This window comes from Spodoptera frugiperda, chromosome 12 (assembly GCF_023101765.2).
Source record: "Spodoptera frugiperda isolate SF20-4 chromosome 12, AGI-APGP_CSIRO_Sfru_2.0, whole genome shotgun sequence".
NCBI lineage: Eukaryota > Metazoa > Arthropoda > Insecta > Lepidoptera > Noctuidae > Spodoptera > Spodoptera frugiperda.
In genome coordinates, this window is record NC_064223.1 from 5007962 (window position 1) to 5111328 (window position 103367).

The 103367-nt window shown below is 36.3% G+C and overlaps 1 protein-coding gene across 1 annotated transcript; it reads left to right on the plus strand.

Moving 5' to 3' along the window:
• Positions 1-16000: 16000 nt before the first annotated feature.
• LOC118262950 (beta-1,4-glucuronyltransferase 1) lies at positions 16001-97303 on the plus strand. Its single transcript, XM_035574656.2, has 7 exons — positions 16001-16305; positions 55045-55807; positions 88748-88907; positions 91288-91596; positions 92219-92351; positions 93254-93387; positions 93892-97303. Exons 2-7 carry the CDS (start codon positions 55206-55208, stop codon positions 94087-94089), a joined length of 1536 nt encoding a protein of 511 aa, XP_035430549.1. The 5' UTR covers positions 16001-16305; positions 55045-55205; the 3' UTR covers positions 94090-97303.
• Positions 97304-103367: the final 6064 nt, after the last annotated feature.

Sequence of the window (103367 nt, forward strand, 5' to 3'; positions counted from 1 at the left end):
TTTATCCATCGATTATTGAATGGGTTAAAGTAAGATCTTTTCTGTAAGTATTAAAACGAAATTACCTACACTAATAAAGCAATTAAAAATTATAATTTGTAAATTAAGATCAGTTTAAATAGCAACACGCTGTAGAGTCATAGAGTTCTCATGATTGTGATACAGAAACCATCGTTCGTGACATTGAGCTATTTTACCTTACACAATGTCTTTTATGAAATATTCTACGGTGTTTCGTATTATTACTACTTTACTGGCATATAGTGCTAATTATTTGATAATGTGTGTGCTTTTTTTGATTACGGGGGGAAACCTTCAAAAGGTGCCTTGCTTTTTGGAGAGAAAAACTAGTTGGATGTCACATTGTTCAGTTCAATTTCAATGTTAATAAATATGTAGTTAAAAACGTTTAATTCCGCATTTCGTTATCTCTTCGTTTCCGGCAAAAATAGGACATAAATATACGTGGGCGTCGCATAGAATTTGATTACTGGGGCGATGTCAAATCTGAAGGTCATATTTTTATGAATTAGGCTGTTCATATAATTTCATAGTATTTAAGCAAAGCTCCACATTTCGAAAGCACATCAGTTAAGCCCGTTTAAATTACTTCGTTAATACTGAATTGAGCTTCCAGAAAGAGTAGAAATGAGTTCGCTCGAGAAATTAAATAACCAACCCTTTGTTGGTGGAAAAATAACCACTCCCTATTTACTACTATCTTTATAATAAAAGACCCAGACGACTTAAAAACTTACTCCTTAGGATGCTTTCCACCAAAGATGTGCTATGTTACGTTGCTATGGATGCGTTGGAGTTCCACGAATCATGTTATTTATATGGAAAGATGCATGATATGGATGGCTTCCCTACTATCGATGTATACTTCGCATATTCGAACTGCGCATCTTCTTCGCAGATCTACTTTGCGGCGGCGCACCTTCATAGCACATCTCTGATGCAAAATCACCCATATTCTTCTTCATAACTGAACATTACGTCTAACAATTTAAAAGACAAAACGTTCCTCGGATTTGTAACAAACAACCCATAAATCACATTGATTCAATTACATTTGACATCTGGCCACGAACACTGGAACAGTCGGGTTCCGTAACATAGCTCCAATTTGGTTTCTCACAAATTGGTCGTAACGAGCTATGCACTGTGTATTGTCTTTAGTAATGCGATGAATGGAGTAATAAGCTTCTTATTTCTTCCTAGTTAATATTATTCAGATCAACTGCTTAACCAGTATATCGTTGCAAATTAAACACTTATGGGGAAATGATTGCATTGCACGGGTGAATTTGTGTACTTATAATTATTTAGTCTGTACCTGATTGATTGATTTGTGTTGTTCTCAAATAAGTGACATTGTATGTTTAAATTGAGAATAAAATTTATTTAAGCCTAAACCAAATACACTGAGTTGAGAAGGGCATTTTGGTTAATTATTTGGAATCAGAATTTTGTAAGCTTTTTAAATTTGTTGATATCTAAATCGCTACATATTCCTAGTCTCTACAGTAGAGACCATGTAGACTTAAGTTCATCTAAAAGGATACGTGTATCCTGATGAACTTTCGCAAGCAGACTTATAGAATTACATACTTCCTATTATAATAGCTATTTTTGAAATGGATACTCCATTCCTCTACGTCTCAATGGTACCATTACAGGCAGATAATCGTTGCGATTAATATCAAAATATGAAGGAAGCCACGACAATGCGCTGCGACCAGCCGCCACCGCCACTCACTATTTCAAAACTTATACAGCCGTTCTTTTATTCATATGTACGTACTTACTATACCTATTTCGAATGCTGTTGTAATGCATCTAGAGATGTGGTCATAGCTGCTCTTGTTTTACTTGGATAGACATTATGTAATGAGGTATTTAGTACATCACTATATGCTTTGTGAAACGAATCAATTTGTGCTAAGTAAATTAAGTGATTTTGTTTGTCGAGTTGTTGTAAGTGTGATTGTTGAGAACGAGGTCTCAATAAGGATCGTTTAGTCATATACAATGCAATAGGGTAGATGACATTTTTTTATGGAATAAGTCGTTAAACGACCAGACGGATCACTTGATGGTAAGTCTTCGCCGACGCCCATGGACACTTGAAACACCAGAGGCATAACAAGTGCGTTGCCGGCCTTTTGGGGGTTAGGTATTTAAGGTTTGTTGAAGAATCGGGATTTGGGAACATTGGGAAGAGGGGTAATTGGACCTCCTGTAACCTCACTTCCACAATGAAACGCAAGCGTTGTTTCACGTCAGTTTACTGTGAGACCGTGATATCATGCCGGTCGAGCCGGCCCATTCGTGCCGAAGCATGGCTCTCCCACACTTTTCATACCCTGTCATCATCCCTATTTGGCTATTCGATTTGGATTCACTGAATCAAATATGAAGTGTGAAATGGTACTTAGTAGTCCCGGCATTTAGTAAAGGAGTTTCAATAACACTCGTAACGTAATTGGCAATAAGCTATTTGGGGACAACGTAGGTAAATAGTTATTTTGGCGATACATCTAATACTTATATTTAGCTTTCAAAATGTTTTTATACTTCATAGGTTCGTTGCCTTCAAGCTTCGAATAACTGGACGATTTTTTGCACACGAGACTATCTCAATCGCGAGTCACTATGAAATAGCGGGCGCCATCATTTTTAGGGATCGCGATCGATTGTACCTACATTACACGGCTTATTACTTATAGAAACTTAAAATTCTTTATGAATTAAAATCAAGATTATAATTATTACGCCCAAGTTTTCATTTCAGTAGTGGTTTTAAAGATATTAGGTAAAAATTAGAAAAGTTAAATGGATTTTTTAATCAAAGCACTCATATCTTCTTTACCTTAAAATAATTATTAGTTAGGTATTTCGTATCGTCACGCCTTCTATCAAAGAAGGGGTAGGCAGATGTGGACATTACGGTACTTACACCCAATTTTCACCATTTATGATATAAATCCCATGTAATAATAGATAGGTATTTCACTATAGTTAATACACAATTCGACATACGGAACCTATGAATGTACTTATCCTTATTTTTTACGCTAGTACGTACTCAATTTACGAGTGGGTGTCGGTACGTTATGTACAGTAATGTTAATGACATTTTTGACTTGTTTACGATTTTGAAAGGTCATTAGAAAACACATAGTTACTTATAAATACTAGCACGAGCACCTAGCTTCACTGACGGACAATTCAAATTTGACGTTTCAAAAGTGCCTAATTAATTTTATTGAAATAAATGCTTTGAATTTGACTTTACATTTAGTTCTTGTTTTAGAAAATGAAAATTAGGATATCTACGAGTCGAGCACTAGTGCGAGTAGCATATTTTGAAAACCATCTCATTTTTTAAATCAATTGTCCCGAGTGGACCAATAAAATGTTTTTTTTTTGTCAATATATTTATAACCAACTTATAACTTCTTTAAGTTTGGATGTTGGAATGTTAAATGGTGTTTTAGCTAAACCTGCGTTTGAAGCTGCGAAAATAATATATTCCTTTATCGACGAGCAAATTGTTTATTATATTGTATTGAGAATATATCAGAATAGTAACTAATTATTTTGTAAGCCTAAGTCTAGTACCCGTAGTAATAATCTTACTATTTAAGTTGCAATTATGTTCATTACGTAAAAGCACGATGGGATTGACATCGTCACATAACGTATACAAAAAAAAAATAACTGCGTTTAAAAATCCGAATACAAAAAAACCAAAATGTTAAAACTAAAAAGCATAAAATGACTATTATAACCACTAACTGATAGTGCCATAAATTATTCATTAATACTTTGTTTACAATTTCGTGTGTATCAAGTTATATTATTCTGATATTCTCCTCCTGTTTTTTGAAGTCAGTAAAATATTTCCTTAAAATAAATTTGATTATAAAACACATTCATTTTATTTTATAGTCGTGTTGTTCAACATTTTTTTGTGCAATCGAAGATTTTTTTAGTACATTTTTTGGTGGCTCAGTAACTGTAATTAATCAGTTATAAAATTAGCAATTTGGGTACAACATTAGAGGTAATTTTCTACGCTCTAATAAATTGAAGCGTTATGCTATATTACGTACTAAAGTTGTTTTTCTCGTAGAACGTACGGACCAAAGAATAGTAGTCAATGTCCGATAAATAAAATTAAATAAGGAAAATAAATTACTGATGGCAGACAGTTAACGATAGTGTGATGTACTGCACATAGCTATGTACTTACCTGTGTTCATACCTACATCTCATACAGTACTTCAGTATGTGATTATGGCAAAGATGAGTTTATATTCTTAATTGTTAAGTACTACAGCGCTACTCTTGCTGTGGATGACATAAGAATCGCCTAACGACACGCCTGTTATCCCCGAAATTGTAGGCAGACGTGCACTTATAGTTGCTCCTCTCAGTGGTCTCCTTTGACATAAGTTTAATTTTTGCGTTTTTAACGTTGTATTTATTTCTTGTGTATTTTGTTTTTCAATTTCGCGGTCTATTTTTTGTCTTCTGCTGACCACTAGTGGTCCACGGACTTCCGCTTAGGAAGCATTGTTTTAGTGACAGAGTGCAATGCTCCATATAGGTAATCGGAGCTGCGGACTGCATAGCGGGTTACCGGGGCTCCGGCTCGCAAAAGCAGGAGTAGGAACGGGGTGGTTTTATGTCAGTAAGTCTGGCACTCCCTTTCTGAAGACAATATAATATGATTTTTCATCAGTCTAAGTGTAACTTTAGAAAAACTACGATTAATGGCTAAGATTACTACGGAACCTTAATATTGTATGAAGATGCCTGATAAACTAGGACTTACAATTCCAAGTTCACCCCAGGCAGCCTAGACTAGACATGCTTCCTTTCGCCTCGCACAATATGTCGATTACGTTTACTCTTCATACAAAAATTAACGCTAATATTACCAAAAATGTGGAATAGTAACTAGTGATTTCACAAAATAAACCAGTGAGGCAGTAGGTAAGAGTGTGATTACATTGTATTACCCAACCACATATTTGCCAGTTAAAACTGTGTACGGTCATTAGTCGTGCGTGAAACCATTAACAGTCGTGACGAGATGGACGGATTCTTACGTGTTACCGACACAGTAATCTACTTCACAATATTCAACTTTATTACAAAACTATAGAGTTTCAATTCCATCAAAGAATCTTGTCATATTAAAGTTTGATGTAGGTACTGGCGTCTGCCTACAAATATTTTTTTTTGGTTTTTAAATTCACTATCAAACGTTTGTTTAATTAGAAGTCTTTAGAAAAATTGAGGAAGCGTTTGTGAACGAGGAAGCATAAAGTAAAACTAATATTGTTTGTAACGCGCCTCATTCAAGTAACATGACCTTGTGTTTTTGGTAGTGGATGGTACTCACAACGTCGTACTAAACATAATATCTTGTAAGTTTTTCCTAAGAACGAGTAAAAGCAAAGAGCCCACCAAACTGATCATCATTATGAGCCGTAAGACTATCCATTGAATCAAAATTCCTATATCAACAGCCTATAAGTGGCCTTCTGACCAAAGACTTCTTCTCGCACAGATAAGGTTTGAGTATTAATCAAGTTTGTTTATTTGTTAGTAAATTAACGAAGTAATGTATCGTATGTCGTTTTAGTTCTAAGTTTAGTATGTATTAACTACAATTCTATGTATAATACTTATCTCTAGCTTTTCTTAAGCTAAAAGTGCAATTAATGGACAAATAAAAGAACACGACGTTGTAAACTTAGAAACCATTTACTTAAATAAACATAAAGATCGAATAACATAGCAAGTATACTCCTTTGCGTGCACGGATGTCCTTATGATAGGCTGTGCATGCACAAGCCTAGCTTATTGATAGCATTATGGCACTAGTGTTGCAGTGTCGGATTAAACACGTCGCAAGAGTTGCATTTACGCTTTTAAATGGGCCCCGTGTTGAAAGGAGCCCCCGCACTAATATTAGCCATTGTAACTATCTTACTTTAGCCATTTTTGTTAAATTTGTCTGGTCTTAGAGCTTAAAATTTTGGAAATAATTCTTTTAGGAGGACCTTCTCCCCGCTCCTATTCAGTTCAAATACTTGCAGCTACATCCTGTAGAAGATTAATGATGCTTTTCCACCAAAGATGTGCTGTGCTAAGGTTGCTGTGGATACGTCTGGCTTCCACCAATCATATCCATCGGTACACATAGATTAGCACTGGTGAAAAGGGACTCAGCTAAACCATGTTTTTTATATAGAAAGATACGTGCTTTGGATACATTGTATGGATGTGTGCTACAGATGTGTGCTATAGATGGCCTCCCTGCTATCGATGCTTCGCATACTGGAGCTGCGCATCTTCCTCGCACAGCTACATAGCTTAGTAACAGTGGAAACAGTCACACAGTTTCACAACTTAGCTATTATATCTTCGTAGCATAGCTACATAGCAAATCTTTTGAGGAAAAGCAGCAAGCCTACCTCAATACAATAATAATTTTGTATGGGCCCCGCGCTTGATTATTCCGCTACTGTATCGCTGTTGTATCATTCCCGGTTTACAACAAAGCTTACAATGATTATCTCACTGATTTCTACTTATCTATGAACTTACTCACTGGCGGATCTATTTAAAGATGACGTCATCTATTAATTTATTTTTTTTCCTAATTGTTGTTTCCTAATTGGATAATAATAATCCAATTATCGAATTACCGATAAGTAAAAAGGACCGAAAATTTTAATATCTAAAATACTTAGTTATCGGAAGATTACAAAGGAAAGAAAGTGATTTGTAAAATGGATTGCCAGATGATATCAACAGGAATGACATGTAGGAACCTTGTAGTTACATACAACAGATTGTATCTTAAAAAAACATGTGACTAAAGGACATGGTATGTGTAATAAGATAGCGAAACGATTTAAAAAAAGTAGGTACTCGCGCAGCAATAATAGATATGTATGAAGGAAGCAGAAAAATACGATAATTACAGAAAATTATTACAATTTACCTGCCGCACATAACTTTTATGGTATTGAGAATCTTTGAAATATGCAGAAATCGTGACGATTTATAATGAAAATGTTCAATGGCGTCGGTGGGTCGTGTTATCTTAGAACATCCTTGTGATACGCTGTGATGATCTCACACGCATACCCTATTCTTCTTCGTGTAACATCGGAAGCAATCGTGTAACTTCGGGCCATGAAATTGTAAGGTACCCAGTATGACCTAACCATGGTGCAAAAAAAATATTGTTCACACGTCAACACCAAATGGACTGGCGCGACCGGAGTGATGCCACGGCCTCACAGAAGCCTCGCTTGCGCTATGTTACATTGTTGAAGTAAGGTTATCAGATGCTCAATTCATTTACAAGCTTCAGTTCTTTAGTAACTATGAATAAGTAAGTATTATTTATAGAATAATTTTATTATAATTTTGTAAGACATAATTAATTATTATGTTATCGGCTTACTCACGTAACTGTTTGATGAGGAACTCACTGTTGTCAGCAGTGCGACAATCACCGCTTCGTGTGTTGCGAAATACTGTTCATGAACATGAGCCTCTAGCATGGCTTGAAACTAGTGAGTTCCTCGTCAAACAGTTAGGAGTCGTCAATAAATTACGTCACACGAATTTCATAATTTTTGACCCCCTCCCTCGTCCTTGTCACAATTGGTCACATTTATAATAATTGAAATGTGACGTCACGAAATTTAAGACCCCTCCCACCACCTTGTCACATAAAGTCACACTTCGTCGACCCCCTCCATCCCCCTAAACGTGTGACGTAATTAATGGATGGCCCTTTACGTGAGTAACTCGATAAAATAATAATTAAAGTTTTATAGAATTCATCGACGTTCGTCATTGTAAAATTATAAGAACCATCATCATTCATCAAATAGATTTTTTTTCTAAAAGGCCTCTAACTTCCCATAACATCAAATATGTACGCAAGTAAGGCCACGTTTTCATCTAAAAAGTGGCAAATACAGTAAGTAGTAAGGTCATTCCGGTCATGAACAACAGAAGGTCGAAACGATGGCTACCCAAAATGAAATCATTGCGGACAATTTCTAAATTTAAACACACAACAATACTTTACCATTCGGAGTATTGAGGTTTCTTGCAACTTAAGTAGGTACGTACTTACGTATTAGAATATTAATATCGGGTTATTCGTGGGAGAGCTATGCTAATCAGCACGAATGGGTCGTGCCCTAGTGACCGGGTTATAGTAAATGGACTCCACGAAGATCACTCATCACCTCAAGAAACATACATACAACGTCATACCTTTTTATTTTTCACCATTTGTGTAATAAGTCCCTTGTAATAGGGGGTGAGCCAATTGCTATATATTAGGCACAATTCCAGATTCCGTGCTACTACTGAGAAATTTTCGAAAAGCTGAAATTTGGAACGCGGGTAGATTATGGTTTGGGTTATTCCAAACCTTATATAGGCTACTTTGTCCCATGTGTGCGCGGGCCAAGCCGCCGACAGGAGATAATACAACATAAGTTACTGAGCAGCTTCTCGAATGACCCCTATTAAAATATTTTTCGCGAATACTTGCTAAATCTAGAAGACCTCGACCCATAGCTTACTCCAATCCAATGTTCTTCCTCAAACTATTTAGTTTGTACGTGACCTCTCAATTAATTCACGATTCACCAAAATAATTGCTGACTACCTGGTAGTATAGAATATCTACAAAAATACAGAAATAATCACTCTATTATTTAAGTTATCTAACTTGTTTCAAAGTCTGTTTTGTCACCTTAACGTGCTTCTCAAATATGAATGTTATGTAACATGTATTGCATTATGTATATATTGTATATACATAGTTGGGCTGAGAACAGTGCTGTAGTAACGGCAGAGAAGGCATCGTCATCACCTTTCTTCGTGCTGGTGTCGAAAAAGCCGACTAAGAGTACATAAGGTGTTCTAAAATTATCTGCCAAGGCTTTAATGGGAGGTACTTTTGTGTTTAAAGATTACAATACTGAAGAAATTTCGTACCCCGGACCATTTAATTCAATTTGACAACATAAAGAAGTTAAATAAACATTGACTCTACTCTGTATAAAAGCGGTTCACAAATACGCACGATGAGATGAAAACGTGATGTAAACAATCGCTATCAATTGCTTTCATTGATATAGCGACAGACAGTGAAAGAGATAGCTCTTTCATAACTAACTAACACGTAGATTTTATTTAGTATCTAAAAAATTGCTCTGTAATCAATAATTAATTCATGTTTACTATTGTTACTTTAACGATAAACGACGACGATGATGTTCATATCAATATTTATAATTTTCCCACGATTCTAGTTTCCATGTTAACTCTATTTTTAAGACAAGACTATAATTTTATGACTAAACATGTCTAGTCTAGGCTGGAGTGAACTTGGAGTTGTAAGTCCTAGTTTATCAGGCAACGTCATACAATATTAAGGTTCCGTGGTACTTTTTGCAATGGATCGCAGTTTTTCTATAGTTACACAAGGGTTTATGTAATTTTTGTAGGCGTGGAATATTATATATTGTCTTCCGAGAGTGTCAGATTCTTACTGACCATAAACCACCCCGTTTCTACTCCTGCTTTTCGACAAGGAGTCCCGGTAAACCCGCTTGGTATTTGACAGCTCTGGAGGGCTTATGCCTAATTGCAATAACCTAACTATAATTATATAATAATAACATTGAATTCAAATGCCTGATTGGATGACCGCTTAGCAATCGTTTCATTGGGTTCTATTCCTGAGTCGGGCCAAATATTATTGGAGATTTTTCGGTTTTGCGACACAGCGATAGCATGGAGCTTTTGGGCAAAATTTAAATGGTCTTAGAATTTAACTGGTGAAAAGAAGATTTTGACATTGATAACCTCTAGCACACTTCTAATTCGCCTCGGTCCACCAATCTGGAATCAAAAAGCATAAAGTTACGCTAAATAAACAACCAAGCGACTACGAAACCCAACACCGCGTACCATGCGTCCTTAGCAAGATTTTAATTAATATCAGTACAGGGGTAAATAGTACAATCAATAAATATCATGTAAGCCTATCCACGATCCACAGAAACCAGCCAACATAAATATAAAGAGAACATCAGCTAATACAAACTTGTCAATGAATATTTTAAAACCAGGTCCGTAGGATTTAAAAGCTCCTGGTTTCAATGTTGTATGGTAATATATTTTGTTTTTTTTCTATGTTATTTACTGTAGAGTAAAGCATAGATGTCCACAAAGGCGCCTACTGGTTGAATAACGTGTAATAACGTCGATAATAAATGGGTTAAAGTTAGTTGTGCAGTTAATGCTACGCTTATCTTGATGAGACAATGAGAAATAACTTTAGTTGAGGATCGATTTAGCGGTTAATTTTACATAGATAGGTACTCGACCGGAGTGATACCACGGCCTCACAGAAAACCGACGTGAAACAACGCTTGCGTTGTGCTTCGTTGTATGAGTGAGGTTACCGAAGGCCCAATTACCTTTCCTTATCTTCCCAATCCCCGATTCCCCCAACAACCCTTAAATTCCTAACCCTAAAAGGTCGGTTTTCTGTGAGGCCATGGTATCACTCCGGTCGAACCGACGCATTCGTGCTGAAGCATGGCTCTACCACACTTAAAACGCTTAGCTCTTAGTCTGCATCAGGCTTTTTATTTGAAATATTATGGCGTTTCAACACGTGGGTAGTGTAGGGACAAAAATAAGGCGGTCGCTATAACTCAGGGCCCATGTTCCATGAGATTATGCGCCGTAAATGGATTCTCCTACAATAACATAAATTGCAAATTCCTAGTTTATTTTTTTCATTGAAATTGTATGATTTACATATTTATTTAGGAATGCAGTGCATAACATAATCTCTGATGTATGAAAAAGGCTCTAAAAAATAAATATTATAAAATTAGTTGTCAGAATCAGACTACACGACAATATCAGTAAAAAAGTTAACTTATACCTCTATCATATCATCTTGTTATATAAGTTTTTAAACTGACATAGTCATTAACAATATCATTGGTACTTGAAACGGGATATTTACCATGCTTATTAATTTCTGTGAGTTTCCTATATTTCGGCACTGTTGCAAATACAAGTTAAGAGTTCTAATGACATCTTGTTATAACCAAAGAAAGCATGTTTAAAGCTAAGAAATATGCACATACTAATTTACTGAACTAAATTTTAACTTAGTCTTACATTCACAAAGTAACAAAATGCTTTGAAAATATTTTACATGAGCCAATAAAATTTTATTACCATTAATAGCCCATCAAAAGAAAGATAGTTTAATAGTAAGTCGAAAATAATAACAGTTCCGCATTCTCTTGACCTTGTACTTACATAATTGAGACGAAGAGCATGCGCCTGCGCAAGTAAGATGGCATACTTAGTTAATGCATAACTTTGTAACTGACAGAACTGGGACATGGTGTATAAAATAATTTGTTGGCGGTTATAAATTAGATATTAGGCGCTTGTTTAATGGGTAAATTATAATATGGCGCCCTTTTTTAATTTATACGCTTGTTAAAAAGAAAATACTTTTTTTTGCTTATGGTACTTATAGAACGGTAAACGAAGTGATGATAAAAGTTCATCTGATGATAAAGTTTTAGCGTTAGCCTTTTTTTGACGGGGGACAATCATCCAATGACTTCTCCCGCCTTAGACGAGGCGAGAGGGAATGTCAGACTCTTACTGACTAAAAACCACCCCGTTCTTACTCCTGCTTTTCAAGCCGGAGCCACGGTAACCCGTTAGGTAGTCCGCAGCTCCGGGACATTCTATAACTTAACTAACAACTTTGACCGAAATATTATCGGTTTATAGGTGTATACATATGTGACATTTGACAATGAATAAAATGTCAAAGCTGTGTTAAGTAACATATTGTCATTTAATAACAATAGATACTTCGGTGACATCGATAGTCGATTATGTAATACATTTTGGAAATACGGAAGAAACTCATTATTTCTTTTCTCCTGCCCTTTTCCCAACCAGGTTAGGGTTTCTATGGAGGAGGGTTACAGTGGAGTTTCTTGCTCGTTCTTCTCCATTCGAAGCTACACTTTGGAACGAGTACCTAGCTTCACGGACGACAGGCTGACGGAGAATTCAATTTGACGGAACAGTCAATTGATTTTGATTTTTGACTTTTGGTGGTTGATTTTTGACTTCTGTTGGCATACCTTTACTTAAGTTGCGTATAATGTCAGTAGGTGTTTGACATAGCTCTTTATTGCATTTTTTTATGGGATTATGGGGGACAGCCATTGCAATATACTCTTTGTAGCGTTACAGTTGGGGGACCTGGACTAGTTGCACTGCCAAATATGAGTGTTCCTGTTCCATTTAATTGCTTATCTCGGGAATTAGCTATCGTATACTTATTTTTTGTATTATGTATTATGTATAACTGAAAACTATCTATAATGGAGAAGATGGGGTATAAAAATGAAATATATATTTAGTCCGTCTGTTAGGAAATGAAAAAAAAATTACATGTATTATTTTATTTTGTCATATAGGATAACAATACGTGTAAAATGTATCTTCGAAAGTATTTGTTTCCAAATCAAATCAATTCCAAATGATTTAAAAATACAAAACGTGTCGAATGTTTTAAAATAATGTACAAGACGGACATTAAAATAAAAATTAGTCACCTACCCTATTACAATACTTTATATCATATCCTGGCTACTTTATCAGTCCATTCAGCATTACTATTATCATCCCACCATTCACATCGCTTAAGTACCTAATCTACTGGTTGTATTAAATTTTAATGCTATAAAAATAAAATTAATTGCCTCATTTGTGACCGACAAATTACGACTATACAATGACTAAGTCTATATATACAAAGTTTTCAATATTTCTAAACAACACCTTTTCGTCCCAGACGGGCAGGCAAGGATACTCATATTGCACATTTTGTATGTCACATGAAACTCTACATTTTCTTATAAGGGAGCCATGCTTCGGCACAAATAGGCCGTCTCAACTGGAGTGATCCTCCTCGGGCCTCACTGAGCCGAAAATTATAGTTTGCTTTCTACCTCATCTACACCATAAAAGATAACACATAAGCATGGTAAAGCCAAGCTGCGGCCAACCGACGCGACGTAAAACAAATGCTTGCGTTGTGTGAGAGAGGTTACCGATTCCCCAAAAACCCTTAAACTCCCAAAAACCAAGCAACGTAACCTTTGTAACGCCTATAGTGTTTCGGGTGTCCATGGGCGGCAGCGATTGCTTGCCATCAGGTGACCCGTCTGTTCGTTTACCGGCTTATACCATAAAAAGAAGAAATTAGGAAAATAAAACTTTTTATTGGTATTCAGCTTGCCAAAGTTTTTAAATGTCGATCAAAATGGTGAACACGAGCTATTGTGATTTAAATATACCTAAGTGCGGATAACATAACAGCCTACATGAACAAATCAGGAAGCCAGCCAGCTGCGGTCGCCGTAAATATAATACGAATATGAAATACGTAATAACTGTTGGCGTGGTATATCAATTCAAGTAACGTAGTGCTCAATAAAGATACCTGATTCTACATCTAGATTCGATATCGTTCAATATCAGTTATGAAGATAATTACTTCGATTTTAAATCTGTCTGGCAGATTGCAAAAAATCCCCGGTGTTGGTTAAATAGAGATGATGACTTAATTTTTAATTAGTATCCATCTTATATGTAGATTACATCTTGTATGTATGTAGCATTACATATGGGATAAAGGGATTCGTAACCGTAACGCCTTTCTTATCTTTCAGAATCAAAAATCTTCGAAATTATCTATGCATTCTTTGAACGAAAGCGTCTGAGCAGCGCCTGTACGTTTTGTAGATACGGCTATGCGACTTTTACCGACTTCTAATACGATAGTTAGTCGGCACGGAGAGTGCGTAAGTTCGGGGACGTTTGTTTTTACGTTATTTGGGGACGATGAGCCGTAAGCGCGGGAATTCAAGTTCGGAGCCTGTTTCGAGGCGAGGCGATTACGTTATTATTCCGATTAGTGTGCGTTGCAGTAGGGAGTTTAATACAAACCATTCTGAACGGCTCGAGGCGATACGGTGACGATCCCTGTTCCGATCCCATATGTGTGCTGAGACCCTTCGACTGGTTTTTTTCTTATCTTTCAGAATCAAAAATCTTCGAAATTATCTATCATTCTTTGAAATACCGTCTGACACGTGATTTAGTTGATACCTATGCACTTTTACCGACTTCAAAAAATGCAGGAGGTACTAAGTTCTGATGTTTGTTTTTATTTATTTGTTTACCGATTACTCCGTCAATTGTGGACCGTTATTCAAAATATTTTTTCTTAATCGAGAGGTTATATACTCCCTATAGGGTCCCATTTTCACCAGGTCGGAATCTGATGATGAGATCCTAAGGAAACACCCTCGGTTTCCCTTTCTTTTGAAAATTGTATGAGCGAGTTTTATAAGCACATTTTTATACTGAGAAGTCTAGACTCGATACGTGTCGGGGAAATACTCACGTTTCGCATGGGAGAGGCATGGTTCGGCACGAATGGGCCGGTCCAACCAGGTCGATACCTTATCCTAACAGAGAACCGGCGTGAAACAACGCTTACTCTTAATTAGTATCTAACTTCTATGGAAGACATATCAAATTATTTATCCGCTATTTTGCTTTCTGACACAGGTCTTTTTTTTAAGGGGGGAAAATCATTCAATGACTTCTTTCGCTTTGGGTGAAGCGAGAGGGAGTATCAGACTCTTACTAACTAAAAACCACCCCGTTCCTACTCCTGCTCGTTGAGCCGGAGCCCCGGTAAATCTGCTAGGTAGTCTGCAGTCGGAAACAGGTCTAAGGATTTAGTCTGAGTTCTATCTAAGAGCACGGTAGAGCGTCCATCTGGTCGACCCAAGAGATACTTTCTTCTAATCTCCATTCCAATATCTGGCTTACCGTCTGCTGATGGCCAGCTCTTTTTTATTTTTTTTTTAAACATTTAGGATTTTTGGGGTCGATTACACAATAGTCATTGATCAGACCTTGAAAAAGCTAATGTGTTTAAAATCGAACAAAGTCGCGTGCAAAACTTAGTATGCGAATAAATCCAACTCAGGATCTTTTCATTCAGCTATAGTAGCCAGTACAAATGCGAGATCAGTAACACCTATGTAGATTCACTTTTTTATAGTCGACAATAAAATGTTTCTCTCGAACAGCATATCAAGCTACCCCAAAATCTTTAATTTGTTCAAATCATTTTCAACTTTATTACAGGAATATAAAGTTCAAAATTCTCAGCGAACGAAATAGCGTCATTTGTTTCTAATAAAGCAGGATGCTCTAAAATGTAGCAACATTCGATGCAGTCTCGTAGATACGATACCGACGAATCAGGAAATTGTGCAATACGTTTTCTATTACATTACGTCGTGGCTTCCATGTCGTCCGTCCCGGAAGCCGGTACACTCGACCTCTCGGTTTCAATAGCATATTTGTTACTCAAATCCCTCTTAATATCCAGGATGTTTCAGAAAATAACCAAGTAGGGACAGTAAATCTCAGTGTAATATGAGCTTAAGATAAGCAAACTCGTCATAAATCAAGCAATCAATCAATCAACCAAGTAAGTGATGCGGCTTATTAATATATTATAAGGGAATTAAAAGTGTTGATCTAAACAAAGATGATAACACAAAAATGAGAACATCAAACAGTAGGTACATATCCAAAACGCATTTTGATCAGCAACATCCTGCAATTTAAGAGTTGCATCGGTCGCTTTGTACTAAAACGGCGTGTCAACACAACACTGTCAATGGCCAATCAGAACCCTTTGAATGGTTCCAGCCAGACGTTGTTTGTTGCTAATCTTAGACGGGACAAAAAACGGAGTCGGGTTGCGTCCCTTCTTTCACGGTCCCTCGTCGCAGGCGCGCGTCGTCGCCTCTCCGAGTCTCGGCCGCTTCCGAGCCGACCCGCGCGACCAAACGAGTATGGCTAGCCGTCAGCAGTACGCCGCGCGCCGCCACCCGGGTCGCATGTGCTGCGTCGCCAACCGAGCTTTACACAAACTTGCTTCATCGCAAGTTTAGACATTTAAGTGCATAAACCAATTGATATATTTCATGTGTTTTCGGTGTTCATACTAACCGTGTAAGACAAGTGCTTGCCCTTGCTACGCAAATGCGGGTTTTGTATATTAGTGGGTGGAAAAATAAACAGAACTCTCCGGTAAGTTTATTAATGTTTTAAATCATCTTATCTTTTTCTATCTCGTGAAAAAGAGTAATCTCATGGGAACATGGGATCTTCATTTGACGGGCAACTGTACCATTAGGATCGGGAAATCCGAATGAACCAATGTCATAGGTGCCGTTAAGATGTTTGTGACATTTTCGAATCTCGTCATCTGTTTAATTATGATCTCAGCGAAAGTGAAAACGTATCTTTTTATCTGTCCAGTCTCTCGATATACATAATATAGTGCTCGTTAAACGATAATAAACTGCTGGTGATACACATGCGGACAGTCCGCAGCTTATCGTCACAACATCATTCACACTTCCTTGCACTGTTTGATATGAACAACGAAATACATGTCCAAGCTCAGTATCCTTATTTGACAAGTCCTCAGGTTTTTATTGAAAGTTTAAAAACGTATTTAGCGACAACAGGTTAGAAGGTCATTAGGCGACAAAAAAAGTAGCTGCACCAACTGAGATCGCATGCTGATTATGTTACAAAACACAGCGATATCTTTGGAGCATCTAAGAAGGCATTTATAATGAAGATACAATGTTGCACCACTGATCTTGCGAAAGGTGCTTGAAGTGCATGTTTTAGGAAATGAGGTAACATTCACCCTTGTAATTAGACTTGCAGATTGGACAATTTTGGCCTCTGGAAATTTTTAAATTTTTTTTTCCTTTTGGATTGCCTTCCGAATTTTGGATATTAACCTAAGGATTTCTTTGAGAAGTCATTGAACTTTATGACAGAGTCAAAGCTTTCAAAATCTGATCACAATTTCAAGTGACGTTGAATCAAAGTTCTGGTCAAGTCTGATGCAAAGGATAGTCGCAACTTTAATTACAGTAATCGATACATTTTCTGGTCTACCTCTGCAGCCGTAACCACTTGAAATGTAACTAAATTTTAAATGTTATTGTTCTACTAAATATCAACATTTCACAATGCAAACAAGACTGAAGAAATGCAATAAATAAAATAAAATTTTGATATCGTGATTGGTCCAAATGGTAAACAAGTTATTGAATGAAAGATTTCAATATAATAAAAAAATATTATAGAGCATGAAAGAATCTCCAACGGAGAGCCAATAATTGCCCATTATAAATAGATCATGGAGATTTTATAGCAAGTGAATAAATTGTAGACGAAGCGTGGCTAATAGCAAAAACGGCGTAGAAATATTGCATAATGATTAGTGTCAGTGTAATTTAATACATCAATATTAATTTGTTAGGGAGGAGGGCGTACGTGACTGCACTCTTAGCGATGGCATGACTAACAGAACCCTTGGAACTATCCATACATAAAACATGCCCTTGAATATTGCAGTATTCCCTAATGAATACGCTTCAAACCTGGCGTCACGCTTGAATCACGCCCCTCTGTCGTTGGCCGCGCTTAATCAATAGACCGGCACATATGTTCTGCGACAGACCGACATACACATGCAGGACACAATGGGCCAGACGTACTAAATAGCTCAAAGGTGAATAGCTAAAAGTCGTCCATATAAAGCGTCGCGTGTAGAAAGCTATTGTTTTTGCAATGAAAAGTTTTTGGGACAATACTGGAAGCTTAGTAACTAGAATTACTTTTAAATTCATCAGGCTAATACAAAGCTCACACGTATATATGTGTACAGTGTAATCATACTGCTGATTATAATATGCACTGTATAATATGCATTGTATAATAAATCTCTTAATACCATTTTCGGAGAAATGTGATTTATTATTATACGTATTTTTAATTCAGTAAACGATGGTTATTATTCTTCGACTTGTCTTCCGATAAAGGCCTGCTCTAAAGATCTCCTTTGTCGTGTTCTGTTATGGTCTTCTTCTTTAATTCATTCGTCTCTCTTTGTAGCTTTGCTTTCTTTCTTTGCTGTTCTGGTCTATGTTGGACTCACTTTATTCCCAGGAATAAAGTAAATCATTCTCAAGTAGATCAAGTTGATCTCAGGATCATCATCCCATCTCCTCCCTCTAATAGTTTATCTACCTCTGTTTCTTTTACCGTCTAGCGGATACCATTCTGTTAAGAGTTTTGTCGATATTTCTCTCTTCTCTATCGAGCTAAACTTAATAATAACGAGCTAATCGGCATAAACTTGTGTACCTAACAATATTAAGTAGGCTGTCAGTTTTTGCTCGCTTGTCATTTAATATACATCCAACTGAGCGGAACAATTCGCACAATTGTCTTAAGGCAATATTCTGAATAGTATTCCTTGGACAAAAGAACTCGGTCTATTCATAAGCCTATCCGACTGACAAGACCAGGTAAGCTTGACCTGTCAAATATAGCTAGTTCACAAGTTTAAATGAATTTGTAATTGGTTCGAAGGATCCATTTACAATGGTGATACAGGACTCGTTGTTCCTTTCAACGAACACCACTTAATGACTGCTAAAGCATTGACTTGACAAAATTTATAGCCTTCAAAAAGGAGTAATGAAAATATATTTATTGATTTCCAATAAGAAAACATGTTTAGGTGTAAAACCTATTGTTAAAGAATATGGGATTGTAAAGCCATAGATGAAGTTGGAATTGCCCGAGACATGTTCGCTATTAGTCCCGAACAAGTATTAACTTTTCAAAAGACTTCTATAATATACATTCCATCATAACATTTATGTTCGACAATTCATCTTCGTATAGAATAGAGAATAATGGAGACTCAAGATATGCTCAAGATATATATCAGAATCAATTTAGCAAAAGAGGTAGTAAACGTTTTGTATTCAGTTTTTAAAGTCCTGCTAATCAGATTTGCAAGATGGAATGTTTAAAATATTTCTTCTTTTAGGATATTTGTTCATATTTCTTTTTATTCTACACAATCAGTTATACCTTCAACAGCAACTTCAACATTAAAAATAGTTTCAAAGATAACGTAGGTACCGTGCGTGCCAGTGGCAACTAAGGTCCAACTGTTTAGATAAGTCAGTAGGTACAATGCGGCGTGCATTCCTCGCCACCGGCCGAAGTTGGGAATTAGCTATAACTTATTTTAGAGCCTTTTGCACCGGCAACTCAACAACAGGCTTCGTTTCACACACGCGCACTCGACGCGAGACGTTAATGGCTTGTGTTCTATGGGTCTATTGTTTTTGCACACGCCAAAGTTTTATGCATCAACTCTTGCAGACATTTTTAAAGCGAATCTCTTTGGAATTTTGCTGTGATCGTTGCAATTAGAAGAACGGTATTTAGCAGGTAGTTACTTGAGAATGATTTACTTTTAAGAACCTTATTTTAATTTATAGTTATTTTTGTTGTAATTCTCATCTACTGCTTGTGAATGCTTTCTAGTCACTATACCTCTTTTTCCATACATAAGAATAAAACAATCCTATCTTAAATTATGAATTTAATGGAATATAACCGCTGTTCTCTAATATTCTCCAATTAGCGAAATTACTAGGATTACGTGGCTAGGTTTACTTGCATATTATCGACGAACGAAGTTCAATGGTCGGGGCGTCAATCAGAATTTATCAGCAGTACTGTTACATTACATTTGTATAACAAAAGCTTGGTTATGACGTTGTAAATAAATTCCTAGTTAGCTATAAAGGTCTTGGTATGCGGCATTCACACTATCAACGATTACAGTAACCAATTAGTTTCTATGCTTCGTAAAATATTAAACCTATCTTAATTTGCTAAATCTTGATTAATTTTAAAAAGTAATTAATTTACTCGTTTCGTTCTTATCGTGTAAAAACGGAATACAGAATAGTCACATGTTTGTGTCATGTGGTTGGTGAAAATAAATCCTACTTGTTTTTATTTTAACTAAAAAGACGAGTCATTCTTCATTAAACACTTATTCTGATTTCGGACTCCGCTTTTATAAATTTAAAGTATTTCTTATTACTTATATCAACGACTCCTGGATCAAAGAACCAAATCGTGTTGTTAACGACATTTACAAATATCGAACCACAATGTTATGAAGAAGAAGAGATGATTAATTTTAAGATGGAGTGAATGACCCATTTCATAAATATTTTCTAACAACATAGGTAGGTATTTAGTCAAAATTAACGGTAATTCTTGACCTATGTCTAGATATGTTCCGTTCTACTACGGGGCACTTTTGAAAACACAATGTACTATACTTAAATACACTTCGAAAAAAGTGTACAATTCCTTCCTCTCTCAAATCTGTTTGTTGCTACTTTTTTCTTAAATTAAAATTGCAAAACGGTCCTATCGAGTTTTTGCAAAGATCTCATTAACAACTAACTGGAAAAGGGGCAAGCGAATAAATCAAATTATTTGAGTCTTCGTCGTCTTTTTTCAGTTAATTTATTGACATACTTAAGTTGATGTAGCTCTTCTATATTAAATGCGGAACTCTTGAGTGTGGCAGAAAAAAACGTACAAAAAAAACTAACAAAAATAGAATCAGGGAAAAGGAGGTGCCTGATACGGAGCTACGGACTACCTAGCGGGCTTACCAGGGCTCCGGCTCGAGAAACAGGAGTAAAAACGGGGTGGTTTTTAATCAGTAAAAGTCTGACACTCGCTCTCGCCTTGCCCAAGGCGGGAGAAGGCATTCGATGATTTTCCCACCTTAAAAAAGAGTACTGGACCGAATCTAAAACCTCTTGTACAGCAGTCAAATTATCGATTACTCGACAACTGTACAAAATGTTGCATCAGATTAAAAAAAGTACGATTTTTATCAATTCCACAGATTATCTAAGTAGATACAACAATGTAAGTAGTTAGTCACTGATAGTCCATATTGATTTTGAAATACATGAGTTATGAGTTGCTTGCGATGCGTCAACTAAGTAATCACCTTCTGTCTATTCTGTAAAAGCTTCTGTGCTATAAGCATTATCTACAGTGTACAGTCAACAATTTTTCAATTACCTATGATGCATTGTGGTAACAGTAGAGTTGAATACTTTTTTTATGTTAAAAGCTGGTAAACGAGCTGACGGATCACCTGGTAAGCAATCGCCGCCGCCCGAAATACCAGAGGCGTTACAAGTGCGTTGTCGGCTTTTTGGGGGTTAGGAATTTAAGGGTTGTTGGGGAATCGGGGAGTGGGAAGGTTGGGAAAGGGGGTTAATTTGGCCTCCGGTAACCTCACTCATATAACGCAAGCGTTGTTTCATGTAAATTTTCGTGTGATCGCAGAACACAGTTTGAGAGGTCTCTGGGCTTTCCATTTCGGCCGAGCCGGGCCATTCGTGCTCAAACACCGCTCTCCCTCATTTAAAATACCTTGACAACATCCTAAACTCGTGTAGAGGGTGTCATAAAACCCAACCAAGGAACTACAAGTTTGAAAGAGACCTGGCTTGAAAAGTCCAGATGGGCTTTTCAATCTGTGTTCTGTGATCCCACGTTCCAAGTGCAAATATTTTGGTCACCTTTTACTTAGTGGTGAACTATCACAGGCTATTGATGATGATTAGTTATTTTGAATTTATAAATTAGCTAATTTGAGAAGAGCCATAAAAATGGCTAAGGAAATATGTACGAGAATAATATTGAGACCAACTTGGCTACAGGAAAACCTATTAGTTAAGTGAGATATTTTCGGAAGTTACAATTTCTTCCCGTTATTTTGTTGGACAAAATTTTGGTTCTCGTGTGATTTTTTGAGTAAATAATTACTCTTACTCTACTTAATTAATTACTTATGTAAGTATTTTATCAGTGCTTAAATTTATACGGTACTTAGATGATAAAGTAAAACGTGTTGTGATCCGCTTAAAATCAATTCTGTCAGCAAAATTGCTGATAATATGATGGAATGCTAACCATCATTATATTTGCTGATAAATTTATTTCGCTTACATTACATCACCTGCTGGTAAGCAATCGCCGTCGCCCATTGTAACCCGAAACACCAAAGGCGATACAAGTGCGTTGCTGGCCTTTTGGGGATTAGGAATTCAAGGATTGTTGGGGAATGGAGAATTGGGAAGATCCTCCAGTAAAGATAGACGACAGATATGTAAATTATTGATTTAATCAACCAATATGACTCTGAATGAATATCAAATAGTACTGAATGGATATTCAAATAAATAAATGAATGAATGACTATTAAAGTTTCTGATGACTGATGAGTCAATGTGAGATCATTTCAAGACACGATACAGGATATGTTTTTTTTTCAAACTTTTTATTCCTTACATCGACATTATAACAAGACATTACCTACACTTTTTAGTCAACAATTCAATTAGTAAAAGGTGAATGAATTTTGACACTTATCTACAGCTGTTTTTTGTAAAGCTCTTGGTTGAAATTGGCTTCAAGTTTTGCTTTTGTTTTATTTGTGTCGATGGTACTCGTAGTTAGTAATTTCGCACTTAATTTGAGGCTTTGATTAAAAAGATCTATTATTATGAAGTAGGTATCTATTTGTTGTTCTTTTTCTAACTTTTATTAGAAACTAGCTTCTGCCAGCGGGTTTGCCCGTGTTTCGTGGAATAAGAGTAGTATCCTTTACCTAAGTCAGCTCATATCCTGTCTGTATACCAAATTTCATCAAAATTCGTTCAGTAGTTTCAGCGTGATTGACAGACAAACATTTGAATTATCAGAAATATCAATTAGGAATCACACTACCACACTAATATTGTAAATTTGAAAGTTTGTTTGTAGAAATTATAAGGTAAATACGGACCACCGTATTCTTTTCACCAAATGTACTTAAGTAACAATTACCTATTTCTCTATCAATATTGCATTACCGACAGCGAAAAACACGAACAAACAAATTAAAAGCGTGTGACAAAATAAACCGTAACAAATGGAAACATAATCAATGATGTAATCATTTATTTTAATGTGTCGAAGTAGTCGAAGTATGTAGACAACGGTACAGGCAGGACTGTGGTAGCCAGGCGCTAGGCAAGTGGCATTCCTATGGAGCCCGTGCACCGGCCGCGGTGCGTGAGTGGCGCCAACCCACCGTGCCGTGATCGACTTACAGAGGACCTAGTACCAACTTATTTCACCTTAACGCAACCAACATGTTTATGACGTTCCGCTCTCTGATTGGCCAGCACCAATTCACCAACCAATCAAAAGGCTAATCGCGGTAACGTTTCGATCGCGTTAACAGAAAAAAGTCGCACTAAGCCATCTGATTCGTGCGAGCTTCGCCGCTGTCCGTTCCACGCTATTTTTACTTTAACCGCTTCAAATGTAATACATAATTTAAACAAGTTTATTTATAAATAGATGCGAACACATCACATACCAATGATGTAAGGTCTCCCACCGGGATTAAACAACAGCTTTTATTAAATAGTGAATCCTATCACCAAATAAGAAGATTCATTTTTCAATGTGCTTATTCTTGGCTTCCTCAACCTATTCCTTATTTTGAACGTCTTTGAATTCTTGCCAACAGAAGCTTTCTTTAAATATAAAGCACTGAAATAAATGTACCTATAGCAAATAATGCTGATTTTGGACGTTGGGATCGTTGCGAGTAAGTCATTAGCATATTCGCGTTTGTTTTGCCAGCTGGCGTCAAAATAACTTGAATATAACCGTAACTTAACAATAGACACTTAACTGAAACTCCCGCAAACATGTTTTCGAAGTGCCACAGAGTGTAATGCAACGACTCTAACCACAAATTATTTGCCGGAATATAGGAACAAAGAAATCCTTCAAATACTGTGAAGACCCGCCAGTTTATAGCAGCTTTTTAATTAGCGGTATAACTACAATTACATCGGTTCTATGCAGCTCTGGCAATGCGCCAAAGCATCAGGCATTTTACTGCAAAACCGTTTTCGCTCGACCGTCAACCTCATGGTGACCACCCACGATGATTTAATGAAAGCCTTTTTACGGCTTACAATGTCCCGGACATAATAAAGAAACTCTCAACGCGTGGACATCATTTAGCTATAAGTTAGCAAGACCAGGCAATTTCTTTTACCATTTCATGAAATCCAACTATAATTGCGCATAGCATTACAACAATTCTCAAAGTTACTTTGAATTTACATTATAAAAATCTATTCCATAAATTCTAAATAAAAACAAAGTGTTGCGGTCATTAAATAAGGTTTACTACGAACTTGAAATCGAAGCCCGAAGCTATAAACTCGTGGGAATTCCCAGCACAGGTAAAAAGGAATAAAAAGGGGGTTATGATTCATACATACCTTTACGCGCAGTTTGCGTACGTCATTGATCAGAGGCATAATATGAAATGCGAACTATTACAGAGGCGATACGGAACTTTTTACTTTCCCATACCAAAAACGCCAATCTTCTCTAATGATTCAGACTATATTTGGACCATTCCCATACTAGCTCAACGTTTGTTTGCATAGACCAACGCTTAACATGTTAATCAATACAAAACAGCCGAATCATTTCATACTATTGATGGCTACAATAACCATTTCAATCAAGATAATCTTCTTACGTATAAAAAAGTTAAAGAAAAGTGACGCAATAGTAGGTACAGCTCTAGTATCTCAGTGGCACGCCGCACGTTGAAATAATTGATCGAGTATCCATTCATTTGCTGTCTACAAGATAGAATGAACGGAAGGAATTACTCACTTAAGGTGGTCCAAGGTGAGAGGCCGTGCTGTGTTACCACTCGCGGACGATAGTGAACGTTATTTGTTTTATTTAGTAAGACTTGATAAGAAAAAAAGTAGACAGACCTATTCTCTCCTCCAGTCTTTACCTATGACTCTGTTGGCATTAGGTCGTGAAAAGTTAATGATTCTTCATATCAGCTACAAGATTATGGATTACGATGATAAGTCTGTTGATCTCATAAATGAATTTCAATTACTCCCCTTCCCAATCTTCCATTCACCAACAACCCTTCTATACTTAACCCCCAAAAAGCCGGTAACGCCTTTGGTGTTTCGAATATCAATGAGCGACGGTGATTGCTTACCATCAGGTGACCCGTCTGCTCGTTTACCGGCTTATACCATAAAAAAGACTTTCGTGCTAGCTTCGTCTTCTATTTTCCGGCAATAGATCTTCGTGTTATAAATTATGACTGACGACATTCCGTAAAGAAAGATAAGACACCATAAATAATGAATTTTATAGCTAGTTGCTACTGGTTGTTGTGGCTATAAACATTAAATTTTCACCACACCTTCAGCACGATATTTATTCACACAGCCTCAAGGACAAATAAAACGTACCATACCGATTATAAGGAAACGGTAAAAGCAATAAAATTTCCAAAATGTTTAAATGAGCACAAACCAGTAAATTGAGAAATACGACAGGTTTACACAACAGCCGACAGCAAGCACCAGGAAACACCAGAAGGATACCTGATACCCTTGAACAGCTGCTGTAGTTAAAACAAGTGTCCGTATAAAGAAAGCCAATTTATATTTTAAAAGATAAATAATCGTTAATCGTGGATGCAATACTATCTTGGAAAGGAAAAATGATGATGCAGTTAGCATTGAAGATTTTGGTAATAGAACCTGATTTAAAATAAGATGAATATCAAGCCTGTTTTGCCATAAAGTTGTTTAAAATGAAGCAAGTAATATTACTTAAGTAAAACCATTTATATGTATGTGACAAGGATAACAGCCCAAAATTGATGTCAATCACACTTGACTAAAAGACAAACCCTATTGATTTTTTTGAAACTGGGTCCAAACTAAGCCTGTACCATTGTTTCAAAACCATTACCATCGTTTGCCAAATAACATCTCCTTAACCCAGCACGTGATTGAGTTATAAAGGAAGTTGATCGACAAACTGTCATGTAACACTAAAGAAGCTTAAACTGTTACCTTGGCCTGACAATCATTGGCCTTTTGTCGCCATTGAACATTCTTGCACGGCTGCCAAAGAAATGAGGTAAAAATCTTCCGATTCGAATTATTTGGTCGTTAATTGAGCTAACAAAAGCCGCTGATTGAAATACAATATAGACAATTGTATGGATAGAGTATAGACAATGACATTCAATATGGTGAGTGGACGGAGCGACAAGGGCGGTGAGACGGTTGACTTGTGTCTGACTTGTGACTCTTGAGCCGTACTGCAATGTATACCGACAGCCACACGACTATCAACAAACCTGTTATAATGATCAGATATACAAATACTGGATTATCATAAGGTGTTTGTGTCGGAATAGCAATACAAATGTGACCCAAAGTAACAATTTCTGAGTGTGTTTCGTTGTTTCTCTTAAAAATATCAGGTTATTTTCAACGTTTGTCAGTGAAGGGTAACATGGGTCTGTTGTCCGACTACCTGGTACGTGACAATAAAGTTTGTTTCGATTCAATAGCTGCATTGAGACTGATAATACAGTTTAACTTCTTCTCAAGGTAAATCAGAAAATTTTGGTAAAAATAAAGTCATTCTTATTCGAAGAAATAAAGATACAGATGAGGAAAATAATTTAAAATGTGCAACTTAATACAACTACAATAAAGACCGAATTGATTTAAGCACAGGAAACCGCAACCCAGTGGTCAAAGATAAAGGTTTTAAAGTCAGATATAAAATACAAACGGGAGACCCAACGATGAGTCATAGAAAAAAAAACAATAGTTAATATGAGCAACAAACGACCATCAATCCACGAGTAGACTACAAATCGCCGTAAACTAATATCAATAGAATCATTTATATCCAACTCTACTCCATCGTCATTTATACGCAGTATCTATATTATTATTTTCATATTAAAATAAACCGAGCTTGGAATTCAGTAATAATTTAATGCAACATAATGTAAAATAGTAATGTCTACATCTACATCTGCATTCTATCGGAATCCAGGCTTTGCAATAGGTCAAGTCGCAAATATTACTCAAAAGACCGTTTTGAATGCATCCATATAAATGTCAGAGGAAACCGTTGCAATGGTAAGTTAATATTTGGAAATCATCCAAATTCAGTGTTGACGAAATATTTTTGTAGGACGAATGATGACTTTGAAAGTGTAGGGAAAGATTAATGGATGAAAGTTGCGTTTGTGATTAAAAATAGCTACGATGTGCTCATTCGTTAAAGCGGTCTAATTTTAAAGTCTCCATCGTTCATTCAGCGTGTTATTGTAAGAGCTCCCTTTGTTTCACCCACGTCCCACGTTCTTAAGTGTCGTTACATGATGTAATCCAGCCCACCATATTCCTCCATGCAGAAAGAAATGTTCAAGTTAGTTAATTCAAGTGATTCAAGACAATTCGCATCTAATGAGCAATTAGTAAATTGTACTCGTTTTCAATTTGATTCTACCTACTTGAAAATAATTACATACCAATTCTTTGTCTACCAGTCTAAATATTGGTATTTGTTTTACTAATCACCGGCATGGTAACGACGATCCTGGAAACAAACCTAGGCTAATTCATTGTTAACTGCCGTAAACAAGTCCCAAGCCTCTCCCTAAACATAAATATCGATCCCTAAAAGCTACGTAATCACTAGAATTGATTAGTTCTAGTTCACCTACTCAAGCTGGAGCTCTTGCAACAATTTAAATGGGCTCAGACGAGATAACTGTTAAAACAATACAGGGGAAATAAACATGACCACATTTACTATTCTAAAAGGATACTTAAGGAGAACGACTATTCCATTCTAAAGTAAAATGGCTGATTAGGAAGGAATGTCAACGATACAGTCGGTGAGTCTGGTCGCAAGAGACTAAGTTCAGGTAAAATATTTAGTTTATAAAACGTATTATGACGTGAGTCCTTTTGTTGGACATGCCACATGTGTTACCTACGTGCAGTATGTTGCCCTCCGTCTGTTATATTGTTGGTGCCATTGTAGTAGGGTGTGACTATATTCTTAAACAATGAACACGATTCCAGACTACATGCTGCTAGTAAAAATTCTGATGAGCCCTTTGTGAGTATTTGATTGTCAGAAGACTTCTTGCTTAGTCACCACAAGGGCTATAAATAAAGGATTAATAACTACAGAATTTTTAGTTTACAGACATGTCATCGTAAGACCACTCTTGTCTTAGATATTATATTATTTTTTAATCGTCTATTTTCCTGCAACAGACAGATCATTAGTGTTTAGTATCAGCAATTATTTAGCCTCCCATACTAAAGACCATACGACTACTTTAGTACAATCGTCACAAGTAACGACCACGAAATTTATAACAAACACGCCTTGACCCGCGCAATTACGTTGTGTCCAATCTGTTTCATAGACAGTCTATCTAGGCTCATTGAATAGCCAATAAGTATGGCCGTGTAGGCCGGCACATTGTTGCGCACTGCGCTTTCGAACAAGCAACAAGCGTCCTTGAATACGTTTATGTTATATCTAATCGTGTTGCATTTCAATTGTAGTAATTGTCTCTTTAATTATGTGATATTAATCTTGGGCTATATTTTTATCCGTATCATTTACGTTAGTTATGTATGCTGCTGTTGCAATATTTCCGTGTCATTGACAAATATCTCCTTCACCTACATATGTGGGTGGGGATTTCATCCAAATTTCTCCAGTATCTACTGAGTTTTGTGTCAAATATTAATTTGGACAAATAAGATTATTTCTGTTCATATTTTTGCCGTCTTTTTCTCGTTTTATTAGTGGATGCTTTGCATTGAACATCGCTATTCTAAGAAGTAACATGGAGTTCTGATTTCTGCCTACTAGGTATATATTATGCCAACAAACACCTGTTATTTGGAATTAATAGGCACGCATGTGAGGCATGCGAGCAGAATCAGGTGGATGTTTCATTATAAAGTCTACAAATGCACATTATTTATTTGATACTACCGTTGCTCCTCTCCGAGTATGTAAACAGAAGAAATCGGTTTCGTTTACAATAAATATAAACAATTTAGTTTATTTATACAAGAGACGTTATTACGAAAACATCATTCCGAATTCCAATTATCTAAAATGGACTCCGAGATATCTCAAAAATAAAGTATCGTGTTAATTTTCTTGAAACAAATTACGGCGATCCGAAATTTAACGTCTTCAAATAAGTTTTAGGGTATAATAAAATATTTATGACGAAAATGCAAAGGCGTATGGCTCCATTACACTTTAGCGCGATTAAAATCGTGATTCTGGTTGTCGGGAGGGAGTTTTTTGTTACTTGTTGTAGTTCTGAGAACTTCCTTAAAGAAGCATCAATTTGCCGCGGCCCCGCTTCAACGCCGGGCCGACGACCTTCGTCATAGTGAGTCATTTATATAGTGATTAAGTTAAGGAAACAAGATTGTTGGACAACGGCCACATGGAAGGAATTACGTGGACTAATTCATTGCAAAAAACCCAGCGGAATATCCTTCCTACGGCCTGAGGATTTTTTTTTTTTTGATGGATAATATCATTCAATGACTTCTCTCGCCTTGGGTGAGGCGAGAGGGAGTGTCAGACTCTTACTGACTAAAAACCACCCCGTTCCTGCTCCTGCTTTTCGAACCGGAGCCCCGGTAAGCCCGCTAGGTTGTCCGCAGCGCAACGGCCTGAGGATAACGATACATTTTTAGGAGTCAAAGATGAATATGAACACGTAAAATAGCACTACGCAGTTTGCTTTTTGTAAATATCTAAGATATTTTTTGCCTAAGTTATTGCCATTAATGGTATTTTTGACCTTCGTACATCAACTTAAGTCAACTTTTTCTGATTCATTATGATACTTGTTTTGACACCTATCTCACGAAAATATACAAGGTCTAAATATGTATATTGTATTTTTAAGAAAATTTCTGAATGTAATTTTGATATTAAAAAGCAACGTCACGCCTTTTATCCTCGAAGGTGTAGGCAGAGGTGCACATATGTATATAGAAGTATAGATACAATGTTCACTTACAATTCACCATTTGTGTAAGTCCCATGTAATAAGGGGCGGCCTATTGCCTTATACTGGTCTCATTTCCAGACTCTGTGTTACTACAACCTTTTGGAAAAACCGAAAAAAGCTCAGTAATACTTTGCTTGACCCGGGTATCGAACCCGAGATCTTTTGTCGCACTTGTGACCACTCGACCAATGAGGCAGTCATTTTGATATTAACTTTCAAGTTTATTAGAGAGGGGTTTAAATATACTGTCTTATAAAAAAAAACAACGGGTATAATGACGGCAAATGACAGTAAAAAGTATTCGAGTGCAATGCAAACCGGTATGAATCACGAATATCGGTACGGGTACAGTTTTTGGCGTTCTTTTGCATAACGGGTTCCGAATAACACGTATTTTCCTTTTGCCTGCCACCACTCCTGATTTCTTTATACAATTGAATATTCTCTCCTGCCGATTAATTGAAAAACCACATAAGTATGTGGTTTGTTACCTACTTAGGTACAATAGGATTTTCTGCACGCATTTGTAATTTATGTATTTATGGAAAATCGTTGATTACTAATAGATAAAACCTCACGAATGCCAATTATAATAAAAGTAGTTAAATAATGATGCGAAGAGAATAATAAATACCTAATACCTAAGTAATTACATGAGTAAACTCGTTAGTCAATACCCACATTCCCTTACCGTTTGAGACGACGCTGTTACTAGCGCGCCCCAAAGAGCCGTCAGACCACCACAGATGGGGCCCAGTAGGGCTGATGCCTGATCCGGAGCTGCGGGCTACCTGGCGGGTTTACTGGGACTCGAAAACCAGGGGTAGAAACGGGGTGGTGGTGGTGGTGGTGGCCCAAGGTATGATTGTCATTGTATGATTGTCCCCCCTTAAAAAAGCGCCTATCTACAAATTTAAAATGAACTACATTCTATAATCACGTTCTTAACATAAAATCAAACAGCTATCAAATAGCATTGCAATTAAAAACAATCACATTATTGCATTAAAATAAGTCCTTCATTACTGTACTAAATACCAACTCCAAGCAACTGCAACCTCGGCGTAAATACGCAATCAAACAAAATTGAATTTAAAAAATGAGTAAGTCACGACAAAAGCGGCACATCCCTTCATTATTAAAATGTTTATTTAACAAAGATAAACACATTATACTATCATTTACCAACAACATAATAAAACAAACCGCGGGATAACTGGCAATTGGGTGCGCGTACGCATTACAAGTGGCGACCTTTTAAGTGACACGCTCGTGCCATTATGATTATATTGTCGTGTAAATGTATTAAATTACTCGGATACCCAGTTACCACCTCGTTGTTAACTATTATCTGCTAATTCATTTGATATGTATCATTATTATGAGTTTATGAGACATCATCGTTTAAAAATGACATTGTATTTATTTATGTTTTTTTTTTGTTTCAGGTATGTAACCTACCAGTCAAGCTTGGATATTTTATATATCGATATCCGCGGTGGTTGGATGAGAAGAGCTGAAGATTGAGCTCAGTAGTGTGCTTTTGGAAAGGCCTTCGTTTAGCAGTGGAAGAAAAGAAAACAGGCTAAATCAAAGGGTTTACTATAATTTACGCGCTGGTTTTTTCTTTGTTAAGGGGGAAATCATCTAATGACTACTCCTGCCTTGAGATAAGCGAGAGAGAGTGTCAGACTCTTACTGACTAAAAACCTTGTGGTTCGAACCGACCTCTTTAAAAGGTTCTGGTTTATCATAAAGAACTGTTGTCCGGTCTTTCTCCACATTTGCTGTACTTAAGTCTTAATGGCACTCACGGATAGAGTAGAGGTGGAGACAAATATAATTATGTCTCCCAAAACCTGCAATATTTTAAAATTGAAACATATAAGCAATTTTTGAAAATAAAAAACTATTATCTGTATCCTTATACAGTAGCTTATCTAATAGGCAATCGAATCTCATAGGTATCTTATCTACTAGGTATCTAGGGTGCAATACTGTTTTTTTTTTCTTTTTTCCTTAATATTGGTAAGGAGTTAGAAATGTAAGGCATTTGCAAACATTGTATTATTATCTTAATCATTGATATCCGTTTCGATTAAACAAACATTTGTTTCGCAGTTTTCCTTAAAAACTACACTATTTAGATCATTTGCCTGCGTCATCGTTACAACAGCAAGCATGGCTGATATACTACGATTAGAATACATTTTTGCAATAATCTTATAGGTATCAATCAAATTATAAATAATATCATGATTTATTGAACAAGAACTTTAGGCTTCAATTCTTGGTCGGATAAAAATATTTTTATAGCTAGACTAACTGATGCCCTCTTCTTCACTTGCGTGGATTACAAAATTTGTGACTAATAAACGTAGCCTAAGTAACTCCTTAGTACATCAATAAAAGTCCCCTCAAAATCGATTCAGCGATTTCAGAGATTAGCCAGAACAAACAAACAGTCAGATAATAAGTGTAAACCGGTTATTTCAATATTAAAACAACTACATACATACATACATACATAACTTCACGCCTTTAATCCCCGAAGGGGTAGGCAGAGGTGCACGTTATGGCACATAATGCCAATGTACACCCACATTTCACAGTTTGTTGTTCCCATGTAATAGGTAGCCTATTGCCATATACCGGGCACATTTTCAGACTCCGTGCTACTACTGAGAAAAAACCGAAAAAAGCCCAGTAATACTTCGCCCGACCCGGGAATCGAACCCGAGACCCCTTGCCCGGCAGTCGCACTTGCAACCACTCGGCCAACGAGGCAGTCTAAGTTAGTATTTACTCTTATTAAATAAAATAAGAGTAAATACTAACTCTTATTTTATTTAATAGTATAGTTATTTTCAGTTTTCGAAATGACAATAGAGCCTAGAGTCAAATCACATTGTCTCCCGTCTCGTAAAAGCGAAAGAAGTCATCGGATGATTTCCTCCTCTCAAAAAGAAAAGGCTCTAAGCAGCCTTCTATTAAATGAGGATTTTTAACATAATTGGCGGAAAGTTACTATTACTACTTATATACATACATATTATTATGCATATTAAATATATGCATAAAATATTATCTTTTCCGATGATAATTGCATTAGTCTTATAATAATTACATTATCCATTCCCCTTAAACAAACCGCTTATTTCTGCATATTATTATTATGCATTATTATCTTTTCTGCTTATAATTGAATCAGTCTTAAAATATTATATTTATCAATTCCCCTTAAACAAAACAAAGTATTATTATCTATCAAAAATAATAATATGCACCTTGTACTAACAAAACAAAGCTTAAGGGAAAACATTTGTTATTTTTAATGTTGATACCGAGATACCAATCGCAGTCGCATTATAATTTCGTACATAATAACGAAACTATGCAGAAATCCTTGTGCCAGTTTCGTTTTATATTATTTTACTCGTTTTTGTCCATGGCTTTGCTTTGCTCATGAAAATCCGACTTTATTACTATAACCCTTTAAGTTTTATTTCATCAAAAATTCAAGTCGTATCTATTTAGGTACTAATTTCTATCAAAATCGGCTCATTAGTTTAGGCGTAAAAGCACACATATATAAACATCTTTAATAAAAAAGGACACAGTATATTAAGCTCACATTTTATTAAGGGAGAAAAGCTCTACTAGTTTCGAGTAACAGAGGGACTCTTAATCATGAGCAACGATTTTAAAAATTCAGAGGAAAATGCTAATATTATGACAGGGAGTTATTCTCTATTTTTTTTTATTAGTTTTTTATATCTCTCTAAAGATTCGCTATATTGTTTAAGCATGCATAAAATATATTTTGTGTTACTGCATCTGTACACTGTATAAGTGAGCCACATACCTACAATAAGTCTACTGCTAACTCGAAACAAAAGGTAACCGTGCCATAAGCGTCTTACGGCCAACTCTCAACGTGCTTAGGGTTGTCAAACATTCTGGTGAAGACTGCAAGTCAACTTACTCTAATCTTTAATTAAGTTTCAACTTTATCGTTTTGGTATAGAGTTGAGAATCTATTTGATAGATAGGTGGAGATTGATGTGCTGTTATCTCTGTACCCAGTATCCATATTGTTAGTTGTAGGTATGTTAAAATGCACTCAAGATTCTAGATATTAGATAGATAGATGGATTAATCTTTATTATAATGCCATTAATAAAAAATGAATACAAAAGGAACAATAATGGGTACAAAGGCGGTTTCATCACTGACAATGATTTCTACCAGACAACCGTTGGGTGGGTATAATGCATAAGAAAAATATTGATATTTGGTACCAATAATATAACACTGATGATACAATTATGGGTCAATGAACTACAAGTTCAAGGTGAATTTTGTGCTAAAGATATTAGATTTGTTTAGGTAGTAGTACCCTTAGTACGAGTTTATTTTGCGTTGCACGCGAGACCGCGTTCGGCGCTCTTATTGGCCATTAAACAGGACCAACCAATCACAGCGCCGAACGCGCTCTCCTTTTAATCTACTTGAATGTAAAGCAAACTCATACTAAGGCTCCAGTTCAGAAATATGCTTACTTAAACCATAACGTATAAAAATTATATGCTAACTACTAACTACTCGTCTAAAACATAATGACTACCGAGTAGAGTGCTATTCAGTATTTGGGAGTGCCCAAAAAACCATCTGGATGAGATAGCATCTATTCAAAACTCGAAATCATTGTTCTGTCTAGATCTTTTAGATATCTAAGTCAACACGTTAATATCTATAGGTAAACTAGCAGGAAAATTAAAAAAAATAGGGTTGTACTACCCCTAACATTTAGGGGGATGAAAACTAGATGTTGGCCGATTCTCATAGATACCGGATAAGCACAAAATATTTCATCAAAATCGGTCAAGCCGTTTCGGAGGAGTATGGCAACGAAAACTGTGACACGACAATTTTATATATTAGAAGAGATAACTAAAAAGGATTCCCCGAACACATTTCACTTAAACACGACATTGTCATGTGATTTCAGTGACACGACAAACTGTGCTTAATTTGATAAATAAATAATTAGATATTAGGTATTAGCGAATTCCTTAAGATAAAACTTGAAAAAATTTAAAATTAACCTTAAAATCAAATGGAGTGTGAAGATAATAAATTTTTGAACAATTTATCAATTTTGGTTGACGCTTATCATCATTAGTTTGATTTCAAAAACACTAATGCAATAGGTATAATTAATTTTAATATTAATTCCGCTTGTAGATGTATGGTCAGCATGCGGTGGCGCCCGCAATTAAATGCACATGCAGCAGAGGGGCAACACAAAACACACATTCGATATGCAACAAACCTCTCGACATATGTTAAGCTCCACCACGGAGGATCTTCAGGAGGTATTGCAACACCTTCAGGTGTGCATGAGGAAAATACATCTACAAGCGGAATAAAAATTAAAAATATATTGTATTGTTACTGTAGCATGGATTTTCGTAAAGTAACTCCTGTCTCTATCTATACATATAATAAAATCGTAGAAAAGTGCTGTCTGTACATTGAAAAAAAAAATAAAAAAAATAGCAGGGGTTATTGTTATGTCGATGTCGAACCCAAAAATGTAATTAACTTTTTTTTTGTCTGTTTGTCTGCTTGTCTGTTTGTCTGTTTGTCTGTTCGTCTGTGCGCGCTAATCTCAGAAACGGCTGATCCGAGTTGGATGCGGTTTTCACGAATATATTGTGGGATGCTTAAATTTACATTTAGTGTTTGTTTCATGTCAATCGGTTCATAAATAAAAAAGTTATGTCAAATTAAAGAATCACGTCGAACATTCTATGCTTATACCATTAATCTCCGCAACTATTTGACGGATTTGGTTGAAATTTGGTACAGATATAGTTTAGAACCTTAGAAAGGACATAGATATATTTTTATTTCAAAAATCAAAAAATAAAAATAAGAAATAAATTATTTATAAATAATTCTATGTCGATCGTTACACGACTTCGGTTTATGTTATTGTTTTAATTTATCGTAAAAAAAGTAAATAAATAGTAAAAAGGTATGAAAAAAATTATATCAATATAATAAAACATTTAGTACAAAGAAAATGCTCTAACGGAGTATAGATAATTCTATGTCGATCGTTACACGACTTCGGTTCATGTTATTGTTTTAATTCATCGAAAAAAGTAAATAAATAGTAAAAAGGTATGAAAAAAATAATATCAATATAATTAAACTTTTAGTACAAAGAAAATGCCCGAACGGAGTATAAATAAATAATCCAAGTTGTCTTTATCCTCGATAGATGGCGTTGGGATCGAAATAGATCGCGCTATGGTTTCGTTACATTCATTTGGTTGGGTATCGGCCGAGCGCTTCGGTACTATCGTAGAAAAAGTGTATTATCAGTCGTATGATTATTTGTCTGTAGTGGTCCTGCTGTTTCGTATATTCTAAATTGGTTTCGTTGTATTTGTCAATTAATAAGTTTATTTGTTGGGTTTTCCTGGTTTTTTGGTTAAACTATTTAACGTAGGTTTAGTTTGATATCGATTATTAGTAGTTACTGTAGTTAGTTTTTTTAATAAAATTGTAAGTCTAATTATTTTTTTTAATTAGATTAGATTTAAGTCGTTTCTTTTAAATTATTTAGTTTAAGCTTGGTTATTATAGCATAGAGGATAGGTTGTAATATAGTTTCTTTTTTAATTGTTATAAATTCGTAATTCGTAGCTTTCTTTAGTTTTAAGTTAGTTTAAGTCCGTTTTTAAACTATTTTTTCAATGCCCTAAGTGAGTATACATCTATTTAATTCAAACGCAGAGCTCATTATGTTGATTTTTGAAGAGTTCCCTGGAATATCTTCCACATCTCATTTTTGAAGAGATCCCGCGAGATCGGGAACTATGTGGTTAAAACCAAAAATTTGCCGGAAGTCACTATTCCACGCGAACGAAGTCGCGGGCAAAAGCTAGTTCTATATATGAATTCAAAAAGTTAAACAGAGGTAAATGATGCAGCCCTTATTTTTGTAAAAGGGAAAATCATCCAATATCTTCTCCCGCCTTAAGTAAGTCGATAGGTATTGTCAGAGTCTTACTGACTAAAAAACCATTCCGTTCCTACTCCATTTTCGAGCCGGAGCCCCGGTAAACCCGCTAGATAGTCCACAGCTCAAATGATGCAGCCCTACGTACAAAATGGTTGTAGACACCACAGCAGCTGTCGCCCTCCCCCCCCCCCCCCGCGGTTGCGGTGAAAGACAACAATTTGTCTCGAATTAGTTTTATAAATTGTGTGTTTCGCAAATTAAATGACGAGCCTGCTTCACGACGCTCGTGGTTACAACCTTGACTCCTGATGATGATACACAGAATGCCTTCAACGTAATTTACACGTCCATATTATATTCTTCAAGATAAACTGTTAACTTTTTCTGCAATCACTTGTTTGGCTTGTTAATATTTGTGACAAACATTGGACAATATTAAATACTGACATTGAGTCTATTTTTATTTTACAAAAGCGCGCCGTCAGAGCTATCTACAATCTTGGTCGTCGCGAATCTCTCAGGGAAAAGTTTAAGGAGATCAATATTATGACCGTTCCATGTCAATTTATCTATGAAAACATTATGTATGTTAGGAAAAATCTAAACTTGTTTGACAAAGTGTCTGACAGACACAATTATGAAACTAGACATAAGGATAGATTGAGCCAGCCATTCTTTAGATTGTCAAAAATAAGTAAGTCGTTCATGGGATTCGGTGTTAAATGTTATAACAAAATTCCAGAGGAAATAAAACACCTAAATGAAAGACAATTCAAATTATGTATTAAAAAAACGATGTGTAGATTAGCATACTACAAATTGAATGATTATATAGAGGATAAAAATGCTTGGAGGCAGGCTGGTCCAGCTCCACAGGGTAACGAAAAAATAAAGTAATTCCAATAATGTAATAATAAAACCATGTTATTTCAATTTGTTCTGTTAAATTAGATACAATCATTGTAAATGTGAGAGCCCTGTAATTAGCTAAAACTGTATTAGACTAGTAGAATGCACTTGTGTCAGCTTGGAGTTGTCATGCTCACTCAAAGGTCTCATTGGCGGTGGCACGGGCATTGGATCGCTCGATTCCCTGCAACATGGTTGAGTTGGGCGGTGCTGGTGTACGTGTCATGTTCGTGAACGGGCGCTGTCAACTGGGACTGGTCAGCTCCAGACTGCATTAAGATTATTGTCCTCAGGGTTATTTTCTTTTTCTATCACTTTGACTAAATATTAGTTTTACATTGTTCTCACATAGTTGAAGCAATCGAAACAATGTAACCATGAATTGTATTGTGAAACTGATTGGAAAAGAGTAACCTATGGAGTTTCTTGCTCGTTCTTCTCCATAGGAATCTACACTTTGGAACGAGCAAATAGCTTCACTAGAGGACTGACCGACAGACTGACGTTATTAATATTATTATATTTGCTTTGACGTTCAAAAGTGCCTTCCTGGTCTAATTGAAATAAATAATTTTGACTTTGACTTTGACTATATACAGAGTGTAAACGGAACGCTCCCAAACGCTGCAAACAGGTGATGGTAAAAAAATAAGTTTTATTAAATAAGAAAATAAGGAATTCAATGTTTATTTTATGTAATAATAGTTGTAATCAACTGGTTAAGGCTGATAAAATTTTGTAGCGTTTTTCGGGAGAGTTCCGTTTACATTATCTATCTCTGGTTTTAGTCATCATCTTTTATTTGTTCTTATAACTCAAACTTATATCTACAATAATAAAAGAGTTGATACCGTAGTTGATAACCGTCATAGTAAAGGTGCTTAACCATTAAATACGAATGCAATTCAGTTTCGTATTATACCATAATCATGTAACCGAAAAAATCTTACCACAAAAACGCTCAAAGTAATAAAACCAAGGAATTTCCAAATTGAAATGGAATTGAATTACTGTGTGAGCTACACCGCTGGTATAATGTATCCGGTGCCATAAAGTATTGGCAAGAAGCCTAGACAGGCTAGACCCAGGCCCATTTTCTTCCAAGCTCTATTTGACCACGCTTCTACGTGATCGAGTGCACCATTCGATTCACTAGATTAACCGTTTGTCTCACAAAATGACAGTTCTAGGTCTTTGACCTTTGCCATGCCATGACGTGATCTATGCAAGTGTAGGATCAATTGACATCGTAGTACAGTTATCAGGCCTAGCTTAGTCAGCTGGGCTATTTATATTCAACCAAATCTCGCCTTAATAAGTATGAAGCATATCTAATCCTAATCTCTTTATTGTACACCTTGATTTGGATTAAGAGATAAGGTTCTTTTTTCCGTGTCCTTATTCCACGATAGCCGATTTGCGTCTGACGTTTTGCGGAATTTATTAGCGACAACATTCAATGCCACTCCTCCAAGAAACTTTGGTACTTGCCAAGAATTAATGCTGTGATTACTTTTAAAGCCTTACCTGATTGTTGGATTTGCTGGAATCTGACCAGACCCTCTAGCCAAAAGCCACTTTAGCACTTGTCTACAGAGAGAGTAGAAAACTTAATGTATGGGGATGAGACTGACAAGTATCAAAATTTATGTCAATCCAAGTAGACAAGCGCTAAATGGCATTTGGCTACAGACACAGTCCGAAATATAGTTCTTAAAATATTGATCAGATAAATCTTCTTAAACTGGTCAAATAAGCTGAGTTCCACTAATTTCGTCTTATTTTGGTAAACTTATAAAAGGATAAAATACATTAAAATTTCAGTTTAAGCCTTAAAAATCTACATTTACATTTCAACTCGGAAATTCTGAATCTTAATCTAAAATCAAGCACGCCAGTCATAATATATAATGCAAGTAAAAAAGTCCAGTAAGCAAGACAAGTATTTGTGCCTTCAAAAAGTTAAACACAAAAACTGAACTGATTTAAAATGATTGCGGACATGTAGATCTTAATCGAGGCGTTAAATAAATTTTAATAACAACTTTCACACTCCATTGCGCTCATTCTGTTATAATAATTTAAATTCTAAATGCAAAACCCACACTCGTAATAATAAAAATAACGGCTTTTTTAAAAAAACAATGACCTTCAATTTGCAAATTTCAACATTTGAAGAAACAGTGGCAGTTGTATGCAAATTCTGTTTTTTTTTTGTTTGGACTCATGGAACCATATCGGCGCCGGCGGTGGAAAGGTTAATTGATGTTACCGTGAATACTACAAAAAGCTTCTTAACTGTAACGTAATATTACAAGTTAATACATAACAGTAAGATTGTTGTTCTTTAAAGGTGTTGGGAGAGGTGATCATGAGTTTTACGTTAATTGCTCAGTGCCGACAGCGAAATGTTACTTAATCATCTGGGACGACCTGGAGGGCCAACTATGCTACATGCACAAAAGGATTAAACTTGATAATGATTGACAAATAAGCAATAGTTTAAGAAATCGCGACGCACATCATGATAACGCTGCTGTGACCAACAACAACAACTCAGTTTACTTTACGTTGAACAAAAACGGAACGAGAGCGTTCGGCGCTTTGATTGGCCACCGCGAATGAACTAACACATCTGAGCGCCGAACGCGCTCTCGTTTCGATCTCGTTAAACGTAAAACAAACTCATACTAAGCCCTCTAAGCAGATTAATGAACACTTCATACCTATCTCATTCAATCCTCGTATGAATTATTAATTTCAATATTCATAGCACTAGTCCACTTACTTTAACATCCCCATTAAAATCATTTTGCACTAATTTCTGCAAACATCAAAGTTCCCTCTAATTTCTGCGAACATTTCATTAGCCTAGTAGACTATTAATGACGTCTGCTTCACAGAGTTACAAATCTAGCCAGGTTATTTGCATATCGTGACTCGTCGCTTCCAGTTCGCCGTAAGACGATTGCGTATGCGCACCATGGTCGCGGCTTCCTGTTAATGAAGCGCTCCAGTCGGCGCGAGCAATATAAGTATAAAGGTATAGCTATATGTGCTGCCAGTCATTGATACTAAGTGCCCGGATAAGGCGGTTCCAATGATGGCGTACATATCTAAATTATTATGAAGGCTATGATTAAGAATGGTCGTGATTATCTGTTGGATGTGAACCGAATAAATGTGTCCCGGAACTTTGCTTTGAATTTATTTTTCAAACGATTTTAAATCTGCCCCAAAAGGTTTTCAATGCTCTTGTATACTCTTGTCCTATGATGTTGCAGATGTTTATCGACAGCGTTGATCACAACACTGCTATTTTTGCGGTGAGGAGTCATCCTATGGCTTCTCCCACCTTAAGTGAAGCGAGAGGGAGTGTCAGTCTCTTACTGTCAAAAACCACCCTGTTCCTACTCCTGCTTTCCGCTACCCTGCCTTCTCATTCGCCCCCTGTTTTCATAACTAAACAATTGTTTACCAGTTTGTCATCTTTAAAGCAAAATGATCCGTCATCAATCAACCCAAACACATTTTAAAAATTGAATTCTTTTTTCATTAAGAATTCGTGGCATTAATCAAGATCTTATCTCCTATATAAAGGGATGGTTGTAGCTGATACAACTGATGTATGATTCCGATAACAGGTCATATGCATGCGTGAATGCACCACTACCTTTTCCAATTTGTCACTCATCTGCAGGTATATTAATTTTACCTTCTTGGCTATAGGTAATAATTTTAGTCAAAGAACCGGTATTAAACTGTAGTTATCTGGGGACAATGTTCGTACAGGTTTCGGTTATTAATGGCTTTAGATATCCATCTATTATTACTATAATAGACAAGGTATGAAAAAGTTGTTTATAAAAGGTATGACACTAGCATAAAGGTCGATGAACTTTGCTGCATTGTGATGGGTTGGGTTGGCATTTTACTTAGGTATAAGTTGTGACTATCGAGTGAGGCTAGTAACTTATAGTTAAATAAATAATTTTGGAGCCTCGTCTATTTTTAGGGTTCTGTAGCCAAATGGCAAAAAATGGAAGCCTTATAGATTCATTATGTCTGTCTGTCCGTCCGTCCGTATGTCACAGCCATTTATTTCCGAAACTGTTAGATCTACATAGTTAGGTTGATGTAGGGTAACCACTATTCGGATTTCGAATAAAAATAATATATTTAATTATTAAAGGGGTCTTACTCGCACTTGACCGGTTTTTCATAATAGTCTAGGAAGAAGATTACACGATAAAAATCACATTAAAATGAAATGGAAAGTATTTCAAGGTGAAATTCTTTCTTCATAGTTCGCAATGCAATTAGCACAATTTTTCCTCGTGTCCGACCGAGAAAATAACAAGACGTGTTGACACGTAGGTACTATAAAAGTATGTTTGTTTGTATGTCTATACACACATATGTATGTATGTCTTGTGAAAATTATCACTTTCACACGAAAATGGTTATATTACGTGGGTGTACGCTAAGTGGAGAGTTTTGCTAACACAAATAATAATACTGATTTTACTTTTTTTTCTCTTGTGTAATTTGAAGGTTGGGGTACATATTTGTTGTGTAATAGTTATTTATGTTATTAACTTCTGCCAGCGACGTCACCTGCGTTCCCGTTGGATAAAAAGTATCCTATCACCTAAGTCAGCTCATACCCTGTCTATATACCAAAATTCATCTCAATCCGTTCTGTAGTTTCAGTGTGATTGATGAGCATGTGATTTATACTTAACGTTTATTTTTTTTCAATATTTTTTTTTACTATTGGAACCTTTCTGATCACCAAGTCTTACTTTGGACCTTAAGGGACACCCTTTATATTTGCATAGAAAACTACTCTCAATATCTAATAATACCTTAAAGATTCTTACAAGCCTCAAGAGGTTTCCGATGTGGAACCACCTATTTCCTTAGACATGGAACCATGTAATTATTCTCCATAAATATTCCCATAAGAACGAAGAAAATGCAAGCCTTGCGAATGATTTTAAAGCAAAAACTCTTTTTCTATTACAAAGGGTCTTAAATAAATACCAATTAACATTTTACACTGCGTAGCTATACCCATACTTAGAGGTTTTAAGCGGCGCGGTTTTTCATACGACATTATTTCTATTCATGGAAAGGAATAAAACCGATTTTAATTAAATTTCGTACACAATTACATCTAAGTTTAAATAGTTAGTTGAAAATATTTTCGAATTAAAAGTTTAGAAAGATAAGAAGAAAAGATAATGTTTAAGTTAGTTCATAAAGTTAACATTTTTGCGTGAGGTTACCGTAGGCCCAATTACTTTCCTTCCCAATCTTCCCAGTCTCTGATTCCCTAACAACCCTTTTTATTAATTTTAATTTTTAATTTTATTTAGCATATTTATAGATAAATCTTTATTTTAATAATATTAAATATCTGTTTGATAATAGGTTTTATAGCTACATTAGATCACTCTACAGCCTCCTACTTATCTCGAGATAGGAGTAGGAACGGGGTGATTTTTAGTCAGTAAGAGTCTACACTCAATTCCAATTCCCCCCTTCCCAATCTTTCCCATCCCCATTCCCGAACAACAACCCTTAAATTCGTAACCCCTAAAAGGCCGGCAACGCACTTGTAACGCCTCTGGTGTTTCAAGTGTCCATGGGCGGCGACGATTGCTTACCATCAGGTGATTTGTCTGATCGTTTACCATACCATAAGAAAAATTCGTTGCCACAGATTGGTAAGTACTTGCAAATTGTATGAAAAATCACGTAGTGTAAACTTAATGTTTTAAACTAAACCTTATCAACTACTGTTTACGGGAGATTCTATTAAATTGTTAATTAGAATTTATTTCGCTTGAAGAATAATTACTAGTCTTTATCTTTTGTTTAAATAAACGGGTTTGCTTAAACTTTATTGACTGTAAACAAATTAGATAAAATAGTAATATAATCAACCATTTCGACTGTAAATTAAATGAATACTTCTAATTCAACCATATATCTAATGTATTACGTTTTAAATTCGAATAACTTCAATACCAAATGTTAATTTTTTTAATGGCTACTGTTATAAAAACACTGCAACGGAATGTGTAGATAGATTGTCTTCTAATGTTTGAGACTATCAGCAACTATTCTTTGAAAAATGCATTCTATGGCTGGTTGCAGCTTTAGAACATACCCCCTATTGATCCGGAGCTGCGAACAACGTAACAGGTTACCGGGGCTCCGGCTCAAAACAGGAGTAGGAACGAGGTGGTTTTTAGTCAGTAAGAGTCTGACACTCACCCTCGCCTCACACACGAGAAGTCATTGGATGATTTTCCACCTTCAAAGAAAACACGCTATTGCTTACCTTGTTATTTAGTATAGAGAAAGAAAGAGATAACAACACAATCTATTGCGTATTCCAAGCACGTTTTAAGTACTAATATTAATCGCCACGTTTACTTGGTACTTTAATTTAATTAACTCTGAGGCCTGTATTTTATGACTTTAATTATTCCCGTCACAATTTTTATACTTTTCCGTTACAATCGTGGCGTAACGGGTACAAGGTGGTATCGGTAACGTTATGCCTTTCTCGTCCTGTCCTTATGTCAAGTTATTTATGGCCCTATTTATTTCTCTCTATCATTATATTATCTATCTTGTTCTTCTCTCATAATGTCTCATATATTTTATCCCACATTTTCTTGAGGTATTCCACATTGGGCACCCGTTTAAATGGCACCCAAGTTAATATTATTTAACGTGCTGAGAAAGGTAAACTTCCCAACACTAGTATCTACTTATGCGCAGGTGCCATATATGGAATAAAATATAATATTAAAAATTATTTCCTATGGGTGCCCAATCAGGAACATCTCCGGTGCCATTAGCTTAGGTGCCATTAAAACGGGTGCCCTATGTGGAATATCTCATTTTCTTTCGTGTTCGTTCTTTCTTTGCCGATATGTATGTGTTTGTACAAATACGTAAAGCAGGATCTTGAGGTACTGTGAAATATAATAAAATCTATAAAAACAATAACATTGCACACTGTGATTAGCACCTGGTTAGGACATATGTTAACATATAATATATGTCGAATCCAGTCCAAAGTATCAATGTTATTGGTGAGACAGTCGTAAAAAGTGAAGGTATTTTATCAAAGCAATTTGTCAGAAATATGTCGAATCTCGATCACTGGGTGACCTCCAGTAGTAGGTAATAATCAGTCAAAACAGTCATTCTGTCCCAGACTTATGATTGCTGTTGAAAAACTTTTTCACTCGCTCTGCTTTGCTCCTATTGGTCATAGCGTGATGTTTTATAGCCTATAGCCTTCCTCGATAAATGCACTACCCAACATAAAAAGAATTATTAAAATCGGACCAGTAGTTCCGGAGATTAGCGCGTTCAAACAAACAAATAAACAAACTCTTCAGCTTTATAATATTAGTATAGATAACTAAATGTATCCATAACACTGTAAATGGACAACCGAGTTGCTATCCAACCTTTTTTATTTTACAACACTTTGAATTTGGAACAGACACAGAGACAAACATGAAAAAGACGGTTATTTCTTACTTTTTATAGAACCATAGAGCAGTAACATGTTCTATGTTTAAAAACGAAACAATTTATACGTGGAGTAATGCTAAACCCACATTTGTCATGCTTTCCTCGTTCAGTAGCTTTAAGTAGGCATTATAATCCGTTTAAGTAAAACACTTTCCCTTCTGAAGGTCGCATGCGCTTTGTATGTTACGCCCTGCGCCGGCGCAACTGTCCGCAATGAATAAACTATTACTTAGTTATACATAATGAGATGAACGCATTATATGCTACGTTGATTTTTACTTTCATGACCTTGATGTTTATTTTAACATTTGTTTTCGGTTTTTTTTTATTTTAATTAGATTAAATAATTGCATTTTAAATTAGGAGTTTCGCTTAAATATTTGTGTGGTAATAAAAATTGTTGTTTTTTTTTTTATAATTAGAAATGTCTTTTTCGGTTAGTGGTTAGAAGAATGACTACTAAGCGTATGGAGCCTAGTGGTTGCAAATCCAACTGCTGGGCTAGGGGTCTCGAGTTCGATAGCCAAGTCGGGCAAAGTATTAGTGGACTATTTCGGTTTTCGAAAATTTCTCTGTAGTAGTTCGGAGTCTGGTATTGGGCTCAGTATATGGCTATAGGCTCACCCCCCATTATATGAGTTTATATAATATAAATAGTGAAAAGTGGGTGTAAAGCACATTGTACAGGTACCATTACGTGCCGTAATGTGCTCCTCTGCCTACCCCTTCGTGGATAAAAGGCGTGACGATACGATTAACATGTTTAACTGGAATTCAAAGGTTACTAAATTAGCTACTATTATTATTATTTTTAAAGTAATTACCTAATTCAACATTGCATGTTGCAATATTTGTAATATATTTGGTAAACATATGTTCGAATTAAGTGAGAAGACCTTGCTTTTAATAAAATTTAATTGATTATTGACTTATTCGGTGTTTGGCCATGGATTCGCGCTCTATATTAAAGGGCAGGATATTATTTATGTTCCATATTGTCCCTAGGTGATAAAACAAAAACCTATGTACACGTAGAGCTGAAGATCGAGCGCAGTGGCGTGCCATTGGAGAGGCCTATGTCCAGCAGTGGACGAGAACAGGCTGATAGTGATTTACTCGCATAACATCTACCTAATTTCTCATTAGCCTTTAGAACATAGAAGCAATAATAATATATCCAATTTGGTCCAGCCGTTCATGAGTTTTGCGCTTAGCAACTAACATAATTATTTTTATTTAATGTTTAAAATTATATTGTAGAGTAAAACAGTAATTTACTTTATTTAATTAATTAATAATATATCAGTGGTTTTAGGTCAATGTGACTTACAATTACACACATTTAGTAAGTTGAAACTTTCAGTATGTTTTCAAGTGACTCGCCTTGTGTTCGGTCCCAAGGCTTTATACTTCGAACGGTCAGTCAGCTGATAATAATCTAACGTCAAGTTTTGGTGATATGAACTAACTACTTTTAACGTGTAATAATATAATAATATCTGGTCTGCCTCGTTGGCCGAGTGGTTGCAACTGCGACTGCCGGGCAAGGGGTCTCGGGTTCGATTCCCGGGTCGGGCGAAGTACTACTGGGCTTTTTTCGGTTTTTCGAAAAGGGGTTTGAGTAACTTTGTATGGACTTGTGGCGTCATTTTTTTTTTCAGCGGCCACCAATAATTTTCATGTTACTTTGTTCTGCTGTGTTCATTACACATATATGTTCAATTATTTTTATCCTAAGTTATATCCAAGCTGAGATATTTGAGTTTGAAGAATTTAAAAATGTAGTCTCTATAAATACTTCATTTACCGTCCTGTGTGAAAAAAAATCTTAGTTATTGTATATTATTAGAAGATTGATATTAGTTATTGGCTTTACTGTTTCTCGACCTCTCGTCTATCAATGTGACGTTAGTATTGGGCCCTAGGAAATAATAAAAACACAGTATTATACCTTATTGCATTTATTACATGATTTTTAAAAACACATTTACACATTAACTTTCTTAGTCCATTTCGTTCTCAATGTCATGTCGAATAATGGTATCTAAAAATTGTGCCGGCGGAGTCAGATTATTTTGATACCTGCCCCATCCCATGTACCATATAATGGACATTATATGCGACCAGCAGCCTAAGGTCCGTTTTCCGATTATACATGAGCAATAGTGGCCCAATATTGCATCTAGCCCTTGTACATCTTGCCCTTCCAGTGTTTCTACCAGAAAGTCGACCCATGAAATGTGCGACCAAAAAAAAAAAAAATTATGTAATATTTTAAATAGATTCATAGGTAGTCATACAGACCTTTGCCAAACAGGGGATGTACTATACTAACTAGACACATAACGCTCTGTAATGTCTAGGTACGCATTTTTCGGGGGGGTTTGAACCCCCAACCCCGCCCCCCTGGCTACGCCTATGGTCGTTATAATTATCCACAAGTCCACGAGAGCTTAGAAGCGCGCCACACCATCGGCCCATAGATAAAGAGTGCAATAACATTTAATAACTTCTTCGATTTCAATGACCAATATAAAACCAAATATCTCAGTTCCGATATGGTTTAGAGAAATATGACCATAATAACTTTTGATCGCTGTATTCTGTTCTTTCATAATATTTAAGTTTCATTACTGGCCGCTCAACTTCAAAACGACGCCAACTTTACCCAAACCCCTTTCTCAGTAGTAGCACGGAGTCTGGAAATGTGCCCGGTATATGGCAATAGGCTCACCACCTATTACATGGGACTCACAACATAAATAGTGAAAAGTGGGTGTACACAGTGGCATTACGTGCCATATAGTGCACCTCTGCCTACCCCTTCGGGGATTAAAGGAGTGACGATATGTATGTATATGTATTATAATAATATTTATATTTATGCCTGTTAATTACTTACTACATATTACTTGACTGCACTGTTGCGGGTTGAGTGTTTCCCGCATCAGTAAAATATGGTGATATTGGCATTTTCTATGTTTGATATTTGAATGTTTATCTATCAATCACGCTGAAACTGCTGAACGGATTTTAATGAAACGTGGAATGCAGACAAGTATTGAGCTGACTTGCGTGTTTCTTTTTCTTTGTATTTATTTTGTGTGATTGGATACTTTTTAACTCACAGGAACAGGGATTTCACACTTTTAAAGCTGCAGTGGGCCGCTGTATTTTCCCAAGAACAAATATGACTTTTAAGAACATTTGTTTCAATGGTATTAAAAACCCTAATGTTTCTACTTCAGTGGAGCTAAGTTTTTTACGGACAATGACGCAACTAGACAATCTAAACGAGACAAAATATGTCTACAACAGCAATAATCTACTACACGTGACTTTCAAATTGGTGACATTGAATTGAACAGATTAGTCTGAATGTTCCTAACAATGAATAAACGACTCTATTCCGAGTGCTTTATGGATGGTTTTCATGTCACCACTGATGTTTGGACACGTGAATCCGGTAAAATACAGTAATGCTCACGAATTTGAAGCCTTTTTCGGCCTTATAATTATGTTTTAAGTACCTAGGTGTATGAATATGAAAAGCCTTCACTTGTTTTATTATGTCATCAATACTTCGTTTATCATATTCACTGAAAGGATAGGGATCACCTCATTAACGATGTTTTTTAAACGAATAACGATGGAGTATATAATAATATGTTATAGGTTTGGGTTAGATTGTGTTTAGTTTAGGTTTGGTGTAGGTTAGGTTAGGTTTAGGTCTTGTGTAACTGCTCATTTTGAAGTTCTAATTTTATGAAAGTATGTATCAGTTGAAATCGTAGACAAAATGCTGTAATACTGCTAAAAAAATTATGTTTTACCCAAAAAAGAACCATTAGTGTTTTTTATCACGTAAAAGTCAACAATGACAAAAAAACGATCCAAAGAAACAATGAAAAATGAACTTTGTACATTACCATTAAAGATTCAAATTCACATCAAACAAATTATCTCAACGTTATTTACTTACTTGCTACAATTAGCTAGCTAGAATTTTATATGCAAATAAAAAGATAAAGTTGCTAATTAAATTTTGCGTTTTTCCCACAATACAAGATGATTATTATAGCCAAGATATAAAACCACAAAAGCGCTATTCATAGTGTAATAGCGACTTAAGTGCTCTGGTGGTCAAGGAATGAACTATTACACGGTCCGTAGTAGTTTTACGGTCGAACGATATTGCAGTGTCAAGGTCGGATTCCGGTTAACCATCAAAATAATTTCTTCTCTTTATTACCCTACAATTTGTTTTTGCATAGAACTATATTATAGGGATATTGTTCTAAGCTATTAGTTGAAGTGATTTTCTTCATTAGCTTTAGTTTTCTTCTACTCTATTGCTGAGCATTAGGGGCCTGTAGGTAGTGTTATTGAAACAACTGTAGCCAATCGATTACCATTTATTACTCTTCATCTTAGACTAATACAATACATTTTAACATACATCTTAATACAGACACCACAGGCCAAATTGGTAGAAACTAGATCACTAATGACTAGAGAATACTAGATGCCGAATCCATAGCAATTTGCAGTATCGTCTAAGAAGGATGGATCTCCAAAAACGATGGCACATTAATTTAAAAACAATATCTATGTCGGTAACGCATTCACACACTCACAACCGCTTACCACTACCACCGTAAGCTTTGTTTGTATAATATTACGTTGCATAAAGATTAGAATCCACCTGCAACATTCTATCAAAAAGTAAACACAACTATCGTAAGCCAATCGTGAAATATTTGCCAAAAATTACTTAAACACAGATAAACTTTAATACTAAATCAATAATTGTATTGAAAGTCCTTCAAACAGTCTAGTAATAGTCTAGTATTTAATGTGTCCCATTTCATTACCAATATAAGCGCCCTTCTGACACATTTCTATTATTCATAGGCCGTTTGCGTGTCTTACAGAAGTCGATAAAAAAAAAACTAAAATACGTCCATTAGCCTAGGTAGAGCACTCCCCACAAATTGTGGCTTTTTATAATTCAAGCACCAATCAAGGGCAAATTGTGTTTCATTGTAAGTAATTTTCACTTACGTAACTGTTTGAAGTAGCATCGATCGTTACGTAAAATCTAACATAATTTGACAGTTTAACTGTGTCAGATGTGGAGTTAAATGTAGCATTTTTATAGTTCCAACTAAAGTTAAAATAGGAGTATATATTTATCTAGTATTTGAAATGCAAATGAATAATTGTATCTCTGCTTCGACCTTCAGGAAATAAAAAAATAGGTCTCATAGAATAGAATAGAATAGAATAAACATTTATTTCAGACAAAAGCCCATATATTGTTAGTATCATATAAAATCCTTATAAACTATTGTTAGTACATACACAGGTAAAAACAAAGAATAAAAATAAAGAAACACCACACAGTAGCGCCGTCTTATGCCAGACCCTGGACGCGACCACCCTCTGTGTGCAGTCGCATCCAGTGCCGCCACATCGACGAGTCCCAGCGGTCCACGAACACGCCCAGAAGGCTGCTCGGGCTGGCCCGCATGCGTCTCATCACCGACGCACAACGCTTCCGCATTATAGCGTGAAAGCCATCCACGTTCTTCAACGCAAACATTGCTGAAGCGCTGCAGTGGCGTGGCAGCCCGAACAGTATTCTGAACGCATTATTATATTGTACGCGCAGAGCACTATAAGCGCGCTGCGTGTACTTGGTCCACAGGCTTATAAATAATACTACGCCACATAAGCAAGTATATCTAAGAATGCTACAGATTATAAGCCTCTTTAAATTTAAATACAGATATTCAGATCCAGACACATTATCCAGGCTCGAAAATCAGGATTAAGACGTTCCTACCCGTAGGTGGTTTTTAGTCAGTAAGAGTCTGACATTCCCATCGCCTCAGCCAAGGCAGGAAAAGACATTGGATGGTTTTCCCCCCTAAAAAAGACACATTCGTTATGTTATTGCTTAGTTTTAATTAGATATGATAATTTTATTTTAAAGCTATTGAAATAAGACTGGAGATCTAAATTACCGCATTCAAATGCGCGAAAACAAAACAAAACAAAACTTCAATGAACTTTATCCTTCATAGTTATAATTAAACTGAGAAAAACTACAAACCTTAAACGACTACCAAAGCAAAAATATTACATTATTTAACAACGAAATAAAACCATTCTCGTGAGATGATTTATAGTATACAGTCAGATTGTTCTACTCAATGTATCTAATGGGCGTGGGAACGCATTGTAATAATAGTTATAAATATGTATTCATAATATCTAAATTATTGTTTCATTGATTAAGACTATTGGATCAATGTCCGACTGTTCCATGGGATCCTGTCATCGATCTCCGAGTCACACGACGTGGAAGATATATGAGCCATCATTTAAACGTGTAATGATAATTATTATTATCAGCGCCCTTTTTTAAGGGGGGGAAATCTTCCAATTATTTCTCCTGCTGTGGGTGAAGCGAGAGGGAGTGTCAGAATTCTACTGACTAAAAACCGCCCCGTTCCTTCTCCGGGAGGGCCGGTAACCCGACAGATAGTCAGCATCAGCCCTACAGACCTACACTTTTACAATGCGCACGCCACGTCGTGTGTAGTCCCTTAGTTCTAGTGCAGACTTTTGCAACACTTGTCAAAGTCAAAGCATTTATTTCAGTTAATCCCTAATTAGGCACTTTTGAAACAAACGTCCAAAATGTATTTTTGTTTATGCATGAGGAAGACTAAGAAGTCTGCTACATAATAATGTTAGCTATATATTGTAGCTGCCTCTTACCACATTTAGCGAGACAATTAAGCAAGCAGTGTAATCCGCAAACCTCACGAGTTATTATGATAACATCTCGGCATTCTCTGCTGAAACATACTAATTACGACTTACTTAAGAAGCTTGGAAATCTACTATTTTAGTCAGATTCTTCATAACAAGTTTGGCCTGTCTATATCTTTACTTGTAACTTACATATCTACAATACCTGACTACATTATTATTAGACGCACTCTTGTTATTTGTTCTGTTTGTAATACATTTAGATGATTTCTGAATAAACCCGATGTCTTTAATCCGATTAATCACTGTTTATACTCGGTACTTTTACGTCAAAACATGTAAGTATTATATACAGGGTGACTTGTAATTCGACGTTAAATCATATAAGTATTATATATAGAGTGACAAATTTCCTACAAAATTAGCCTTGACGTCCTTGATCCGAAAGTGGCTAGTTTCTGAGATATTCCACATTATAGGTTTGTGAGCAAATTCATTGTATTTATTGTTTAAATATAGAATTATAGTATTGATTTATTCCTATATCTTTACTACATGTCATAAAATTGAAAATTAGGTTGGTGCAACGATCTTATCTCTGAAAATACTGGTTCGAATTGATAAATATTTTTGTCGAGAAGGATAGTCTATTTGCAAATTAAGGTTATGAGATATAAAAGATCATGCTACGCCTAATAAGAACCATTAATAATCCTTCTAAAAAATATAGGTGCGTCTAATAGTTTTTTCAGGGACTGTATTTGTTTTATCTGAAAGCATAAGACAACAGTTTTGAAATAACAAAGAGGATTTCGAGTTTGAAAACAGTAAGCTTATGAGTGGGCCATGGTTGTTGGCACTAATAACATAAGTGGTTGAAAAAAATAATGTAAAGATACTGACTGATAAATAACGCTGACTCACCCTTTTTGTAAATAACAGGTGTGATGTTATGTTTTGCACCTTTCAATAATGTTATTATACCTACGTAAGAACATAGGTACGGCTCTTAACTACACTGCTGATCGATATAATATATAAACAAAAGCTTTTTCACAACTCTTTCAACTATCCAGGCATATTAATAAATTACACTATAATAAAATGGTTTACAATCCCAAGTAGGTATCTTGTAAAATAAATATTACGTAGAAATAGATACAGTTTACTAGTGTAAACTTTCGTTCGAAATAACATCTACTGTAACTCATAAGTATGAGTCCCGATTTAGGTCGAAACTAGTCGAGCATAGGACAGTATACGTGAATAAGCCGTATATTTCAATCTGTTTGCATTTTTACTACTATGTATTAATTCAGAAAGTTGTACTGATTTTCTACCCTTCAATAATATCACGACTAGATTTCAGTATTCGTTTAAGCACACAGGTTAAGCGATCCAGTTTAAAATGTAGTTTAGTGCAATCTAGCCACTAAAGTTGCATGTCTAAGGCATTGCTACAAAGATAAAATAGCTGGATTAATTTATCCCGCGGAAGATAAGGATCTAAATTACGAGGATAGTACTCAGATAAACACTAATCAGAACTCTACTTGCTAATCTATACTAATATTATAAAGCTGAAGAGTTTGTTTGTTTGTTTGTTTGTTTGTTTGTTTGAACGCGCTAATCTCCGGAACTACTGGTCCGATTTGAAAAATTCTTTTTGTGTTGGATAGTGCATTTATCGAGGAAGGTTATAGGCTATTAAACATCACGCTATGACCAATAGGAGCCGAGCAGAGCGGGTGAAACCGCGCGGAAGTAGCTAGTTAAAGATTAAAATTACTCTTAAGGCGTCCGTTCCAGACGGTCAATTAGTAAATAACTTATAACTGGTCATTATTTATTTAGACTTTATGTAGGAATGTAATTTCAATAACCTCGTGGACTTATACAGTACAGTACTTAGTCTTTATAACGTGTCGCGGGTCCGATTCTCGCGCCGGCCAAAAAGTGATAATGGCATTTTCTGAGTAAAATTACCATTATCAGCCCGGAGTCAGGAAATTCAGGTTTCTTTCACCCCGTTCCTCGGAAACCACGTAAAGCCGTTGATCCTGCGCCTGATCTCTCTCCGGTCGTGTCCGTCTCCCGTTCCCTCGGGTTCAGAATGTGACGGAACAGAGAATGCAGCAAACACACTTGTGCACTATAATATCTCCTGCGTAGTGGGCTAGTCTAGTTAAACAGACTGGCCACCATGATCGAAATCGATCGAGAGATTTTTAAATAGTATAGAAATAACACGACAATATCTCTTTGTTGTGTTGAGTCGTGAAAGAAAGACAACCAAACACGCTTTCTCACAAATAGCATTAGTAAGGATGAATATACGGAGACTTTACCTGTTTCACTTACTCCTTTAATAAATTTAAACACCGCATAGAGCTTCCGTATTATTTTATTGGTTATGAGTTTTGCAATAAATACTTTGCAATCAATTTTGATTAGTATTTTATGGCGGAAAATTATAATGCGTATCCCTCACCGGCTGTAACCCTTCGTTCATTTCCTGCAGCAATCTACTTTAAACGCCAATAAATAACAGTAGCTTGAGGAATGGGCGGCCATATTGAATTTGTGTTTCTGTTTGTTGCAGGGGCAAGTGCGGCGCCGGCCCGGCGTGCAGCTCAGCTCTGCTGATGATGACACAATAATCTGTGATGCTGACACAAACTGTGCTCTATAGGAAACTACGTCCTAGAGGACGACGAAGGACGTTGTAGATAAAATCGAAATAGTTAACACTAGTTTATAAAAATGCAAGTGCCTAATTTTATAGTAATCCTGGGCAACCGCCGCAACTTAATATTTAAGGTCAGCATAGTCATCAACTTCGTCGTGTTGTTTTACGTGGCGATGCATTATTCTGGAAATAGTGCTCCGGGGGCCGAGTGGGTGCCCGTCACGGCCGATGGCTCCGAAAGATCTGCCGAAATAAAGTACCTCAGGGATGAGGAACGAGAATTTGCTAATTTTACAGAGGCAAGCATGCGAAAGCTAACAGAGTTTACTTCACAGAAAGTAGCCATGACTACAATGTCTACTGTTAATAAGACTGCGTCAAGTACCGCGTCTGATGTAGAGAAGAATGTGAGTGCTGTGCCATCTGAAGCGAATATCCTGGATGAGGAACCTTACGACGAGAATGTGCTAACAAACTCCACGCTGGTGGCACTGAAAGCTATCCTCGGTTGCAAAGACAAGGATTTCTTCCCTGAGACTTTGCAGCGCGGGGAGTATTGGGTGTTGAAGAACTACGTGCGCGCCAACCATGGCCCGATCCTGTGTCACGAGACCATCACGACTACGACGCACGGTGGCTTCGAGTTCCTCGATAACCTGGTTCCTCTAGTAGAACGGTGAGTTTCATTCTTTTATTGCGTAATTCCAACATTTATTTAGATGTTCCAATCTAGTGTTTTTTTATTATTATTATTTACCTACGTTGTCGATGGGTCGATGTGTGTTTCGACGGGTGTTTTTTTCAAGTGAAAGATACCGTCAATGTTGATTAGATCTAGAGTTTTGCATTTGTCGTCATTGATTGTTACCATATAAAAAAATACAATACTTTAATTCAATAAGTACAACAATGCATCTTTTGTTTTCTGGGTCATTGACCGTTTGCTGTCAAAAAACGTTCTTCAGTGCGTTGTCAATTTCTTCATCAAATCATCAAGAAAAAGCACCACATTTTTCTATCAAATGGTTCTCACAGAACACAGGCTCATTGTGTTAGTTGATATAATACATTATACATACATAATTAATTACATTACTGTATTCTATTATTATATTAGTCATAAGTCAGTCACTTTCATACATTACATTCGCGTTGACATTAAAAATATGATATAACGTCAGCTAAAAACTTACATAGCTACAAATGAGTTTTACAAACGCAACGGATAAAATTATCTCAAACACGCTTAATGTATTTTTGATAAAACAAGGTCGTAATTACTAACTAAAATAAATATGTACATACGTACGTTTCAACGATAAAAATACTTCAAATGTATGTTAGAATCTTTCACACGGTGTAAATAGAGTAGACATTTTAATGATGTTAGTAATAATAAGAACACTTCGAAGATGCAATTTTTGTACCGTTTATATTACAAAGAAACATTGCAAATACGTATCTATACACTGGATAGTAAAGTTGAAAACTGCTTGCACAAACTACAGCAGGAATTACTCAGCTATTGCATGAAAGTAGATAAAAAGTTTTACGCTTCATGTTATGCAGATTACTAGGTTTTTATGTCTTACTAGCTTACCCATTATTATTTTCTTAATAAACAATAAAATATGATACGTACTTATGTCGTAATATTACGTATTAAAATAAATGACGATTCACTTCGATGGCGTTTAGAAATAAAGGGAGACAATTATGGTGTCGTAAACTAAGCATAAAACCGTTTACAATTCCATTTGTCTATTTATAAGAATGAAGAAAGATTACAGACTTAAGTGTTAGCAACAGTCGTAGGAACTTTGATGGCTTTTCAAAACGAAAAACGAAAAAGATTCTTAAACTAATTAAACACAATCCTCTTAAGAAAACAACAGTGTAAACTTCGCTTTATAATGACTGCTAATAAAAATAAAATAGCCAAAGTCATACTTAAAATATTACGTATGGCAACACATTACATTATCCCGCTTGACTGACACGTCATGTCCACTTAGACGTTGATTTGAAAATCGAATAACAAAATGGCTTCCACAAAGCTCAGGGTAATCATGTTTGCGAAACACATTGTAGTTAATGTTTATTGGATACTTTATGACTGATCGTCCCAATTTAGTTATTTGAATGTCATTACAATTATTTCGACATATAGACCATATAAGTAGACAATATGCATACATCAGCAGCTACATTCATAATGGTATATTATATCGAGTGGCAATAATGAGTGAATGCCCATTCATATTGAACAATTTGAATTCTAAGTTACATTACAATAATTAGATACCTATTGATACAAAAAGTGAAAGTCGATTGGTACCAAGCCAGGATGCAATCTTATAATTCCGATTGAAATTAAGATAAAAAGATTTGCAACATCTTTTATTCAATACATATTTTATGTATGACAATGACATGAGCCCAGTGAATTAGGTAAGACAAAAAACTAAGTTGAATTTGAATACAAAAGGAGTTATAAGGGTCTATAAGTTGGTGTCGTGACTAATTCAAATTAGTTGTAATTAGACATCACTACTTCGATGGTTATTCATGCAACAAATTATACTTGTATGCCACATAGTAATTACTTATTTTTGACACCGTTACAGACATACTCTTAATTATAGTCTAAGTGGGTAGAGGAGCGCGTTATTATTAAATGTAATTTCTACTCGTCATTAGTTAATTATTGGGATTGACTTGTAGGTAAGTAATGGGGGCTATAGTTTTTTGCTCACGAGATGGAGCTAGTGTGAGCCTCTTGTCTTTTCATCCAATAGGGAATTAGCCAGTAGCACACCATTGGTCATTTAATTTTTGACAGCTTTGGAATAACAAGACTCTTGCTAAATTAGCATATTAGCATTATCTGATGTTCATAAAAATTGTAGCCCCTATTGAGACTTAGTTTAATATCTTAAACTGAGTATCGTTTGAAACTCATTACGCCGGCTCGACTCGAGTGATACCACGGCCTCACAGAAAACCGACGTGAAACAACGCATACGTTGTATTTCGTTGTGTGAGTGACGGCACTCTATGAGAATTTTGAAATGAAAAGGCCTTATAAAACTGAAGGATTCATAATTAAGTTATTAAATGTTTCACAGAAAAATAATCAAATACGTATAAATAATGAATAAGTGTTCGTTGTGAATGGTAAAATATTCTTTTAGCTGTGGTAACCCTGACTCGATTGTCGCCTCACACGAAGTTATGGCCGACACAATGGGTCCACGGCTTGCCATAACGAAACTATTCCTAGAATTTTATTGCATAGCGTTCTTTATATTTAAATGCATTTTTAACCTGGAATAAAACTATTTGTAAATTCACTTTAAGATATAACTATTGTTAGAATGAAATAAATTGCCTAATTACCGTTGTTAATATAATTATAATTCATGTTTGACTTTTATATCTTCACTCTAGTAATTAAAACAAACGAGAACAAACTTCCGTTTAGTGTTGCCAGATTAAAATACATGAAATAAAGTCTCCCATGAAAATCTAATTATGTTGTATTATTAAAGTAATCTGCAGCTAATAGGCATCTCATAAAATATTAACAAGATAATATTCTACCACAAAGCAACTACCAATAAAGATTATCGTTTTTAAAGCGTTATAGACTTTAATCCTATGGATTTAAAGTCTTATTTTGTTCAAAAGGTAAAAATAAGTAAATTGTACGTTGCTTAAGTGATAGTAAAGTATTCGGGCCAATTGCCCAGCCGTATTTAAATTTGGAGCGAAAACAATTGAATTCATATTTGCTAGATGCCTAACGAAGCTTGAAGCGTAATCGATTCATTGCAGTTTTATCTAATTCATTATCATTTGAAGGCCTCTAGCAGAATCGAATACGGTGGAAAATAAATTAACCGATCAAAAAGAGTACCACCTAAAAAAATTTGTAGAACATTTGAGGAACTAGGCCTATAGTTCTTTCCTGGTTTGATCTGTTGAGAAGACCCAGTGTCCTTTACAAATACTGATGGTAGCGGGGAGTTTTTAGTGAGATACAACATCTAGTCTTTTCCCCCAAAAAATGAGGCACCTTTTGATGGATTTACCGAAGGCAAGAGGCCCGATTCCCTAACAACCCTTAAATTCCTAATCCTCAAAAGGCCCGCAACGGACTTGTAACACCTGATGTTTCAACTGTCCACGAGCGGCGGCGATTGCTTACCATCAAGTGATCCGTCTGCTCGTTCACCGGCTTATTCCATAAAAAAGCATTGCCAACGTCATGAAATCTGTGGCCTATCCCAATGACTTCCAAAAGGCTGATTGGCAGCACCTGCACCTGCATCTATCTACAGCTTGCTATCTCTATCAAGTCGTATAATAAATATCTACTTTGACGTATTTCACAAATTGACTTAATTTATTAGTATGTTAATTAATTGAAGACAAAAATCGATTTCATAAGCGAAATTAATAGCGGTTGTGTGTTTAACGTATACTACGTCTTTTGATTAGGTCACCTTACTTAAATGTTATACCAGTGACCTTTTTATAGTTCAAAGTTGATTGGCCATTAGTTAATGTCTATTGGTGCAATAGAATTTTGTATTTAAATTAATATATGTACATGTTTAATTATATCTACCTACGTAGGGTCTCTCTCATAGGGTCTACATAGGGTGTCTCTCAATTATTTGAAAGAGACCCTATGTAGGTAGGTATTTTCAGCAGTAGATTGTTAGTAAATAAAATGACCATGATTGATACACATACCTAATGTAATAAGCATATAGACAGTTTTTTTATTATAATAGGTCCACCAACAATTGTTTACATAATTTCAATTATAAAATACATGCTTAACGATAAACAGTGTCACTCACAGTCACTTATAACGAAGTATTATTTTGAATGTCCCTGCGACGCGCCGGACTTCAGTGTTACGGTGTTTTCATGGTTGTATCTACTGTATATCCTGACTTACAGGAGTTGCTGCGGTTTTGGGAGGGGTGGTAAGAGGCTGGCTGGTCTCATATAAAAAATATATATAAATGAAATTACTATCCCATCAAAAACATCCTGTAAAAAACCCAAGTCTCGCAGCTCAGTCTTTCTACCGTCAAAAGTTGTGAGATCCATGTAATACCAAGTCGGTTAATCTATTTAGTGTCTACTTGAAGGACCTTCTGTCTTAAGTTATTACATAAGTTATTATCATGCCAATATTAAAAATATTTAACGTTTTAAACAAATAGATCGACTTGGACATCGCTTGATTTGATTATTAGTATGTATCACACTACACAGCACGACGGGCCAGCGACCAACAGGAACGAGAGTTTCAATCGCGTGAGGCGCGAGAGACTAAAGAATCTAATATAATATTGTAATATTCATTTTGTTTTCATGCGATGTCCAAGTCGATCTATTTGTTTAAAACGTTAAATATTTTTAATATTGGCATGATAATAACTTATGTAATAACTTAAGACAGAAGGTCCTTCAAGTAGACACTAAATAGATTAACCGACTTGGTATTACATGGATCTCACAACTTTTGACGGTAGAAAGACTGAGCTGCGAGACTTGGGTTTTTTACAGGATGTTTTTGATGGGATCTCACTTCTTTTTGTAGAGCCTTTCTTTTTGATACCATCTACTTCTAACGAATTTTGTTAAAGGTCTTATGATATTTTCTTATTTTTATATGTAGTCTTCCTCTTTTTCTTTTCCGGTACTACTTCTTGAGCTTCAGTCACAGTTTTTCTCAAAGCCCACTTCCTGTCTCTATGGGCTTTTCTCGGAGGCTTTGATGTCTCAATTTTTGACAAGTCTGGACGGTAAATACTTCTTAATCTGTTGTATTCACAAATTGATGATTCCTGCGCTTTAATACTTCCAAAGTCGACATTAATGAGATGTAAACCGCCCAGACTTGTAACTCTTCTGTCATTGTGGCGTATATTTTGCTTGTCAGTCATAGAGTAAAATAGAGGCCAGTCTGTCTGTAAGGAGGCTAGTCGCGCTAACAATTTATATATAACAGATTTAAATTATAATATATTGTTTTATTAGATTTTCGTACTTCAAGACATGTCCAATCATGTGTTTTTCATTACGTCGACCATTTTACAAGTAATAATGTTGTTCAGTTTCATGGGCTAAACACACCCTTACCCACCCTATACCCCCTCCCTTGCCTCATATGGTAGGTACCTATCTACACCTATTAAATTTATAACCACCACCAACCACCAACTGCATAAATAACTTTGTAATCCCATATATTTATATGGGATTACAAAGTTATTGATGCAGTTGGTGTATTTGGAAAACTGGACCGAAATTACAAAATATTTAAGTTTTCCCATGATTAAGACACTAAACTCTATATGTATTCCAAATATGAAGCTTCTAAGTCTGCTAGAAGTGCCTTGGACTTTTGATGATCGGTGAGTCAGTGAGTGACAAAATTTAGAAACTTTAACAAGTTGTCATTCTTAAACTACTGGTTCAAATTGACTGAAGTTTTAAATATTCCGTGTTTATACAATGCCGGATTAGTTACTGAAGATTCAGGTTTCTTGCTTTATCCACAACCGAATTATAGGGGGTCGAAAAAGGCCCGAATTGCTTCGAGAAAAGGATGGTACGGCCGTGCCGCTTTTTTTGCTCGACTTGGCGGGGCACTGCCGTGCCCCCAGATAAACATCTATAACTAAATTAGTAATGCGCAATCGCTTTCAGATTCGATCGTCTAGTCTGATAAAAATTTAGATTTTTTTAACCGACTTCAAAAGGAGGTTCTCAGTTTGACCTGTGCAAGTATGTAGTATGTATCTTTTTGCGTAATTATATCAGCGTATCGATGAACCGATTTTGATGCGGTTTTCATCTAAGCATTTTTCAGACTTAGGAGTAGGTTTAAGGGATATTACCTCACTTGCCTGGCCTGACATAAGGCGGTTCCTATTAAAAAAATAAAGAGGTTTATATATTTTTCTGCATTTTTTTGAACAGTCAACCCGTGATCGCCCTTATCTAATTTAATCAGCTTATGTAATACTTCTTTAAGTATAAACGTTGCGATATCTATATTAGTTCATCAGAAACCATAAACTGAGCATTTTACCCAATAAACAGTATATTTTAAGAAAATCTTACGATACAGCATTACGTAATATTTTTTACCTCATTCGGGGAAAATTGCATTTTTATGGTTTTTATCAGAAATGTGTGTCAACATGATCATCATACTATATTACAGCTTTATGAGGAAGATAACGTGATATATCTGATGATTTGTAAAATTAAAAATCTACTCTCTCATTTTTCGAGACAAAATCGAAGTATAAATTTATAAAATTTTGATTGGACCACATACAGGCACTCTAGGCGTCTTATTGTTCCACCAGAGATGGGTCCTCAAAGCACGAAAAGGAACGGGGTGGTTTTTAGTCAGTAAGAGTCTGACTCTCCCTCTGGCCTCACCCAAGGCAAGAGAAGTCATTGGATGGTTTTAACCCCTCCAAAAAGGCCTCTTATTGTTACTATAAAATTAACGCAATTGCCAAATAAAGGATATATTGTGCAAAAATTTAAGATTTAACTAAACGGGTTTAAATTTCAATTAATAATAATTTGGCTAGCATTAGCCAATAGCCAACCAAAATGTTTGTAAGGTCATTCTTAAACCTATCCTAGAATACGACCTCTACTTGCCCCTTTGTGTAATAAAAAGCGCTATGTATTATGTTTATAATACACTAATAATAATTATAATAGGTAGTTGGCACCACAAAAACATGAATACAGTGCAAAATCAATATTAACAAGGTTGACCGCAATACAAACTATTAGCTGATTAACATGTGTAAAATAAATAATATATATCAGCATAATTATTATATGCAAATACAATGGCTGTTCATACACAAACTATATCCATACTAATATACAAAAGCTGAAAAAAATATTTTGTTTGAACGCGCTAATCTACGGAATTACTGGTCGAATTTGAATCATTCTTTTTGTGTTGGATAGTGCATTTGTCGGGGAAGATTATAGGTTATATATAATATCACGCTACGATTAATAGGCGTCGAGCAGAGCTGATAAAACCAGCCACGCATTGTGTGGTGTCCATGGCGGTGATCCGTCTACTCATTTGCCTCCTAACAAATAAAAAACGCTATATATAGTAATAGAGGCTGTTGTATTAAACTCATAAATATGTAGATACAAATCTAAATAACCAACTGACACAAAAGGACATCTGCCTATCCCTTTGGCTTGTAACCGATACTCCCGTATAATTTTTGGGACCAGTCACCCGATATTCCCAATTCCAATTTAATATGTACTGCCGGTCATGCGGAAAAATTATTAGACCGTGAAGTTCGATACGGCCCAGGACATACCACTGACATGAATTACAATCCTTTTTTGGTGTACTTATTTTCATTTCATACATACATCAACTCAGACCTATTTCTCATAGTTTTTTCAATCAAATGGTCTACTAACGGCGAGCAAGGGTACGGCGCGTTGCGTTCCGTGCGCTCCTCAAAGAGCTTTCAATCTAACCACCACAGATGAGGCCTAGTAAGGCTGCCTGATCTGGAGCTGTGGGCTACCTAGAGGGTATACCGGGGCTCCAGCTCGAAAAGCAGGAGTAAGAACGTGGTGGTTTTTAGTCAGTAAGCGACTGACACACCGCATCGCCCAAGGCGGGAGAAGTAATTGGATGATTTTCCCCCCTCAAAATAAAGCAAAAGATAAAGGCAAGAGAATTCGACCAGTGAATCAAATCTATAACCTCTTAATCCACTTAATCAACAAGACATGTAACCAGCTACATGAATAACCAGATTACCTTTACAACATACGCAAAGCCATTAAGTCCTAAACCAGCCATCGACACTGCTCTACCATAACTAGTGTTGTCCTTAGCTGTACAGAGGTCAGATCACTGCCATCGGTTGACCATTGACCATGGTGAGCAGTGACCATGTCATTGCCACCGGTCATACTGACCTACGAATGGCTAATTACTCTAACTAATTATATGATTTCGCTAGTTTAATTAGCAAGCTGTGCTAAGTTTGAGCCCCGGGATAAACATGTTACGTTGCATTATATTATGCTATTTTGTATACCTCTGAAGTACACCTCTGCTCAATTCTTCTTGATGTATGTATTAATTGCGTCCATTGTATTTAAGGCTATTTATAAATTTTGTATAAGCTTTAGTTAAATATAATTAATCGAATATCAATTTAAATATAAGTACGGGGGATAAGTTTGAAAAATATTCCCTATATTGACATTTCTATACATTCTATAATTACGGTACCTACGCGTTTAGTAACAAATTCATATTTATGTTGCGTCATTAATTTAGTTACCGTATGACATTCATGCGGCCCTCAGATGATTAAATTGAATGTAATGATCTTAATAAGCTGCTCATTCTCAATTCAATTATCACCATTTTAGTTGTTTATGGGTCCCTGAATCAGAGTTGACCCTGCTAATTAATGAAAGCGAAAGTTTGCGAGGATGAACTGTCTAACACGCAGGTTTTTTTATAATTTTGTTGTACTTAAATATTTATATTCTTGACTTACCGTTTAGTTTATCCATTTTTTTATTTTTTTTGGTTGGCATTGCACCCGATTTGTGGACAGCTAATCTTCTGTACCTTTAGTACAAGTTTACTTTACGTTGAACGAAATCGAAACGAGACCGCGTTCGGCGCTCTGATTGGTCGACACGAAAGTACGGTACAATTTTGATCTCATTAAATGTAAAACACACATAACATTATTGGTGAAAAATTATTGCTGCTATCTTCTGCCAGCAGCTCCACCCGCGTCCTCGTGGGATGAAAATGAGTTATTCCAGACCATAATCTCCCTACATATAACCCCTATTCCAAATTTCATCCAGATCCCTTCAGCCGTTTTGACGTGATTGAGTAACAAACTTTATTAAAATATTAGTGAGATAGTGATGATTAATATACTGCAGTGTTATAGACATGCATTTATTACATTAAGTGCATGTTACCATGCAATTTAAAAACGTAATGTGTCACGTTTATGATAACAGCTCACAATTAGGTATGATTAATTGATTTATGATTAAGATTGATTAATACATATTTTTGGGAAGTATTTGCAGAATAATACCTAACTGTCATTTTTGATAAATTTCTTTGTTGAGAGAGATATTAATAGCATATCTATTGAAAAGTAACAATTAATTTTAATCCGGCTTTATTATAAAAGCTTAACGTGGATAATCGATTAAATCCTTAGAATAATTTAACTAGCTGTCGTATGTGTGAACCTGAACTTGCAATTTCCGACTTAATTACAAAAGCATAAAGTTGATAATCTAATACCTAGTTTGGGCCTGGAGCTGTGGACTACCTAGCCGGCTTACCGGGGCTCCCCGGCTCGAAAAGCAGGAGTAGGAACGGGGTGGTTTTTAGTCAGTAAGAGACTGACATTCACTTTCACCTCGTACAAGGCGAGAGAAGTCATTGGACGAATTTCCTCCCTTAAAAAAAAAAGTAGGAAAAATTGATACGTTGCTGTACCTATGTAGGTTTTTCTGTAAAACAGTGATATATTGCGACATATTATGTATGTAAGTTCAACATGCAATGTTTAATTATTGGTTGTAATTAGCACATCAATTTCGGACATGGATCATATGAGGAAAGGTTCGTGACGACCTTCTAATACTTCTATACATATAAAACTGATACCAAGGTCATTTGTGTATCAATCGTTTATATTTACATTACATACAATTAATGGTTGGTTTGTACAACAATTGCATGCATACAATATTATAATCAGCAGGCACTTTTAAGGGCTTAGTATGAGTTTGCTTTTCGTGTAACGAGACTGCGTTGGTACTTTGGTGCAAACGTGTTTGGTGATTATGTTCATCATGCCCATAACTATACATTCCATGATAGTAAGAATTATAAGTTTGGGTGATTATACTGCCACATAAATTAACATTTCACGCGTCGTGTTATTACTGAAAATCATAATTATGAAAATCGGAAGACATTAATTTCTTAGTTCAATCCGGGAAATTAACTCACATCCTCTTACTGGGCAATTCACTTACTTAATTTAATTGAAACACTTATTTTAGTACCGTAGTTATTTTATTGCATTCTAGCTGACCCGACAAACTTCGTACCGCCTCGAAACTATTTGCTTTCTCACCATTTAAACCTTCCCTGGACTTCCACAAATAATTCAAGACCAAGATTTGCCAAATCGGTCTCGAGTTTTAGTGAGACTAACGTAATAGCAATTGATTTTTATATACATAAGTAGATAGAGATATATTATCATATCGACAAAAAATACATTTAATGATTACTTAAACCAGTCCTTAGCAATTGTTTTCGATACGAAAATCGTTGCTAAGGACTGGGTTAAGTAACCATTAAATGACTCTGAGTGCGGCAGTAAGTATCATAAATAATACTTAACAATCCGTTAACGTCACAGAAAATTCGTATTCAAAATTAATTGAGATTTAACTCTTGGCAGCTATATTACAACTGCTGAACCATGGAACCAGTGTAACAATTGCACAACAGATAAGTGGGCACAATTTGCGGACATACGCGTATCGGCGGATACTGCGGCGCGCGATATCGACGCGGCCCGGTCGCCATGTGCGATGTACAATCCGCGGCCATCACGCTCATATAATAACCCCGATTCGATATCGTGCCTTTAATAGGCAATAATTATGGCACGTAATACCACTGTATAATGTACACCCACTATTCACCATTTATGATCTAAGCCCCATGTAATAGGTGGTGAGCCTAATTGCCAATACCGGGCACATTTCCCCCGATTCGTGTATAATAATAACCCACATTGTAAGAAATACTTGTATAAAAACATAAATAAATCTATCTATCTATTAACTTCGTACGGTATCTGTTTATAAATAAAAATGAATCACCGAATTGTATTGTACGCGCATAACTCACGAATTACTCGACTAAATTGGATAGATTAGTATTTTTGTGTCATGTTCCTTGTTGTTAGGACTAGGTTTGATCGAATTAGTTTTTAAATTCCATTCACCTAGTAGCGCTATTCTGTTATAAATATAAGTAAAGCAGAGATTTTTTAAGGGGGAAAATCATCCAATGACTTCTCCTGCCTTGGGTGAGGCGAGAGTGAGTGTCAGTCTCTTACTGACTAAAAACCACCCTGTTCCTACTCCTGCTTTTCAAGTCGGAGCCCGGTATCCGCTCTGGACCAGGCATCAGCCCTACTGGGTCTCATCTGTGGTGGTCTGCTGGCTAGAGGTAGCCACTGGCCAGCTAGATAAGTATAACTATTGAAAGTACAGATTTTCTTCTAAAAATATAAAACAGTTGTTCATAGTCGCAATCCTCACCGGATTTACGGCTGAATACACGGCACTGCGCTTTCATATTTGTTTGAATACTAATTCATTATTCGTTATCGACGGACGCGATACGATTACAAAATTCGTGCACGCTTTTACAAAATTTGTTATGTATGTTAAAACTGTGACGCATTAAATTAATATATTCACTGAATTCCACATTAGTTATATTTACATAAAATATCTGGCGAAACTGACGATTTCCTTTCTTCATTTCATAAATTATTAATTAAACGTTTAACCAAGTGTGAAAGAGCCATATTTCAACACGAATGAGCAACGCACTTGTGACGCCTCTGGTGTTTCGGGTGTCCATAGGCGGCGGTTGCTTACCATCAGATAATCCGTATGCTCCTTTATCTCCTTTATGACATGCTACAATTACTACAATAGCAAAATTTTATCTCTTTACAATTGAATCGAGTGACGTCATCTGTCTCTCAATCACAATAATTTCTTCGCTTGACCCAAATAACGTTTAATAGAAAGAACGTTAATTGAATGATTCTAATTAATTCAGAGTTCTTATACGCTGACGAAAACGTAAATATAGAGTTGATTGTCTTATGAATAGTTGGCATAAATTGTCAAATAGCTATGCTAATTTAAACCGGATTGGTTGGAAACTTGACTGCTGAGACGAAAAGTGAAAATGAGCATATTAAGGCGTGTTGTTGACTGTGACTATGTAGACGTTGTCGAGACGGGAGCTCGAGGCACATACTTATATTATATCTAACTATTTATGTTAATATAAATAAGCAGTTGTTCGTCAGTCTGACTAGAACTCTAGAACAGCTGAACCGATTCGACTAAGGCATGAAATGTTGGGAAAAAGAGGATAAAATAGACAAAAACGTGTGTTACCTACTACTTTTTATCCCTTAGGCCCACGGGCGAAGCCTATGGCAGAAGCTAGTCAATTATATTTGCTAAGAAGTCTGTCTTTAACACATTGAACGCAGTGGTGGTCACCGCCGGCCGTGGACCGACGTTAGCGGAGAATTTGCCTTCAACAGTTTTCTATTGGCAGTCAAAGACTTAATTAATTATTTGACGAGTTAGCTATGAATAATTAGCTTCTAGCGTGGCTAGAAACTAGTCGAGCTATCGCGCTAAACAGTTACGCAACGTGAATAAGCCGTCAAACAATAATAACCTAACTACGTTTCACCATTATATTGCAACTATACCAGTAAGTACCTACTATTATTATTTCTATACGTCCTTTCATCCCTGAATGACGTCACTAGTGTACGTAGGCACGTCTGCCGCACCCTAAGCAGACAACCTTGCTCCAAACTGTTGACCGACCAATATCAACATAAACTTCTATTTTAGTACTTTAGTACCTACTAAAACAGTCATGGAATGAAAAAAATAAATGAATGCAAAAGTACACTAACAATACAGTAAGATTTTTAGTGTATAAGCGGAATTAAAACTAAAAATCTTACTGTATTGTTAGTGTAGCATGGATTTCCGCAAAGTAACGCCTGATTCTATTCTATATTATATGAATGCAAAAGTGTTTCGAAATTTGCGACACAATTTTCCTGTTTTCCGAAAATTTTGGTTAATACTTTTTTTTGTCAGATAACAGATAATACTTATCACGTTTGGTATAATGCTATCTTTTTTTTCGTATATATAGGTATATAACTCTATCGATTTAACTGACATATACATGAACAGATGTATTTATACAAGTGTAGTAGTACTTGTAAATCTCAAGAAATAATTACATTTTAGTAACTGTAAATGATAAACAATGATATGTATTTTTGCAATAAACATTACTAGAGAACTCTTTTACACGTCAGTCTCTAAAATAACTAGATGAGGTCGGAATTTCCAATCGGACTACTCTAAGAAGATAAGCCGAAACGAACTCTAGAACTCAATTCTTCGTTTCTTAATGCAACTAATAAGAAAAGCATTATAAAGTCACGCATGTACAGTACAACTCTCTGCATACTAAGTATTATTAGAAGTGTTTGTGACCATGTCAGTTTAAAAACTTATATCTTTGCATACTGTTTCGGCCTCACGAAGTCATAACTAGATTAGATCGTCAAAACAGTGAAACAGTCCATTGTTTCACACGTCACAACCGACCAGAGACAAACGTCAATAAAATTTTACACCAAAAACATGTGGGTCAAGGTATTTCGCCATTCAGCTTACTCACGCTAACCCGACATATCAGAGCAAGCCAATGATATAAACTAGATCTAACGACTAACGGTACTTCTACACATGCGAAAATATATCTCTCGTACACTAACTTTTGTCCGCTACTTCATTCGAGCAAAAAATCCGTTTATAATTTGATTATTATGTTACGACGCGGGGACTGTCGCGGAATGCTGTTCGTGTAGAGCCTCAAGCATGGCTTGAAACTAGTCGAGTTCTTTGTCAAACAGTTACGTGAGCAAGCCATAATTAATTTAGTATTTTTCCGTTTGTAAATCTTAGTTAAAACGTGATTCTTCCCCCCTCTCTCTTCCTCATTGCTCGTCTGCAATTCACAATGATCCTTCTCTTTGACATTTGACTTACCAGTCCCTTTTTGAAGCAGTAGTTTAAGCTTAGATACATTGTTTGTCAATACCTAACATAATGAGTGCATAGTGCTTAGTACGAGTTTACTTTACGTTTTACGAAATCGATACGAGACCGCATTCTGCGCTCTGATTGGTCAGTTCATTCGCACCGGCCAATCAGAACACCAAACGCATTTTCGTTTCGTTTTCGTTCAACGTAAAGCAAACTCGTGCTAAGCCCTCGAAAGAGTGTTATGTACTAAACACACATACATACATACCTACTTACATTAATTCATAAATACAGGTATGTAGATATATAAGTCTCAAAGTCAATTCCTGTTATGTTTTTCTACGAATGTTTTGATACCGGATTAGCACGTGTTTTTTCAACCAACATCGTGCCATCGTGACTGAATAACAAACGGTATAAGACTTTATTTCTTAAGCAAAAAGGATGATTATTCATCGTCGGCTATAACTCAATCAGTATGGTTATAAATGCCTTATTACTCGAGCAAGCCTGTAATCGTAGTAACGAATTTATTAACTGCGGAACGCCAATTCGTTCATTCTGATATCGAGATCAGAGTGTGAAACAAATCATTCTAATTAATACGTATAGCTACTCATTATAAATATTATTTATTAAGTACCTACCATTGGAATTACCGTTTACCAACATGTTTTAACATTATCGATATCTAAACACGTTATAAATTACACAAGTTTGTAGTCATGTATTTAGCTCTTTAACCGCTAAGTTAAATTACAATTAATGTGCCTTTAGCATGCAGCTACAAAGCAACAAAAAAATATCTATACTAAATAAAGATCGGTTAAAGGGATAATACGTCATTCGAAAAAGGCTTAAAAAATATTTGAGAAGATTTTTATGGTCCACTCAAACGCTGAAATGATCTATAGTAGGTCTTCTTTTGATGAGTCTAGCTTTTAGAAAGAAACACTATCTGCCGTACAACATCATTCATGATTACTTAAAATATTCCTTAGTAACAATTTTGTTCTGAAAACAATTGCTAAGGACTGAATTAAATAACCATTAAAAGACTCTGAGTACGACGATAAGAATGTGAGATTCAAGATTCTAACTTCACCAAAACCACACCTACTCCAAATTCCAAGCTTTCTAAATAGACCAGCAATGAAATCTACAGTTAGGCTAACAAAAAAAATATTTGCTCCTAATCTGGTTTTATTGACTTACTGCCTCATTTGATGAGCTCAACAGCAACGACAGTAAATATACCATGCGTGGGATCACAGTGATTAATGAGCCATGAATCAATCAAAAGTACTTACCATAACATCATGACAAAACGAAAATTGATTTTGAAAAAGCTTTAACTTCGAAAATGTTTCGAAATCAAACTGCCTAATGAACATTTCGGAACGATTTAGAAAACCTTATGGTGATTTTTATACTTGAAAATTTTCGAAATTCCATTATGTATAAAGTAATGACATAAGATTGAGGCAACGATTTTAAAATTATGTACTCACAACCAAATAAAATTCCTCATCTTTTTTTAAAGTAATTTAACATTCATATAATACAAACTTTCCTCTTGAATCACTCTATCTTTTAAAAAACAGCATCAAAATCCATTGCGTAGTTTTAAAAATTAAGCATACGAAGGGACATAGGGACAGAGAAAGCGACTTTGTTTTATACTATGTAGTAAAGTATTAAGTACTGACAACCGAATAAAATTCCTCACCTTTTTAAAAAAGTAATTTAAAATTAATAAGTAAACAATAAAATACAAGAATTTACTGAAAGCAGAAGCGTTGATAAAAATACTTAACTGTTGACCATCTTTACTTTCTTTAGATTGCAACACAACCGGTTTACTTGACAGAAAATGAAAACAATTGCGCAAGAGCAAGCTAAAGCCCTCGCTTTTTACTCAATACTTGATTTTTCTTTACTTAACTATGTAATATTAATTAAATATTGGCTTTGACTTTACTTAAGTACTATATTTATTGTTGGTTTGTTGTTAGAGTAGTTGGAACTAACTGTTCTTCAAATTATCTGCCGAATTGGGTATATTTTTTGGGATATTCAATACTTTCAATATGATCTACTGATTTTTTTTCCGGAGAGTAGTAGTGGTAGAGTAGAGTCGATCATACTAATATTATAAATTATATTAAACATTCCCATGTTTGTATGTTTGTCTGTTTGGTACACATTCACATCAAAACGGCTGATAGGATCGAGATGAAATTTGGAACAGGAATACATTACCGTTTGTATTAACACATAGGCCATTTTTATCGCACGGGAATGCGGGCGATGCCGCTGATAGAAACTAGAATCTAAATAAATAGTTGCGATCCAAATACTATTTTATGACCAGGCACACTAAAATCCCATAAAACATTACACAGTTTACACACAAACAAATAGAACAACCGACTAATTTCAATCATGACCCACCTTGACAACAGACAATTGGAATTACGATAATCTAAATACCTACTACTACATACCTAAGCAAATAAAACGGTTAGTTTTAAGTAAGGTAATATCCTAAAACTTCCTAAAAATACTATGCTGAAAACCGCATCAAAATCGGTTCAACCAAACGTGATATAATCGCGCACAAACATACATACAGGTCAAACTGAGAACCTAAAGAATATAAGTTTATCTTATATTTTTGGTTTTCATTTTTTGCTTTAACAATACCCTGTCTACCGTCTACTCATACAACAGTTTACTGCAACTCGTTATATCAACATGTGTATTTATGAGACAAATAATCGACCCTAATCTAGATATACTGCATTTATTGCATCGTAAACGTTGAACGGTTCAATCATAATAAAGCCAGTAGGTACCTTGGACCTAACTCTTTCATATTCAGTTACATGACACCACAGTTACCTACTACAGAATGCAATGCTTTAAATCATTACGGTAACGGTATTTGCTCCTTATTTTATATGTATATTTACCTTTAGTATTATTTATATACATACATAATACATACAAACATCAATACATATCATAACCATTTATGATATGTATTGGTGGCTTTTGGCCACTGCTAACCAAAAGCCTCAACTGAACCCCACGTGAAACAGCACTTTCGTTGTGTGAGTGAGATTACCTGAGACCCAATAATTAGCCCCCTTCCCAATCTCCGATTCCCCAACAACCCTAAAATTCCTAACACCCAAAAGTTCGCCAACGCACTTATAACGCCTCTGGTGTTTCAAGTGTCCATGGGAGGCGGCGATTGCAAACCATCAGGGGATCCGTCTGCTCGCTACAAACCTTCTTTCTTTCTTCTTTCTTCTTTCTTCAAACCTTTGGTTGGTTTGAGCATTAATCTGCCTTCATGACACAGCATAAATGTTCTAGACTGCGTACCAATTGTCAATATTTAACAAAAACATTTTTCAAATCCCTTAACAAACAGTTACTAACAAGTAACAGTTGCATACCCGTTTATGTTGCAAATCGAGTTACTGGATAGACAAAGATTGTGCAGCCACAGACAATGAAACTGCACGATGCTAGATGCTACTAACCTCCTTACAAACTGTTACCCTAGTCTCGAAACCTAGGAACATTGTTCTCCTAGGAAACGCCTAAAGCCTAACTCAGCACTAAATTACAGCAACAAACACTTTCCCTGCACTCTCCCTACCATCAGTCAACATCACTGCAATTTTCGCGTCAACACAATCGATCATTTCAGCATTGTTCTTGTAATAACACTCGTAACACAATGTGTTAAGGTTGTAATCGCATTAATGTTACATTGTGCGTCGACTAGAAAAGTAGTTCTAAGCAAAACAAACATGCTTACCTACTTGTGTATCGACTCGGATTATATTGTAATGTAATCAAGTTTTTGAACAACCGGTTAATGAACCAAACGAACTATAAGGAGCAATCATAAATTTATTGTTCGAATCATAATAACCGTAGCGGAACGTAACATTGCGCCTACTTTCAATGAAAAGGTCAGGTTTTTCCTTCATTCTTTAGTACACTCGTTTTTCGTAAATGATGCCATTATCCTTGAGAATGATGGGTCTATAGACATACACTATTTGTGGTTACGTACCATGAAAACCGTCCTAAGTATCTATAGATACTCCATTGTAATGTTAATACCTCAATCAAAAATTAATTGTAAATAGTGGTATAAGCCGGTAAACGAGCAGACGGATCACCTAATGGTAAGCAATCGCTGTAAGGGTTGTTGGGGAATCAAAGATTAGGAAGATTGTGAATTGAGCCTCCAGTAACTTGACTCACACAACGCAAGCGTTGTTTCACGTCGGTTATCTGTGAGGCCGTGGTATCACTCCGGTCGAGCCGGCCCATTCATGTCGAAGAATTCTCCTACATTTAAACGCACGCATTTTATAAAACAATCATCAATAATCCATTCCTTTGCGTACCTCAAGCTAGTAATGAACTTGTAGTTTAAAGTTCCACAAACAGGATTCTAATGGTAATCACAAACAACGGACAACTAAGGAGCAATTCGCGTGAGCACTGACATTGAATAATGAGAAGCGAGACGCCACGAAATTGAAGTATGTTTTATTTTAATGAACATAATGTGGGTCAACCGTTGTACACAACCACCGACTCACTAATGATGCAACCTGGAACCACTCATGATTGATTTTAGAATGTAGGAAGCCATTAGTGGCATGAGATCTTTATGTCAGTGTCTTATCAAATCTTATTTGTACATCTGAATTTATGTACGTACCTACATCGCGTCTAGAAAATGACCGGTAACTGTAATTTAGATTACCGTCGAACGCATGCGTCATAAAGCCAACCATTAAGCTGTTTCATTGCGGAGTGCAGACGAATGCGATTTATACTGCTGGGTGTAGCAGTAAAGCTATCTCCGCTCGCGGCACGAAGGCTCGCCAGTTTTACAGTTTTAATCATTGCTACGTTTCAAATGTGGATCAATTTTATCGAATATTGGAACATCTATCGAGAGTTAAGTGCATGTGGGGCGTAGTGGCGTGCATGCATACATTGCGGGGACATTAACAAACAGGTGTACGCACGGCGCGGTTGCGCGGCGGCGCGCGGCGCTCGCGTGACGCTTGCGGTCAACCCAGATGAGCCAAGTGCACCGTCTCCCATTACGGCATCACCATCTCTGTACTGTTATCCGCATAGCGACTGCGGTCACACATGTAGGTCGAACACTTGAACATTAAATTAAATTTATGGTTTGTAAGAATTCCAACGTTAATTGCGTGTGTGTGAGTTTGCACCGAGTTAGCAATCAATGATGGATCGAATGCGTTTTATATCGCTCGTGTAAAACTGCATGTCGTGTCGAATGCGTTTCCTTTTACGACGCGATATGCAGGGTTTCGTAATACTAGATGCTTGTGGCTGGAGGCGTAACCTTAATATATTGCTCATATTTTCTTTTGTAATCCGCCCATAGAGATATGGAGGCTGCACGACGGCCATTGTGCTCGTCGATGTGTTTACAAAGTATGTGGGTAACAATGAGTAGTATCTGACATAATACATAGTAAATAAAACAGTGTAAAGGTTCATCGACTGGCTACTCGTAACTACTCGCAGTCAATGAATTCCTTTTGATAGAGTGGTTACGTTTGCATTACAATTATATTGTCCAGGTAGTACAATGGCGGCTAACGATATGGGGGAGTGAGGGGGAACTCCAGACAATTTAGTTAGAGCGACCATTAAGTTGAAAGAGCGAGTGGGGAGAGACCCCTATCAATCAATCATTTTGTAATCCGTTTTTGACTATCGATCACGTAACCCTGTTATGCGGCGTCATTGGCTGATGCAACGGAACTATGACATGGTATTCTGAATTATATTAAAAGGTAAAAAGTCAACGTACTACCTTTTTAATATTATGACATGTGAGGTATGAGTTGTAACTAAGAATAGGGATGATGACGGGGTATGAAAATTAAAAATCTATTACTAAACAGATTTAGGTAATGAAAAGTTATTAGACACGTATTTTTTATTATGTCATATAAGATAAAAATACTTAAATAAAACCAATCAAAGTTTATGTACCTAGAATTGACGTCATGCTATATTTCAAATCGATATATACGGAAAGTATTTATTTCCGTAAAAAAATAAAAAATGTGTCTAATATTTTAAAATAATCTACAAGACGGACATTAAAATAAAAATTAGTCATCTACCCTATTGGGCTATCACGGGGGTTGGAATTTAGAAAATGGTAGTATGAATGTATTATTTATTAGTAAGTAATATTAAGCACTGTTTAAAAAACACTAAAGCCTCGTGTACACATTCCTTAGGAGTTTACATGATGCTTGAACTTAATTTATTCCTTACTTATAAGTACTTAGGCCGCGGCTTTGCACGCAACTAACTTGAAGGTAGGTATTATACCTAGATACCTATAGTGAAGTACATAGATACATAAACTACGTATAGTGTGCCAAAATTCATCAAAATCTGTTAAGTATTTTAGCAGTAAATATTTTTTTCAGTAATATCAAAGTCGTAAATATTAATTGTGGTATTGACAAGAATTTCCTCCTTATCAGCCTGAATGCTTTTCAGATATCTTAGAATCGCTCGAATTAAATAAGGGCCAAATTAATAATATCCTTAACCGACGAGCATGCGTGAAAAGACTGATGACTGTAAATGAAGCGAAAGAAGTATTTAAGAGTCGTAGCAATTGTCGTTCCATTGTCTCTGCCTAACCCCATGGGAGACAGGCGTGAGGTTATGTATTTATGTATTAAAGATAAGTACCTTTGTCTCTCTCAGACATTCTCAAAAAATATTTAGTAGAGACCTGGATAAATCCGGTATATGGTAATAGATATAAAGGTGCATCTACAGTGTGTTAAGAGGAACACAGTAAACATTAGGTCTGCTAGATAAACAAAGTACTATATTTGATATAAGAGCCTACTAAATCGAGTTGTGTTTGTTAGACGTTCTATTTTCATTTATGAAACTAGGTAAAGTCAATCTGCTGAAAGGAGGTTATTACACTATGAAATATTTAAACAATATTATGCATCGTGCGAGTTGATAGGTACCCTTAATTCATTTTACTATGTACATTATAATTATTAATAATTATGTAGTACGCGGTAACAGGGGTGGTAAAAACCGAGATTTATTTTCAAAAATTTTACTACTGCTGTATTCATATCATTCGTAACATCAGCCTTAGTTGACAAAGACAATTTAAGACAAAGACGATTCATATTATAAAAACAATAACGTTTTTCTGGAGCGACAAATTTAACGTTTTTATAATCACCCAATCACCACTAACAAAGGAGTCTGTCAGTTTACAAGTAAATTAAGTTAAGTACTACTTTAAAAAAAGTACCATAATTTATGGTTCACCCATTTCTAAAGACGAAACAGCGTATGTGTAATTTGTATGTTACTTACATACATAGAAATGACACATTCGCCATTTTATTTATCTACCTATTGACATCCACAAAGGTCAATGGCGTAGTTAGTTCAAACCAAGTCACATAAATATATAAACACCTATATACATTACACTATACATACTATGCCTAACTACATGATAGGTATACAGCGTGTAACAAAATACCCATATACATCAAGAAGCGCTGATGAATACAGGTTGAATAGAATCTCTACACAGTTTCAGCTAAAAAAGTTTAAAAAAAATTGTACCAAAATAACCAAAAAATTTGTTTAAAAAGCCCTTCCCGTCGTTTGTTATGTTATCTAGAAACCGTGCAATTGATATGTATACCCCCTTTTTGTACACGTTGTATAAGTGTGGGAGAGCAAGTACGTATGTATGTTACAACAAAAATCACACACGTTTGCGCAATCAGTAGGAACTACTGCGTCATGTCCGATCCCAGATAAAACTTGTATGAATGTGTTATTTAATTAATATTATTAAAATACTAAGTATTATTAGGTATTCTACGGATTTTCCAAAGTACTTAATAGTACGACGAAGTCTGCAATAGTGTCCAAACTGTGTCACATCATCACATCAACAGTCTATAAGTGGCCACTGCTGACCAAACTTTCTTCTCACACGGAGAAGGTTTGAGCATTAATCACCACGCTTGCTCAATGCGGGTTGGCGATTCCAAACAACATAAATAAATTATAAGTTCAGGTTTCCTTACGATCTTTTTTTCAACGTTTGTCAGTGATGTCTAAATAAACTTAAAAAGTACATATACTCGGAAAAAGTTACATTACCGTTGGTAGGTCTCGAACCCGCATCCTTATGTTGAGGAGCTCTTCAACCTCCGAGCCACCAGACTGACTAGATGTGTAGTCTTATGAAAAGTTAATATTGTAATGAGTTTAAAGTTGAATGTAACAAAGAATATTCAGTATTTATGTAATGTCTAGAGGCGCAAACTTTACCCTTCTGCCTGGGGTAAGCAGAAGTCAACCTCTATAAATGATAAACCATGTCATAGTTCACACATAGTGTAGTGTAGGTATACCACCGCAAACAGATCAAGCTATCTCAAATTATCGAAGTCCTTTAATACATTCTCATCTTTATTACCAAATTACTAAAGTTGAATTTCTGGAAAAACTAGGCATAGCTTAACGTGCTGTACGTAAATCTCGTTCTCCTCCCATATAAGGCTAGTCATAGACGAAGCAAAACACGAATTGAATTGATACTTAATGTTTTACTGTTGCTAGGGATGCTGCGGACTACCTAGCGGGTTTACCGGGCCTCCGGTTCGAAAAGCAGGAGTAGGAACGGGGTGGTTTTTAGTCAGTAAGAGTCTGACACTCCCTCTCGCCTCGTCCAAGGCGAGAAGTCATTAGATTAGATTTTTCCCCCTCAAAAAAGGGATGAATTAACTTAAAACGTAAACTCAGAAAAAGTAGTCGACCATGTTGTTTAGATTATAACAAAATGAAGGTATATCTCGCTTGCTAATGAAATTTATCAGAAAGAAAAATAAAAGATAATCATTAAGTAATCGAAGAGTGAATTTTCTAGATGTTCAGTTAATACAAATACAAAATTAACTAAAAATCACGGTTTTCTCACTATATTAATCGAGAAAAGCTCTACTAATAATGAGCAGCGTGCGCAGTCGTGGCGACGTCGCGCAACCTACTCCTGAGCTTTCTCAATTAGCATACGCAAGTAAACCGTGATTTTCAGTCATTATAAAAAAAAACCTTCTATATAATTAATTTCCTTATAATATTTCGTGCAATAGACATTAGGCAGCCCTAACTACACATTGAATACTAAAGAAGAATGAGACATGTCCATATGAGCGAACTTTTACTCCGTTAAGTTTTACGATGCGCGGCAAGCACCTATAACTGTGTAGACTATGAAGCCTGCCCTTACTGCCCACGTAAGTAGGATTGCAGATAGATAAGTAGCATCGTTCGTGATACGTAGGTATGTATGTGGTATAAAATCGTGTCAAAGCTAGCCTCCTCAATATTATACAGACAAAAGTGTTGGTACTTTTAACCCATTTGTAATAAAGGACTTTAAGTTTGCGCCTACTCAGCAAGATTATTTTTTTTGTAATCATCGTCATGATAAAATTTCAGAGAACATTTAAGTATTCAGATGGGGTCCAGTAGGGCTGATGCCTGATCCGGAGCTGCGGATTACCTAGCGGGTTTACTTGAAAAGCAGGAGTAGGAACGGGGTGGTTTTAAGTCAGTAAGAGTCTGACACTCCGTCTCGCCTCGCCTAAGGCGGGAGTTTTTCGATAATTTCTCAGTAATAGCACGAAGTCTGGAAATATGCCTAGTATATGGCAATAGACTCACAATCTATTACATGGGACTTATAACACAAATGGTGAAAAGTGAGTGTAAATTGTACAGTGGCATTACGTGCCATAATGTGCACCTCTGCCTACCCCTTCAGGGATAAAAAGCTTAACAATACAACGACCTCTTTGTAAAACCGGAAAAACTTTAGTAAATAGAAGTCCATACCCTATGCAAAGTACATCAATAATAAGCTACATACATACCTACTTTCATTACAAAAAGCCATTTTTTTAATTGACCTAAAAACTGCATAAATAGAGATGTCAAGGCGAGTCCACACATGCCGAGTGGACTGCTCCGAAGAATTACTTAATCGACGGTTAGATTCAACGTAAAAAGTCGATTACCTCGTCAACAGTTATTACATGAGAATGCGACGTCAGTTTTTTATAGCACCTTTTATGAACGACTTTATTTGTACTGGGAGTTTGTTCGTGTATATATGTGACAGTATGACTGCATCTCTGTAGGTTCTCGGGTTAGTAGCGTGCGTACATTCTTGGGTAATTAATTTGATCTTTGTTTTTTTGTTGTGAAGTGGTTAATTTTGTTCTTTTCGTTAGTTGTGTAGTTAGTAAAGGTTTTTTATCATTATTATCATGGTCTCAGTAAGATCTATATTATACTAACTCAAAAAATTAAACACCGTGTATATTGCTTTTATAAATACCTATACCTTACAAATTTTAATAGTGCCCTTATTACGAGTTTACTTTACGTTTAAAGTAATCGAAACGAGAGCTCTGATTGGCCGGCTCGAATAAACCAACCAATCAGATTAATTTGATCTTTGTTAAACGCATAGTAAGCGTACAGATATAGAATACATTTGAGTTCCACCTTCCAAGTTTCTAATCCATTAAAAACATAAATCATAGCACAGTATTCATACAAAATCTAATAAAATAAACAGACAGTCAAAAAACCCTTTAAATAAATAGCAGGCGTCACTCTTGAAAAAAGACAGCCATCTAGATTTGACTTCAACCCTTTTCCAACGACACTCGTAGATAAAAGACCGGCAGAAAGAATAAATGCTACCTACGTCCTACAGTCAATGTAAACATTGGATAAAGTCTACCAGACATTTACAAACATATATAGGTATAGCTATATATGTATATACCGAGGGTAAACTTTAGGGGTCGCCCTAATATAAAAGGGCAGACAACCGCGAAGTTATTTTAAAATGAAATTTTTAAAAGCCCCGACGAAAACCAGGCGAGACTGAAGTGTATTCATTCAGTTTTCTTTTCAGTGGACACAAAGGGACCCTAGCTCTTTCTAGATTAAACTGAATAGGTTTTTAGGTACTTCTTTGCTGAAAACGCTAGTCTAGTAGTTGTGGAAATGAATGGAAATGGTTCTTGAGTTTCTTTCCTGTATATTAAGATATGAATAGTAATAAAATCAGATTTAAGACGTCTGCTTCTCATGCATGAGAGTGCGTTTGAAACCTGCCAACGGCAAGTACCAACCAATATAACTTTTTCCGAGTTCTATGTACTTTCAAGATTATTTAGACACCACTGACAGGAAAACGTCAGTCATAATAAAGTACTATGCCATAATAAAGTAGCAAAACTTGTATTATTTTTTTAAACATCTTATCTGATTACAAGGACCCACCGGCCAAACATAAGTCAGTAGATACACAAAACAAGTGCACAAAACGATATCTATAAAAAAAAAACAAACAGAGTGAGTAAGTAAACAGTAAAATGTCATTTTTATCTACAACTTTACTTAAATACTACACACATCGAGCTACGTATAACCAGTGTAAACTGACTTTTGAATGTCCAGAAAGATTATACAAAGCGAGTTCAGGATAAACTGGTTGTGTATAGCTTCATGTGTGTCTAACATGGCCTTCGGGGGCTAAGGACAATATTTGTATACGTATATAAATCAGTCTGTTTGTCACCTCGTAAGTCAAGTATGTTCAGCTATTACAGTAAATATTTGTTCCTTTCTTATTTTATCTTTTTCAAAAGGATTTACAGTGTCTTTGAGATATAAATGGCGGTGACAGACGGGTTAGTCATTGCGTCTCTTTTCATTTGTTTTTTTAATTTTTGCTGGGTAGGATGAGGTACTATGCCCTTAGAAATCTGAGACTGCATTAATATACAGTCCACCAATGTTGATAATATCTCTGAATACTAGGAAAGTTATCTTAAGTACTTATATTATACATAAATGCAAAAGTTTGTGTGTATGTTTGTTATGCAAAACAGCTGAAGGAATCGGAATGAAATATGGTACAAGGGATTGGATTACTTGCCTCATCGCAAGACTATTATGTATGTTAAATGTATTTCTCATGTAGGTAAGTGAACTCTGTATCAATGAAGTTCATTGAACACATTATGATCTAGAATAACACATATGTTACTTTTTAACCAACTAAATAAAGCTAGTGAAAAATAAAGATATTTGTGTAATAAAGAGGAAATTATATCTTTCCGCTATATACTGTTGGACGCGTTCCGCATCAATAACGAATCTCGAACAAAAAACACACGAAAATTCTTTGACACAGTTTTCTAAACTCCTTAATCGGTGTCACGCAACATCTACACTCACACGCACACTCACAGAAAACCGACGTGAAACAACGCTTGCGTTGTGTGAGTGAGGTTATCGGAGCCCAATTACCCCTCTTCCCAATCCCCGATTCCCCAACAACCCGTAAATTCCTAACCCCCAAAAGACTGGCAACGCACTTGTAACGCCTCTGGTGTTTCAAATGTCCATGGGCGACGACGATTGCTTATCATCAGGTGATCCGTGTGCTCGTTTACCTTCTTATTACTTAAAAAAAACTCACATATCGACTTATTTGGTTTTTTTTTCATAAAACCTCGTTGTAAACTTCAATGCACACATGTGAAAAGAACATGTTTGCATAATCTATGTGTATGAGCCACATAATTTGGCAAGTTATGTCCGCCGACCTCGCGTTAGGTAAATAGCCGAATGGCCGTACAATATAGTATAGATACACTGCCATTAACGCTGTCATCACACTGTAATGATGATATAAAGTTACGTATGTGTGTATGTATGTATGTACAATGGAGGACACATCCGCCTGGTCATTTCAAAATTTTATTGCTTCAACCCCGATTTGAGTTGGGTGAAGCATTACTGGGCTTCTTTCGGTTTTTCGAATTTTCTCAGTAGTGTACATTGTAGGTACAATGGTATTACGTCCCGAAATGTGCAACTCTAGCTACGCCATCGGAGATAAAAAAAAAAATCTATACTTACTATTAATGTGAAAAATCGATATTCATATCTACAGATTGTGCATTTAAATAGGTTATTACATATTTCCATCGTTAATCCACTTCCATTCAATTTCAAACATACAATTCATCACCAAAAATCTTTAAGACACTAGTATTTTTGAAATAAACAAACAATATTGTGTTTTAAATGTTTGATGAACAATTCTTATTCAAATAATCACCACGAAAATCGATTTCACGGCAGAGTTTGCAATAAACAACAACAGACGCGCCCCTCTTCCTGTGTTCACACACCCGTCTAGTCTAGACTTCCACACATTTATATTAGCACCCCCCCTCCCCCTTTTATAGTCCATCAATGTAGCCAACGCTTCTAATACTAACTTTTCCCCTGCGGTTTCATCTGTGTACAATATGAAAGATTACTCTCGCTTAAGTCCCTAAAATCTTGAAGGGATATCGACATAGAAAGTAAAAAATCTTAGTGTTACTACTCCTTCAAGAGTAAGGCTTTTTAGTTTGTTTTCCATAGTTTATTTAATCACCGCGCTTTCTCAATGCGTGTTCGCGATTTCAAAGTTATAATTAGAAATTACAAGCCCAAGTTTCCTCACGACTCACCGATTGTCAGTGATGTCTAAATAATCTTAGAAAGTACATAGAACTCGGAAAATGTCACATTGGTACTTGCCGTTGGTAGGTTTGGAACCCGCACTCTCATCCTCAAAAATCAGGCGTCTACCTCCGGGCCACTACGACATTGTACTTCATACTCTGTGGTTATAACATATTACTCATTTAAAAATGTATCTTACTCCCGTTAGCACGCGATGTTCCGCTACACACAAAAATTGTGTGAATTTATACATGTGGCCCTTTTGTTTTTCATGGCTCTATCAATGGCCGATTACAGTCTTCATTTTTATTGCATGTAAGTAAATAAAAATGCCGTGTAAGTACGTGTTGAGTAATCTTTATCGACAGATCTATTTTCATAGCATTCTTGTATTTTTATATTTGTTCCTCTGTAGGTACTTAATTCCTAACTGCCGCACTCGGAGACATTTAATGATTCTTTAAACTATACCTTAGTAACGAATTTGTATTCAAAATATTTGCTAAAGATTGGGTTAAGTAACCAATAAATGACTCTCTCTCGGCGGTTAGACAAATTACATTTTCAAACTCTACTAAGTAGTATGTGCGTAATAAAACAGCACATCGACACGACACACATCTATATCTATAGGTATTAAATCTATATAAACTTAGCCAGACATTACCGTGACATAATTAAAGCCAAAAGTGGCTAAAGGTCTCTAAAATAAGCTCCAAAATAGCCAAAGGGCAAAGGGTTCATCGCCAGGTGAAAATTACGAATGCAATTATTGATTTAACAGCTGCGTGTACCTCTATAGCTTCCCCGGCGCCGCGCCGGTACACAAAACACACTTAGTACCTGCCAGCCGTGTTTACTTTAAGCCAGTAAAACAGACTCAACGTTCAAGTCAAGTTGCTAAACAAAAAACTGAATGGAAATCCAAACGAATGGTTTTACATTCAATATGATTTCTTTACAGTTTAATATTTCATAGTTCGTGCGTTCCTATTTTATTTTATACTTCAGACTTCCTATATGAATTTATTGAGTCTAGACAGTTAAATTGTGTTGTTTAAATTCAGATCGATTGACGTAGTTATAAAAGCTAGTAGCGGCGCAATTCGTTCATAAATATTGTTATTTATTGAAGTATCTTCATGATCTATGATCAACTGTTTAAATAAACTTTTTGAATAAAAACAGAGAGTATATTGTCTGTCTATATTGTCGCGTAAAGTAAAGTTTACAGTACAAAAAGAAATTACACAAGTACCAATAATATTTGCATAGCTAATTCGTTTCCATTAGGTGTTATTTAAGTAATATGGATGTCACGAAATGGCAATGGTAAGTTTGTGTAAATACTAGCTAGCGTGCTAGTTGCCTATGCCAAACGGTCAGGTGTAAACGAGGCCTAGACGCAAGGTTACTCGTCTGTCGCACCCTCCCGATTAAACTACGTATTTCGAATCCAATATTCCACAAACCGACGCTAGCCCGTTCACTATATAAATAAAATGTACATTCCCCACGTACATAGGCCATGCTTATTGAATTGTGAACAACCCCTTTCGAATTACACACTAAAAACACAAAGGGTTTGAGTGAAAAACAGTTGTAATATTGTACGCGTGATTGCGTGCAATGTTAATTTAAATCAACAATTGTTTTAAAATAATACTTTAGTCTATTGAAAATGTGCTTCTATAGCAAGTCTTTATTACAAAACTCTGCTATAAAATATGAAATTCAATACCTTTAACAATTGTCTATATTATTCCGCATTAGTCGTACTTTTACCATAACGAAGTAAGCATAGTTGTGTTCTGCAAACTAAACAATGCAGATACTGAGTCACCGATTAGATCGCTTGATATAAATTAAAACTTTACAAAGTAACCGCTGCGATCATTTGCATACACGACTACACGTGCACCGGTAACTATGTACATAGTATATGTATGTATATGTGTAGGTAAATGTTCTACGGTCCGTATGATTGAATAATATTTTCACTTAGCATTAAATATACCATTGTATTGACTTACAAAACAAACGAGCATTACCTCGTGCATCCCAGGTATCTAGAACGCGGTGCGCGGCGTTCACTTATCATTTCATCTAGGATTTCTAAAGAAGTGACAGTCCCACTGACATTTAAGAAACTTATTGTGTAAATCACAAGCTCTGTTACGTCATGGTACATTTCAGTTACATAAACAATGTGTTTTAAACGAAAATATAGGAGTTTATCAGGTTGTATCACCGAAGCTAAATGTCAGGTGGTGTGATGACCCAAAAACCACGTGGCACCTCGGTCTCTTTTTGTGGCTGATATCCCATTAATAATGTCTTTTGTTGGATATACCAAGCTTTTTCATTAACGGCGAGTAATCGATTTTTATTGTGTCTACGTTTTTAGTTTTCGCGCCTGTCTGCGAACGAATGAAAACGGTACGTGATAGACTCCAGTTTTTTGCCGTCAGATTCGATCAGAAACATTTATGGAATGATTAACGTTTCATATTTTCTATGATAACAACTTTTTTTTGTACAAAAAATCGATCATAAAACGGTCTTTATTGTGATTAAAAGTTCCATTATAAGTGTTGTGTACACTACTACCGGTATAAAATCTTATTTTTCTAAGGTCATTTACGCTATTGAGAGTTTTTGCCCATGTTATCGTTACATTGTTTGTGTAAATCGAGTGTTTTCAACTAACTACTACTTTAAGTACCGAAATGTAACTATCCCACTGTAATACATGATCATACAAAGTTAAGAGTACTTAGAACGTCATATGGCCGTACCCATAAAGAACACTTAAAATAAACAAGCAAAGTAAACAAACAAGAATTCATGGTGTCCCTAGCACACGAACTGAGCAACATTTTAGCTGGAAGTGTCGGTTTGCAAGCTGTGGCGAAGGCGCAAATGTCGCCAGTCACGCGACCTAGGGCGGCACCAACAGCTTATTGATTAAATATAATTACACGCCTCCGTTCCTCCCTTCCTTTCCATATAATCCCCCACCATGATAAACCATAAACTCCTGGACAGTTTACTCCAATTACTTACTTGTAATTTATTGACATTTCTATAGGAAATATATGGGTAGAGAAACTTCTGTTAGCTATACTATTTTATAGATGTTAAAACTCAAAACTTAAAGCTTGTTTTGGCATAGTTGCTTGTATGCTAATAATAAGAGGTGAGGAAAGTATGTCCAACGACCGAGTTATAAAAGACAAGAAAACAGAAAGCGCATTCGTTTAGGTTTTCATTTTAAATTTTTAACCTAACTTATTAGTTTGTAATATGAATCCAAAGACTTATAGTATGAGACATACTCAAGTAATTATTATGTTTTTCGGCTTACTCACATAATTATTTGACTAGGAACTCGACTAGTTTTCTCGCTACTGTTCAGTAGCAGCGCGATATTCGCCGGGTCGTGTGTCGCGGAATGCTGTTCATGAATACGAGCCTCTAGCATGGCTTATAACTCTGAGCTCGCTGTCATCGCAGCGGTAAGTCCCCTCTGAGGAGTGGCTAGAGAGGCGCCACGGCGTCCTCACCTACCGCCTGACGCAGGTGCTTACCGGACATGGAAGTTTCACGCCCGGGTGTCATCACTGCGAGGACCCGGAGGACACGGTAGAACATACGGTGGCGGTGTGCCCTGCGTGGGCTGAGCACCGCCAAGTCCTCAGGGATGTGGTCGGCGACGGCGACCTCTCGCGTCCGGCACTGGTACAAGCCATGGTGCGGAGCGAGAGGGACTGGGATGCCGTCTCCTCCTTCTGCGAAAAAGTCCTGCTAGCTAAGGAGGAGGCGGGGCGCGTGAGGGAACGAACCTCCTCACGCCTCTCGCGAGAGACACTCCGGGCGTTGGGGATCGCGGGACGATCTCCGGCCACCGTAAGTGCGGGCCTGCGGACGGCGAGCAAGGGTAGCTCGTCGCCCGAACAGAACCAGACCCGTGCGTGCGGCGCGTCGCGTTCCGCACGCGCCTCAAAGAGCCATCAGACCACCACAGATGGGGCCCAGTAGGGCTGATGCCTGATCCGGAGCTGCGGACTACCTAGCGGGTTTACCGGGGCTCCGGCTCGAAAAGCAGGTGAAGGAACGGGGTGGTTTTTAGTCAGTAAGAGTCTGACACTCCCTCTCGCCTCGCCCAAAGCGGGAGAAGTCAATGGATGATTTTCTCCCCTCAAAAAAAAAAAAAAAGCATGGCTTATAACTAGTCGAGTCCCTCATCAATTCTATCAGTTGAATATACTCCACAATCCAGAACGTAGCAAATAACGAACACACGTACGTGCCATTACATACATTCAAAACGCATTACCCTCCTTTTACACATCTTAGTAACATACTTTGACTTGTCATAAACAACCCGTGATCGACCACTTGCTGGAGTATGAACCTTCTCAATAAAAGAGGGGTTTGCCATAATCTCCACGCTTGGCAAGTGAGTTGGAGATCACAGTGGTTTTCTACCAAATCAGAGATGTTTGCTGTGGATGCGTTTGGCTTCCACCAATCATATTCATTGGTACTTAGCACTGGTGGAAACGATGCGTGCTATGGATGCATGCTATGGATGCGTATTATGAAAGGCTTCCCTACTATCGCATACTCGATCGCATCTTCTTCGCACAGCTACTTTGCGGCGGCGCATCTTCATAGCACATCTTACGCGCAACGCTACATAGCCTAGTATCATTGGAAACAGTTACATTGTTTCACAGCTTAGCTATTACATCTTCATAGCATAGCTATATAGCACATCTCTGGTAAAAAGCATCCTTGTTCAACTCATACGACCGCACGAAGAGTACGGGTGGTAATAGGTACATGTATTGTTCTTTAACTTATAAGATCACTTTATTGTCCACAGATGGATGGCTCCGATCAGCTTGGCAATCCACGCTCCTGGCACAGACATGCTGCCTTCCGTGAACAGCATCAGGTACCTCCGGGACTGCACTGGCCACGACCTCGTCCAGCAATACGTGACCTTCCATATCTTCTTCTCAAACAAACATATACCTGATCACGTAAGTTGTTATAAAATGAACACTAACTTCATACACATATAGTTAAGAATCGAATGCGCTATCCACTCGTGAAAAAAGCTGCATCAAAATGCGTTCAGCAATTCTTGAGTTTGTTGCTAACAAACAGACATGGTAAACCATCGTAGCAAATATAATAAAGAAGTATTGTATTAACTAAACATCACGGTTTACTCGCGTAAATTAATGGAAAAAAGCTCTACTAGTTTCGAGTCACAAAGGGACTCACGTCGCGCAGCCATCTGTGACTCGAAACTAATAGAGCTTTTCTCCTTTAATTTACGTAAATAAACCGCGATTTTTAGTTAATTAAGTATGTCTCACGATAGTTATTATAAAAAAATTGGTATTGGTTGAGAAATCGCTTCAGACTATAACTTAGACTATACCTCTGACCTTAATACAGTTTTCCAATAAAGTAAATTGATCTACATGTGCACAATTACTTTAGCACAGAACACAAAGTAAACGTCATAATATAACACTACGCTTCTTACTTCGAATAGGAATAGACAGACTAAAGAGATCTATTAATACGAAGGAATTTTCATATCGAATATCAGTACAATTTTGTGTAAGTCGAGAATCGGATCGAACTCAATGAAACGTGGTCTAAATTCAAGAACTAATTACTGATCATCATGACTTAGTAGTGATGTGTACCCTTAGTATGAGTTTACGCTCATCATAACTTAGTAGTAATGTGTACCCATGCCTTTACGTTGAGCGAAAACGAAACGAGAGCGCGTTCAGCGTTCTGATTGGCCAGCGCGAATGAACTAACCAATCAGAACGCCGTTTCGTTTTCGTTTAACGTAAAGCAAACTCGTACTAAGGGCACTGATCATCTGCAATTTGTGTTGTTTTGCAACAGTTGCAAAAATATTTATACTTCTCTTGTTACTTGTGTAAATAAGCGTACAAAGGGCTGCACACATCGAGTTATGCAACACCAATATAAACTGACCGTTGTATGTTGGGAAAGATCTTGCAAAGCGAGATCATGATAAACTGGTTTTGTATTATTCGATATGTAGCCGTGTATACATACATAGGTACACAGATAGATACAGTATTAGAAGTTATTATTACTAGTTGATGCCCGTGACTTCGCTCAGTTACAGTACATCAGTTAGCTGAAAATAAAAGTTCCGTCAATCGGTTCAGCCATTTCAGAGATTAGCTAAAACAAACAAACAGACAGACAGACAAAAATTGTAAAAATAATATTATGTTGGTCTGTGTATCGTATGTATATTCATATGCATGTAGTAAAAACGGATTTCAATATTAACTAAAAATCACGGTTTACTCAGCTATTAAGTAGGCAGCGTGAAACCACCGCACAAATCTGCGCACGCTGCTCATGATGACGAGTCCCTCTGTGACTCGAAACTAGTAGAGCTTTTCTCTATTAATTTACGCGAGTAAACCGTGATTTTTAGATAATTAAGTACGTATTTCTTACGATAGTTATTACCTATAAAAATATATTTAAAAATATTACAAACAGACATTCCAATTTTATTTATCTATCAGTCTAGATATGTATATAAGTATATAGGTAGGTATATAAAGTCATTGACCGCTCCTGTTACATTTCTGGAACGTAACAATAGTGTCTGGCAATAAGCCAGATAGACATTTGATTCACTTCCTTATATACCTACTTTTACTCAGTTTTAACAAAACAAATACATTACCTACTCTTTTATTAGTGAGCTATTATCGTTTAAATTGCTCATATAATACGCAATATCTGTAATTCACTGCACGGATAGGAAGAGGCAAAAGAATGTGTTTAAAAGTAAAAGTAGAATATATCAGTTTTATTTGGAACATATTGATGACTAGCTTAATGCCCGTGGTTTCGTTCGCATGGATTAATTAGGTATACGGCTATTTTACGGCAATTTTTTGCGCAACTTCGTCAGCGTATAATATGAATTTTAGCATAGTTTTTCCAATTTTTAAATTAAAAGCACTCTAAGTTACTCCTTAGTACATCAGCTAGGTACCTGCTTATAAAAGTCCCGTCAAAATCAGTCCAGCCATTTCAGAGATTAGCCAGAACAAACAGACAGACAGACAAAAGTTGAAAAAAAAATATTTTGGTGTATGTATCGGAGCTCCGTGTCAGTGCGAAACTTTGGCATACACTCAACTAATGATAGATATATCAAGACCAGACAGAAATGCTTATAAAAGCTTTTAATGATAAATGATATTTATTTCTGTAAATAGGTCATAAAATAACACTTTTACACGTCAATATTTCAAATAGCTAGATGAGACCATTTTCATTATCAGCCGTATACCTAATATAAACAAATACAATAACAATCCTCCAATCTAATTTCAGATTCCAAACCCAGATGAATTTTTGAAGACACCGTACAACTGCTCCTTGCCGGTTCCATATGCCGTCAATTCCTCCACCACTTACAAGGAGAAGACCAACCTCTTGTACCCTGTCAACGTTGGCAGGAACATCGCAAGAGCTGCAGCATTGACCCACTATGTTCTACCCCTGGACATCGAGCTATACCCCAGTCCATACCTAGTGCCCCAGTTCCTAAACATGATCGCCAGAAACGAACCACCACTTAGCACTTCCAACAAGCCAAGAGTCTTCCCCTTAAGTTTATTTGAGATAGATAAACAGTATAATGTGAGTATTTACTTGTTTTAAACTAGCTTTTAATTAGGGAAAGTAACCTATATCACTCTCCAACCTCCAATCTCCTGACACAAAAATTATGAGCTGCAGACTACCTAGCAGGTTACCGGAGCTCCGGCTCAAAAACAGGAGTACGAACGGGATGGTTTTTAGTTAGTAAAAATATGACATTCCCTCTCGCCTCACCCTAGGCGGGAGAAGACATTGTAGTATAATTTAACCTCTAAATAAAATACCTATATTAATTACTCAGTTGCGACGTGAAAAAATGGTAAACAAATATTGTTTAGCAATGTTTAAAATGTTAGTTATAATTTGTATGTTTATGTACTTACGATGACACATTTCTGCATCGCCTCGATAGAGGATGTCATCTGGCATTAAGTTCACACATGTCACATAACATACATTTGCACTTGAAGTGCAAAATTAAAATAAGTATAGGCCAATTGTAAATTCCTTTTGGGAGTTATGTATGTTAGTTAAAAATAAGTAAAGATATTAAAATAGATTATTTTATAAGTAAAATAGACAGCTGAACATAATTATACTCCTAATGACTTCTACTCCTAATTAAATTTTAAATGGTAACTTCCTTTTTTTCTCATTTCAGCCGCCTCAGACCAAATTGGAACTGCAGGGAATGTTGAAGAACAAAACTGCGATACCGTTCCACAAGTACGTGTGCCCCACGTGTCATAACATACCGAATGGAAGCGAGTGGATGGCCAAACCTGAGACTCCATGTAAGTCAAAAACCAATTATGCACTTTAAAACCTACCATCATAAGCAAAAATGAACAAATTATCAGTATTAAACATACACTAAGATTAAAATGGATGAATATTATGTCACTCCGTTACGCCAAAACAGCTGAGCGGAATTGGATGTAGTACAGAGATGATTATAGTTTGGAATAATACATTCATTCCTTGCCGATATTACGTTCCCGTATGACTTTGTCACATACACGAGAGTGAAGTCACTCTTGCTAAACCCCGCTGATCTTACTGTAAATTAAATCTAACAGTACAGTTCAAGAAGGTTGACAATGCTTTGGTGCAATAAATCGCGGAGCAATATTACATCTGTCTGTGCCAATTATGAAGTGAGATTTTTATAGCCAAACGAGAGGTTTGGCAAATCATATAGTGATACAGCAATTAATCTAAGTGCTGTTAGTGTCGTGAGCTATTTATGCCGTCTGTAGCATGGCGTGGCTCGTATGGGGCATTCTAATTGCGTATTATGGTTCAACGACCGCGCCTTACCCGCAGTTCCCAGACGACCGGCTCTAACTTTAATTTGTAAAATCGCAAACTTTCCGATTCAGGAATGCGTCAATAGCTACTTACATGCATTATGCTAACTCTATACACATTTCCTTTATTGTTATTGTTAGCTATATCCAACTGCACATGCTCAGTCCAGACTCACTGCTAACATGTGTGACACCTAGTTAATAATAAGTATAAATAGACACATTGCAAACTAATTCTGCTGTAAACCAATTAAATTCTGTGATTAACACAAGTCTTCGTGCCAAGTTTTATTCTATTACCTAGTTTTGCGTGATTGTATTACATGTATCAAACTTTCGTTTATAATTAAAGCATAATAATGATAATTTATATTGTATTATTACAGTAATGGAAGTGTTTTACGTGGGCAAACGAGAAGGAAAGTTTAGTCACTGGGAGCCTATCTTCATCGGTACACACTCAGATGCTTACTATGATGATCGATTGAGTTGGGAAGGCAAGAAAGATAAAATGACACAGGTAATTGAATACTGCATTTATGACTACTACTATTTAAAAAAAAACGTTGCCTCACACTAGGTTTTTTTCGTCGTGGTTGCGTTTACAAATACAAGTTCACATACACATGACACCCAGACCCGAAACATATCCAAACATATCTTATATGTAATAAGGTCGACATAAAACATATTTGACTGCACAGTTGACGCGGTGGCAGGGCAACTGGCTGCCGTGCAACATGTTGCGGATTGTATTCCCACATGGAACAACTCTTTGTGTGAATCCGCAGATTGTTGTTCCGCGTCTGGGTGTCATGTGTATGTGAAATTGTATGACACAGTTATTTTTTTTTAAATTAAATGCGTAAATGCCGTCTCATCTATCTCTTCAAAAATTTACATCATATTAAACTGGAGTCTGTTCACATTTCTATACTTATAAACCATCTATTATAAACGTACGCCTAAAAGATTACTGCTCAGCATATCATTATACCTAATATTTCTATTGTATTTCTTACAGGCTTACATCTTTTGCGCCAAAGACTACGAGTTCATGATCTTAAGCAACGCTTTCCTCGTCCACAAGCCAGGCATCAAGTATTACAAGGCAAACCCGAAGAGAGACAAATATGCTTCGAAACAGGCTTCCTTTGTAAACAACGTGATCAAGAAGGAACTCAAAAAAATCTTCGGTTCAAAGCCAGGCTGCGTACTGTGACGACATAGAAGAATAAAGGTCATACACACAAACCTAGTACACCTTAGAGGTACAAAATAGAACTCAGGCTATCCAAAACGCTATACTAATTAAGCTTACAGGGTTCAACAAATCCGCCTGATTTTGAAAATGTTGATAACGGAATTGTGTCCTAAATAAAACATATCACTATGATTAAAACTAAAAATGCAAACTCGATTAAGATAAACGCACACTCCAGTGATTTTGTATTAGGATGGTTAAGTACCTACTAACTACTAATTCAATGCATAGGATGCAAGACACGATAGAGGCCTTAAACAGTTACTATAAAGCTTCGTCTCCAGTAGGAACATTTGTCAAGCGACATTTTTGACTGCGCGACAAGGAACAGTTTCAACAATGTCGCGGAGATGTCGTCCGACGTCGCCCGACATCGCCCGATGTCTCCGGGGACACATGTCGCTCGACAAATGTTCCTAGTGTGGACGAGGCTTAAGGATAACTCTAATGTTAGTAACACACGTCCGTAATCTAAGTCAAGAATGCTATTACAGAGGCAATGAATCTTCTTAAAAATAATATTTTGTTACTTCGCAAGAGAACATTTACTATTGCAAATACCAAAATGAAACAAGAAGGTCTACTCAATACTAGCCCTTAACTTCCTATTCAGAAGGATTATAGTTGTAAAGCATCTTTATTAGTTTGGAAGTGTAAATATTTTGCTTGCGAGTGTTCGCTTGCTTTTGTGTAATAAAGTACTTGACTTGTATAATTTAAGTGCTTTTTTACAAACAGGAGTATATTTTTTTTGTAGATTTTTATATTAGGCCACTGTAATCATACGACCAGTCGCAAAACCAACTTAGAACATAAAAACACTAGGGTAAACTGACATGGTTGCCGACAACTAAATAGTTGCGCAACCAAGTTGACACCAGGTTAGATTACCTCCGTATAACTGCCTACATTTTGTTGTTTGCGCGACCATAGTCGTATGACTATGGTGTCCTAACGGTTTTGATTGTGCTTATAAGCTTCTAAAACACACAAAGTGTTGATTTATCTTGTTAAACTAGTTGTCTATTGCTACAATGCTAAACTTATAAACTCAAATAACGAATGTATGTAAAGACTAAGCTTGTGATTTCAATTTAAACACTATTCTCTTTGTGTTTAAGATTAAAGTTGTATGTGTTAACTATGTCACTTACGTCTAAAGTGTCGATTCTCTCATAGTTAACTAAATTGAATAAACAACTTATTTAGTGATTTTTTAAATGGATGTAAGATGACTTGAATAAAACTGGATCGCGGTCCACCATGTCATTGGTTGTGAGAATAATTTCGATCAATGGCGGGCGAGAATGCGATCGACGTCATTTTCAAAGTTCGAAATGATAGCTAGCTCAACATATGTCAATAATATCGAGATCGGTTGGCTGAAATACTTTTTAAAGTGACCATTTATTTTGTTGATCAATGGGAGAATCGGCATAATCGCGCTTCGTCTATCGATGTTTATATTTATTTTTGACTCATTCTGAAATGCATTTTTAGTCTGTACTTCAGTAGATTATTCGCTAGTGATAAATATATTTGTAGATTTTTATAATTATCTATGTACATAATGAATGAGTGTAAGGAGTATAGGTACGTTATTTTGTAATATTTTATCTGTGATTTTATTTGAAATTAATACCCGACTACTACGAAAAGAGGGTTATTTTTTATATTTCAAGTACTTAGTAAAATCACAGGAAAAATCATCGTTAATCAGAACTAGGAATCGAATTAAAAACTGTGAAAATGTTTTATAGGTAACCAATCAGATTATTTTTATGATTTTTTTAATTGATCTGCTCGAAATCAATTATTTTTTCTTGCTACATGTTCTCAGTTATTTCACGATTACATTTTAATTAAAAATAAATCTGTTTGCGTCTCCGCTGCAGGAAACCAGGGACATAAAATTAGCATTGTGGATGTCGTACATAAAAGACATAAATAAGTGTAAAATTACTATAAAAATTAAAGTCAAGAATATGCAGCATACATACGTAGATTATAAACTTATTATATGTTGTAAGTATATGACTTAAGGTAAGCGTCCACAGGCCCGCATCGTACGCATCGCACGCATCATACGCATTCCGTATGACGTCATCAGTACGCATCGCATGTCGGCATTGCTGATGATGCGGTGCGTACGATGCGGATCAGTGGACGCAGTTGTATGAGTTTCTATACAAGACATATAAATCCGTTGCGTGCGATGCGTACGATGCGTACGATGCGGGTCTATGGACGCGTACCTTTATATACCTATTATAAGTATACCGATAAAGTAAGTCGGCCTTATTGTGGAAACTAGTTTAGTTTTAGTTGCTATTTAAATAAAAAAAGAAAAAATGCATAGTGCTAAGCTCACCACGTTCGATATTTATTTTTAGTGATATTTTTAAATAAGTAGTTAATTTTTTTTTAAAACATCCTAGTATTTTTAACGATTTTCTTCAAATAGGTAGGTATATTTTAGTTCTTAATTTGGATTTGAATATATAAATGGTAACTTATGTACATTTCTATTTTCTTATTTAGGTTTATTAATGAAGAAGGATTTAAATAAAAATCAATGCAAAACTTAATGTTGATAGGTAAAAAACGGTTGAAGTATCTTACTTCCTTTATTTTAAAGTCGAATAAATAACTACTTCTCATTATAGCAACCAATATTATGCAAAAAATATTTTTATATCAAAACTATGTAGTTTATCTGTGTGCCAAATTTCCTGTAAATGGGTCAACCATTATGAGGAACAATCCGATGCAAGTATGCCATGAACAGGAGTCGAGTGGTTGCGCAGTGGACGTTTTTGTACGCATTGCGCATACAACTTGCAGCTCACTTCAGAGATCTTAAATGATTTGATCTGGGATGTAAAATCTTTTTATAGGATCTTCAAGATTAAGTTTCTAAGGATTTTAGTTACTAAGTATTATTTTAGTATTAAATCTTATTAGTTTTATTCATGGGTTCCGGTTATGGTAAACGCATGTGGTGAGCTTTCGCTATTAGGCTTCAAAGTGCCTCTTAGTTTGTAAGTGCAATATATAAAGTCTTCTAAATGTGATCATTTATAAAATATTTATCAATGTATAATCTAAATACTACGTTTTGTAACGTTTTCGTACTCGAAAATTGAAATAAAACAATACAATTCTTACAGTATGATGTGTTTCATTTGTGCGTGAGAATAATTATGATAAATATTTATGTGTAATGAATCCCTAATAATTTCAAATATACTACTATTACTATGACAAAACAAACCAGCTTCTTTTGTCTAAAAGTGTTGTTTGTTCTTCCTCTGGTGTTGCGGGTGTCCATAGGTGGCGCTGATTACTTACCATCAGGTGATCCGTCTGCTCGTTTACCGGCTTATACCATAAACAACTATATTGTTTACCAGAAACAAATTCGTAACTTAATTTAAAGAGAGATAACCCCAGCCATAACATATGTAGATTATTACTAACCTAAACACCAAGCCTACATTCTAATCATCATTCTAATATGGTAAGACATCGATTATTATTTCAATCAAAAAAAATCCTTAGTAATATTCCATCTAAGCAACAAAGATCAAAATTAAACAACAAAACATTAATAAATTGCTAACTTTAGAACTCTCACAATATGATCGCCTGTAGCCTGGTCCTGATCCAGGAAGGTAGTGGCTATCAGGAGGTCTACTGGAGTCCTTGAACATAGCATACACATCATATATAGGAATACAGCTCTTTGGAGTTTCATCTTCTGGTAACGGTTCTTGCTGCTGCAGTACTGGTTCCTTAGGCTTATTATCAGTCATTTCAGCTGTATTTTTTTTATGAGACATGCCGGTAATCGAGCAGACGTATTACCTGATGGTAAGCAATCGCCACCGCCCATGGACACTTGAAACACCAGAGGCTTTACAAGTGCGTTACCGGCTTTTGGAAGTTAGGAATTTAAGGGTTATTGTTCGGGAATGGGGATTGGGAAGATTGGGAAGGGGGAATTGGGCCTCTGGCAACCTCACTCACACAACGAAACACAACGCAAGCGTTGTTTCACCTCGGTTTTCTGTGAGGCCGTGGTATCACTCCGGTCGAGCCGGCCCATTCGTGCCGAAGCATGGCTCTCCCACACTTAAGAATGTATTCTGATCAGAAGTTGCATTTCCATCTCCACTCTCGTTAGTAGTTGTTAAAAACATTGGATAAGTGTCTCCTTTCTCTATTCTATGAGAATCTATTGCACGATCTTCTAAGGTCGTAAAGAAACCAGGGTTATATGGTAAGCAAGTAGTAGGTTTTACTGTAGAAATCAATCCAAAGCTGTGACCAATAAAATGTGTGGTAATTTCACAACAATGACGAGCGAAATTGACGAAGTATGTTGTCAAGATGACAGTAATGTGACAATTATTTTTTTCACTGTCATTAAGGAAAAGTTTTGATTGTGAGAAAATATTTAGCCCGTAGCCCATGGTAAACATACAAACACAAATATACGCAAATTCAAGTACATATATTATAGACAGAAAACATACAAATATAAATATTTCCTAATCTACATATTATGTAGTCTTCACTGACGAAAGCCACAGCAAAGTTGTTTCGTAGCGTCTATGAAGCGACTACACAACGTGTACGAAACGGGTACGTAGCGATTACGGATCCGCTACGCAGTATTTACAAATCGGCTATACAGCGTCTACAAATCGGCTACGTTGTATCTAAAAAGTTGCTACGAAACCTCTATGAAGCGGCTGCACTGCGTCTACGAAACGGTTACGCAGCTCTATGTAACGGTTACGCAGTGTCTACGACTCAACTACACAGAGTATCCGCACCGGTTACGCAGTCGACGAAGTGGCTAGATACTGGTAACGCAGGGTCAACAAACAACTACAAAGTGTAATGCTGCTCACGAGTATGAGCCTCTAGCATAGCTTGAAACTACTCGCGTTCCTCGTCAAAACACTACGTGATTACAGCAGATAACATAATAATTAACTACAAAGTGGTCTACAAAGCGGCTGCACAGTGTCTACGAAATTAAACGGTGTACGAAGTGACTACGCAAGTTAGAGGGTCTATAAACGATTACGATTTTACGCTGCACGCGAACTATTAGAAGGATAATTTTGCAGTGTTTGATATCACAAATATATTAACCCTCAGTCAAAAAATCAATAAGTGGAGTCTCAGTCTACTGTATACTACTTCTCTACCACACAACGTGTATGCTAAGAGGATTTACATACCTTCAAAAAGCCTTTAAAGTTGTAAACAGAAGATACAAACCAAACATTTTGACATGCAATATTTTTTATTACATACCTTAAACAAAATCTTAAAATGCCGTCCGTTGCACCCGTATTCGTAAGTAAGTATCAAAAACAGAAAAAAATGTTTGTGCCTCAGTATGAAAATACATATATCAACGAAACTGTGAAATCCCAAATTACGATAACATTCCAGACGTGTGCTTCTTTGAATATAAATTGGTTTGCAGACCGAAGTAGAGGCACCATAGTCTCTAAGTTGGTGAGACTGTCGGGGTGAATCGAAAATAATATTTATGGAATGCTTTGAATACACTACCAACCTGTTATTAATTGCAGAAGCTTCTTTTTCTGTACTTTTAGGCTTTAATGTGGCCACCAGAGATGGGGCCCAGTAGGGCCGATGCTTGATCCGGAGCTGCGGACTACCTAGCAGGTTTACTGGGGCTCGAAAAACAGAAGTAGGAACAGGGTGTTTTTTTGCCCAAGCCGGGAGAAATCACGATATTTATTGTTTCCATCTATACTAATATTATAAAGCTGAAGAGTTTGTTTGTTTGTTTGAACGCGCTAATCTCAGGAAACTACTAGTCCGATTTGAATAATTCTTTTTGTGTTAAATATTGCATGTATCGAGGAAGGCTATAGGCTATAAAACGTCACGCTATGACCAATAAGAGCTAAGCAGAGCGGGTGAAACTGCGCGGAAGAAGCTAGTTATAATATAAAGTCTCATACCATACCAACCACATCTTGGTAACCCTACCCAAGCCACGAGACAGATAAGGAAGTTGATCCAGGTAGACGGCACGTGAGTGGAATCTTAGAACCAACGCCATGGTTTTCCCGCATTTGGTGCAAAATTACTTCGGTCCTTCGTTAAATCACTGCAAAAACTATCATAGGGACCGACATGACACTTGACAGGGTAGCAAAATGGGATAGAATTATGATTCATAAGATAAAGAATTTCTGTCTATATAAGGTATTCTAAATGTGTCTGCCACGACTTTAATGGGAGGTAGAATGTGTTGTGTTTGAAGATTACAATAGTCCATTATATAAAAATAAGTCGGGTTTTCCTTCCTGACGCTATAACTCCAGAACGCACGAACCGATTTCCACGGTTTTGCATTCGTTGGAAAGGTCTCGGACTCCGTCAGAAAAGAAAATTCAGAAAACAGGGAAAATCATTGGTGGTGGAACGGAGTTCGCCGGGTTTGCTAATATATTATAGTATACAATACAATTATAGTATACGTATAGTATTTGGCCCTTCTTTAATATATCGAGAATTTGGTCGATATATGTCCATCTAGGGCGCTCTCTATTGACGGTCCCATTCATACCCGCTATGTATACTAAATATAAACTACTAGAATAAAATCGACAAATTATGAAGCGCTTTTATTATACCTAACTTCAGTTAATTTCGTTAGATGTAAGTAAATTTTTATAACATTAGTCGATTATGTTACGTCTCATATATTACGTAAAAAATGTCTAAGCTAGACAAAAACGTTAGGTCGTCCACATTCATTCATTTCACTCACCAACATTGCAATACAGAATTTGAATAAGCAATCAAAATATAATGGGCAAAATACCAAAATAACATCAATTTCTAAAGATTTTGATGTTATTGTGATTTTTTATTTTATTTTAGCACTTATGTAACATACATATAAAGGTGATAGAAAAATGTGAGAGGTTAAAGATGTCCAGTACACTGGCATTTTGCTCTTTATTGGCGTCAAAATGTCATTAAATGGCATGAGGTATAGAGACTGGTAGCGTGGTGCCTCAGTGCCTGGTACTAAGTAACTATACTATACATATAATATGTATATGTCATTACAACTTAAAACGGAATATTTACCATGTTTATTAGTTTTTGCGAGTTTCCGATATTTCGGCACTGTCGCAAGCGCCATGATCACGGTAATTATTAAACATGGTAAATATCCCGTTTTAAGTTCTAATGATAGTACTAGTGACCATGCCAGTTTAAAAACTTATATATGTATGGAGTTAGGATTTTTTATCTCGAAATAAAAAGTGAGTTCACAATAACATGGGTCACATTCGTATGACGATCTATGTGGGTGTAGCATGGACCCTGCCGGTGACTACCTAGATGATTTTAGTGAAGTAAGAATCTCACACATCTGTATCACCATTAATCTATGGGAATAAAGCTCTGGAGCTACAGACAACCTAGTGGGGCTCCGGCTAGAAAAGCAGGAGTAAGAACGGGGAAGGAATAGGGGGGAGAAGTCATTGGTGATTTTCCCTACTCAAAAAAAAATTAGAATAAAATTGGAACACCTTAGTTACGAGAAATGTCACAGTCACGGTTCCAAATTCCCCCCTTAATCTTTACTTAAAACAGCATAAAATATTTCAAATGTCATTATACCTTTTTTAAGTAAAACGACTTGGTGGTATGATTGATGATGTGTCTGCCAACTGCTCGTTTATACACCCTTTTGCATTTAACGTCCGTTCCAGTAACCCATTTCAGAATCACGCGGTTCACGCGGAATAAAAAAGAGCTCATTCATATTTCGACTAACTAACTAATATTAGGTGGATTTTACGATAATGGGGTAATGAGTATTATTGCTTCACTTATTATTACTTATGAACCATATGTTAATACAAGTATAACATAAACTATCCTAAAAGTAACTAACACAATAGTCAAAGATTTATCCAATAGGGTAGCTGACTAATTTTATTAATGAGATTATTAATATTAATGAGAAACAAATTCTTTCGAAGATACATCTCGTAACGTTGCTCCTACATACATTTTATACGTAAATTATTACATATTTTTTCATTATCTAACTGACGAACTAAATAGATTTTGCATTTTCATACCCCCTCATCATCCTAATTTTGTCAAGTAGTTCGAGCGATAATTAAGCACTCATTCATCTCCAACTACATAATACATATATTGTATATTTAAAAAAAAAATAAGTCATATAGAAGATAGATGAAATCTATCATCAACTATGCCAGTGTCCCAAATGAACAAAAAAAAACATATGTAGCAATGAGGTTTCATCACATGCACCTGGCAGGCTAGATGTTGACACACACTGGCAGGCTGCGTTGTGACACGGGAGAAGAATTGAACGTTTTGAATTTGACTAGGTTGTCAACGATGAGAAAATTTTACATTATTTGTCATTACATTTTATTGTGAGAAGAATTTTAGCTTTCGTGTAAAACACAACACATGCTAAATTGGCGCCCAGCTAGTAGGGCCGACCATGCCCCGAACTAGGCTACGGAGGCAGACGACGGCAGACGACGAAGCTACGGAGCAGAGTCCTGTACGGGCCCCCGAACTTGTCACAGCGCCTCGTCTGACCGTGCCGGCATAATGCAGGCGGATACGACTAGGTGCCCAATAGAGACGCTGCGGTCGTTGCGCCGACGAAACGCGGTCGAAACGCCGGCGCCTCATGGCAGTCACCATCGTCACCGTCGCTGAACATCACTACGAGTTCGTCCGGGAACTTCGCAAAAGTGTACCGCGAGGTTCACCGGACTTCTCAAGAAGAGTTCGTCCTGGAACTTCGCCAAGTGTACCGCGGGGTTCACCGGACTTCTCAAGAAGAGTTCGTCCTGGAACTTCGCCAAGTGTACCGCGGGGTTCACCGGACTTCTCAAGAAGAGTTCGTCCTGGAACTTCGTCAAGTGTACCGCGGGGTTCACCGGACTTCTCAAGAAGAGTTCGTCCTGGAACTTCGCCAAGTGTACCGCGGGGTTCACCGGACTTCTCAAGAAGAGTTCGTCCTGGAACTTCGCCAAGTGTACCGCGGGGTTCACCGGACTTCTCAAGAAGAGTTCGTCCTGGAACTTCGCCAAGTGTACCGCGGGGTTCACCGGACTTCTCAAGAAGAGTTCGTCCTGGAACTTCGCCAAGTGTACCGCGGGGTTCAC

What these genes read in the sequence shown, in the direction of transcription:
- LOC118262950 (XM_035574656.2), top strand. Translation starts at nt 55,206, where the DNA reads ATGCAAGTGCCTAATTTTATAGTAATCCTGGGCAACCGCCGCAACTTA. An exon ending in CTGGTTCCTCTAGTAGAACG is followed by an intron (nt 55,808 to 88,747) that starts GTGAGTTTCATT and finishes TATTGTCCACAG; the next exon opens with ATGGATGGCTCCGATCAGCT. An exon ending in ACAAACATATACCTGATCAC is followed by an intron (nt 88,908 to 91,287) that starts GTAAGTTGTTAT and finishes ATCTAATTTCAG; the next exon opens with ATTCCAAACCCAGATGAATT.